The sequence below is a fragment of the Delphinapterus leucas genome, chromosome 5 (genome assembly GCF_059928025.1).
Source record: "Delphinapterus leucas isolate spDelLeu-1000000601 "Yukka" chromosome 5, BTC_Dleu_Yukka2, whole genome shotgun sequence".
NCBI classification, from domain to species: domain Eukaryota; kingdom Metazoa; phylum Chordata; class Mammalia; order Artiodactyla; family Monodontidae; genus Delphinapterus; species Delphinapterus leucas.
The window spans coordinates 51,003,375-51,147,553 of record NC_143133.1 but is presented as its reverse complement, the minus strand read 5'-3'; the positions used below and the strand labels follow the sequence as shown (position 1 = coordinate 51,147,553).

Sequence of the window (144,179 nt, the reverse complement as noted above, 5' to 3'; positions counted from 1 at the left end):
TGGGAGGGAGACTCAAAAGGGAGGGGATATGGGGATATATGTATGTATATGGCTGATTCACTTTCTTATACAACAGAAACTAACACAGTACTGTGAAGCAATTATACTCCAATAAAGATCTATTAAAAAATAATAATAGGGCTTCCCTGGTGGCGCAGTGGTTGAGAGTCCGCCTGCCAATGCAGGAGACACGGGTTCGTGCCCCAGTCTGGGAAGATCCCACATGCCGCGGAACGGCTGGGCCTGTGAGCCATGGCCGCTGAGCCTGCGCGTCTGGAGCCTGTGCTCCGCAACGGAAGAGGCCACAGCAGTGAGAGGCCCGCGTACCGAAAAAGCAAAAAAGAAATAATAATAGTATCTGCCCCTCATTTAAAAAAAAAGAAAAAGAAAAAAGAAATCAGTGCATTTCCAGGCCATGAGACTCCAGATGTGTGCTACTGTATCAGCTTTCTATTACCATGGCTACTGCTGTGTAACAAAAAACCACAAGCCCTCATACCCAATATACTTATTGTTCATGCATCTGGAGGTCAGCTAGTTGTCCTGACTGGGCAACTGGGGTGACTGGGCTCTGCTCTGTGTGTCCTATCTTCCAACAGGCTCTCCCAGGCCTGTTTTCACCACAGTGGTGGAAGGTGCAAGAATGCAAGCAGAGAGATACAGTGACTTTTTTCAAGCCAATGTCTGCATTATGTCTGCTAAAATCCCTCTGTCAAAGAAAGTCACATGGCTGGGCCAGAATCAGAGTGGAAGGGGGCTCTGCAGGGTTACATGGGGAGGGCATGGTTACAGGGAAGGGAGAAAAACAGGGGCTATGAATACAATCCATCTAGCACAGTCTTCACATGTAACAGTAACTTTCCAGTTCATAGTTAAGCTGATCCAACCATCTACTCGTCTCTGCTCTAGGAAAGACAGAACAGCTGCAGAAAGTCCAGGGAAAACAAAGGCATCTGAGAGGAGGGAGAGCAACCAAGTATTTACTGACAATGCTCTATTCATAATCCACATTTAATTCACATTCAAAAGGATGTATTGACAATCTGCCAGGTTTTAATAGCTCCACCTTTAAGTGGCATCTCTGCAGCAGTAGAAATATCAAGCTTCCTGCCTCTGAGAAGCAAGGGCCTGGGCTCGCAAGGTAAACAAAGGGTAATGAAACAGCAAATGGCAGGGTGTCAATTTGTTGGAAGGTGTCTAGCAGGATGCCACAGAAACACGGTTTCATTCTGGTCTCACTTAACATCTTCATTAATGATCTGGAAGAGGGAGTAAACAGCACATTAATTATAATCACAAGTGATACTAAATTGGGATTTGTTGCCTCCACCAAACGAAGGGACTCTGAAAGACCAGGCAGGAGATGGATCCAGCTTGGAAAAGGTGAACAGCATCTAGGAAAACATCACTGCACGTGGCAGGGGATGGAACAAGTCATTTGGAAGCAATGAGGTTAAAAGCCAAGGAAGCTGCCTGAAATCTTTTCTGGGACAACCTAGGGTATTCACACGTAAACCAAAGAGGTGGCGTCAAGAAATTAGAGACAAGCAAGCTGGAGCAGGAGAGGGGAGAAAGACAACATAATTTGAATTATAAACTAGGGAGCTTGAAAATTTCCCCTTCACAGCTTCCTTCTCCTGCTGGCATAGTAGCTCCCAAGGGCAGGGATTCGTGTTGATTTGTTTTCTGCTATATCTCCAGCACCTGGAATTATGCCTGGGACATACAAGCCACTTAATAAACATATGTTGAATGAATGAATGAGGAATGGAGTGTAACTCCTGAGGAAAGAATCAAAAGAGGCTTTCTCTCCATAAGGCACAAACCAGTCGAAGATGGGTTTAAAAGAAAAACAAACAAACAAAACAAACACTGGGGATTGGGAGGAAATGAACAAAGTGGAAATAAATAAAGGTCCCCAGAGAACTGAGACCCTCTTGGCTTTATCATACAGTGCTAATAGTAGTCGCAGTAGTAATAGCTGTAACAGTGGTGATAAGTATCTTCACTGTTCTAAGCGCTTTGCATGAATTATCTTGTTGAATCATCACAAAACACGGAGGCATGTTCTATCATTGCCCCCATTTTATACATGAGGTATAGAAAGGCTAAGTAACTTTTCCAAGGTCCACAGTGAGAGTGGTGGGATTTAAGTTGATGCAACCATATCCTGTGTTTTTTACTACTATATTACATTGCCTACCACACTGGCTTAAGGGAAAGGGGAGAGGTGGGAGGGAGAGAGGGAGGGCTAAAGGGAAGGGGAAGGAGAGGAAGAAAACCAAAAGGAAAAGTAAACAGAGTCAAAACAGGGCAGATGATTCTTCCCCACCTCCCATCAGGGAACCAAGCTCAGTGTGAGCATGAGACCGAAAACTTAATGCAGCTCTTCTCCCTGGAAGTGTTTCATGGTCTCTGCCCTAAATATCACCTAGTATTTAAAGACACATTTTTTTTTGGTACAAAATACCCCTTAATTCTAAACTGAGTACTTGATCTGGTGCTCAATTGAAGAAACCATCTGTAGTTTTCCTTTGTTTTCTTCTTTATTCTTCCATTTCTCAGCTCTCTTCTATGAAAGTAAAAAGTCTGGAAGTTTATGTTTTACATATGTACTCATTATTTTTCTGTACATTATTCCTTATTTTCTTCACATTACCGCATGCCTCTGTCATTTGTACATATCAAGAGTTGAGGATGTAAAACCATATATACTGTACTTTATAGGTGATTTAAGGGACTTCCAAGGGTCATTATTTACAGGAATTTGGTTTTGTCCTACACTTTGACCTTAAAACAAAACCCCTTTGTCCTGTCCTCCTTTGAAACCACTCTACATTGCTTAATGTTTTTGCTCATGGTTCTAATTTTTAAATGATTGTCTTTGTTTTGTCTGATGTTTATTATGTGAATACTTGCAGGTCATAAATGTGTCTTCTGTAATCACCAGCATCTATAGAGGCAACATGGTCTGAGGTGGGACAGATTGACGCTAAGGCAGAGACAAACCGTGATTGGAGATGGAATCCTGAAACAGCAAGAAACTGGGTCCAGCCCTCAAGGGACTCAAAGGCGTTCTAGTTCCTGAATTTTGTCCTCTGCTTCTAGAATTTTATTCCCTAAATTTCTTCCTTCCTTCCTTCCTTCCCCTCTTCCTTCCTTCCTTCCCTTTTTTGGCTGTTCAATTTGAGTTTCTGTCTCTTACAAACAATTCCTTAATAATGCAATGACCTGGGCTTCCCTGGTGGCGCAGTGGTTAAGAATCCACCTGCCAATGCAGGAGACATGGGTTCAAGCCCTGGTCCACGAAAATCCCACATGCTGCGGAGCAACTAAGCCCGTGTGCCACAACTACTAAGCCTGCGCTCTAAAGCCCGCGAGCCACAACTACTGAAGCCCGAACGCCTAGAGCCCACACTCCGCAACAAGAGAAGCCACTGCAATGAGAAGCCTGCACACCGCAGCGAAGAGTAGCCCCCCCTCACCACAACTAGAGAAAAGCCCACTCGAAGACCCAATGCAGCCATAAATAAATAAATAAATAAAAATAATGCAATGACCTTAGGGTCTGTCTAATTTTAAAAGTCTGTGCTTTGATTCTGGGATTCTAATATTAACATTGATTGGAGGGGTCAATTTAGTGCTCTAAATTGTGCTCTGGGGGACAATGGGAAACCATTGTTCCAGATAATTCTCATGCTGTGTTCATCTAGAGAGAACTAAGAATTCACTCTAAGTTTGATGCCCAAGTAGTGATAAATATTCCAGCGAGAAGAATTCCTAAGGCTGATCAAAGGTGGTATAAAAAGTTGCTCTCTCAAAATAAAGATGACAATAGAAAAGCATTTTCCAAAGTGTGTTTCTGTTAGAATAGGGTGACCATATAATTTACTCTCCAAACTGGTACACTTTGGGGAATTAAAGTAGATGCCTTTAGCAATTATGCAAGGACAGCAGGTGTAAAATATGACTGGTCACCCTATGTAAAATATATCTCAACAAAGGGGGTTCCTTGACCTCAAAATTTTGGGAAGTCTGCATACTATATAGTTTCTTCTTGAGAATCACAACACCCATACTATTAAAAGCTCTGAGTCCTATAGTAAAGAAACCCACTAAATGTCATCTAAACCAGCATTTCCCAACTGACTTGATTATGAAATCTTTATTTTCAATAATACCTTCTACCATCCTAGGGACTCAGTGTTCCATAGAGCATACTTCAGAATATGTTGACCTTGAACATGTGTTATTCAATTATAGTGTAACCTGCTATCTCCTGAATCTAGAGGACACCAAAACAAAAATACCTTCCCACCAGGCTCCTATTTGCCTGAAATTTCTACCATTATTTCCTCCTTTAAGGACCTTTTAAAGGATATGCACATTGTAATGGGGTTAGGCATTATGTCATCTAGAGAGAATAACTCATTAGCTAGCTAAACATTAGTGATAATTAGGTTATCTGAATAGCCACTTACCACCCATAGATTCTGAGCGAACGGGTCCCCCAGGAATTGTCTTCAAGGGAGGAATGGGAAAAAAGGGGTCTGGATCGGAGGACACTGACCTGTGCAGTATTTTAGTGGAGGGTTTGGTATTAATATGGTTCCCAACCTTTACTCCACCAAAGCTCACTTCTCTTTACTGGCTCCCCCATATCCCTAGTTTTAAAAGATGTTGCCTCCCAAATAAACTGAACTTACTCAACTGTAGCATTTGTAACTTTATTGTCATGTTTCCCCTGCCGTTTACTTTCTTACTTCTGAGAAAGCTCCTTCCCAACTTCAACCACGAAGTTCTAGAAAGGCCTTCTCTGGTCTTTTAAAATCCCACCTCTCTGGAACTACTGACTAGTCTAGGGTGAGCCTCCTGGCCAAGCTGGGCCAATCAGGGAGCTTTCCTGGGATTGTTGACATTTGGATCAGAAGGGACAAGTCTCAGTCCCCCTTGGGCTATCAAAGCTGTTGGATGTAGGTGTGGGAGAAGCCAGTTTCCAACCATACGGAGGAAGCCGGTCTTAGACCAGGTTTCCCAACAACTATTGACAGTTTGAGTCAGATAATCCTTGGTCTTAGGGGGGCTATTCTGTGCATTGTAGAATGTATAGCAGCATCTTGGCCTCTACCCACTAGATGCCAGTAGCATCTCCCCCCAGATATTGCCAAATGTCCCCTGGAGGGTAAAGTCACTCTCCACCATTGGTCGAACCCATCTAGAGAATGAAGCCCATATTCAGAGAAGAGCACAGGTGAGAGCTAGGAAAATTTGAGAATGTCCTGGTGACATTTAAGGCACTGGTCCCAGCGGTCCCTGAGGCTCAGCACACCCCAGTTCTTCCTGTGGATTGATTTCATGAGCTAATTAATTCCACTTTTTTTCCCCCTAAGCTGGCTCAAGTTGAATTTCTCTAGTTGCACACAAGGGTGCTGTGTTCATCTATAATTTCCATTTGGATTTTTGACAAACTGAAAATAGCTCACTTCCTTGCTCTCTTCCTCCTGTCTCCCCCCACACCAGGTTCACAATTACATTCAAAGACCCCAAGAGTCAGGGTTCCCCTAACCCTGTCTTAGACTGAGAGCTTTGATGCATGAATGAGGACAGAGGTAGTAAAAGTGAACCCTAAACTGGATCTAATATGCATCAAAAGAAACTAAAACAGTTTCTTTTCCTTTCTTTCAGCAGCGAGCAGCAGAACTGGGTTTGCCTAAAGATAATTTTTTTAGGGGGATGAGGGCTGTGGGGGAAGGGAAGTTTTGTTTTTTTTTTTTCTTCAATAGTGGGAATATGCAAGGCAAAAAATAGAATAGAAAGCTGATGTCTTAGTGTCATAGCAAGCCTTTCTCTGGAGCTGTTATAAGCCGCAGGGAATTTGGCACCAAAGCCAGTGACCATATGCCTGCTGGGCCTGAGGAAAAGATGTACCCTGTCCTGCCAGCTCAGAGCTACACAGACATTGCCTTTTGAGCCACCAGGCCCTGGGCCTCTTCAGAACGACCCCGACCCCTGCTCTAGGACTGAGCCCCCTGACAGCTTCCCCCAACCAAAGTGCACAGGTCAGTGCAAGGTAGAGCTTTCATAGGCCCAGCTTCACCCCAGCTTTGCAGCTGGGAGCAGAGTACCTAGAAAGGGGCAGGGGCTGGTACTCAGGCAGGACACATCAGGATAGCCATAAGGTTGTTAAACTATTGGAATGTTTCCACATCGGTGGGTAAATTGATGCTCTCCTGAGCCAACTGGGCAAACCTTTCCCAAACTTGATGCTCCAGGAACTAAAGGGTTAATCCCACACAGCATGTGGCCCAGGACTCAGCTTCTGAGCAAGCTTGCTTCTATTCTGATTGGTTGATGCTGGTGCCATCCTGGTTGTTATATATTTTAATATTAGCACTGAAAGGGAAAACTGAATCCTGGGGGAAAGGGATGGGAGGGAGGGTGGTAAAGATTTCATTTATTTCCACATTCTGCTTTGGAATGATCCCGCATTGTTGCTTATTCTTTGTGAATGCATTTATTCTGAAAGCATTTTGGACTTGCACTTGAAGATGAAGCAGCCTTGGCTCCTGCTGAAGACATTCACGGTCCAGCAGGGGAGAGAAGACATGCACAGTAGGTAGAGAGCGCACAGGTGATGCAGAAGGTGCTCTAGCTGGAAGGCTGCTGGGACTCAGCTGACAATACCTTCATTTCTTCTGGAGGTTGTGAGCTTTCTGTGGTTTCCTGGGAGTTGGGATGATTGGCAGTGTGCACCTGCACTCTCTTTTGGTCCTTCCTGATGGGCGCTGGTAGGAATTTGGCTTACCTCCTACCACGGAAGAAGCACACCATCATCCAGGCCATATCCAGGCTTTGCTGCCACCCACTGAGCCACCAAAGCCACATGTTTGCCACAGGACTGATGCCATCAAATGGAGCTAAATTTAAACTGGAGGGGGCTTCTGTTGTAGCTATTTCCTTGGATTACTTTTACTCTTTCTAATTTAGGCATGACAAAGGAGAGAAGCTCCAGCATCCCTCCTTAATTCAACTTAGTCTCAGGTCAAGGGGAAATAAACCAACCATTTAAAAATGTCTCCTCTTGAGAAGGCAAAGGAAAAGGCTATGGAAAATGGCGAGCTGAGTTCATTCTGGTCAAAATATAAGAAAGACCCCCAAATGACCCCCTCAATAAATATTCTCTCCCCTTCTTCCTATATCTATTTGTCCTTCCACAATATCACCCCATCCCTCTGCCATCCTGGCCCCATTAAAGCAGGATCCTATGCTCATGCAACAGTCAACTATTAACAGATAAGGCTTAACAACTCCCAGTAGGTATTTGCATTTTAATAGAGAATTATTGAAGACCAGAAAACTTTCAGAGTCCGAGAGAACAAAGCACCGAGTTAGAGACTGTGAGGTAGATATTTGGGAGAGCAGAAAATTGTCCAGATTACTCTCAAGCTTAACATGTCTATTTTGTCCCCTTCACAAGGGACATTTGTCAAACCCCCTTCCTGTGTTCTCCCCTCTGACCCCCACTCCCACCCCATCTCTACAAACACATTATCTATGGGGTACCTGAGAGAGAGAACCATCTTTTATTTAGTGAAAATTCTGATAAACCATTCTGGTTACGGAAGGCTAGCACTCAGGGTGGGGGGGAGTGAATTGCTTGGCTTAGGAAGATATAAAGAGAGGGTGGCTGGGTTGGAGGCTATCCTTTAAAATGGAGGAAATAAGAAAAAAGAGATGTAAAAGAGAAATGAATGGAGAATATGGGGATAGATCATGTCTTCATATGGAAGACTGGCCAGTAAGAAGTTCATGGTACAAGAAAGACCAATGGACTTAATAGGGATGTTTAATGTTTAATTTTAAGTTGGGGTGTGTATGTATGCATATGCACTTGCATGTGCTACACTGAGTTAAAAGCAGCCCCCATACCCTCAAGATTTCAGTAAAAGTTTGCTATGCCTGTGTCAACATGCAATTTTAGGGAAGTGCATGTGCTTGAGTAAGCAGTACTGGCTGCAATCCCAGATAAACCCCGGAACAAATGAACCTGAACACAACACGTCTTCATTTCTCACCCTGGCCACAATGAGGACACGGCATTTGAAACACAAGGCCTCCAAGGTCAAGGACCTGCGTGATGTTAAGAATGACACCGATCGGGCAATGTGGAAAAGGAACAGCATAGAGGACGTAGAATGGAGATTGAGAATCAAATGGAAGCAGGAAACTGAAGACAGAGGTGACTGGGAGGAACTTAAAAGTCACAGAGAATAGTATGGTTTGTTGGGAGGGATGCTGATTTCTGGCAAAAGTGAGATAGGAATTTGAGTTGATCTTTAAATAAGACAAGGCGATTGCAGGCTGAGAGAATCGAGGACATCTAGATCACTGACATTTAGTCACTCTGAGATTGGGGTACCTGCCCTTCCCCCAGTGGTATTTCCAATATGTGCCTGCTTCAATCTTCTGGCCATCTTTAGCATGGACATGGAAAGAATAAATTAATTTTCCAGGAAAAATGGGAAGTCAAGTCCCATTGTTTCCACTCTTAGACAAAAGACCATGAAAAGGCACAGGCTAACAAGCCGTTGGGCCTGAGATGACAAAAGTAGCAGCATCCTTGAGTGGTGATGCTAGGGTTGTTCTCAGTAATGGGACACAGGATGGGCCACAGCACCACCCAATGGGGAACTCTGCTTTCAGGCCAGGTCCCAAGTAAAAAGAGACTCTTCCCACCAAAGGGGTGCAAAATCCTGCTCACACGATTACAGATAGTGTTTGGGAAACAGCAACTAGACCACAGAGAGGGAGAGAAGTGCATGGTTAGCACCCTCAAAGGTGCAGCCACAATATAAATGCTAATGTGAAAACTATGCAGGACTTCAAAGGGATCTGCCTGGCTGCAGAAACCACGGCTGACACGGGTCAACTTGAGAGAACTCACGGCCAACAGAGAGAGGGCTCAGAATAGAGACAGAGTCACAGGCCCAAGAACCTAGACCAAAAATTTACAAAAAGGACAGGAGAGAGGCCAAGCCTCCCTAGACAATATACATAGAGGGGATTTTGAACATTGTGGATGCCAATGCCAAGAACCTTCTGCGAATAGCAATGAGGGCACAGGAGTGGCTGCCCTAAGATCTATTATTCATTCTCCTCCTGCTCTGCTCTATATCCCACAAGGTGTCTGTGTTAAGAGGGTGAGAGATGGGCTGACCCTGCAGCTGCATTTCCCAGGCTGCCCTGGGCTCAGCCACGGGGAGGCAGTCGTGGGAGACTGGAGCTGGAGGAGGGAGAAGCAGGGACTTCCTCTAGCAAGGGCTGTGTCTGAGCTGCCAGCTCCTGCCAGCTAGGCCTGTGGCGGTTCCTCTGTCTCCAGGTGACCCCGGCCCCTGGGCTCCAGCAATGCTGCCTTCCCCCTTTGTCCCTCCAGCTCAGAGGCGGCAGTGGCTTTCTGCTGTTGCAAACCTCTGGGCCGCCTCGATCTCCCATTTGTCTTCTTAACATTTCCATCACCCATGTAACCAACTCCCCACATTAAGCTCCCTCTGTTTTAAATATCCAGAAGGTTTCCGCTGTCCTGGTTAGAACCTGGCCAATATAGCCCTGAAATAGGAAATATCATCATGCAGAACAATAGGGGGATGAGACGTTGTGGGCATAACCATGAAGAAGTGGAACACAGGCCGAGGACCTACACCCCATTGGTTAAGGACCCCATCCCAACCTAGAGAGAGGGTACTGGAAGGTAACACTGGAAGAAGGCTGGTTATGCTTAAGCAAACATTTAGTGAAGTGTTTGAACACAGTTTTCATTCCAGTGTGTGGATTCAGTGATTCTCCCCCAATCTTTTTGTAATGTTAATGAATGTGGGCTCTATGAGATGAAAATTTTTGATACGGAAATAATTTTACTCACAGAAAAGTGGCAAACATAAGAATAGGACAAAGGACACCCATGAGCCCTATCCCCAGATTGACATACTGCTGGCATTTTATTCATGTGCATTATAAGTTACTCCCTCTCATATATAAAACTTATGTGATTATTTTAATTATACAACCATACTATATAACTACATAATACTTTTCTGAACATTTGAGGGTAGGTTGCCTACATCATGGCCTGTTACCCCTAATTACTTCAGTGTGTCTTTCCTAAGAATTGGGATATTCTAAATCACCATAACACAGTTATCAACTTCAGTGAATTTAACTCTTATGTAACGTGTTTAGGGTATTCCAACTGATAATTGACCCAATGATGTCAATTGACCTAATACTGTTCTTTACAGCACCTTTTTCCCAGCTCAGCCTTTCTTTGTATTTTATGACACCGACACTTTTGAAGACTATAATGCTTCTCTCTCTCCCTCTCTCTCTTTCAATAGAACTTTCCTCATTTGGGATTGGTCTGATATTTCCTCATAGTTATATTCAGGTTAGGCATTCCCGACCAGAATACATCATTGATGTGTCCTTCTCAGTGAATGACATTTGAAAGCACACACCGTCCCTCTGCCCCTCATGGGTGATATCAATCTTTATCATCTGGTCGAGATGTTGTGCGATTTCTGCACTGAATGTTACTGTTCTTTCCTTTGCAAATGGTGACCAGTCTCTAGAGAGACACTTAAGGCCATGCAGATCTCCTGCTCCTTGTGAAAATTACCTCCTAGATTTAATCTATTGGTGATTCTTGCCTAAGCCAATCTTTATTATGATAGTAATAAAATGGTAATTTCCCACTTCAGCACTCCCTGCCCATTGACTGGTGAGAATTTGGCATTTTACTATAAGCAAGAGCCTTCCCTTCTCACCTGTGTGTTTGTTTATCTACCTATTATTACAATGGATTCATCAATTTCTATTTTTTCAATAGTTTATAATTCGCTGTTTTCCTTACTTATTTGATATTCACATTATCCCAGATTTTGCTGGTGGGAACCCTTTCAAGCAGGCTCTTGGGTCCTCTCTACATGCACTCGTCATTTTTTTAAGCACTTCCTTACGCTCTAGTATTCATTAAAAGATGTCTGAGGCTCATCTTGTACTTCCCAGGGGAGGGATTTTTGTATGTTTTGTTCATTGGTATCTCTAGTACTGAGAACCATGCCTGATCATAATAGGTGCTCAATAAATATACATTGATTGTTTGAATAAGGTTCTGAATTAAAACCCTCTTCAGGTACTAAGACAGATAACTGGGCTGGACAAAACCTAAATGTTAAAGTTAAGATTTTGGTGGCCAAAAGCCTTTGAAAATGCTTAAACACTGTAACCTACTAATTCTATTTCTAGGAATCATTCCTAAAAGGAATAATCTGAAATTAATATAAAATGCGATTGCACAATGATATGAATATAGTATTATTTGCACAAGGAAAATTTAGACACAATGTCCAGAACTGGGGGAATGGTTAGGTAAATCTATGCCACATTCGCATGCTGTCATATAAAGCAGCCATTAGAAGTTAGATTTCTGGAAATGTATTAATAATGTTATAAAATGCTTTTGCTCTGATATCAAGTGGAAAAGAAGCGTCCAAAACTGTATAAATAGTATACCTGAAACATATTAAAATACACATACAAGAAAAATCAGAAGAAAATATAGAAAAATTTTAGGAGGAATTGCCTCTGTGTGGTAGGATTATGTGTTTTTCTTCTTTTTACTTTCTTTTGCATTTCCAATTTTTCTACAATGTGCCTGCATTTCTTTTATAACCAGAAAATTTAATTTTTTGAGAAGCAAAAAAACATTAATGTGCCTAATGAGAACAAGCTAAGCGGTATCCCTCATGTTTGTTTTGTGCGCTACATGTTTCAAAACCAGTCCCATGTTCTGAAAAGTACTTCTGACCAAACAAAATAGACGAGTGTAGAACAGTTTCAAGACATTATCAAATGAGATCCTCTATCTGGAACACTGCACCAGGCTTCTTCTATCTGTCAACATCTTGTCCATCCTTCAAGGTGTCTTCCTTTGATTTCTTGCAAAAGCAGACCCTAAGACAAGGGCTTGGGTACAGGTGTCTTCCTTGAAAGAGGAGAGTGATAAGGTGTGTGTTAATGAGCAGTTTACTACTGAGAGTAACCTGGGGCTCAGTTCCCAAGGGGGTCATCTGAGGAATTTCGAAAATGTGCCACAGAATTATTCCACCCAGGATGGGGAAGCTGGGGTATGGATTCCTTAGCTCCTATCTCTTGCTAGCTGAGGGTTGCCCCTGGGGGCATTAACTCTGACACTTACAGACTCCCCTGCAAGGAGACAGAGCAAACTTTGATGACCCTGGAAAAAGCCTCAAGCAGAGAAGCAGACAGTCCCTTGAGGTGAGAAGCTGGCAGGCTGTCCCCCACAGCTGCTGGTGAGCTCAAGGTCCTGGTATGAACTGGGGTGAGGCATCAACAGCACCTGCTACAGTGTCCCAGTTCTGATTTATCCCCACACCAAAGAAGATTTCAAGTCTGTCATAAAAGCCTCAATCTCTTCCTTCATCAGTACTTCCATAGCCCTTTTCTTTATGATGCCAGTACTTTCTGTGTGAGCTTAGGTACCTCTTTATGCATCAGTTTCTTCATCTGTAAAATGGGGATGATAGTAGTTCCTGTGGTAGATTACAAAAATGTCTACTACGATTCTTTACTGCTCTGGCATCCATGCCCTTCACAGAATAACTCTGCAGCTCCTCTCTTTAAGAGGTGGAGCCTCTACCCCATTCCCTGAATCTAGGTTACTCTTGTAAATTTGCTTTGGCCAAGTGCAGATGAAGCAGAATTGACTGTGTGCCAGTTTCGAGATTCGTCCTCTAGAGGTTTGTGTGCTTCCACGTGCTTCTTGGAATCCTGTCTCTGCCATGAGAATAAGCAAGAGCTAGCCTGCTGGAGGAGGAGAGACAGAGTAAAATGGAAGCAAAGTGTCTCATCTGAGACCTTCTCAGAGCAGCCAGCCCCCAGCCACCCAGATGCATGGGAGAACTCAGCCAAGGTGCCTCGGCCAACAGCCCGCTGCCCCAGAAGCAGAAGCTCCCAGCCAATGCTCAGACTTGTGAGCAAAAATAAATGTTGTTGCGTGCCACTGAGGTTTTATGGTTGTTACATAGCCTTATTATGGTAACAGATAACTGATACAGCACTGATTTCCCTAAGGATTAAAGATATATGTAAACACTGCAGGATTTTGCACAGGGCCAGGACCATGATACCCTTTCCTCAAATGTTAATTATTATTGTTATAAAACTATCGCACTATCACAGTGTGCCATGTTTTCAGATTATTTATATATATGTCGGTTTCTCTTACTAAACTAGGGGCTCCTGGATGATAGGAAACCAGATCCAATTCATCCCTGATGACATAGTTCCCTACACTCAGGAACCCATAATTTAGTAGGGGGACAGATGTGTGCAGAAAGTCGGCTGTGGGGACTAGAGGTAGCAAAAGTCCAAAAGTGCTGAAGGCAGAGCTGAGCACGGAGAAGATGCCCAATGATGATAAAATAAATAATGAAAACCAAGCATCCCCAACGTCAGGGCATTTTTACGCAAGGTGAGATTTGTAAGGACTGGGCCAGCCCTCACCTCCACCTCACAGAAGCACAGCCAAGGCAATGATGAGCTTATTGGGTGGTTTTACAGCTAAATATGGCTGCGGCTCATGCTTTCAAGCTCTGTCTTCCTCCAGAGACCAACCATCACATGATGAAAAAACTAATTAGAGCAAGCATGATGCCCAGAATAAGCAGCCTATTAAGGAAAGTTGAGTCGAATGCAAAAAGACATCTATTATAAATATATTTTCAATAAGTATTTACTTGTGTGTGTGTGTGTTTCCCCCAACCTTTCTAAGGGAGTTTATTGTTTGAGAAGTGTCCTGGGAAAAAATAAGAATATTTTTACGATTTGACTCCTGGTCCCCAGAGAGCTCCTCTCTGGGGCTAGCAGGCCACATGGAGCCAAGTCCCAGCAGGAACACGCAGACAGCACACGCTGAGCCTGGAGAGCAGGTTAACACAGCCTCAGACAGATTCATCTTCATTGCATGTCCTCGACAGCCTCTCAACTTAGGTCAAGTCCATGGCGAGCCAAAGGATTTTATTAGAGGCAGGGAGAAGTGGTGGAGAGCACGTGGACTAACTCGGATTCCATTCCCAATTCCATGACCCACAAGCCCGGGGACCTTGACCTAGTTACTTAATTTCTCTGAGTCTCAATTCCCTCATCTGTAAAATAGGGATAATAAGAGTCACCTTGCTGGGTGGGTATGAAGAACAGAGAAGGCGCACGAAGTGTCTGGCTCTTCGTGGCAGGAGCTTAGGGGCAGGATAGCCTCATGGTTAAGCAATTGGGCTGGAGAGCCAGATGGCCTGTGTTTATTCCAGCACTGCCACTTGCTAAGGGTCCTCAACCTCTCTGTGCATCAGATTATATAAAATTTGTAAAGTGGGGGAAATTACCGCTAGCTCTTAAGGTTGTCATGAGGATTAATTGAGTTTGAATATGTAAAGTCCTTAGAACAGTAGCTGGTACATGGCAAGTGCTCAGTGTTAGCTACCATTGTTCTTCAAATCGAGTTATTAATAGAAATCTCTGATGACCAGAGACCTCCTAATCATTTCACTTTAGTCCAGATATCAGCTGAAATAAATACATTAGCTCCTACGCACAAATGGCAAGAGTGGATTTAAGCAAATCATAACTTAGTGAGTCACAATTCCAGTTTATAAGCAGAGAAACACAATTCAATTTTATAGGCAGCTGGGCTGCTAATTAAGAAGAAGCCCTTAATTACAGCACCTGAGGTAGGAGATCTGTCTTGCGCTCACTCGCCTTATTTTGCCCACCTCTTCTCCCTCTATCTATCATTCATCTATTTCTCTGCATTTTATTTATTTCCCTGGCTCCTCAGAGGAGAGGGTAGGTCAGTTGTCTAAAGACCTAAATTCTAAAACTGCTCCCTGGCTCTGGAACTCACACAAGTCTGCTTGAAGTAAGAACGGTGCTCAACTCACCAAGCTGGGGCTCTGAGGATAATGCAGGCAGATGTGAAGCAGCCACAGGAGTCTGGGGGAGCTGAGAAAATGGCCCATAGGGTTGACCCAAGGGAAATGAAAACCTATGTCCATATGCAAATCTGTACGCAGATATTTATAGTGCCTTGATTCATAATCACCCGAACCTGGAGACAACCCAAATGTCCTTTAACTGCGAATGGATAAACAAACCGTGGTACATGCACACAATTGAATACTGTTCCGCTATAACAAAGAACAAGCCACCGGTACAGGCACATCATGGGTGCATCTCAAATGCATTAGCTGAGTAAAAGGAGGCAGACTCAAAAGGCTACATAGTGTAATGTTTCATTAATACAACTTTCTGAAAAAGGCAAAACTATAGAGCCCGAAAACAGATCAGTGATTGCCGGGGCCTGGGGATGGGGGAGGGGAGTCAGCATCAAAGGGCCTTAGGGAATTTGGAGAAGGACTGGGAATGTTCTATACCTTGATTGTGGTGATTACACAGCACATGTGTTTGTCAAAACTCATAGAACTCTTCTTTGGAGAAATGTCTAAATGTTTAAATGGGTCTTCTGGCCGTTTTTGGATTGGGTTGTTTGTCTTTTTGTTATTGAGCTGCTTGTAAATTTTGGAGATTAATCCTTTGTCAGTTGCTTCATTTGCAAATATTTTCTCCCATTCTGAGGGTTGTCTTTTGGTCTTGTTTATGGTTTCCTTTGCCGTGCAAAAGCTTTTAAGTTTCATTAGGTCCCATTTGTTTATTTTTGTTTTCATTTCCATTTCTCCAGGAGGTGGGTCAAAAAGGATCTTGCTGTGATTTATGTCATAGAGTGTTCTGCCTATGTTTTCCTCTAAGGGTTTGATAGTTTCTGGCCTTACATTTAGGTCTTTAATCCATTCTGAGCTTATTTTTGTGTATGGTGTTAGGGAGTGTTCTAATCTCATACTTTTACATGTACCTGTCCAGTTTTCCCAGCACCACTTATTGAAGAGGCTGTCCTTTCTCCACTGTACACTCCTGCCTCCTTTATCAAAGATAAGGTGACCATATGTGTGTGGGTTTATCTCTGGCTTTCTATCCTGTTCCATTGATCTATATTTCTGTTTTTGTGCCAGTACCATACTGTCTTGATTACTGTAGCTTTGTAGTATAGTCTGAAGTCAGGGAGCCTGATTCCTCCAGCTCCGTTTTTCGTTCTCAAGATTGCTTCGGCTATTCGGGGTCTTTTGTGTTTCCAAGATATACAGATTGCCAACAAACACATGAAAGAATGCTCAACATCATTAATCATTAGAGAAATGCAAATCAAAACTACAATGAGATATCATCTCACACCAGTCAGAATGGCCATCATCAAAAAATCTAGAAACAATAAATGCTGGAGAGGGTGTGGAGAAAAGGGAACACTCTTGCACTGCTGGTGGGAATGTGAATTGGTACAGCCACTATGGAGAACATTATGGACGTTCCTTAAAAAACTACAAATAGAACTACCATACGACCCAGCAATCCCACTACTGGGCATATACCCTGAGAAAACCATAATTCAAAAAGAGTCATGTACCAAAATGTTCATTGCCGCTCTATTTACAGTAGCCTGGAGATGGAAGCAACCTAAGTGTCCATCATCGGATGAATGGATAAAGAAGATGTGGCACATATATACAATGGAATATTACTCAGCCATAAAAAGAAACGAAATTGAGTTATTTGTAGTGAGGTGGATGGACCTAGAGTCTGTCATACAGAGTGAAGTAAGTCAGAAAGAGAAAGACAAATACCGTATGCTAACACATATATATGGAATCTAAGGGAAAAAAATGTCATGAAGAACCTAGGGGTAAGACGGGAATAAAGACACAGACCTACTAGAGAATGGACTTGAGGATATGGGGAGGGGGAAGGGTAAGCTGTGACAAAGTGAGAGAGTGGCATGGACATATCTACGCTACCAAATGTAAAATAGATAGCTAGTGGAAAGCAGCTGCATAGCACAGCTCTGTGCTTTGTGACCACCTAGCAGGGTGGGATAGGGAGGGTGGGAGGGAGGGAGACACAAGAGGGAAGAGATATGGGAACATATGTATATGTATAACCGATTCACTTTGTTATAAAGCAGAAACGAACACACCATTGTAAAGCAATTATACTCCAATAAAGATGTAAAAAAAAAACCCAAAAAACTCATAGAACTCTACATCAGAATAGGTACATTTTCCTGCATGTAAATTACACCTCAGTAAACCTAACTTTACATTTAAATGGTCCATTGGGACCATGAAGCAGCAGATTAAAGGACCTTTCCAACATCAAACAAATAACTGCTATTTTTTCCTGCCTTATATTTTTATTTTATGCATTTCTTGACATCCTTGTTAGCCGTTGAAATATGCATTTTTGAAAGCAGGGGGCAATTAATCTCATCAAATATAATAACTTTAGGATAAAAAAAGTCTTTTCCAAATTAAATTACCCTTGCAGGAAGAATCAGATATGAATTCCATTGGGCAAAACATGTCAACAGCCACTACCCGTGTCAGATGATGCATAGGATGGGATGTGTGTGTTTCAGACTCTGGAGAAAAGGGGACAGCTTGTTTTGCCCAAATGATTCTTATCTGACCTCAATGCACAATGAACTCAGGGAAGCTGTTCCTACAAAATTAGGGCACAGTTGAATATAGACACGTGCCAGATGGGTATTCCCAGAAGAACAGCTTTGTCCAAGTGAAAGAATGACAACGTAGATAATGATCCAAGAATTCACAGTTTGAGATCCCTCAAACTGCCCAGGATCTAGCGTTGCAGAACGAGACCTAGGTTTCACAGTTCATCACAAAGTATAAACGAGGGTGGATTGATTGTCGTGAGCTTTTTCCACTATTGAAGTGATTTTTGTCAGCTTAAAACACACTGCACTGATGAAACATTCGTGCCAGCTTTTCATAGAACATGAGAGTCCCAAAAAAACTATCAGTGGATAAAGGAGTAACCTGAGTCTGGGTGGGGCGGGGACCGGCACAGTGACAAGAGCCAATGAGTATTGAGTATTTGCTGAGCCCGGACCTACATGACCTGGTCTCGTCCCATCACGACCTCCAAGGAAGACGTTGCTATCACCGCTTTACAGACAGGAGATGAGAGCTTAAAGAAGGTGAAGCCACTTGCTCTTAACCATTTTATATTTTCAAATGCAAATGTTCCATGACTCCACAGTGAGTGGAAATGATGATTTCTGAAGTAAATTCAGACAGAGGTGGGTTGAAGCAAGAGACAGAAAATAAAATCATAAAGAAGTGGGCAATAACGTGCTGGTAAGTGTTTAACAACTGGCTCTGGGGTAGGGAGGGCTGGGTTATAGCTACTCTACCATGGCCAAGTTGAAACTATCCATGTGAAATCAACCTGACAATTCAACAGTTAACCATCCTGAGAGTTGCTAGTGGGGAAATCTGGGGTGAAAAGTATCAGCTCAGAGAAAGCCTCAAGAAGACCCTGAGTGAACTGGAACGTGGGGATGGGAACAGCAGAATAGGAAAGAGACAGAAGGATGTGGAGGAAATAATAAAGGAAGACAGAATTCAGGGCACAGATCTGAGACCTGCTGAGGAAGATGGAGGTCCACTGGGTGTTTAAAGAAGCCAGAGAAGCCCCAAATCTGTCCATGGCCCTCTGCCCCATGGCCCCTGAGGTTAAGCTAGGGGGGCACCGGGGAACTGAGCAGAAGCCTCTGTTTGAGGAAAGGCCAGGAACACAGTGACCCCTGGTCAGGGTTTACAGAAGGGATCTGTGGAACAGAAAATGGGCTGAGTTGCTGAGAAGAAGAAATGCTGATTTCCGGTGACCACATTATCAAACTTGCTCAGATGTCCGAGCATAAAGTAGCAATGATCATGAGTTCCTCTGATGGGCAATACCACGCATATCACACACTAGGCACTGCGCCACTTCTAAAGGAAAACTCCATCATTTCTTGCTGCTCATAGATCTTTCTTCTGAATACGTGATGCCAACAGTTCCTCCTATCATGTAGTTTCTGACACTTGCTGATAGATTCTGACCTTACTTTTCATCCTCCCACTTGCAGCCTCACCATGCCCTTCAGGCTTGATGGGCACATAGTCTTCCCCCCTATACACGGGGCTTCCTGTTGGAGTCTCCCCACATCCACACTCATGGCAGTTTTAAAACAATGCTGCAAAAAACCCAAAAAAAACACAATGCTGAAAAATCTTTGACACTCCTTCTTTCCAGAGGTGGGATCTGTGTCCCTGCCTCTTGAATCTGGGTAGGCTTGGACCAATAGAACAGGGTGGAAGGGCCACTATATGGTTCTGAGACTGGGTCATAAACAGCCATGCAGCCCTGGGCTGCCTAGTAAGAAAACCAATTATCCTGAGGCCACCTTGAGAGAAAAACCACACATAGGCACTCCAGCGGAAAGTCCCAGCTGAGCTGAGCCTTTCATCTGACTCACCAAGCCACCAGACATGTGAGTAAAGCCGACTTGTACCCTCCTGGCCAGCCCAGCCTCCAGCCGAGTGTTGCCGAGTGATCTTACATGATGCCACATGGAGCACTGTTGCTGACCCCTGACTAAATTCCTCACACACAAAATCATGAGATATAATAAAATGATTGCTATGTGTTCAGGATAGTTCGTTATAAGCAATGGATAACTAGAACACCACACTCACTCCCAGGCTTTTCATGCTTCCCTCTTTGAAGAGCCTCTGGGCAAACAGTGCATCTAGTCCTAACCCCTGAACAGTTGAGAAGGTTCTTTGAATAGCACCATGAAATATTGCTTTACTTAATTCCATCATATGAACCAAGAACAATTTTAGTAGCCTAGATATGACATGAGTACGTGTGTGTAATAAAAAAGCACAGCTTTCAGCACACTCTTCCTTGAAAAATCAATCTCTGGACTTACGGACTATCAGATATTTCTAAAATGTCCTGATAATATTTGTTTGCTACTTGTTTATTCACTTGTTTGTGAACTGGCGCTTATCAGAGAAGTAGAAGCAGCTTCCAAAGATTCATGGGCAATCTAAGCAAGAAAATTCTATCCATTTATGTGACTTTTCTCCTCTTGAACTGGAGAAAAACATTCTTCAAATGGAGGAACAAAACATGTTTAACACAATTCACAAAAAAATGGAAGAATAAATTGAGAATCACCCCCTTCAAACCTATGTCAGTCCAACTAAATAACTGATACATGAACACGTATCAAATTAGTTACCCAATTAGTGTATAGTTTGCATTTTCTCATTCATTCCACAGTATTTATTGAGCACATAATATATACCAAGCACCATACTGGACTCTAGGAACACAGAGATGAAGTTGAAAAAATAGCAGAACTAAGGAGCTTATAGTCTTGTGAAGGACACAAACACATAAACAATACCTTAATTTTGTGATGATAAATGCAAATGTTTGTTAAATTTTGATATTTCTGGAATTGAAATGTGCCTTTACAATCAATGCCAATCTTTACTTTCCTACAAGCTGCCGGGCAGAAGAGTGAATTGTCACCAGCTGGGGTAACACAAGTGAGAAGGCTCGAGCACAGGAGTATTTAGTGATGCACAGTATGTTACCCTTTTCTCACCTTTATTTGCATAGATGATAAAATTTTAACTAACTTTGGATTCCTAATTGTTGCTTAAGTGTCTTCCAAAAAATTATTTTATGATGAAGAATTAAAACAAACAAAATTGAACAAATTCCTCTCTTCAACAAGCAATGCGATTAAAGACAGTAGAAACGACCAAGTCTCTCAGTAATAGCTGATAGAACTTACAAACCTGGGAGAGGCAGGTGTAACCAATTCACACACCATGAAGGATTATCACTCAGGCTTTAGAAGTCTCTCTGTTCAAAGCTTCTTCTCACTTAAAGAGAAACCGTTTAACTTCCAGCAATACATCATTTAATTAAATGGCAACCAAGACTGAGTTTAACCAAATAAGAAACAATGACAAACTTTGATAATCTTTAATATACTCCATACTTAATGATCTTAACTAAGGATGCTAAAGGGGTCACTATCACCAGCACAGATTACAAAATGATCATGATATAAACCGTGATGCCATGCAAACTGCAGGTGATGAGATGGGATTCAGAAGGACCCTTAGATTCTCATTACATTGAAGACTTAAACTCTGTAATACTAAACAAAAAAAGTAAAATGTAATTATCTGGATAAATTGGCAGTTTAAAAAATGTAGATTGATGTAGATTAATAGTCTTTTAAAAAATGTATTACTAAATAAATATGCCATCTTAAAATCAATAGTGTCTTAAAATCAAGATATTATACCATCAAATGTGTTTATGATTATAATATATTGTCAAATGTGCTATGTAGTCTTAATTTAAAGTATTTTATCTGATTGTCCTCATTAGTATAATTATATTTATCAGAAAATGTGTCACACTTGTTGATTAGGAAGATAAGGTCACAGGTAAAAGGGTAAAGGACTATGGGACATGACAAAGGGAGTGGTAAATTTTATTTGAAACAGGAGATGAAGGAAAGTAATTGGCTTTCTGAAATGTTGATTTTTTTTTAAGTTTGTCTTTAAAGATAGGTACATTTTTGTCATAGGAGTAATGAGAGTTTAAATTAGAGGAAAATTATATTAATGAACAAAAATATTTGGCTTATTCAGGAAATTCTGAGTAGTTTAATGGCTAGAGTTTAGTCTTTATGAGGATGGAGACAGAAGAAGTACACTGGCTGAAGTGGCTGGGCCTTATGAAGGGTCTCATGTTTTATTCTATCCTGTACACACGAGGGGATCACAAAAAGATTTAAATAGGAAAGTCTCATGAGCAAATGTATTTGTTTAAAAAAAACCCGCAGGGCTTCCCTGGTGGTGCAGTGGTTGAGGGTCCGCCTGCCGATGCAGGGGACACGGGTTCGTGCCCCGGTCCGGGAAGATCCCACATGCCGTGGAGCACCTGGGCCTGTGAGCCATGGCCACTAAGCCTGCGCATCTGGAGCCTGTGCTCCGCAACGGGAGAGGCCACAATAGTGAGAGGCCCACGTACAGCAAAAAACCAAAAAACAAAAAAACTGCAATAGCTGTACAGAAAATGAATGGGAAGAGAATGAGGCTGGAGGAGGCAGGGGGGCCAATTGGAGGCTGTTACAATATTCCCCCAGGAGAGATGATAAGGGCCTCAACCAGGTAAGTGGCTCTACGTACAAATGGCTGAGGGAAGTGACTCCCCTGGGTCTCATCCTGTTGTATTCCCATATTCCTCACCATAATCTTGAGTTCTGTGTGCGGGGCCAGAGCAGACAGGAAGGGGAAATGTACCACTGGAGATAAAGAAGATAAAATAGAAAAAGTATATGAATCTAGAAATTTAGTCTTTGGAGAGAAAATTCCCCTTTTTAATTCATTTTGATTTCTTGTATGGGCAAAAGTTACCGGAAGTTGATAAGAATTTAACTACTGAAGCCATTTCCTCAGGGATGGTATGGATGGTGAAGTGTCTTTTTTATTACACGATTGAGTTAAGCTGCAAAGGTCCAGTCATCCTCCTGCTATATTTTGCAATGGCAAAATAATTACCAAAGTTGTAAAAAAACTAAATGCGTTTACTATTGAAACATTACTATAAATGTATTAAAAATATATTTTGGGGGACTTCCCTGGTGGCACAGTGGTTAAGAATCTGCCTGCCAGTGCAGGGGACACAAGTTCAATTCCTGGTCCGGGAGGATCCCACATGCCACGGAGCAACTAAGCCCGTGTGCCACAACTACTGAACCCACGTGCCACAACTACTGAAGCCTACGCACCTAGAGCCCGTGCTCCACAGCAAGAGAAGCCACCGCAATGAGAAGGCTGCGCACTGCAATGAAGAGTAGTCCCCACTCACTGCACCTAGAGAAAGCCCGTGCGCAGCAACGAAGGTCCAGTGCAGCCAAAAATAAATAAATAAAATAAATGTATAAAAAATAAAATAAATTGTATACTAGTAGAGATGCCAGTAATTGTGTACATACCAACAATGAATATGTAGAAATCAAAATTAAGAATACAACATCACTTACAATTGCTCCCCAAAAGTGAAATATTTAGGTGCAATTTAGCAAAACATGTACAAGACTTGTATACTGAAAACTACAAAATTCTGATGAAAGAAATCAAAGACAATCTAAGTAAATATAGAGACTTTCCATATACATGGATTGGAAAACTCAGCATACTAAAGATGTGAATTCTCTTCAAACTGATATACAGCTTTTATGCAATTCCTAGCAATATTTTTTTGTAGATAGGCGAGATAATTCTAAAATTTATATAGAAAGGTAAAGAAAGTAGAACAGCTAAAAAACATTCTGAAAAAGAAAAAAATGGAAGGAATCACTCTACCTGATTTCAAGACTTATTGTAGAGCTACAGTAATCAAGGTTGTGTGATTTCGGCAGAGGGATCTACATATACTTCAGTGGAACAATATAGAGAACCCAGAAATATCCCCACACAAGTACAGTCAAGTAATTTTTGATAAAGGGCAAGTGCAATCCAATAGAGGAAGGACTGTCTTTTTAGTAAATGGTGCTGGAGCAACTGGCTATCCATAGGCAATACAAAACAAAACAAAAGAAAACAAAACAAAAAAACTCCTCAAAAACAAAAAATAAAACTTGACCTGAACTTCACACCTTATAAAAAAAATTAACTCAAAATGGATCATAGAGTTAAATGTAAAATGTAAAGCTATAGGGTTTCCCTGGTGGCGCAGTGGTTGAGAGTCCGCCTGCCGATGCAGGGGACATGGGTTCGTGCCCCGGTCTGGGAGGATCCCACATGCCGTGGAGCAGCTGGGCCCGTGAGCCATGGCCGCGGAGCCTGTGCTCCGCAACGGGAGAGGCCACGGCAGTGAGAGGCCCGCGTACCGCAAAAAAAAAAAAAAAAAAAAAAAAATGTAAAGCTATAAAATTTTTAAAAGATAATATAGGAGAAAGTCTTCAGGACCTAGGACTTAGTGAAGAGTTCTTAGTCATAACACCAAAAGTACAATCCATAAAAGAAAAAAATGGATAAATTGGACTTCATCAAAATTAAAATTTTGCTCTGTGAAAGACCCTGTTAAGAGGATGAAAAGGCAAGCTATAGATGGGGAGAAAATATTTGCAAATCACATATTAGACAAAGGTCTCATTTCTAGAATATCCAAAGAACATTTAAAAGCCAACATTATGAAAACAAGCAATCCAATTAGAAAGCAGGCAAAAGACATGAGACATTTTACCAAAAATGATATACAAGTGGCAAATAAGCACATGAGCAGATGTTCAGCATCATTAGGCATTAGGAAAATGCAAATTAATAGTACAATGAGATGTCACTACACACCTGTCAGACAGTTAAAATAAAAAATTATGACAATACTGCATTTGTTTACTAAAACTGCTGTAAGAAATACCACAGACTGGGTGGCTGAAGACAACAGCAATTTATTTCTCACAATTCTGGAGGCCAGAAGTTTAAGAGCAAACTGTTGGCAGGGTTGATTTCATTCTGAGGCCTTGTTCCTTGACTTGTAGATGGCCATATTCTCCCTGTGTTTTCACATGGTCTTTTCTCTGTATATGTTTAGTCCTAATCTCTTCTTATAAGGACACCAGTTGTATTGGATTAGGGTCCACACCAATGACCTTATTCAACCTTAATCACCTCTTTAAAGACCCTATCTCCAAATATACTCATATTCTGATGTACTGGGGGTTATGGCTACAACATATGAATTTAGGAAAGACATAATCCAGCCCATAACAAACACCAAATGCTAGAGAGGATGCAGAGAAACTGGACCACTCTTATATTGCTGGTGGGGATGTAAAATGGTACAGCCAATGTAACACAGCAATTGCACTCTGGGGCTTTTTTTTTAACATCTTTATTGGAGTATAATTGCTTTACAATCGTGTGTTAGTTTCTGCTTTATAACAAAGTGAATCAGTTATACATATACATATGTTCCCATATGTCTTCCCTCTTGCGTCTCCCTCCCTCCCACCCTCCCTATCCGACCTCTCTAGGTGGTCACAAAGCACAGAGCTGATCTCCCTGTGCCATGCAGCTGCTTCCCACTAGCTATCTATTTTACGTTTGGTATTGTATATATGTCCATGCCACTCTCTCACTATGTCACAGCTTACCCTTCCCCCTCCCCATATCCTCAAGTCCATTCTCTAGTAGGTCTGTGTCTTTATTCCCATCTTACCCCTAGGTTCTTCATGACATTTTTTTTCTTAAATTCCATATATATGTGTTAGCATATGGTATTTGTCTTTCTCTTTCTGACTTACTTCACTCTGTATGACAGACTCTAGGTCCATCCACCTCACTACAAATAACTCAATTTTGTTTCTTTTTATGGCTGAGTAATATTCCATTGTATATATGTGCCACATCTTCTTTATCCATTCACCGATAATGGGCACTTAGGTTGCTTCCATCTCCTGGCTATTGTAAATAGAGCTGCAATGAACATTTTGGTACATGACTCTTTTGGAATTATGGTTTTCTCAGGGTATATGCACAGTAGTGGGATTGCTGGGTCGTATGGTAGCTCTATTTGTAGTTTTTTAAGGAACCTCCATACTGTTCTCCATAGTGGCTGTACCAATTCACATTCCCACCAGCAGTGCAAGAGTGTTCCCTTTTCTCCACACCCTCTCCAGCATTTATTGTTTCTAGATTTTTTGATGATAGCCATTCTGACTGGTGTGAGATGATATCTCATTGTAGTTTTGATTTGCACTTCTCTAATGATTAATAATGTTGAGCATTCTTTCATGTGTTTGTTGGCAATCTGTATATCTTCTTTGGAGAAATGTCTATTTAGGTCTTCTGCCCATTTTTGGATTGGGTTGTTTGTTTTTTTGTTATTGAGCTGCATGAGCTGCTTGTAAATTTTGGAGATTAGTCCTTTGTCAGTTGCTTCATTTGCAAATATTTTCTCCCATTCTGAGGGTTGTCTTTTGGTCTTGTTTATGGTTTCCTTTGCTGTGCAAAAGCTTTGAAGTTTCATTAGGTCCCATTTGTTTATTTTTGTTTTTATTTCCATTTCTCTAGGAGGTGGGTCAAAAAGGATCTTGCTGCGATTTATGTCATAGAGTGTTCTGCCTATGTTTTCCTCTAAGAGTTTGATAGTTGGGTCTTTTATTTTAAAGAAATGAACAAAAACTGACACATGATTTCTCATAGCATCAGTATTTGTAACAGTCCAAAACTGGAACTACAATTTCCCTCAATAGGTGAATGGTTGAAAATGACGTGGTAACATCCATACCATGGAATGCTACTCCACAATGAAAACAAACCACTGATGCACGCGACAATATGGATGAATTTTAAAAGGTTGTTATGCTGAATAAAAAAACCTAATCTCAAAAGGTCACATATTGTACGATTCCGTTTATATACCATTCCTTTTTTCTCCCCCAATTTATTTATTTATTTATTTTTGGCTGTGTTGGGTCTTCGCTGCTGGCACAGGCTTTTCTCTAGTTGCGGCGAGCGGGGGTTACTCTTTGTTGCGGTGCGCGGGCTTCTCACTGCAGTGGCTTCTCTTGTTGCAGAGCATGGGCTCTAGGCGCACAGGCTTCAGTAGTTGTGGTGCGTGGGCTCATAGCTGTGGCTCGCGGGCCCTAGAGCGCAGGGCCCTAGAGTGTGCAGGCTCAGTAGTTGTGGCACACGGGCTTAGTTGCTCCACGGCATGTAGGATCTTCCCGGACCAGGGCTCAAACCCGGCTCCCCGGCATTGGCAGGCAGATTCTTAACCACTGTGCCACCAGGGAAGCCTTATATACCATTCTTAAAATGACAAAATTAAAAAACTAAAAATAGAGTTACCATATGATCCAGCAATCCCACTCCTGGGCATATATCTGGAAAAGACAAAAACTCTATTTGAAAAGGTTCATACACCCCAGTGTTCATAGCAGTGCTATTTACAATAGCCAAGACACGGAAACAACCTAAGTGTCCATCAACAGATGAATGGATGAAGAAGATGTGGTATATACATATATTTCATTATATATACATAAATGTATATATAAATATATATAGTGGAATATTACTTGGCCATAAAAAAGAATGAAACATTGCCATTTGCAGCAACGTGGATGGACCTAGAGATTATCATACCAAATGAAGTAAACTAGACAGAGAAAGACAAATATTATATGATATCACTTATGTATGAAATCTAAAACATAATGCAAATGAACTCATTTACAAAACAGAAACAGACTCAAAGACATAAAAAACAAATTTACAGTTACCAAAGGGGAAAGAGGTGGGGGAGGGATAAATTAGGAGTATGGGACCAACAGATACACACCATGATGTACAAAATAGATAAAAACCAAGGATTTAGTGTATAGTACAGGGAACTATATTCAATATCTTGTAATAATCTATAACGGAAAAGAATTGGAAAATATATATATATGTATAACTGAATCATTTTGCTATACACCAGAAACTAACACAATATTGTAAATCAACTATACTTCAATAAAAAAAGTTTTTAAATAGTGCATTAAAATATCACTCATCTTGATTTCTGGGTTTTCTGATGTCCTCTTAAATTTTGTGCCCAAAGCAAGTGCCTCTCTCGCCCCACCCTAGCCCCAGCCCTGTGGGTCATCACCTGTTGCCAGATTGTTTGTCAAAGGGTTTTGCCTCTAATGTTTGCTATGTAAAATGTGAGTTTTATTTTATGTTTTAAACTTTAATTACAAAAGTATCTCATACTCATAAAAAAGTAAAAGAAAGTGTAAAGTAAAAAGTAAAATTCTATCATAACTTTCTCCTCTCGGTCCCGTTTCCAGAAGTTGCCACTGTTAATAAATTGTATGTCCTTTCAGATAGTTTTTATATAAATACATGCAAAGTATAAATGCTGTTAATACTCATTAAAAAACAAAAGGGGGGGTACTTCCCTGGTGGTGCGGTGGTTAAGAGTCCACCTGCCAACACAGGGGACATGGGTTCAAGCCCTGGTCCGGGAAGATCCTACATGCTGCAGAGCAACTAAGTCCATGTGCCACAGCTACTGAAGCCCACATGCTCTACAGCCCGTGTGCCACAACCACTGAGCCCGCATGCTGCAACTACTGGAGCCTGCGCGCCAAGAGCCCATGCTCCTCAACAAGAGAAGCCACTGCAATGAGAAGCCTGCGTACTGCAACTAGCAAAAGCCCACGCACAGCAACAAAGACCCAACACAGTCAAAAAAACCAAAAATGACAACACAAAAATAATGGGATCCTATTCTACCACTGTTCTGAACTTGCTTTTCTTTTTGATTAATGATATAACAGACACCTTTTCACTATTCTAGTACATTCTCTGTGAGCTGCATAGAGATTCATTGTATGGCTCTGTAATAATTTAATTCCCTGTTGACAGACATTCAGGTTGTATCTAGCATTTATTATTTCAAACAATGCTACAATAAACACCCTTAAACACATTTTTGCTTGTTTGTTTTAATGTAAATGTTTTATTACTATTGCCAAAAACCCCTCTAGATTATTTTATGCACCTCCTCACCCCTCCACCAATTTTGGGGGGAGTATTAATTTCCTCTCTCTGTGGCCAATACTGTATGTCATCAATTTTTTTAAAATTTACTAATCTGCTAAGTAAAAAATGGAATTTCATTGTTTTACTTTGATACTCTTTTATTATCTTTTTATAGATTTATTAGCCATTTACTACTCTCCTATGAATTTTGTGTTCATATCCCTTGCTCATCTTTTTATTGGAACATTAATCTTTTCTATATGGATTGGTATGAACTCTGCATATTAAAGAGATTAGTGCTTCATGTATTACAAACATTATTATTTCTGTTTCTTGTTTATCTTTTGATTTTGTCTATGGAGAGTTTTTTGTTTGTTTTGTAGGGTTCTTTTTTGCTGCATGGAAATTTCAGGATTTTTTTAAAATGTAAATAGTCAATCTAATCATTCATGGTTTGTTAATATCATGTCATGCTTAGTATGGTCTTCCTCATTCAAACTTTTTTTTTTTTTATTTATTGACATGTTCTTCTAGGGGTTTTGTTGTTGTTGTCATTGTATTACTTTAAGAGTTTAAGCCATTGAATTTCTTTTGGTGAAAGAAGTGATGTAGAGATTCAGATGACCTTTGTCAAATGCCTTTCCATTTCTCATAATATAATTTATTGGACAGGCCAACCTTTCACCACTTCTTCTGAGAGGCTAACTTTATTGTAAAATAATGTTTATACATGCTTCTGATCATTTCTGAACTTCTCATTCTCTTTATTAATAGAATCTTTCTGTTTCCACAGCAGTCCACAGCATGTTAATTACTGTAATTTAGTGAAACATTTAAATATTTAATAGGGCTATTTCTCTTCATTATTTTTTTCTATCTGGCTCTTCTCTTATGTTTGTTTCTCTAGATGGACTTTGGAATGAGTGTGCTAAGTTTTAAGAACCCTGTAAACTGTCATTAAACTGAATTTATAAATTAATTTCAGGAAAACTCTTATCTTTTCATATCTTTAATAATATTCATATTTTTAAAATTCCTAGGCAAAATGAACACACGTCCTTCAACACATTAAAGTCTTTTTGAACAAACTAATATTGCATTATATTGCAGACTTTTGATTAAGAGCTTGAGAAGGGGGGTCTTTTCTATAATTCTCTAATTACTATTTACACTTATTTTAACGTGAACTAATTCATTCTATAAGCAATTATGAAGCACCTACTGCATATGGCATACACCATGTTGGACAATGAAAAGATAATGAAGCAAAGACATCGTCCCTGCTCTGACATCTTATCATGCGGTTGGTTATTTCTAGTAGGAAGACAGTCATATAAATAATTGCAGAATACTGTTGTGACTATTAAACAAGGGCAGTACCGTGTGTTATGGAATACAAAATCACAGGTTTGAAGAAGAGCTTACTTTCCCTAGGAGTTTCTTGAGGATTTCCAAGACATGACACGTCAACTAGATTTTGAGGAAAAGTGAATGTTGGCCAATAAGAATATTGTCTATTCATGATTCATGTATCTACTGGCATCTTGATGTTACTCAAAAAGATGGTTTTAAATGAAAATAACCAAAGCATTAAAAAATGAACATAATTATTCATTAAAAATTTGATCTTATATATAAGCAGATTTTCATACAAGTAAGTAAATTCTTTAGATTGTATAGATATGAATTTTTTACTATTTTAATGTTTCCTAGCCAGCTTTATTAATTTTCATGGTATATAAATTCAAAAATTTTAGACAGTTAAATCTATCGTTTCCTGTTTAATTTCTCCTATTGTTTCAATCTTTCAAAAGCTACCATCTCTACAAAGATCTAGTAAATGGGGTCCCATTTTGGCCACATTTCAATAATCACATGGAATTGCTGAACAGCATCCAAAAATGATGAGAAATGAAAAGTAGGTTTCCATTTTTTCACAAGTAAAAATTAGAATAGGCCAAAGAGAGATCTTGTGCACTGTCTCCAAGGATAATACAGAGGATGATGAGCGACGATTTTCTATGTCCAATAATTTTAATTAAGAGAAAATGAGTCTACAGCAAAGGACAACGTTTTGGATGAGCACAGGGAAGAACTTATTTACTATCACGGTGCTAGAACAATAGAATAAACTCCAAAATAAGATGAAAGCCTCCATTCGCATAGGTTTTCCCAAGATAATAGAAACCATTTATACCAATTGTTTACAAACTGGAGTTCTTATCTGGTGTATCTTAGAGAAGGTAGAGGAAAAGGATAAGACTGTTAGCAGGAGGCCAAGGACGTGGGTCTATTGATTCAACAGAAAGATCTGGAAAGACTGGTTTATCCAGTTGACAGTTGGGTGTTGATGGGGGTGGTGGGGGGGTGCTGACTCAGCTGATAGCTCAAGGTCTCTTCTCTATATTGGCTGAGATTAGTAGTCAAAGGCCAAGTCATACTTTTTTAAAAATAATAAATTCAGTCACAGTTTTGAGATTTCGTGCTCTATGTTTATTCACATTTGGTCTTGGATAAATGGGTTCACAGTGAACACTTTTCCTCCAAATCCAACATAGCCATGAAATTACATAAAAGTACAAAACCAAAAGCATTGAGAATATAAATTTTTTTTTAATGAGGGAATAAAAAGCAAGTTTTTCTGCAGTTTATAAATGCTATGCTAGTAGGAAAGTCAGATAAAAATAGTTTAGCACACTCCCAAACTCCCAAATTAACCAAATTTCTTTTCATAGGGTAGGCATATTCAGCATATAAATCAATGGTCAAAATCTGGTCTTCAGTGACTTTGACAATAGACATAAAAATGCATATTTTACATTTTGAAAAGTCTTTAATTGACTAGTAGAGCTATGGTAAAAGGAGATTAGAAATTTTTTCAGCTGCATAAGATTTTCAATGAGTTCCCTAAGGATGCGGGTGGATATCTTTGATTTTAAGATTTGAGTTGATTAGTAAGAAGGAAATGTGGTGTCAGGCATTAGAACCTCATTTTTATTATCTAGCTTTTATGCAATTCATTTCCTCTCTGAATTGAAAAAAAATACTTTATAATATCTTGGTTAATGAGGACAGTGTTAAATTTGAAAGGCTAGAGCTAGAGGTTTTAGAGGAAGGCCAGCTGTTGGCCAAGCCAGGCTTCATAAGGCTACATTGTATTGATGGGGTCACTAGGGCCCACAGCCCAGTAACTTAAGTTCATCAGATTCACTCAGACTCAGAGAGACAGATGCACACTAACAAACTCCCAGTTCTCTGAGGTCAAGGGTGGGAGGAGGGAGCACACACATCTGCCTTTCCTTACTCACCAAATCCTATGAAATCATCATAGAGGTACTTTAAAAGAAAATAAATCTATAATAGTGTGGGGGAAACAATGAAAACCTTCAACAATGAGCCAGAAATTTGGAAAGATTCCTAAAAGAGGAAAAGCAGTAAGAGTCATACTTAAGAGAAATTTTAAAATCCTGTAGAATATTACAGCTCAAAACACATCCAAGAGAGGAATCATAGCATTGAGAGGACTGGTTTTGGAGGAGCTAATGCAATTCACTAATTCATTCTTTTATTCAACAAATATTTGTTAAGCATCTATTATGTGTCAGGCACTGTTCTAGACATTTGGGTCACATCAGTGAACAAAACAAGGTTCTTGTCCTCTTGGAGAGTGTGTTCTAGTGGCATGAGACAGACAATAAAAGATAAACTTAAACATTTCAGTCTGGAGAAGAGGATGAATGCCATGGAAGATGAAAAAGTAGATGGGGGCGAGAGACAGTTGTCCTGTGGGAGTAGGAGGCTGGATATTGAATAAAGTGGTTAGGGTAGCGCGCGCTGAGGAGAGGAGTTAGCCAAGCAGCTATCTGGTGGAAGGGCATTCAAAGCAGAGGGAACAGTGCGTATGAAGACTCCAGGGCGGGAGTGGTATGCCTGTCATGTTCTAGGAACTTTGAGGAAACTGGAAGTAGAAGGGGATGAGGTCGAGAGGTCACAGGGAGCTGGATTGTGTAGCCCTTGTACAGACCTTGGGTTTTAATCTAAATGAATTGGGAGCAGTAGCAGGGGGACGTGTGTAGGCGGGGAGAGGAGGGAACAGGGTTTTGAGCAAAGGAGTGATGTGATTTCATGGACATTTAAAGGGCTTGACTCTGGGTGTCCTGTTGAGAATAGACTGTAGACAGTCAAGAACAGACACAGGACCACCAGTAATGCAGGTGAGAGAGGACTGTGGCTCTGACCAGGTTGGAAGCAGTGGTGGTAATGAAAGTGGTCAATTCTAATGCATTTTGAAGATAGAATGAACGGGATTTCCTGATGCATTGAGTGTAAAAGTGTGAAAGAGAAACGCCACAGATGACACATATTTTCTGGCCTGAGAATTGGCTAGATGGAGTTGTCCTTATCTGATATAAAGACAGCTGCATGTAGAATAAGTTTGGTGGAATTTGGGAGAGTTGTGTCGAGTTTGAGATGTCATTAGACATTCAAGGGGAGATGACAACAGGCAGTTCTCCAGGATCTGGAGTTTGGAAGAGAAGTCTGGGCTGGAGATATGTATTTGGGGCTTGTTGGCACATGTATGATGTTTGAGAATGAATACGATTGCCACATGGGAGAGTACAGATATTGAAGAGAAAATAGAGGAGAAAAACCAGATGATCATCTCAATAGGTGCCCCCAAAATATTTGATAAACACTTATTCCCGATTAAGAAAACAACAAATATCAAGAAACTTTAAGGGGAAAAAAAGTCTTCAATATATCATGAAAGATAATATGTTCTCTAAGTGAAAGACTATAGTTTTTTCTTATTTTCTCTGCTTTATGTTTCTCAAATTATAAAGCAATACAGCTTTATTGCAACAAGGAAACTACTACAGTGATGTGTAAAGAAAAGTTAATCATCATTTCATCCCCATCTCAACCCCCTTTGAGGTGACAAGTGCTAACAACTGGCATTTATCCCTTCACATCTTTTTCATGGTTCATTCAGTATTACAAGCATTTATGCAGCCCACAGTTATAGTGGTTTGTTTTTATGTTCTTTGTTTTGACAAAATAGAATCATACCATACACATTACTAGCTTTTAAAAATTTAACAACATATCATGAATATCCCTGCAAATATGTCGATATAGATTCAACTCTAGCTTTTTCTCTTAATATACATATACGCACACATTATACATGTATATGTGTGTATATATAATGTATGTACATACTAATGTGTGTGTTTTATATATATATATATATATATATAGTATCGTTATGCTAGTTTAAAAAATTTCTATTAGATTTTTTTTCCTTCTACCCTCTTCCAGCATCTACCCAAAACTAATTTCCCTACCCCCAACCTGGCATAGCCCTTGTTAACAACGGCCTGTGGAGCATTCCATGCTTTTTCCCCAAGGTCATGTAATCATGAGCAAACTGAAGTTTGCACACAAATATATACATTTACATATATACACACATACATACATACACTTATATACTAGTTTATAGCTGGAAACCATAATATACACAATTCTCAGCATCTTGTCTTTATCACTCAACATTGCAAAGAAATCCTTCTAATTCATGGGGAGTAGTTCTAATTCCTTCTTCTTAGTAGCTGCATAGTATTTTATGACGCAGATAAATGCACAATTTATTCAACCATTTCCTTATGAATGCATATTCACTTTGTTTTTAGTTTTTTGCTACTATAATTCTGCAATAAACAAGTTACATATAGCCTTCTGTACTGGTTCTTTTATTTCTACTGGCTACATTCCCAGCAGTGCAATCATTGGGTATGTGGATTCTTTATTTTAATAGATGCTGTTAGATTATTTTTTTCCAAAAGGCAATAACAATTCACACTTTTCACAAGCAATGCATGAGATTGCAATAGATAATATTATTCTTTTTAATTTTTTAAAATTTATTTATTTATTTATTTTATTTATTTATATTTTGGCTGCGTCGGGTCTTTGTTGCTGTGCATGGGCTTTCTCTAGTTGCGGTGAGCGGGGGCTACTCTTCATTGTGGTGCGCGGGCCTCTCATTGCGGTGGCTTCTCTTGTTGCAGAGCACAGGCTCTAGGTGCGTGGGCCTCAGTAGTTGTGGCTCGTGGGCTCTAGAGCACAGGCTCAGTAGTTGTGGCGCACGGACTTAGTTGCTCCGTGGCATGTGGGATCTTCCCGGACCAGGGTTCGAACCCATATCCCTTGCATTGGCAGGCAGATTCTTAACCACTGTGCCACCAGGGAAGTCCTATTCTTTTTAATTTTTGCCAGTCGGATGGGTGTAATGTCTCATTATTTTTTATTATTTATTTATTTATTTTTTTGCGGTACGCGGGCCTCTCACTGTTGTGACCTCTCCCATTGCGGAGCACAGGCTCTGGACGCGCAGGCCCAGCGGCCATGGCTCACGGGCCCAGACGCCCCGCAGCATGTGGGATCTCCCCGGACCGGGGCACGAACCCATGTCCCCTGCATCGGCAGGCGGACTCTCAACCACTGCGCCACCAGGGGAGCCCTATGTCTCATTATTTTAATTTGCAGTTTCCTGACTGCTGGTGAGTTTGTGTACCTTTTAATATGCTTATTAGCCATTTGGATTTGGTATTCTGTAAATTGCCTGTTTATACCCTTGCCCTTTTTAAAAAATGGAAGTGTTTATCTTTTTCTTACCACTTCGTAAGAATTTGTTGCATGTAAGAATTATTAACCCTTTATCTGTTATCTGCATTACACATACTTTTCTAAATGCATATTTTGACTCGACTTTGTTTATGGTATCTTTTGCCATATAAAAGTTTTCCATTTTTAGATAATGAAATATGTCTATCTTTTATACTTCCAGATTTCTGGTTTTAGTTAAAGAGGTGTTCTCTGTCCCCTAGATTTCCACGTAGTCGCCTAAATGTTCTTCTAAGATTTACTGTTTACATTTAAGTTTTTAATCCACTTGGAATTTATTTTTGTATTGTTGTGAAACTGGGATACAAGTTCATTTTGTTCTAGATGAATAGCCAGTTACGCCAGCAGTATTTATTAAATAAACCATTCTTTCCCACAGAATTGAAATACTACCTTTGTCACATATTAAATTATGATATATACTGAGATCTATATTTGGATCCATTCTTCTGTTCCACTGATTTGTCTACTCTTACGCCAATACCATTCTGGTTGTATTACAGTGATTTTTATTACAATGGCTTTCAGTTGAAGGCAAGTCTCTCATTATTTATCTTCTTTATAGTTTTCTTTGCTTTTCAGGCTTTTATATTTCCATATGTATTCCATATAGATTTTAAAACAATTTTATCAACTCCTTCCACTCCCCCCAAAAAACCTGTTAGGATAATTAATGGAACGTGTTATATTTATTTAGGGAGACTATTGTTATTTTTTGTCTATAAGAATTTCAGTATTTATCTCTTTAAAAGAGAAATATTATCACATCTTAAAAATGAACAATTTCTGGATAATTAAATGTCTAGTCACTGTTTAAATTTCTCCAATTATCGCACGATTATTTAGTCTATTTGTTAGACTCAGAATCAAAATAAGGCCATAAATTGCAGTTGGTTGTGACAGGTCTTTAAATCTTTTTTGAATCTATAGACTCCTCCCCTGTCACTCTTTTGTCTTGCAATTACTGAAGAGAATGGGTTGTTTTTTCCAGTAGCATTTCCTAGCCTGCATTTTGATAACTGCGCCTCTGTTGTGTCATTTAATGTATTCCTCTGTCCCTTTAGTTTCTGCCTATTAGTGGTTAGATCTAGAAGTTTGATCAGACTCAGGTTCAATTTTCTGGCAAATACTCTTCACAGAGGACGGCACAGGATGTCTGATTCTCTTTGTTATTCAGCACTCCTCTATCCATGGATTTGTTAGAACTTGCACAGTGGTGACGTTATGACTCCATCACTCCTTCTGTATTGTTAACGGAAGCAGCTTTAGATGTTTCTTCTACAAAAGTACTACAACTACTTGGGTACCTGGAGGTACATGTTATGCAAAAAAACAAGATAAGAGATTGATTTCAGATGAGCTGACTTCCTAGAATCTTCTGAAAGTGACCACTAACTTTTGGTTTGTTTTGTTTGTTTGCTTTGTTATGAACTAGTGGGCATAATCATATTGGATATATTTCAATCTATTAAAGTTATTATTCATGTTTCAGTGGCCTGTGGGAGCCTCTTCAGGTTGGCTTGTGAGGCCTTTGGACACAGCCCTGGGAATCTTTAAGGTCACACCAGAGAGCAGGAAACTCAGTTACTCAGGGCAGGTGGTGTGTTTCCTGCCCTAGATCTGTCATGGCTGTAATCCAAGGGGCCCTTTGGCCTTCTAGGTGAAAATGAATTTGGGACCACCATCTGGGCACTTGATGTTACCGGCTTAGTCACTGTTTCTGGAATTTTTTTTCAGTGGACAGAGTAGAAAATGGTGTTTGCTGGTAAGAGTACATGTCATGAGTTTATACTAATAGTTTCAACTCAAATTAAAGACTACAGGGTTATTACTTAACTCATTGACCTCCTTCCTACCACACTGAAAAACTTCAGTTGTTGACAATCTCAGCAGAATTACTTGCTTCCTTTAGGGCACTCTACATACACTATAGTCTGAGAATAACGGTCCTAATACTGCCTCAAAAAATGTGGGATTTCTCAGGGCAGCTTAAGATATTTTTTGCAATTCTTTTTTTGTCCGTAGGGCATATCCCACTAGGGATGGGCTATCAAATTACTGTGCTTTAAAAGTCACTTTAAATTGCTTCTCTCTGGGTAGCTGTGCCACCAACATGATTCTGGTTGAGTTGGGTTCGTTTGTTTTATTTTACTTTCAGTGTTTAGGGATTGCTTTTTAAAAATTTAAGTTTGATGTATAATTGTGTAAAACATATATAGTTTTAAAGTCAAATCTAAAAGCAGGGAATATTCAGAAAAGCTCAGCTTCTGTCTCTGCTTGTTCACTACTTCCCCACAGGAAGTCATTGAAAACTGGTTTTATAGTTAATTAACTTTACAGTTTTTAATTTAAGTAGTTATAGATTTATGCACATGTATACATACACAGTATGTATATATGTGTATATGTATCTCCCCTTTCTTAAATATATATACCATATATACTTCTCTCCATCTTGTTTTCTCATAATAAACTGTCTCAGAGATCACTCTTATCTCCTTAACCTTTAGAATTTTAAGGTTTTAATCCAATAGAATTCCCACCCCCTTCCAGCTTATCAACCTTGAAATGGCCAGCCTGTCCTCCACTGGTTCTTCAAATGCCCAATCCAATTGTACCATGCATCCTCCCCTGCCAGGCCATCGAAAGCATCAGCAGCTGAGAAGTAGTATTTTATGATATTAACTTTCCCCATCCAAAGGCAAGATATATGCAATATATCTTATATGCAGTTATACCTCATATTATTATATAAATTTAATTCATCCCAATCCAAAACCCAACAGGACTTTCTAAGGGAATTTAATAAGCTGGCTATACAATTCATATGAAAGAGAAAGGGACCCAAACGGCCAAGAAAGTTTTGAAGTAAAAAGAAAGATGAGGGAAGACTTTCCCTACTAGATACTGGAGCATTGAGTCTATAGTATAGACTGAGTTTACCTGACCATGATGAAATAACAGGGTCCAGATTTAGCCTCCTTCCTATACAATGAAATTACTAGAAAAAAATATGTAAAACAATAGTTTTCAGGCATTGGACAACAGGCAGCACGGAGAAGGAAAACAAACAAGGTGAACCCTAAGACTGTGCAAGAATACCCCCTGGAGAGAATTTCTCAGCTGCAGCACAGGAAGGAGCACCTAAACAGAGTGGTCTCTGACCCCTGAGGAGGTCAAGGGAGCTGGAATTTGTGGGTCAGGCCAGAAGATAGTAAAGAGACACATGAAGAGAGCTCAAAGATCCACAGAGAGTTCCCCTTGAGAGTTCAGCTCAGTACTCATCAGTACCTAGGTGTCTTAGTCAGCTCAGCCACTGCAACAAAATGCCATAGACCAGGTGGCTTAAACAACAGACATTTATTTCCGTAGCCATTATTTTGTAATAACTTTAAGTGGAGTATAATCTAAAAAAAATGGACATGTTGTACATCTGAAACTAATATTGTAAATTAACTGTATTTCCATTAAAATTTTTTACACATTTATTCCTCACAATTCTGGAGCCTGGAAGTTTGGGATCAGGGTGTCTGGCTGGGTCTTGGTGAGAGCTCTCTTCCTGTTTATACCCTCACGTGGCCTTCCTTGGTGTCTCAGAGAGACTGAGATGCCTGGTCTCCTCCTCTTTTTATAAGGGCATTAATCCCATCATAAGGGCCCCACCCTTATGATCTCATCTAAGCCTAATTACCTCCTGAAGACCCCACCTCTAAATACCATCACATTGGGGGTTAGGGTTTCAACATGTGAATTTAGGGGGGACACAAGCATTCAGTCCATAGCAATGTGTGTGAGAACTCTACATGAGGTTAGGGGAAGACCACCAGAAAAGATCAGGCAGAACAATCCCCAGAACTAGCCCTAGACTAAAGGCTGCTCTGAACCCAACTAACGAAGTATAAAGACAAGTTTTGAAAGGACTGAATTCCTTCCAAGTAACTTAACTGTGTCCTAAAACAGAGCCCGAAACCATTCAAAGGAACAAAAGATATCCAGTATTGAACAAGACAAAATTCAAACTATTTGCATCCAATAAAAATTTACTAGGCATGCAGAGAAGCAGAATAATATAACTCATAAAGATGAGAAAAATCAATCAATAAAACAGATCCAGAAATAACACAGATGATAAAATTAGTAGACTATGGCATTAAAGGAGTAATAACAAATATGTTCAAGAAGGTGGAGGAAAGCATGAGCATGTTAAGGAGAGATATGGAAGATACAGAAAAGACCCACATCAGACTCCCTCCTGGTGATTGGGCTTTGGAGACTGGGCCATTCAGTAAATCAGCCTTCGGTGAGTTGGCTTTTAGAAAACTGGCTTTCGGAGAACTGACCAAGAACCATCTTAAACGTGAGCTTGATAGTGGGGCTAATATTTCTTTCCTCTTTGAACAGAAGTAGCACCCCTGGGGAACTTCAGGCCTCCCTCCTCTTGTTGGGGGAACGGGTTGGTGGGGAGGGGGTGTGTGAGAGCAGTGTGGGTGCTTTACCTCTGCAAGCTTCCTCTGAGGAGTGGGAGTGCAGAAAGACAATGGACTCCCTTTGTGGGCATGCAGATCCAAGAGAACAAGAACCAAAAGGCTGGTTGCGCTGTGACATTTATTTTCACCCAACTGAGAAACATGGACCAATGGAGGTCAGGCTCTACTGAGTTGGCGAAAATGGTGAAATCTTCCTTGCTGGTACTTTCCCCAAGAGGAAGATGTGCCTTAAAAGAGTGTAAAGCTGGGGTTGGAAAGAGAAGCTGTCTCCATGCTCCTAGTAAGTTCCAGGCATTGTGCTGAGGATCCAAGCTTGGCTATGATGTGGCCACTGTTCTCAAGTCTCTCACAGTCTAGTGGGCTTGCCTTCCTCACTTTCTGTTCCTTTTTGTTTTCTTTACAGGCTCCCATTCTTCTTACTTGCCTCTTAAATAATTCAGCACCTGTATGGGGCTTGATAACTAGGTGCCCTGAGCTTCCTACTGCTCTATTTATACCGTTATCATGATGAGGGGAGAAACTGGCACACATTACTAGAGCCTAGAGCAAGATCTCCCTTAGACCCAGGGAGCTGGGGCTCCTGCCCTGAGCCCTGGGCTACAGAGGGCGCCCCTGGGGCTCTTCTCAGGCAATACTCACCCACTTGGCCAGGTGTCTACAGGGCCAAGGCAATGTGGCTGTTTGGAGTCTGTGCCCCTGGGAACGTGGACCAGAGTCATCACAGCTGGGCTGGAGTGTCCACACAGGGAGGAGAGAGAAGGTGTGTATGCCACGGGCGAGGGGCATTCACTGATATCCTTGCCCCAGATCACTTAAATGTTCACAGTAAACTGTCTGGAAATCCAGAGGTGGCCTGACTTCTTGCTGGGGGAAACCAGTATTAACTTTTACCCACCTGAAGCCTTTCTCTGGGGCCCGGACAGTGTACCAGAACTCATGACTTTACCTATCATTCGGTGTCATGTCTCTTAGCATCACCAAATTAGAACTCTTGATTCATTCCCTCCAACCCACCCACCACAATCCTCCCCATCTTAATAAACAGTTCCACCATCCATCCAGTTGATCAGACATTCTATATTCTTCTCCTTTCTGTTATCCTGAACTTCCACTGAGACAATCCATTAGCATGTCCTGTTGGCTATGCCTCTAAAATAGATCCCAAATCCAACTACCTCTTACCTGCTTTATTGCCACCATTCCAGGTTTAGTCACCATCATTTCTTACCTGGGCTACTTCAACAACAATTTCCCTGTTCTCACTTTTTGCCTTTCTCCCCCTTAGTTGATTCTCCAACAGCAACTAAATTGACTTATGAAAAAATAAAACGGATGATACTACTCCCTTGTTTAAAATCCTCTAATGGATTTCCACTGAGATTAGAATTAATCCAAACTCCTTTCAATTTCCCATGGGTCCTATACAATGTGGCCCCTGCCTACCTAAATGGCCTCCTCTTAGCCCACTCCCTCTTGGTCACCACCTCCTTCCACTCTGGTCTTTGTCCTATTTTTTACACGCTCACACTCATTTCCTTCCTTACACATGCTCTTTTTTCTGCCTGGAATATTCTTACCAAGTTCTTAAAAGGCTGGGTTCCTCTTATCTGGGCTCAAATGCCATCTTCTAAGAGAAGCTTTACTTAACCACCTTCTTGATGGAACCCATCATACCTCTAGCATCTCGAGTTACTTCCTATCATACTCTCCTGTGTTATTTTCTTCATAGCACTCATCAAAATTATCTTATTTGTTTCATGCTCATTGTTGGTTACCCTCCACTAGAATACAAGTGCCACAAGGAGAGGAATCTTTTTATGTTTTTGTCACTATAGCCTTAGCCTCTAGAATGGTTCTTGATATATAGGTGGTACTAAATAAGTATTTGTTGAATGAGTGAATTAATCAACGTACATATAAGGCTTTCAAGCTTTCTGATAATTAATCTAGAATTTGTTTGGAGGTTTTTCATATTGAAGATAAAGAAACCAACCTAGTATCTTAAATTGGGTTTCCTGGGAAGCAGACTCTGACCCTGAGATTAGCATGTAGGAAGTTTACTAGGGATTGCTTCAGGGATCAACACCAGTGGAAAGAAAAGAAAAGAAAGTAGAATTTGGCAGAGAGAAAAGTTTGGCTGTGTTAGTCCCCTAAAAGGTCTAAGTTGATCCTGATAGGAATTCCGAAGCTAGGGTAGCCCTCCCAATTTGGTCCAGATCATGACGGCTGGGACCAGGATTTATACTTCCATGATGTTCAGTCGTTAGACATAGGCTACCCTGGGGAGGAAGTACACTATTGGGATCAACTACAGACACTACCACTATAGTAGGTCTCAGTGCTGCAATTAATACTCATCATTTCCCTCCTCTACTGGTTGTCTATTTTACCCTCACCCTCAGCTAGCACCTCTGGTGCTCCTGGTGGCTTACCTGGTAGTATGACCCAGACCCTCAACTCTTAAGAGTCTGAGTCCCTGGTCACAATGCTCTTCTCAGTCTGTAGCTGCTACACTGGTCTATTTATTACCAAAACTGAACAAGAGAGTACCAAGAGATGCTCAAATGGATCACCCAGGTGGAAAACATATACTTTTTTGCCCCTATTATCTAACAGCAGTCTTGCCTCTTCCTGGTGACTAGGGCCAAATTATTCCTGCCAGGACGGTGATTCCTCTTCTTGTCCTCCGACACCTTGTCAGGAGGAGCTTAAAGAGCCCAGCTGGCAGCCATGGTGGAAGTACTCCCTTCTAGCAACCAAGACTCTTGACTGTTCAGAACCTAGAGTTTCAGGAAAGGGAAGCACAAATTCCCCAAATGGGTCAGTAGGAGTGAAGGAAAAATGGGAGTACCCCCACTTGCACCTCTTGATTCCTAGGCCTATGTATTCTCCCTCCTGGGGAAACAGCACCCTATAGGGGTCATTTATTTAGAATGTCCCCTGCATTGCACAGGACGGCATGCCATCTTCATAAGGTATTGGCTCCGAGCTGGCTCTTCTATCAGGCTAGTGGCTTCTGGGTATGGCGGTATGTGATGTGAACTGTGGATCTCACGGTATTATGCCTGTTCCAGCACTTCCTCTAACGTTAAGTGAGTCCCTTTGTGTGACACAGTAGTATGTGGAATCTTATGCTGGAGGATTAAACATTCTATATGCACTTGGATAATGGTACTGGATGAGGGCTGGCAGGCAGGAAAGGCAAATCCACACCTAGAATATACATCTATCCTTGGGAAAGGGTAGATGGTATCCGAAGTAGTTAACTTGTCATCAGGTGGTTGCTTGGTCTCTTGGAGGGACTGTGCTGTTGGTTTCTGTTGCGAGAAGGTCAGACATTCAGTGGTGAGAGTAGGTCGATCACCCTTAAGAGGGACCTGTGCCATTGCATCCATGTATAGCTTCCATCCCTGCTACCATGGGAACTCCATTCATGTGCCCAAGATGCAAGCACTGGAGTGGCTGATGACAGAGGCTGGCTTGTATCAACTGGATATGTGTTTTTGTAGTACGTCTCCCATGATGGATGTTCTCTGATGGTCATTAACATGTGAAATAAGGATCTTCACACTCTATGCTCACTTCCATATGTTCAACCACATGGCTTTACCCTTGTCTTTGCTGTTCCCCAGTCTTCCAAGCTTTCCGCTTCTAGACCCCTGATCAGAGGGCCAAGCTATTCAGCACTGTCCATGAGTCCCTGTGTATTCTAATTTCAGGCCACTTCTCTTTCCACATAAAGTAGCTGACCAGGTGGGAGGCATTCTCCTCACCGTCATCTTTCAAGACCATGTTGGGTGGGGCAGCAGTGCAGCCATCACCCCTTTCTAGCTTTCACCAACAAACTAAGGTGAGCCATTTGTGAATCAAGCTCAGGCTTTTTTTCCTGCATCAACTGATCATCAAAAATTCCCCCATGCAGTAAGAGATGTGAGCTGAGCACTGGTATACTGGTAAATATTTAAAAACTGGCTTTCTGAAAGGGAGAAAAAAATATCTGATTTATAACATTAGCTAATTTTCATAGTGTAAATACTTCCACTGTGGTCAATTTCAAACCACCAATATGATGTCGACAAGTGGCAACCCTTCCTGAAAACAACAATGAGCTCTCATGAGCTGGTGCAGACTGGCTCCAGCACACCACTAAGTGCTGCATAACAGCACCTGCATGATGCTATGAGCTACCTGCATGCTATCTTCTCTTGCATCTTGCTTGTGCCCTCAGGTCTTGTTCACATTCAATGCTAGATGTACCTCTTCCACCTGGGTCTGCCCCAGCTAATGCCTTGCAAAGTGTGATAGAAATATCTCATGAGGGGTAGTTCTGGTGTCATGGTCACTTGGTGTTCCATGGTGAGGCACTCATCTCTATCAGGGCCTAGGAGTATTCCAGGAGCTGTGTTTTCAAAGGTGTATAATTCTCTGTTGCAGTTGGCATGGCTTTGATCCAGAATTCTATGGATTTACATTGTGATTCTCCTATTGGGGCTTGTTATAAAATCTACATGTCATATTTTCCCACCACTGATACCCCTAATAGGCTCTGCTGGGCTGTGTGGTCCAAATGGCCAATAGCTGCTTGCCCTGCAGCCTAGACCTGTTGCAGAGTCCTTTCCTGCTATGGACCCGACTGAAAAATGGCATCCTACTGTGTCACCAGGTATGTGAGTCGGAGCAGTACTTCTGGAAATATATTGCTTCTAGAACCTGAAGAGGTCTACCTGGCAGGCATTGTGCTGCCTTGCTCATGATGGGAGCTACAAAATGCAGTGATTTCTCTTTTACTTTAGAAGGGACGCCCCAGCATACTCAAGATCACTGGACTCTGAAAAACTACTAATGTGGCAGGCTCCTGAGTCTTTTCGAGTTCATCTCCCTTGAGGATGCATGTAAATTACCAAGGCCTCCAATATCCTAGCAATCGCTTGTTTTTTGATCCAACTAGCACAATGTCATCAATTTACTGGATCAGTGTGATACTCTGCAGGATGTCCAGCTGGTCCATGTCTCTTCAGACTATGTTATGATAGAGGACAAAGAGTTAACATAGCTTAAGGGCAAGGCCATAAATGGATATTGTCGCACATTCCAAAGGAATGTCAGTTATTTCTGATTCTTTTTTTGATAAGGGATAGAAAAAGAGTCGATTTGCCAGATCACTGGCCACATATCATGTACCTGAGTCCCTACTAATCTGCTCTAGCAAAGATAACATACTTGGCACAGCAGCTGCAATTGGGGATACTATTTGGTTAGATTTGTGATAGTCCATCGCCATTCTCCAGGATTTGTCTGGATTTTGTAGAGGCCAGACTGGTAAATTAAACAGAGGTATGATGGGAACCACCACCCATCCATCTCTTAGGTCTTTAAGGGAGGCAACCATATTTACCTTTTTTCTCTCAGTTTTTTTAAAATGTGGGTTGTAAAATACATACAGTTGGCCCCCCATATCCATAGGTTCTGCATCCACAAATTCAACCAATGGTGGATGGAAAATATTTGAAAAAAATTTCAAAAAGCAAAACTTGAATTTGCCACATTCTGGCAACTATTTGCATAGCATTTACATTGTATTTACAACAATTTACATAGCATTTACACTGTATTAGGTATTATAAGTAATCTAGAGATGATTTAAAATATACAGGAGGGGGCTTCCCTGGTGGTACAGTGGTTAGGAATCCGCCTGCCAATGCAGGGGACACGGGTTCAAGCCCTGGTCCGGGAAGATCCCACATGCCAAGGAGCAACTAAGCCCGTGAGCCACAACTACTGAGCCTGCGCTCTACAGCCCGCGAGACACAACTACTGAGCCCGCGTGCCCCAACTAGTGACAACCCGTGCGCCTAGAGCCTGTGCTCCACAACAGGAGAAGCCACCACAATGAGAAGCCCGTGCACCACAACGAAGAGTAGCCCCCCCTCGCCGCAACTAGAGAAAGCCCACGCGCAGCGACCAGAGACCCAACACAGCCCAAAACAAAATAAATAAATAAATTTTTAAAAATTAGCATTGGTTTAAACTAATTAATTAAATATTCCGGAGGATGTGCGTAGGTTATATGCAAATATTACACCACTTTATATAAGGGATTTGAGCATCTGTGGGTTTTGGTAGCCACAGAGATCCTGGAACTACTCCCCCTCGAATACCAAGGGATGACTGTATAACACGGAATTCACTGTTTCAGCCATTCATGAGTGTCCAGTTCGGAGGCATTTAGTACATTCAAATTGCTGTGCAACCTCCATTAATTGCCACATCTCATTTCACTCAGCATAATGTCTTCAAGATTCATCTATATTGTAGACGGTCTGATTTTCGTGCCTTATTAAGGTTAAATAAAATTCCATTGTATGTATAAACCAAATTTTCTCTGTCCATTCATCTATCAACGAACATTTGGGTTATTTCCACCTTGTGGCTATTGTGAAATAATGCTGCTATGAACATGGATGTACAAATGTCTGTTCAAGTCCCTGCTTTCAGTTGTTTTGGGTATATACCCAGAAGAGGAACTGCTGAATCATATGGTAATTCTATGTTTAATTTTTGGAGTACTTGTCATACTGTTTCCCATGGTGGCTGCACCATTTTACATTCCCAACAGCAACGCACAAGTGTTCCAATTTCTTGCCAACACTTGTTATATTCTTTTTTTTTTTTTAAAAGAGCCACCTGGACACCATGTGCTTCTTTCTTTTTTTTAGAAAATATTTATTTATTTATTTGGTTGCACCAGGTCTTAGTTGCAGCGGGGGGGCTCCTTAGATGCAGTATGTGGGCTCCTTAGTTGTGGCAAGTGGGCTCTTTAGTTGTGGCATGTGAACTCCTAGTTGTGGCATGCATGTGGGATCATCCCTGACCAGGGATCGAACCCAGGCCCCCTGTATTGGGAGCACCGAGTCTTATCCACTGGGCCACCAGGGAAGTCCCAAACTTGTTATATTCTGTTTTTTTGTTTTTATAATCGGCATCCTAACAGGTGTAGAAGTGATTTCTTATTGTGATTTTGATTTGCATTTCCCTAATGATTAGTGATGTTGAGCATCTTTTTATGTGTTTATTGGGCATCTGTATATCTTTTTTTTGAGAAATGTCTATTCAAGTTCTTTACCCATTTTTTTAAGTGGGTTGTTTGTTTCTTGTTGTTTCCCTGAGTTGATTTTGTAACTGTTTTCTATTCATTGCAATTGTTCTTTGTTTCTTTTTTCACCTCCTCTTTTTCTGCCTTCTCAGGTTTTAATTGAACATTTTATATGATTTCATCTTATCTCCTCTCTTAGCATATCAATTATACTTCCAAAAAAACTTAGTGGTAGCCTTAGGCTTTTCAATATACATTTAAACTTATCTAAGTCCATCTTCAAATCACATTACAATGCTTCATGCATACTAAGTTATTGCAGGTAACTCAGAATATCCCCAATTCCTCCCTCGCATCCCTTATAACACTGCTGTCATTCATTTAACTTATCCATTTGCTATAACAAAATATAAATAAAATAAAATAAAAGATTTTATTTTACTTTTATTCCTTCTCTAATACTCTTCCATTCTTTATGTAGATCTGAGTTTCTGACCTATATCATTTCCTTTTCCCTGAAGAACTTCTGTTAATAATTTTTGCAAGGCATTCTTCATTTCTGTTACAATGTTTTTTACTTTTAGCATTTCCTTCTCATTCTTTTGTTAGAGTTTCCACTTCTCTACTTGTATTACCCTGCTTATGTTAATCCGCTCGTGCATGTTATCCACTTTTTCCATTAGAGCCCTTAGCATACTAATCAGAGTTATTTTAAATTCCCTGTCTGATAATTCCAAAATCTGTGTCATATCTGATTCTGGTTCCAGTACTTGCTTTGTCTCTTCAGACTATGTTTTCTCTTGTTTTTTAAGCAAGCCTTGTAGTTTTTTTCTTGAAAGCCAGCATGATGTATTGGGTAACAGGGACTGAAGTAAACAGTAGGTCTTCAGTGTGAGGTTTTATGTTAGTCTGGCAGAAGTTGGGCTGTGTTTAATGTTTACTGTACCTGTAGGTGCTAGAGGTTTCAAAGTCCTCTGTTGTCCTTATTTAGTCTTCCAGGTTGACTGTGGTTTCCCTATGGAATCATCCTCAGTTTGAGTCCTCATCCTGCAGCTCTTTCAGTGCTAATCGTGTTATACTGTTACACTGGAACCCTGCTGGGGTGGTGGTGAGGAGTGGGCAGGCGATGTGTTCTCTAATCTTATCACTGAATCTATCTTCTAATGCGCCTGTGTTCCTGAGCTGTGACCTTCACAAGCCTTAGCTTTTTTTTTTTACACCCTTAGATAAAACAGGAAGGCTAGAAGGGGTTGGAGTGGGAGAAATGCCCTCCACCCAGGTGGGAAGCCTCTGGTAAGAGCCTTTTTCTCTCCTGGAAAGTAAGCTCTTGCTATGGAGAATGTTCTGAGCGTTTTTCACAATGGTTGCTCTTCCCCATCTCTTCCGGATCCACAAGAGTATCTTTCTTGGCTCTTTATTGTGAAAACTTGGTGGGATTCCTGGAGGTAAAACCCACTGGAGTGTGAAAGCCCACCTAAGACTGAGGCCCACAAGAGTTTTTCACTCTCTAGATAGTCCCCACTCAGCCATTAGCAATTTGTCAAAATGACCATTGAGGTGAGCGTTCCAACCAGGTATGGCTCCAGTGGCTTCTGCTCCAGGTAATCACATCTTTGCTATGACTCTTTGAACTTGCCTGTCTCTCCAGAGTTCAGGGTGGCAGTTTACCCTGCAACCTCAGTTTTCTAATGGTTTCAAGAAAAGCCATTGGCTTTCAGTTTGTTCAGCTTTTTCTTCTAAGAAAGGGAGTGATAACTTCTAAGCTCTTTACATGCTGGTGGTGTAAGTGGAAATTCCTCCCCAGGTTGTTCTTTATTTAGTGTCTTGGCTGAGATGAGGGGGTTGGTTTCATAAGCCTCTACTCGGCATTCGCCACTATGATAGCTCTTATTCCTTACAGGCCAAAAATTCAATATGGGGGGTTGTGCAAACTACTAAGGATGTCTATTCTTAAGTGTATTGATACATTTATGGACTGGGGACATGACAAGTGGGTGTGTTTGAGGATCCAGGAAAACTGCTACAAGCCAGACCTCCATTCCAGGCTCCCATCTGCCCCCACTCTAACAGAGTCCATACAGGCACTTGGAGTCTCTCAGTGTCAATGTCAGTTCAGGTTCTATATCCAATTGTCCTTGAAATGTTTGGGTACTCTCTTTTCCCCAGTGTATGGCTACATAAGCAAATGGCTACAGACCCCTTAAGGAAAGGACTCGGGGAATGACTACTGAATACACTGTTGCGGTGTTGTAGAGTTCTTTCTCCTAGGAACATATTTCTCCCTTAATTAATGTGTTCCAGGTCCAAAAACCGGTTGTAAACCCAAAACTAAAATGGAGTCACTTATGTTAGGGACAAAATGGAGTTGGCTAATTCGGGTTCATTAAGGAAAAATGAAACTTAACTTTACCTAACATAAGTTGCAGGAATTTACAGCTCTTCTCAGAAATCAGCAGAGGATGCGGGTCAGTCCCCAAATGCCAAGTCTATTCATGCCATCTTTGGATTTCCTTGTTCCTCTGACTCACTACCCCGACCAAAATAAGGAAGAAGACCACCAGGCAACCAATCAGCTGAAAAGTCCAAATAACTTCTGCATTTACCCTCCCAAAAACCCTTTAGTCTGTGAGCAACTCAGAATTCATTGCTCTGGTAGCCCTGAGTGTCCCACCTTGCAGGTCAAAAGCCTTTCAATAAACTCATCTTTCTGCTTTGTTTTACTCAGTGTGAAGAATTTGGTTTTTGACATAGTTCAGGTCCAGAAACTGGGCAAATTTTCACTGGGGCAACTTTCTTTAACCTCTTGATCTTGCATCCTTGATTTATTTTGGTTGTTCAGATTGAGGGCTTCCTTTGATGGTTGTCCATCTATTTTGCCCTAGATGCCTTGTTCTATTTACCATCTCCATAATTCTGTGGGTCAGGCCCCCTTGACTGCACTCCTACCTTATAGCATCCACTTGGTTTCGGATGTTTAAATGCCACCATAAGACCTCTGTGTTACAGGGTGCTATCATCTCTATCTCTCTCAGGAAGCCCAGCTCTGAAATGTCATCTTCTATCTTCAGCCCTGGACTACGATGACAGCCACCACTGAAGTTATGAGTGATGATGATGCCTCTCACCAGAAATTCCTTTTCGATTTGCTAAGTGGTGTATCCTCTGAACTTTTCTGTGGAATATGTTCATCTGCTGAGTTTTCTAGCTTTATGTAAGTATTTTCGCTCTAGCATGTTCACTTACCTGAGCTGTTTAATCCCCCCTTACACTGTCAACCACAGCAGTTCCGGCATTTCTACCTTACTTGATGTAGTTTGGGCCATTGTTTTTGCCATGCTTCTAGATGACATCTTGAGTGTGTTCACGCCATCACCTGGGGTTCTTGTGCGAACCCGTATCCTGGGAGGGTGCACCCAAATTGATAAATTCTCCTTCATTGGACTTTATGTTCCGCCTCCCTCTTCTCTTTTTATCCAGAACCTTCAGAATTCAATCACATGCATACTTCCCTGGCTTCTGTTGGTACTTGTTGCGTAGGTTCTACAGCTTCTTTGGGGTTGCTTTCCAATATTATCAGCCTTAGAATGTCTGTGGAATATCATATATCGTGACTTAATTCTAATCATTGACTAGTGATCGGCAGGTAATGTGGGGGGTGCATCCTGAGGGAGGTGCATGTTATCCTGCACAGAAGGCCTCTCATTATCTCACAAGGAAGGAGCACTAGCTTTTAATAGGAAGTAGTGGGGCATTTTGGCAGGCTCAGCAGGTTGTAGAGAATTTAGGGTTCGAGATTTTTCATGTATATCGACCTAAATGTCCTCATCCCATGTGTCAGGGTCCCACTCTTTCCCAACCAGGGATCTACCCTTGAAATATCATGCCTGCCTAAATGGAGAGTTTAATCTTCTTTGGAAGTTTCCACTTGCCTTTCTGTTACTATTACAGTTAAGTCCTGGGATCTGTCCTCAGTTTTCTGTCTTCCCACTGCAGGAGATGAGAACCTCTTTACATGATTCCAGAAGATCTTCTGGCTTCCATACTGAGCTTTGACTTGCAGATTAATCATACTCAGCCTTTCATTATCTCTCTTCAAAGTATCAAGTCTACTTAGCAATAGCCAATCAAATCCCAATGGTCTTACAGAATAGATACTATTTCCCCTATACTTTGGCAACAGTGCCTGATCTTTCCCCGTACACCACAGTTGAAAGCTTTAACAATTGCCCTGTTTTCTTGTGGTAGCTATGTTCCACCTGCCACTGATTCATTGCCAGCCAATGAAATTGGTGGCCAACTCCAAAATTCAATCATAGTGTCTTCTTTCTTGGACCATTCCTGGCACCAAAGCTTTTAGGTCAGGTTCCATGAAAAGTAGACTCTGAAGCAAAGATTAGTGTTCTGGGAGTTTATTAAGGAGTACACTAGTGGAAGGAAAGGCATAAAAGTAGGATCAGACAGAGGGAAAAATTAGGCTGTGATGCTGTCGTATAATAAAGAATTTGACTGGTTTTGTCCCTGGTTCCTGGGAGGCAACTTCTAAACCATTGGAATTTCCCACAGGATAGGAGTGAGTTTGTTATTTATGGTGGGTCCTCGGACCACACCTGAGTTTACGCTAATGAGATGATTTAGGATGAGGGTTGGTCATGCCAGAAAGACCAACCATGTGATAAAAGAGTTGAGGCTTTCAGCCATGTGACATCAGCCTAGGTTCTGGACCTCTAGGGAGGGGAAGGGGACTGGAGATTGAGTTCCATCATGGGGCCAGTGATTCAATCAATTATGGCTGTGTAATGAAACCCCAATAAAAACTCAGGACACTGAAGCTCAGTGGAACTTCCTGGTTTGTGAACAACACCTTGATGTGTCAGGAGGGTGATGTGTCCTAATTCCACAGAGAGAGGGCACAGAAGCTCTGTGTTTAGGACCCTCCCAGGCTTTACCCTATGTATCTCTTCATTTGGCTGATTCTGATTTGTATACTTTATAATAAAATTGTAATCATAAGTATAGCACTTTCTTGAGTTCTGTGAATCATTATTCCAGCAAATTACTGAACCTGAGTAGGTTGTGGGAAACCCCAAATTTGTAGCCAGTTGGTCAGAAGTACAGGTGGCCTGTCAGTCCCTGAGCTTGTGGATGGCATCTGGAGTAAGGGCAGTCTTACTGGAGACTGTGCCCTTAAATCATGGCATCTGAGTTAACTCCAGGTGGTTAGTGGCCAAAATGCATGGTGGTACAAGAGACACCATCATAAATAATAACAGCCTCAGCTGATCCCATAGGGAGCTCTGATGTGCCAAAGCTCACGGTTATTCCTAGTTACGTAAAGGGATCAGGTGTTTATACCTCCACAACGTCTTCAGGCTGCCCTTGGGCAGCTCTCTTTATTTATTTATTTATTTATTTATTTAGCTGTGTTGCTTCTTAGTTGCAGCATGCAGGACCTTTGTTGCAGTGTTTGGGCTCTTTGTTTGGCGCACGGGCTTCTCTCTAGTTGCGGTGCATGGGCTCCAGAGGGTGCAGGCTCAGTAGTTGTGGTGTGTGGGCTTCTCTAGCTGTGGCGTGTGGGCTCCAGAGTGTGCGGGCTCAGTAGCTGCAGCGCATGGGCTTAGTTGCCCCGCGGCATGTGGGATCTTAGTTCCGCGATCAGGAATTGAACCTGCGTCCCCCGCACTGGAAGGTAGATTCTTAACCACTGGACCACCAGGGAAGTCCCAGGCAGCTCTCTTTAACCAAGGAAATTTCTGAAGGGAGCAGACAGTTGAGTACCGTCTGCAAGTAGCACTCCTAGAAACCGAGGGATGTCTTTCATTCTTGAAGCAGAATTTCCATGGCAAGTCATAGCGCCCACTACACTTTGTTACAGTTTCTATTAAATGGTAGAGGGAGGATAGGGTGATTAAAAGCACTACTGAAGATTGTTTTGAATTTGTAAGCATTTTGCAACTAAAGAGAATTCAAAAAGAGAGATTGGCCGGTTGATCCTGGCAAATCCTCACAAGTGATCATATTTTCCCAATTAAGTCTTTTAGATGTCTTCCTATTACTCTTGGGAAGGATAGTCTTAATATCCTTAGCAGACAACTCACGCTCTGCGTGAAACGGCCCCTTCTTGCATCTGCAGGATCACGTCTTCCTCATCTCATTGCACTTATGTTCTCTCTGTCTGTGGATTGCACCTGACTTGAAAGTTTCAGGGCCTTTGCACAGGCTGCTTCCTCTGCTTGGAAATGCTTTCTTACCTCTTTGACTGACCAATTTGTACTGCTTATTCTTGTCTTTGTTTAAATGTCCCTTTCTCAGAGAGGTCTTCCCTAACCTTCACTCTAGATAAGGGCCACTTGTTATATGCTCTCACAGTGTCTGTTCCCTTTGCATGGCCTAAAAACACTTACCAGATATAGTTACCTGTGTATTTATCTGTTTAATGCCTGCCTCTCTCCCTCTGATAAGTGTCATAAAGGCAGGAACTATGGCTATTTTGTTCTTCTCTTTTTCCCAGCACTTAACTCAATGCCTGACATGGGAGTTTAATAAATATTTGTTGAGTGAATAAGTAAATGAAGTAATTAAGGCATAGATAATAGTGACAAAGTGCAGTGGTTAATCATGTGGCTCTGGAGACAGAGTGGGTTCAAGTCTTTTAAATCCTGACCCGTTCATTGAGAGCTCTGTAAACGCGTCCTCCCCTTTGACAGTGTAGAAACTTATCATTTCACATTGAGTCTGTCTGACTGGGGAAACTTATCCTCAATAACCAAACCCTAGGAGAATAATGTGGAATAAGAATACCTATTTATCAGCAGCACTACCGTGTACCCCTTAAGCACACAGACTGCTCTCGGGTGAATCCAAAACTGTCATCTTGGCCACAATACTCAGCTTCTTGGCACATCAGTTTCCTCACCTGTAAACAAGTCTAACACATAGCACCCAGCTTAAAGTTCTGTAAGGATCTGATAGGTTAATATATATAAGAAACAGTTTGTGGGACCCAGTATATGTGTGTGTTATATGTGTTAGCTAATATTATTTATTAAGTTAGGTTGGGAGACACCTCTGGCTTGACACCTGGAGCTGGTTAGCTGCGTAAAACATTCCCTCTAGGTGAGTAAAGTCATGCCATAGACCAAATAATAGACTGGAGAGTTGTCTGGTAGAGTAAGAGTAAAGGAAATCTCCTCTGGCAACATTTCTGGGAAGCTGTAGGGGAGCTGGTGGATAGCTCTTCTCTATTCTAGGGACCATTCTGCCTGAAAATCCAGGGTGAGTCATTCAGATCCAGAACTCTATCCCTCCTCACAGAGAGTGTAAACATCCTGGCAGATTCTGGCCCTTTGCTCCCCTGTTGTAGATTCCAGAAAGGCCACTATCCTTAGAGAAATACAGCCTCTCTTCAGTCATTCAGGTCACAACACAATTGATTAGGTTACAGTTTTCTTTAAATATACACTAGACCCAAGGAAGAAGTCTTATCACTTTGATTTCAGTTCCTCCTTTACCAAGTTTCCTTGCACATGTATGACAGGCTGATGCCTCTTAGGGTGGAGCATTTCTGCAGGTAGAATTCTAAGCTTTTCCTTCATTGTTTCTCCAAAATTTTAGAGCACTTTATAGTATCCCTCAAACTGGGAACCTGGAGACCTGAGCCTGGAAATGTGAGAGTGAAATCTGGATTTTAATTCTGACATTGACACTAACTGGTGAACCTGGTCATCACAGGGCTTAGATTTCCTCATTTGGAAAATGAAGCAGAAAGAGAAGATCAGCTGGAAACCCTTCCAGGTTTACAATTCAGTGATTATGCATCATGATCTCCAACAAAAGTCAATATGCTGTTAATGTACTTTTAGGGTAGAAAGTTATACTGAGTATTTTGTAAGTGAAGATACTCACTTTTCTTTGGGCTGACTTTGGAATGTGGATTTTGTACAAAAAAAATAAAAGAATTCTCTTTATAAGCTGCAATTGTAGAGTTGTATTTAACCTTAGAGATTGCAATTCTGAGGACTGGATAAGAACCCTAATATGGTCTTCCAGGGCATCCAAATGACCACTGCGCAAACTACATAGATCACCCGGCTTGGGCTGGTTCACAGATCTTTTTCTTGTGTGCTTTTCTGGGAATGAATGCAACTGAGCAAGCAGATAGGTTCTGGGGGGAGAGAGTCACAAAAGTCATAAAGTCATTCTACCCCAACAATTTGCTATGGCTTTAGGGACAGCCCTAATGGCTGTGTGACATAACCTCTCTCAGTCTTGGTGTCCATATCTATTAAATAACACCTACTTTGCAGGGTTACTGTAAGAATGAGAATAGAAGTAGGGTTAACAGCGTGGAAGCACATAATATGCACACAGGAAAAAGTTATGCCCTTACTGCCAATTTTCCCTATTCCAGTAAAAACATCAATAGGTTGAGTGCAATCTGTCCGTGCTTGGTAAAAAGAGGCAAAATGTTAAATCAACTATAGTATAAAATAAACATTAAAAAAAAAAGGCAAAATGCATTATGATAAGTCTTGACATTTTCTCACCTCAGTTTTCCCACTGCAGTTGAGAATGTCTGGTCAGTGGCTTCAAGTGCTAGATCAGGAGTTATAGTTGGGTACCAATCCTGGCTCTGTCCCTTATCAGCTGTATAATCTCTATTAGTTTTTCAACCTCCCTTATCAGCTGTATAATCTCGATTAGTTTTTCAACATCTGTGGGTCTCAGATTCCCCTAATGCCAGGGTAATACAGATGGATAGGATTTCCTAACTAGGATTAGACTTCCTCTTCTCTCAATTTCCTAAATCGGAGGGCCGTGAAGGGGCCAAGGGCCCAACCCGCCTAGCACCCGCCCAGAGGGCGGGAAGTGCCTGCCAGGCGGAGGGCGGAAGAAGGGCGGGTCAACAAGGCGGTGGGCGGGGGCTTGAGTTCCCGCCTCCTATGCGTGCGCGCGCACCACGGACGCACGCACGCACGTACGCACGCACGCACAGCATACCGCGGAAGCGCGCGCGCAGGCCCAGCCCTCATCGCCGCCGCCATTTTAGCTCCTGGTTCCGGCCGCACGGTGTAGGCTGTTGTAGCGGGAGGGGTGGGGGTCCTCCAGAGTTTTGTAGCTGCCTTCGACTGCACCGATAGCGCCGCTAGGTTCTCTTTTTTTCTTCCTTCGTAACCGCCCGCTCGAAGAGTCCGAAGATGTCTAAGCGACACCGGTTGGACCTGGGGGAGGATTACCCCTCCGGCAAGAAGCGTGCGGGGACCGATGGGTAAGCCAGGCCGGGGGCGCGAGGCAGGGGCTCAGGCTTTGTTGGGGTCCCGGCCGGGAGCGGGCCAGGGAGGGCTAGGCCGAGCGGGCCACGGGCCCTGACTCTTTTGTTTTCTTCTGGGCTCGGGTCACTGGCGGCGGGGCGCGGGAGAGCGGACCCCCAGGCGTTCGGCCCAGCAAGGGCGCGGGGAGCTGAGTGGCGCGGTGGCCGCCCGGCCCAGTCGGGAGAGCGGAGAGGCCTGTCGTGGCTAGTAGGGTGCCTCCTCCCCGGGCGGAGTCGAGCAAGAGTCACTTCGAGGGGAGCCGACGGGAGGGAACCGCGGACCTCGTGGCCTGGGCTCCTGGTAAGGCCTGGAGCCTGGGGAGAGGGTGGGGGAGGGCGCGGCGGGAGTAATCGTTTCCAAGGGCACCAGGTACTTCTCAGCCAGCGGGGTCGGGGAGAGGACCTTGGGGGGCGGCTGGGCGCCCAGCAAGGGGAGAAGCGGAGGCCGGAAAGTGAGCGAAGCGCGTGGATTCTTGTGTAGGCTGGGGTGGAGGTGCTGGGAGTAGAGTGAGGCGTGCGGACGAGGAGTTCTCGGGGGAGGGGAGAGTAGAGGGCCAGCCGGGAGAAAGGAAAACGTGGAGTATACCTGATGGGCTGGAGGGCTGGTGGTTTGGAGCCGCGGAGTTTATACTTTGGCGGGAGAGTGCGTGCCTCGGTCCATTCAAACACTTCAAAGTAGATACTAGGCAAACTTCCGCTCTCTGCCCACGCTCCCGCCATCTCCTTTATTTCCTGTTTTGGCCAAAACAGTAGTTATTGGGCATCCCCGGGATAGCAATTAGAAGGCATTCTTTTTTTCCAATAAATTCTTGTTTTCTGTGTCCCTACCCCGCACTCGTTCCTAGGTAGCTTTTGAAACGAGAAGACCCTTTTCAAAAGTTTTTAGTGTTTACGGCAAAATATCGCCCGTCGGGAGGTTGCTTGGGAGTTGAAGTAGACACGCCCGTGGTGTTTCAGATTCCTTTCTACTTACCTTTTCTTAAAGGTGCAGAGGAATTTAACAGTTAACCTTAGCAATTGCATCAAAATCATTTCTTGTCCAGTGTGTACTTTTCGTTCCTGAAGTACAGAGGTTTATTTGGATAATTCAGGCAGAGACGTGAAAGTCTGAATATCTTCAATACTTTGCATAATTTTGCATTTTAGTGTGTGTGTACGTGTGCAGAATTACTGTGTCAAGTCTGTATAACTTTTGTTCACTCAAAGTCCTTCCTTTCGGTTGATTGAGGTGTCTGTGTCTGGGGAGTATAAGCCAGGATAGGGTATACTTTTTGGCGGCTTTCCGTATATTGAATATGGAAAGCATAAATATATAACAGTTTAATCGTGTACATTTTTTAGTTTACAGTGTTCTGTGTCAGCTTTCTCTCCCTGACCCCAACACACACAGCAGAACTTGAGCACATTTGAGCTACAAGTCACAGGCTCCTTAGAGCTGGAAGTGACTTTAAAGAGCGTATACTCGGCTCCACTCGAGGGGTGAGAAATGGAGACCCAGAGTTGTTAAGGTGGCTTGTGCAACCTTACAGTTTACAGGTGGATCTAGAACCTTGATCTTTTAATTTTCAATCTTAGCCTCTTGCTTTTTCCAGTACAGCACACAGACTGTGACTGTAGTTAAGAGTCATTACAGCCTATTTTAATGACATTTACAATGGGTTGGTAAAGTAGGGAACACTTGGTTCTTTGTTCCTGTGAAGCAAAAATAAATTGCTTGTCATCTGGCTAAGATGCAACTAATGCCTCTCACAGAATTCAGATTGGAAAAAAATAAATGGGGAAGGAATGAATTCACTTAGTAATATTTGTGTTTATGTGCACCATTTAAATGCTTTTTGGGGGATTAGTGGGCCCATGATATGTACATGGGTTTGTTCCCTTTTCCTTGCAAATCCGACATCCTTAGTAAAAATGTGGACTTTTTAAGTCTTTGGTGGTGACCTTTTGATTCTCTTGAATATTATATATGACATCTACCTGTAAATGAGCGAGAGTTCATCTTTGGAATAAAGCTCAAGTTCTGAGATACTTTGGAGGGACATTTGTATACTCACTTCTGTGTCACCTGAATGTCATTTCTGATAGAACTTTCTTTAGCAGTGGGCTTGGAGTGTTTATTAGTGCTTAGGTTTTTTTTTTCCATATTTAATAATTTAAAAAGTCAACAAAATAATTTGTTGACTGTCATGCAATCTTGCAGATTTTTCTTTTTTTTTTTTAAAGCCCTGCTAAGTAGCAGGTGGTTTTACATGAGAGGGTAGGCCTGTCAGTCTTGTGAACTCCACTGCCAAACATGGATGTCCCATTTTCCCTGCTACTCAGAAGGGAAGGTAATTCAGTGAGAGATTTTACTCAAATTCATGCTCCCAAACTATATATGGCTTTATTTACTCTTGCTATATTTTAAGTTTGGAAACAGGTAGAGAAGTTGAAGGTTTCTGTTACATACTGACTGTATTCCTTTTTCCATTTTTCCCACAACATTTTCTGTGTAAAATTATTAACCAAAAGACAACTTAATGTTGAAGTATGGAAAAAAATTTTGAAAACAGGGACATTTTTCACTTTGATGTTAGTTTCTGATATTACTGCCTGATAAGAATTTTTTTGGTTAAAAATGTGAAACATAGATAACATATGTACAGTGTTCCCAAAACTTTCAGGTGCTTTATAAACAGGTTTTCACTGCAGTTCTGTGATGAGGATAAGTAACTTGCCCCAGGGAACACAAGAAACGTCCATTCATAAAGATATAAAGAAAAGGGGAAAAAATTATCAGAAATCTTCATCCCCATCTTTATTTAATCCCTTGATGAAAATTTTTTTAGATCTCTGCATATTTATTCACAGGTATCCTATTTGATACCAATAGGATCTTTTAATATGTATTATTTGTGCTTTGATTTCTTTAAATTCACCCAGAAATACGTTATGAACTGTGGAATGGATATACATTATTCTTTTCATTGGCTGCATAGTATTCCACTTGTAAAGGGGTATCATAACTTATTTAACCAATTTCCTGTTCACTGACGTTTTGGTAGTTTCCTAGTCTTACAAGTGAAAAGTGTGATGAACATCCTTATGTGTACTTATATCCCTAGAAGTCTCTGAAAGTGAGATTACCAGATTAAAATCAATGCTTGTTTAAAATACTCTGATTTTGATAACCAGTTTACATCTTCATTAGCATTTCTTTAGTTTCTGTTACTCCATGTAGAATTTTAATGTGGTGTTTTAAATTTAAAAAATAAATAACCAATGTTTATTGGGCATTTATTATGTTCCAGGCACTACTTTAAGCACATTACATATATTAACTCATTTAACCCTTGCAGTACCCCACAAGAGCTTTTTAAAGATGAGGAAAGAAATAAATGTGGTCATATAGTTAGCTTAAGTGTTGATCCAGGATTAAGCTGAGATAAAGTACTGAACCACGTGCTAAACAACTGTGTCCTGTTGTGTCTCTCCCTGCCAGTATTGTGGCTAAGTGATCACTGCTTTGATAATTAGTTTTTTAAGCATTATACCTCGATTAGTAAATCTTCTAAGTAACAAACTCCTTTATAATAAAGGTGCCTGTTTAAAAAAGAAAACATGCATATACACAATATTCTGCATATATTTATGAAGCAGTGGGTTTGAGGCCCCCCCCCTCCACTGACCCTTAATTTTTATCTTCCCTTTCCTGTTGAAGGTAGATAGTTGGAATCACAGGCAACATTTCTAGGTGATTGAATTTGCGTTCTAATTTTAATCTAAGAGACTATTTTATTAATACTTCTCGCTTTGCAGATTAGTAAATTGAGGCTTATATCTTTCCAGTGGTTATGCAACTGTGATCTAGGTGCTCGTGCTCCTTTTACTCTTATATTAGAGTTAAACCCCAATTCATGGTCAGCAGTTAATCTTTGTGTCTTCAGAATGTATTTTATGCTTCCTCTGTTGCAGTTATTTTTGGTAATAAAGTTTCTGGTGAAGTAGGCCCTTGAAAAACATGTATTATTTAGACCAGATGTTCTTTAAGGATCCTTTATGTTCTATGAACTGTAAAATGTCTAGTCTTTGAATCCATTCCTGACTACAGTGCTTCTCACTTTGCTGGACACGTATCTATCTATCCTGTTGTAAACTTTTTCTCATTCACATTTTGGAGCTGTGCAAATACTTATTTAATTACAAGCACGTTAAACTGGAGCAGAACGAGAGAAGCAAAGAAAGGATGGTTGATGGTATATTGCGAAGATAGGCCAGGAAGCTTAAGTTCTGAGTTGTGGGACTTCAGTTTGTATGCTGAGTAGGTTATCCTTTAGGTTCCTTTGATTTCTTTCTCTTTATGCCACATGGGATGAGAAGCTCCGATCCTAGCTTGCATGTCCTGTAATTCTGTAGAAGGTGAACATTGGGTTGGGGGAAGGGAGAATCGCTTTTTATATATACATATATGAAAAGATTATATATATGTAAAAAATAGATGTGTGTATGAATATTTGTGTACATATAATAAGGCTTTTCTCTATTTAGGCAAGTTCCTGTGGAATAGAATTACTTTAGAAGGGACAATATCAAATATAATTGGTCAGCTTACCATTTTTGTAATTGGGGAACCATCCTAACTCATGCTGGGCTCAGCATTTTAGCTGTATTCTACGAAGGGGAGTAACTGTTGCCCAGCTGATTTGCCATTACATCAAAATGAATGATCTTCCCTAGTCTGCTACTGATAATTGGGGCATGGGAAATTTGTATGTCTTTTGTGTGTTATGGATAAGGAACAATGACATGTTTAGCAGCTTGTGTCATGGTTCCATGTTGCCTCACTATTTCAAATGAGTCCAAACACCTTGTGGCACATTTGTCTGCTATAGGATTTAGTCTGAAGTAAACTAGATTAATAAAATGAATAAGTATAGATAATTTTAAAATTCTTACTGGTTAGGGATCATCTCTAGTATCTAGAAGTAGATGCTGGAATTGGCTAAATGACCTAAGGTTAATATGGTGGTCATCTGCATAATTTAAACATTTTAAACAACTTAATAGTGTTCAGTGAAGCTTGTTTTTAAATGAGCTACTTTTCACTTTATGGATGATCAAAGTATACATAGGTTTTATAAAGTACTTCCAGTGTTTTTTACTATTGCTGTTAAGGATACATGCAAGAGTAAACAATGAAACCAAGAATAAAAAGTTTTAGTTTTCCTTATAGAGCAATATATGCATTTTGAACAAAATTTGGAAAGCGTTAACTTAGGAAAATAAACTTGCTAATTCGTTAGCTCGGAATTTTGTGCTGAATTTTGTTTGTATTACTGTAATGTGAGGTGGAATTGTCTTTGAGGCCAGAAGCAATAAAAGACTTAGTTCTTGCTAAATTTTGAACATACTTTCAGTGTGAAAATACCTTTTCATGTAACCTGAAGGAGAACCTGGGAAAGACTCTGATGCCATTCTCTTTTTGCCTAATTTGTCCCTACCTTTTTCCCACACTGCCCTCAGTTTTTAATTTCTAAGAAGGATTTTACATGCAGAATGAGTTCTTGTGTTATCGCAGCTGATGGCTAAAGGTGGAAAGAGACTGTTCCTTAATAGAATTTGAAGCATCATTAAGGAAGGGAAAGATGTTTATGGATGAGGCATGGAGAATCCTTGATTACAAGTTCTTTTTCATTGTTTCTGATACTTCGAGTTTTATATCAGTTTATTTGGTTGTTGGACATTTTACTTTCTTGTGACTATAACGCCGCTATGAACATTTTGCATAAAATTTGGAATCTGAGTTATAAATTTTTTTTTTTTTTTTTAGGAAGGATCGAGATCGTGACCGTGATCGTGAAGATCGGTCTAAAGATCGAGAACGAGAACGAGATAGAGGAGATAGAGAGCGGGAGAGGGAGAAAGAAAAGGAGAAAGAATTGCGAGCTTCCACGAATGCTATGCTTATCAGTGCTGGATTACCACCTTTAAAAGCTTCCCATTCAGCTCACTCAACCCACTCGGCACATTCAGCACATTCAACACATTCTGCTCATTCTACACACACCGGACATGCAGGACACACATCACTTCCACAGTGCATTAATCCATTTACCAATTTACCCCATACGCCTCGATACTATGATATTCTGAAGAAACGGCTTCAGCTCCCTGTTTGGGAATACAAGGATAGGTTTACAGATATTCTGGTTAGACATCAATCCTTTGTACTTGTTGGTGAGACTGGGTCTGGTAAAACAACACAGGTGAGTTATTGAATACCACAGTATGTACTTTATTAATGTTTATGTTTACTAAATGTTGCGTATTTGGTTCTGGTGGTTATTCTCATTGGCTGTCTGTCAGAACTTTTTGAAGCATAGCTGCTTTTATGTTTAGCAACTTTTAGTGACTTATGGGGTTGGAATCCTGTAGGGAGTACCTATTTTCCTGAGTCTCTTTGGAAAAACAGCGGTGCTGTTTTTTTCCAGTTTTATTATGTAAATTATGGCAGTGATACTCTCCCACCCACTTTGAATCTGGGGTGGTACATATTTGGGGGCACAAGGTTTGTTTTCCAGTGCTTGGATGGAGAGAGCTGAACCATTGGAGTGGTTTTGTTTTTGTCATTTTCATTTCTTTGTTTTTATAATTGTTTTGAACTATGTGAATATTATCTATTCTTTAAAAAAAAAATAGAAGAGCTAAGTAAAGTCTTTTTACTTGTGACCTCCATCCAGTAGTGTCCCCGTCCTCCCCACCCCTGAACTAAACACACGTTAGTGTTGTATTAGAACTATATTTAGGATATTTTTCAAACAGGGATGAGCCATTATTTACTAGGCCCATGTTATAGACATTTAGGCTGCTTCTAATGGTTGTTTTTCATGGGCAAGTATATCTTTAGGATAAATTCTCAGAAGTAAAAATTATCGGGTCAGAAGATAGATTATAGTTGTGGAACGTACAGCCAAATAGCCTTCTATAGGGAACGTATCAGTTTACCGTTCCGTGAGCATGTATGAGAGCATATGTGGGAAACCACTAGAGTGTACTACTGAACTTGAACTTTTGCAAATCTGACAGGAGAAAAATGGTAATTCAGTGTAATTTTTAATTTGCATTTTCTTGCTATGAGCGAGGTAACCATATTTTCATTTTCAGGTGCTTGAGCCTGACTCATCAGAAAATTTCTTAGATTTTACAAAAATAGCAGCCCCTGGCTATTGTAGAAAATTTGGAAAATTCAGGAAAGTGTTGAAATGAATTTAATAATTACTTATCACGCAGAAATAATTGCTGTGTTTCCTACGGGCCTGATTTTCCATGTTTATGCACCTGTGAACATGTTTAGATTTGAGCATACTGCATATACAGGTTATCCTGTATGTGTATAATTTAAGTTACACAATGCCACAAGTCTATCAATTTGAGTATTACATGGAGACATTTTGAAGGCTACAGTAGCAACCCAGATTGGAGGCTTTTGTTATATAATATAAGACTGAGCCTAAGCATGGTTTTTCTTTTTAAACGGAGGAAATGTAATGCTGATGTTAGAAGCTAAAACTGTTGGTTTATTTTTATCACCTTATGGAAATTTAAAGAATACATGAAAAGATATAACTCTAAGCTTATTAATATATTTTTAATAATTATTTCAACTGGTTTATCTAGTTTGTGTAGTATTAATAGCACCCATTTAGTCAGCAGTTGGGTAAAGCCAGGCACTATGTAGTTTGTATTATCTCATTTAAGTTTTTCAACAGCCATGCAAGGAAGTTGTTAATCACCATTTTACAGATGAGCAAAATGAGGCTTTAATTTATGAGAGGTTTAGTGGGTTGCCCTAGGTTACACTGTAGATATAGGTGGGTTCAGTATTTAAAACTCTGTCCCTTTGTCTCATAGCCAAAGTTATATTTATTTCATACTGCTCTTCTGTGGTCTTATATGATTAACCTTATTTCAGAGATGAGTTTATTTAGTAGCAGTTAGTGGAGAAGAAGGGCAGGTGAACTCAAAACAAGATTTGTGATTTTTTGGATTAGTATTTTTTTTTTTTTTAAATACTTAAGGTACATGGATACCTAGGATTGCAGGGATTTGGGGTATTCAAAGGGAAACAACAGTGTAAATAGTGAATTTCATGCAAATGCTTTTTCCGCATACTCCTATTAAACTTTGACTCAAAACCATTAAGAATAGTTAGCCATTTTTGGTTATCTTTTTGTGCCTATCAGAAAGTGAAATTCTCCAAACAAAATTGCAGAAGGAACCTAACTAAAATGTAGCAATAGGGCTTTCCTGGTGGCGCAGTGGTTGAGAGTCCACCTGCCAACGCGGGGGACACGGGTTCGTGCCCCGGTCTGGGAAGATCCCACATGCCACGGAGCGGCTGGCCCCGTGAGCCATGGCTGCTGAGCCTGCGCGTCCGGAGCCTGTGCTTCGCAACGGGAGAGGCCACAACAGTGAGAGGCCCGCGTACCACAAAAAAAAAAAAAAAAAGTAGTGATAGTACAACTAGTATTCTTCAAATATCACTGTACAAATCCTATACCAAAAAAATGCCACGTTTCCTGTAGCATTAAAATCTGTTAGGCTTTTGGAGGCTTTGATGGAGATCCATCACGTCCTTCTTGTAGGAGTGGATTCCAATTTAATGTAGTAAGCACTTAGATTTTTCCCATGGTTCTTTCACAGGTAAGTGAGTAGAGAAGAACCATTAAATTATCAAATATCTTAGTTTCTATTGATAATGGAACAGCTAGGAAATGCAGTGTCATCATGGCAACAACCAACTACTTATGCTTGTTGGTCTTTTTTTTTCCTTGTTTACCCTTCATTGCCCTCCTTCAGGGAAGTGCTGTTGCTGCTTCTATAGGTCCTATTGAATTTGAGTTTGATAGTTAACTAAAATTAACTTTTAAGATGTACCTAAGGTGTTTCCATTGTGCATACTTCTGAGGGGAGAAGGATAGGAGTTAGATTCTGCTGGCTTACCAAGTGTGAGCTGAATTTGTAACTTAAATTGTATAGGAATTTAAGTTACAGTTTCTTAGAATATTTTTGGGAACTAACATTTGTTATGAAGTAGAATTTTCATAAGTTGGAATTTTTCCAGTGCATAGAGAAATGCTTGGTGGTGGAACATTGACACCATAGAGCATGTTCAGCAAAGCCTCAGTGGACCTAGCTCACTGAGGAGTACAGTTATGACATATCAGTGTTATACATGACCCCTCCTTGGCTTGGAGAGATCATGCTATTATAAGTTTAAGTCATAAGTAATAATTTGTGGTGTGCCTAAATTGAATTTTGTTTTAAATTATTAGAATGAGATAAAACACTTCATGTTAAATATACCTGATGCACAGGCAGAGTAGAATTAATTTAAATGTGAAATTATTTGATAGATTCCACAGTGGTGTGTGGAGTACATGCGATCATTACCAGGACCCAAAAGAGGAGTTGCCTGTACCCAACCCAGGAGAGTGGCTGCAATGAGTGTGGCCCAGAGAGTTGCTGATGAAATGGATGTGATGTTGGGCCAGGAAGTTGGTTACTCCATTCGATTTGAAGACTGCAGTAGTGCAAAAACCATTCTTAAGTAAGTATTATCTTTAAAAATGAACACTTTTTTCCCCTGTTTTTATTTTCTGCCACCAGATAGGGGACTTTGCTAGCGGAGTCTCAAGCCATCTGACTTTAGAATAATCCAGATTAGACCTTCTTATGCTTACTAGATGACTTTTTAATATGGATTCTTTTTCTTGGTAGTAGTATATGTATAGCTATTCAGTGGTCATTGAAGTTCAAAGGTCAGATTTTTTAGTTACTTGGTGCAATATCTTAGGTGAAATGTTGTATCATTTAAATATGATAGAAAAGTAAAATGATATATTTAGTAAAGGACAGTTACTTTTAGAACAAATGATGTGTGGGAAGGGGTATGATTTATTTGGGTGAGAGAGCTTTTAATGTTAACTGTACAGCTATTACCATGCATATGTTATGAGCTAAAAGGAGGAATCTTTTGTGATATACTCTTGGAGTCTCCTCAAAGACCTCGTTCCTCTTCATTATACCATGGTGCACATGATTGACAACCATACTGATCTTTTTTCTAACATTTTCTTTAATTTCCCTAGTTTTTTATCTTCATCCTAACACTTCCATTCTGCGTAAGTAGTGATGTTTGTTGCCTGATGGTAATGCTTTTGAAAATCTTCCCCTTTTTTACATTTCTGTTTATTCTGTGTATGTATGACATTTCAATCATTTGTTAAAAACAATTTCCTTGTCATGATACAATCTTCTCCCTCAGGTTGTTTTTAAAAGACAATTGGGAATAAAATGTTACATGGACAGTGACATGAGTCTTTGATGGCAGAGGTACATACTGTGTTATGGGGGAAACTATATATTTTACAGAAAACTTCAAATGTATGTAAAAGTGGAATAATACTGTAATGAACTCACGTTTATTTGTCTTGCATCTTCAAACTTGGCCAATCTTATTTCATCCATATCTCAACCTTTTATATGTCCCATATAATTTGAAGTAAATCCTAGGCATCATACACTTTCATCTAAATATTTCAGTGCATCTCTCGAAGATAAGATTTCTTGAAATGTAACTGTGATATCACAACTTAAAATTTTTCCATAATCAGAACATTGTTACCCTCAAGTTTCATTTCAGTTTCTTAGTTTCTTTGATATACTGTTTTACTAGAACTTCAGATTGTTTCATTTTTAATAGCAATTGAACTTAGATGTTTACTTCATCTTGTCTTTATGACTTTATGAGACATGTTTTTGGCTTAAACCTTAATCTTCATTGAATAAATCTTTTTAGTTTAGTGTAATCACACTATTGGTTGGTTGTAATTACAATATAATTGACAAACGCACTACATAAGCAAAATCTTAACATGATTTTTTTATTTAAGATTAGATAATGTCAAGCAATTGAGGATAATAAAAGGCAGATTTTACTCACCTTTAGGAGGAATAATATTCTAAAATTTGATTCAGTATGCATTGAATTTTTTTTTTAAAAGCCACAGTTGAGCAGGGGAACAGAATTTGGAAATTCGGAGATGAGAAAGTTACATGCAGTGTTGGGACAGGTGTGTTGTGTATGTTTGTAGTAGGAAGTGGTAGGCTTTTAAAAGGTGTATGCTTGTGAAAGATTTTGGTTCAGTTAATAGGGAGTTACAAGTAACAGATTTGATAGCTCAAAATGAAAGTATCTTTGGCATTGTGATATTTTTTTAATGGAATGGTTTCTGGAGGCTATAATAAAATTTAAAAAAACTTTAATTCTTGACAGGGTAAGCTTATTGGAATTTCTTCTAGAATCTTCTGAAGAGCTAGAAGCTGACTTAGTATTATCTTTAAGTGATATCAAATCCTAGTAGTACAGGGTTAGTGGTAGTTTTAACTAATGGGAGTGCTTCATTAAGTGCAGTGTCTTACGAATCCCTATATGTATTTTGTATAGTCATCTATCAACTCATTTCTTGAGAACCCAGTGTTCAAAACATTTAAAGCTTTAACTTAACCGATTGGGTAGGAAGAGTGAATACATTAGACAACTGTCAGTACCCTCCATAAACTATTTTCATATATAGATATAAAATGCTTATGTATCTACTGTGTAGCCAGAAGAAGCCTTTAATTTTCACCATAGAAGGATGGTAAAGAGGACTAACTTATAAAGATTCTGTCTCAGGAGCTGAGAATTTAACCATGCCCTTCCTCATTCATTGTGTATACTGAACAAATACGTGTTTACTAATTAAATAAGTTTGAGAGTACTTTAGCCTAATTATATCTTTAAATCATCTTTATACAGATTAATGGTCCAAAGATAGTTTCTTCAGTGTTTGGGACACATATATGTCTAGGTTCTAGGTCTAATATTATGCTATTTTAAAGGATTGGATCTAGTGTAAATTAGTGCACAGTATGTTAGACTAGCCTTAAATAGCTATCCAGTCCCAGTAGACAAGTTACTTTTCAAAACCACCACTGCTAAATGGTTTTTATATTTTGTTTGTTGTGTGTTTGCCTGCTCCCATCTTTTTTTTTCCCCTCCCTGAAGTATTTCTTTTGCAGTATATTTATGTTCCTTTGGCCATCTTGGAATGCACATTATTGGGAGAGGTACCTCATGAGGTAGCTATAATAGTCAGTAATAGCAGAATAGTCAGAAAGATTAAGTTGCCAAATTTGTGATGAGTCAGTGAAAAATATCTTAATTTATTTTAATATTAGGAAGAGGTTGATAACAGTTTTGCACAGGATTTTAAGCACTTTGTAGTTGGACTTGTAACAAATTTTAAGAAATCCATTCTTCATTCTTTGTGAAGGAGCTGATAACTTTTAAGGGAATAGAGCAGTTTAGGAGTCTTGAACTTTCGGGAAAACATCATAATATTTAAGTTATTAATTTAGTAGCTAATTTCACTGTTATTTTAGGTGGCATGCTTCCTTTCTGTTTTTTTTCCTCAAACTGCCAAATTACTGAGAGATTGTAATATTGAGGGAATCCAGTAATTTACACAAGTAATACTTATTAATTCAGTCAGTTAATAAGTGAGTACCTTCTGTGTGTTGGGCAGTGCTAGGTATAGTAGTAAATCTGGTTCCTGTCTACGTAAAGCAAATAAAAAAGTAAATATAAAATCTAAAATTATGATTAGGCTCTGAAAGAGAATTTTGGAGTGTATAGGAAAGCATCATTTGAGAATTCAGTTGAGACTAGAAAAGAGAAGGCAGAATTTTAAGTCAAGGACTGAACTAAAAGTAATGGTTTGCCAGGAGTAGGGATTGGGGTGCAGAGAAGCAGATCTTTCTAGGCACATGGAACATCATTTTTAAAAACTTATTTTCTGAAGGGGGAAAAAAATCATACTTTTTACTTGAAGGCACTGTAGTCTGCATATTATTTAAAGTATCCAACTCATTTGTGTGAATCAGCATTTCCATGGCAGATGGCTTTTGAGATATTTCAGGACTGGTTTGTAGACAGTATGGATGATCAAAGATTGGGGTTTTTTTTGTTTTTTTCCTTACCTAATTGGAACATAAACCCTTTGGGAAGAGAGTCTGTGTCTGTATCTGTAGACATGTCTTGTGCATGAATCCTTTAAAAAAAAAATTCTGAGGACACGGAAGGGGCAGCAGAGGAGTGTGAAAATTTGTCACTACAATGTAGACTAAGGGTGAATCTTAAATATAATCATAGAAAGGGTAGAATTTTCATGGAAAGACATTTTCCCTGATTTGTTTAAACTTGTCTTGGTGGAGAAGGTATAGTGATTTTATGTACATAATTCGCCTTTTATTCTGAATCTTTTGCTTTTGGGTATCAGATTCATTTCAATTTTGGGATGTCACAAGACTAAGAACTCAACCCAGGATAATGTTGATGAAGCAGAAAGTGTTGCAGCTCTTTATTGGAGGACACATGCTTTTAGCTCTGTATGACTGTGCACTATCCTGAGATGTTTATCTTTTATATAACTTCAGGACAAGATGCTAGAAAATCAAGGAAAGTTAAAAGACAGGACATAGCTGAAATTTAATTAAGTGACAGGGAGAAATAAAGCCTTGGGTTTTAAGGTGTGGTAAGCCCTTTGTAAAACTTGAGGGAGAGAAGTTTTGAGCAAACCAGCCAAGGAAGTGCTTTTCCACGGAACATGGATCGGAAACTTGGAGAATTTTTTAATCTCCAAAAGACAGTCTAGGCAAGAAGATGAAAGAGAATCCAATAATATTTAACAAATATAAGAACCCAGTAAAATAGAATATCTAAGGTTGACCCTTGGGGAGGATTTATCAGACATTGCCATAGCAAATTCTTTGGGACCCCTGGAAACAACAGTTCGAAGCACCAGCTGCATAAGGACTACTTAGAGATTCCAGAGTGGGTTTCCAACAAGACAGTCTTGTTCTAAAAAGTTGACTTGAGAAGAGAGTCAAAAGGAAAGAGATTGTAGAGCACAGACTCTAGGATTGCAGTGCCTGAGTTGTGTCCTAGCTCTGCCACTTATTAGCTGTGATTTTGGCCACGTAATTAATCTCCCCTGAGCTTATTGCTTTTTTCAGAAGATGGAGCTGATAATAACAACTACATCTTAGGGTTGTTCTCAGATCACATGTGTAATTTGTGTGTAGCCCATGGAGTAATTCCTGTTACCCAGCAAGTGCTAAGTCAACATTTCTACTCTTGCTGCTGCTGATAGTGGTGGTAGATTTCCAGTTTGAGAAATTATTGGATCTTATTAACCAGTTAACCTGGTTAATTTAAAATGGACTTATAACCAATTTAATAAAGTTCCTTTTAATACAACAATTGAATTACAATTTGGGGGTTTTAGCTTAAATTAAACATTACTTGTCAATATGAAATTAATCAATGAATCCAAATATTCTTTTAGGACTGGAGGTAAGATGTGGAAACAGATATCTGGTCATTAGAGGTCATTAATTATACAAACATCAATTATAAACTACTTTATTGAACATCTGTTATATGGTAGGCTTTGTTCTAATTCAAGTGTAGCACTGAAGTTAGGGAAAGGCGGCGGTTTTAGTGGATCCTTAGAAAGGGGTGGGAATAAAGAGTAAATGTGGCTATTTACCACTTAAGCAGTTCCTGTCATAGAGACTAAAAAAATCACTGTTGTCACCTTAGAATTAAAATTCTGTTGGCTTTTGTTAATTCATAGAAAGCTAACTTGATTTCCTGAAGGTCTGCATATAGTATTACATTTGATGCTTGTGTTTATACTTAGGCACTCGCAAGGGATTATAGAAGCCTCTTTTGTTTACAGTGCCAACATCTTTAAAAACACCAAGTAAGGGGCTTCCCTGGTGGCCCAGTGGTTAAGACTCCGTACTCCCAGTGTAGGGGGCACAGGTTCAATCCCTGGTCAGGGAACTAGATCCGCATGTTGCAACTAAAGATCCTGCATACTGCAACTAAGACCTGGCGCAGCCAAATAAATTTAAAAAAAAACACCCAGTAGAACCTACACATTGATCCTAGCTTTGTAAATTCTGTTGTGAAGATGGGAGAACATTTCCTTCAAAAGTTATGAAAATTTGCATGCAGTATATTTTGAAAAAAATGATTTAGTTTCCTTATTTTTCTATTGTTAATTTCTTTTGCTTGATGAGATCCTTAACTCTGAAACATATACGAAATGTATTTTGGCTGTTTGCCAAAATAAAGCTGTATTCTTTGGCTGCTGATCTTCAGCATTTCAGTTGATAACTATGAGGCTATATACTTGATAAGTGTGATTTGATGTTTTCTGTTTGGCTTTTTTGGTCCATTTTTAAAATAAGTAATTAATTTGGCTGCGTCGGGTCTTAGTTGGGGCACGTGGGATCTTTTGTTGCATCGCACAAGCTTCTCTCTGATTGCCGTGCGAGGGCTCAGTTTTGGCACGTGGCACGTGGGCTCTCTAGTTGTGTGTGGGCTCTAGTGCGAGAAGGCTCAGAAGTTGTGGCGGGCGGGCTTAGTTGCCCTGCGGCAGCATGTGGGATCTTAGTTCCCAGACCAGGGATCGAACCCATGTCTCCTGCATTGGAAGGTGGATTCTTAACCACTGGACCACCAGGGGAGTCCATTTTTTTGATATTAGAATTGCATTAAAACATTGTAGATTGCAAATTATTCCAAGTACTGTATAGTACCTTTCCATGTGACTGTTTACATTTAATAGTGATTTGTTCTCATTGTAACTGGTATCATGCTAAATATAGTGTTGTGGTTATAGTAAGATTAGTGTTGCTCATACTGGGTAATGCTTTTGCTAAGAATATGTCAAACTGAACGTGAGCCTATATAAATCTTTATCCCTTTACCAGTGAAAGGATCATTATGTATATAAAGGAACCGAGCTACTGTTGCTGGCTCTTTTCTGACTTGGTTGGGGAGGTAAGCTATGAAGCAATTAAGAAGGTAGTTTGAATGTCACATGAATTGTGTAGATGATTTCACAGAAGAGGTGGTATTTCATCTGAGCTGAGAAGGATGGAGAGACTTAAATGGGCAAATTAACTAGGTAGATAAGCTAGATTTTAAGTAGAGTAGAAGTTTCCATGCTGCTTTGATTTGCAGCATGCTTAATGTCAGGAGTTTTTTCATGACACTCTAGGCCTAAAGAAATAACTCAGAATTCTTGTTTATTTAGTAGTTTGGTTCTAAGAACCTAATAAGTATTTATGTTCCAACAACTTAATAGACTATTAAACAAATATTGGACATTGAAAGAAAAAACTCAGTCATTATTTCATTCTTAACCACCATTATTTGCTAATGTGATGTCTGCGGAATCAGATTGGATGCTCCCACCTTTATTTTTCTACACAGTAAACTTAGATTGTGCTTTAGTGGATTGTATGTGAGCTGTCCTTTAGGAGATCTTAATATTGAACAACAAAATGTCTTGCTTTTTTAAATGGCTGTGTTCTTGTGGATCAGGTTTGTGAAGTTGTCTAAAATCATAGAACTGAGGCATACAGTGCTAGCTATTTTGGACATGCACAGAAGACTTTCTTAAGTTAGTGATGAGTCCAGAGATAGCCAGGTCACTTAAAAGAGGTAAAAAACTTCATTTTTTAAACTGACTTCTATATACTTAAAATGTATGATCAACTTTTTTTGTGCACATGGCATACAGAAGTACTAACTGATATTGGAAAAAAATTGTTTTGATGGGTGAAGGTATTTGATAACTTTATCAGTAGCTCTTTAATAAGTATAATAGCATTCACTGTAAGCATGTTTAAAAATTGTTTGCTTTTTTTTGGTAATCAACCATTTCATAGTGTTGGCATTGTGAAGGAAGAGTAGAGTGTTTAGACTCACCATATTTGCTGGTGAAAAGAACAATATTTTATAAAATCACTGTACTCTATGTAGTTCTATCTTCTGAATATTATTCCTGATAAATGCAAACTATTTTAGCTTTGTTATTTTTCTGTTCCTTACTATTGTCATTAAAAAATTATTCTACGGATAGGGGCTTTAAACAAAAATAGGTTTTGTGGGGGCTTCCCTGGTGGCGCAGTGGTTGAGAGTCTGCCTGCCGATGCAGGGGACACGGGTTCATGCCCCGGTCCGGGAAGATCCCACATGCCACGGAGCGGCTGGGCGCGTGAGCCATGGCCGCTGAGCCTGCGCGTCCAGAGCCTGTGCTCCGCAGCGGGAGAGGCCACAACAGTGAGAGGCCCGCGTACCGCAAAAAAAAAAAAAAAAAATAGGTTTTGTGGTAGGAAAGTGTGTAAGTACTTCTTTTAGTCATTGTCTCTTTCAGAAGTCTTGATCCATTATAACTTTGAAGAAATTACCAGACACAAACCTGTTTGTGTAGGCATTTTAATATGGGTAGCTTTTCTTTAATAGAGACACATATGTCACTTGACTGGATTGTAGTGGGTTAATCTAAAAACAGTGGTAGGGCTTCCCTGGTGGCGCAGTGCTTAGGAATCCGCCTGCCAATGCAGGAAACACGGGTTCAAGCCCTGGTCCAGGAAGATCCCACATGCCGTGGAGCAACTAAGCCTGTGCGCCACAACTACTGAACCTGCGCTCTAGAGCCCGTGAGCCACAACTGCTGAAGCCCGCGTGCCTAGAGCCCGTGCTCTGCAACAAGAGAAGCCATCGCAATGAGAAGCCTGTGCACCGCAACGAAGAGTAGCCCCTGCTCGCCGCAACTAGAGAAAGCCCGTGTGCACCAACAAAGACACAACGCAGTCAAAATTTAAAATAAAATAAAAACAGTGGTAAATAGAAAATTTATGAAAATCTTAAACATTTTATTTTAGCTTAAAACCTATACATTCATTCGTCAATCTGTTAATGTAGGACCAAGCCATTTCCTTGAATATGGGCCCTTTGGAGTTCCATTACTTAGTAAAATGTCTAGTTCTAAAGGTGGGATCTAAACCTCAAACACTTGCAAAGTACACAGGTGTTGTTTTCTGGAATTTAAGAGAGTTCAGTCTTTTGGAATTCTGGAATTCCAGACACCTTTCACTCTTCTGTAGTTATCTCACACATTTGATAGTTTTTGTGTGTGTGATTTATCTTTTTCAAGCTTTTCTGGAGCATACAACTTAGGATACATACGTACAGCTCTCTTTTCTGTTCTAAAAGTTGATCATCATGTCACATATGATTATGTTGACCCAACTGGCAGGGACAAAAGTGTAGTTATACTACAGTATGTTTGTAGAGTAAGGGTTGTTTTCCCAAGGATTCATTCATTAGGTGGAGGTTAGTTAAGAGTGTAGTGTAGAGTTCTACTGTATTGAATACTTACGAAGTGCCAGGCAGTTGGTGCAGTTAGGTGTTTTATATACATTGTTTTATTTAATTTAAACAATAGCTACCATATTCTCATTTTTCAAATGGAGTATTAGAGAAGTTGAACTTGATCAAGGTTTGTCTTGCAACAAGGATGTGTTCTTAACTACTTTATGTGTTGTTATTCCTCTCCATCCTCATTCTTCATCTCTCCATATAGTTATGTGTAAGTATTTGTGAAGCAGTAAGTCTAATTACTCAGAATGAACAGTGCCTGTCATTTATACTAAATACTCTTTGAAGCAGATACCAAGAATTTCTTTGGGTCATACTGAGACAAATTTTGGATCCTCTAAGAACATAGTTTTGATTTTCATGCGTATTTAATCATGCCAGGATAAAGCCTATACTTTGAAAGGTAACCAAAACCCTAACAGTACTGGAAAAGCACCGTGTAACTAGGATTTTCAGAACAGATTAATTCAGAGTTTATAGTAGGGCTGGTTCAAGACGTATGGCTGCTGATTTCATTTATATTTATCTTGGAGGTTGTTGTAGATCAATAAACAAAGTTGCCTCTTTTTTTTTTTTTTTTTTTTTTTTTTGCGGTACATGGGCCTCTCACTGCTGTGGCCTCTCCCGTCGCGGAGCACAGGCTCCGGACACGCAGGCTCAGCGGCCATGGCTCACGGGCCCAGCCGCTCCGCGGCATGTGGGATCTTCCCGGACCGGGGCGCAAACCCGTGTCCCCTGCATCGGCAGGCAGACTCTCAACCACTGCGCCACCAGGGAAGCCTGCCTCATTCTTTTTAATGGCTGCATAGTTTAATTCTTCTGATGGACACTCAAATTTACAGTTTTTGTTATTAAAATCAGTTGCTGCCCTAGGTACTCCCTTACAATCTTGTACACACATTTTTTCACACATGTGTACAGGTGAGTATATCTGTGAAATGAGTTTCTTAAAAATGAAACTGGTTGGATCAAAGGGTGTGTTTGAATTTATTAGCTGTGGCCAGATTGCCCTTCACAGAGATTTTATCTACTCAGACCAGTAAGGGATGAGCAAATGAGCGTCAGCTTCCATGCTCTTGCCAACACTTTGTCGTGGAACTTTTTTTTTTATCTTTGTCAGTATTGTAAGTGAAAAATAGAATCTCATTATGGTTTTAATTTGCATTTCTTTTGTATGAAATTGAGCATCTTTACATGTATTTATGGGCCATTTGTATTTTTTTTTTGGAATCTGAGATGCTTTTTTCATCTTTCCAGGAGTATTGCTACCTGGTTGACAGGTGCTATTTTAAAATGTATGCTTTAAACAACAAGGTCCTACTGTATAACACAGAGAACTATATTCAGTATTCTATGATAAACCATAGTGGAAAAGAATATATATTTAAAAAGTATGTATATGTATAACTGAATCACCTTGCTGTACAGCAGAAACTAACACAACATTGTAAATTAACTATACTTCAATTTAAAAAATCATGAGTGGAAAAATAAAAATAAAATGCATGCCAATCAGAGAAGGTAAATTTTAAAAACATAACAGTATTATAGAATTGATGAAATTTGGTAACTTTCTATTCTTTGTCCTATGGTTGTTCTATGGTTGGTCGGCCTTTTTCTTACTGATTTGTATGAACTTTTAGCAGTTGGTATTCTGGATATGAGCTGCAGTTTTTGCCTAGTTTGCCATTTGTTTCCTTGCCTTGTTTATGACATTTCATGCCTTGCAGAAACACGAATTTTATACAAGTGTTTAACCACTTTTTAATGTTGGATTTTACATCACACCCTGGCCAAGGTTGTTTTAAATAAGCCTCCATGTATGCTGTACTCTAGTATGTTTTTGTCTTAAACATCTTTGATCAGTCTGGAATTGTGGGGGTGGCGCTGAGGCAGGGAGTCTTATTATTGCCCCCCCCCCCCCCCCGAGAACACTGTTACTAAGGATTGCTTACCCATACAGTCAGGTATTTTTCTTCATTCCTGCACGCGGGCTTTCTCTGGTTGCGGCGAGTTGGGGCTACTCTTTGTTGTGGCGCGTGGGCTTCTCATTGCGGTGGCTTGTTGTGGAGCCGGGCTCTAGGGCATGTGGGCTTCAGTAGTTGTGTTGCACGGGCTTAGTTGCTCCACGGCATGTGGGATCCTCCCGGACCGGGGCTTGAACCCGTGTCCCCTCATTGGCAGGCAGACTCTCAACCACTGCGCCACCAGGGAAGCCCTAGTCAGTTTTTCATCACTCATAACTTGAGCATTACTTGTTGACATTCATTAAAGTTATAAATAATACATAGTTTATTATTAAAAACTTTTTAGGGCTTCCTTGGTGGCACAGTGGTTGAGAGTCCGCCTGCAGATGCAGGGGACATGGGTTCATGCCCTGGTCTGGGAGGATCCCACATGCCGCGGAGCGGCTGGGCCCGTGAGCCATGGCTGCTGAGCCTGCGCGTCTGGAGCCTCTGCTCCGCAGCGGGAGAGGCCACAACGGTGAGAGGCCCGCGTACCGAAAAAAAAAAAAAAATTTTTTTTTTAAATTTCTGGTGTTCATTTTACAAAGCATTTGTCACCTTTCTGTGGATCTTTTTTCCCTTTATGACTTTTCTTTGAATCTGACTACTTGAGATGTTTCAAAAATTATAAATATATGTAAAGAAAACTATAAACAAATAACACGTTTGCAGTACATAATGTTTTAAAGTGCTTTGTTTATACCAGAATTTGTGACATTGGTGGGATCAAGAGTTTGCGGTTGGCTTGTACCATGCCGTCTGCCTGTGCACATTGACTGCAAAAATACTTAAGCTAAATTGATAGTACTTAGCACACTGGGTTTTTTGGTTTGTTTTATTATGTAGACAGTCCTGGTTGGAAATAGGGACTGTTTCTGACTTGCTCCAAGGATGTTTTTGCCACCATAACCATCTACTTTGCTTAATCTGCCTCTTTTTTCTTTTTATATTTTATTTTAATAGCGCCAAAGACTTTTTTTTTGGCCATGCCATGCGGCTTGCGGTATCTTAGTTCCCAACCGGGGATTGAACCTGGCCCCCCTGCATTGGAAGCTTGGAGTCCTAACCACTGGACCGCCAGGGAATACCCTGCCTCTTGTTTAACTTGATTAATTTAGACTAGCGCTTTCCACAAGTTAGCAAGCATCAGAATCATAGGAAAGCTTGTTAGAACACAGATTGCTATGCCTCACCTTCAGAATTTTTGATTAAGTAGGTCTGAGGTGAGGCCAGTTCTGTATTTCTAACCAGTTCCCAGGTGATGCTGATGACTTTTTAAGCTAGTCTTTGTCCTAAGACAGTTAAAAAAACACTGGAGAATAGGGTATCCAGTAAAATGTAGAGTTTGGCCGTCCTGTGCAATTTTTGTTTACTAGTCCATTACTGAAACTTCAGAATAATGTAATTACAATTTATTATTGTGACCCCCTATTTTTATGGCTCACCCCTTAGTCTGGGTTAAGTATTTTATCACTACTATGAAAGGTAGTAAAACTTGACCTAACTAAAAGAAAATGGTTAGGGTTTTAATAGGACCACCAGTACCTACCTGGTTCTCCCTTTTTTGTGCTCTGTTTCAGGTTACTTTGTTTTTTTTAGCAAAGGGTTTCGTACATCTAGCAGTACAGCAAATCACCAGGTATCTTTTTAATTTATTTATCTGGGACTTTTAGGAGAGTGTGTTAGTGTAGGAGGGGCCTGGGATTGGGAATCAGCACACTGGTACCTAGTCTTAGTAAGCTGTTTAACTGGTTTTGAGACCCTGGAAAAGTTAACTGCTAGTACTGTTTTCTTCACTGGGAAAGCAGCAAATTTGTATCTTTGAGAGATTTTCCAACTTCAAAAATGTCTTTTTTCCTGAAGCTCTCTGTTGTACAAACAGCAAGCTTCCCATATTAGCTGGTGATGCAGGAGATAATTAACTGTAACATGTCATAGAATTGGATCACTGGGTGATGATCTAATCAATATTGAACTATTAGGAGTCTGTAGAATCTGGAAGTCAGAGGGTTCAGGTTTAGTTGACCATTTAACTTGGTAATAGGTAATACAAGTTGTTAATAAAAGAAGGCAAATAATAGTTCCATTAATTTAATTTATAAACTGCCATTTGTAACCTTTCCCCTCTTCTCAGAAAAATATGAAAGAATGAGCATTTGGGTTAGCTCTCCTTTTGGGTGCCTCCATAGTGTTTTGGTGGTCTGAAGTTTGAGGAATATGAGAAAAGATCAAAATAAAAGGGTGTTTTGTTTTTTTTTAAGGAGTTTTCAAGTGAAAGTTTGATACTTTAGTGGCTTTTTAATCACAATTTTAATATGTGAAATTAGAATGCATTTTACAGTCTGTGGGCCTTCTAAGCAGGTAGAAGTTAGGTGGTTGTCAGTGTATGAACTTGATCTAGCTGTACAAGTTGTCACTTCAAATAAGTAATATGTATTGCTGTAACTACATATGTTGAGTTCATTTGTTAATTAAAGTATTTTCAAAATAATACACTAAGATTCCATGTTGAAATGAATTGGCTTGCAAATTGAGCAGTAGAGTGTAAATTTGGTAGTATTTAAGCAGATATTTGCTGTTCAGAGAGTGACCAGTTCAGGTTTTTTGCCTTGCAAAGCAACAGACAAGAGCTTTGTTGAATCTAAGGAAATTATCCACAAGTAGATGAAACTGTATTAATGTTTTGCTACTGAGATAATGTGCAAAAGGACTGCCCAGCTCATGTCAGTAATAACATCTGAAGGCAGGAGAAAGCACCACATGTCCTCAAAGAGATAAAAGATATTTCAGAGCATCTAGAGGATAGTGTAGCTGATTCATGCACCGTGGTGCACTGTGGTTAAGGCATTGAGTCATAGTTTAATTGGCTCTGTTTTTGCTTCATGGTCTTAATATAAAATAATCTTGCAGGTAATGCTGTGTCGATGCCAGGAATGTGGTAGCTTCCTTTTTAAAATAGGACCAAAGAAGAAGGAAACATAACATATAAAGAGTAAAGATGGATTTCTTTGCCAAAAGTCTTAATTTACAATTAAGTTCAGGTAAAATAAAGAGAGGGCTTCCTGTGGGTTGTATACTGTCATTTTGCTGAACTTGGTGCTCCAGCAGATGGCCTTAGCTAAAAATACCAGGTTGGTCCGTGAAAGATTAGATTAGACTAATTTGTCAAAAATAGAGCCAGGGGGCTTCCCTGGTGGCGCAGTGGTTGGGAGTCCTGCCGATGCAGGGGACATGGTTTCGCGCCCCGGTCCGAGAGGATCCCACGTGCCGCGGAGTGCCTGGGCCCGTGGGCCATGGCCGCTAGGCCTGTGCTCCGCAGTGAGAGAGACCACACAGTGAGAGGCCCGCGTACCGCAAAACAAAACAAAACAAAACAAAAAATAGAGCCAGAATAGTGAAGTCATAAATAATGACATCAGATTTTTATACTGCTTTTAATTTTGTAAATAAAACCATGGATTTGTATTTTAACTGAATGACCTGTGACTTCAGCATTTGCAATTTGTCCAGGTGCCAAATGTAGGATAGCGTTTCGTGTTAGTGACAGTAGCAGCCAGAATGGAATGGACAGGAGATTCCTGACCCATACAGCCATTCTGCAAACCACCCTTCTTCTGAGTGCCTGTATTACACATTAGCTGTCTTCTCTTGAGCCATCCCTAAGCCTAGTTTTCCTCTTTGCTTCATGGATACAGCTAATGCCATTTGCCTTTTCTCTTCCATATGTATTTATCAGCATTTCCATAGTGCTAATGCTGCTACTCATTCCATGAATATATTCCTTTTTATGATTCTTTAACATCATTTTATTGAATTGGATGGGGCTGGGGAAAGAAAGATGGTAGACTTGTGCTCTCTTAGTCCTTTTGAACCAGGAGTCTGTTAGCTTAAGTGAGGAATTACTAGGATTTTAAAGAAATACAACATTTTAGTGCTGTAATGTGATAAAACAACTTAAAATGGTTTCTTAGTTTTATTCGCAGGTTGAATATTTAAAATTTTATTTTATTTTTAAGAAATTTATTTAAGTGACTAATTTTGCTTTGGCATTTGTGTGAAACCATGTGTTTGTCATATTCCATCATCAGATTTACCTTGTTTTCTCAATGCATTGCAGTATTACAGGCTCACTTGACAGGATTTGATAATGTATAACTTTGATATATTCACTGAAAAGTTTTTCTGGAAGCTTAATTTTGCAATTGATTATGAAACAATAGCACATTTGGTTTGAATAAGAGTTTAATTTTGACTTATCTGATGTCTTTGCATTTCATATTTATGTCATGAAGGTTAGTTTTAAAATGCCCTAAGTGAACCTTAACTAACATGTTCTTTGTCAATATAGGTATATGACTGATGGGATGTTACTTCGTGAAGCTATGAATGATCCTCTCTTGGAGCGTTATGGTGTAATAATTCTTGATGAGGCTCATGAAAGGACATTGGCTACAGATATTCTCATGGGTGTTCTGAAGGAGGTTGTTAGACAGAGATCAGATTTAAAGGTGAATTAATTTATTTGTTCTTAAAAAATACCTATATATGTATGTATATATAAAAAACAGGGAGCACATGATGATCACTCTAATCGACTACAAAAAATAATCATCTCTAAAAGAAGCAACCAATAAGAGTACCTATAGTGGTTTATCCTTTCTTTCTAATTTACCTTGCTGTGTCTTTTAGACTCTAAGTATGTATTTTTGGTAATGCCTTTTTAAGCCAAATCTTTTTGGTAATGTAATTTTAGTAATGTATTTTTTAGTAATGTATTTTTAGTAATATATTTTAGTAATGTATTTTTAAGCCAAATCTTTTCAGTTTCTAACCCACCCAGTTTTTTGTTTTGTTTTGTTTTAAATGATCTAATGGTGTTTTTAAGCCTTCTGCTCACCCTGACTTTATTAAGTACAGGGAACGCCTTCATTAAGGATCAAATCTTTGTCCTTGTCCCAACACAAACATGCTCATTATAACTCGTAATGCTGGAGAGTGGAATAACTACACCCAGAATAAACCACTCCTTAGAAATGCCTTCCCTTAACCTAGGGTCTTGTGTTTGTTTGCTTGTTTTTCTGTCCATTACACCACTTAGACCCTGGCCAGTGTTACTGTGTTGATAAGGGCTTAAAACTGACTGAATATGCTGACGTTTTTGTCTCCCAAAGTTTGTGAAGTTCCCCTTTTGCATTGTGTTTGTGTGTATGTGTGTACCATTCATTGGAACTTAGTATCGTGTGTTAGTGTATGTGTTACAGAGGGTTTGTATACTAGGCAGAAAGATTCTTGGTCTTAAGAAAAATTGATATTGAGTACGATTTGGCTTATAAATATTAAATTTATGCTTTTAAAGAATATATTTGAATAACTATATGAGTACTGTCATTATTGATTAAACCTTATGAGCTACTGAAATTTTTAGGTAGGAACTCAAAGTAGAAATTAAGAACTCTGTAGTGGAATGTTTAAGGGGGGAGCCTTCTATTTAAGTACGTTTTTAATGGGTCATATAACGTCATAATTTAAATAAAAGGAGGGTGACTACACGGTCATGCAACCCTGCACCTGAACAACCTTTTTTCACTGTGGCTTTTACAGCAGTATAGAAAGCCTCTGTTTTAGAAAATTTTCTGAAGAACATATGCTTAATAAAGATGGTTTGGAAGAACAGAGAAATATTTTGTTTTGTTTTGTTTTTGCGCTTTCTTCCTGTTTTCCCCTAGGTGCAAGGTTGTCATGTTTTGTTTTAATAACATAGCTGCAATCATACTACATATTTATGTTGTCTTTTACCAATCCCTTTTACATGTCATGTAATTATATAAACTTTGGTTTTTAAGGTGTTGCTTCATGAACATGTATTCTAGTTTATTTATTGGATGCTAGGTTTATTCCTACTTTTAAAAAATGTAAATAGCTTACTATAGCACAGCTTTTCCGTATTTGAATTTTTTAATCACAGTTTATTTAGGCATATTGACGTATTTGGAGCAGTAAACATTACTCTTCTGTTTTTTACTTTAAAACCACATAAGGATCTTTGAAGATAGCTTCACTTAATTTACTGTTTTCTTTTCAGGTTATAGTTATGAGCGCTACTCTAGATGCAGGAAAATTCCAGATATACTTTGATAACTGTCCTCTCTTAACTATTCCTGGGCGTACACATCCTGTTGAGATCTTTTATACTCCCGAACCAGAGAGAGATTATCTTGAAGCAGCAATTCGAACCGTGATCCAGATTCATATGTGTGAAGAAGAGGAAGGAGATCTTCTACTTTTCTTAACTGGTCAAGAGGTATTGTCATTATTTGCTTCATTATTTATAGTTTTTATTAGGCAACAACTTTAAGAACTTGGCATATATTAACCATATATTTCTTATCCCAGTATTTAAAGTTTTTCTTCAACCTGATTGTATATATATATGAAATATTTAACTCCTTTTATCTGTGTACTCTAGGAATACCCTTTTATACTATTAGTCTTTGTGTTCTAGTTAATTACCCTAAGAATATTAAATGCTTTTAGAATTTCAAGATTTAGCAATTGTAGTCTCAACTTTGGAGAGACCTGGGTGGTGAGTAGTGTTGTGTTAATTTGCAGTTTTGCTGAGGTATGAATTTGAATCACAGGTGATGTGAAATCTGGTTATTATAGTCAGTAATTTAGTTTGTAAGTGAACTCAGGTAATTCAGGTGCCCATCTACCATCAAAACAAATGTGTGTGTTTTGTTTTTGTCTTCTTGCATGTGTTTACTGAGGATTGGAAGGAATCACTGAAATTCCTTAGTTAGAATTTACATCAATTTTAAGATAGGAATTTTATTCTCAGATGCAGCATTTTCTAAACTCATATCCAACAGGATGTTTACAGGTGTGCTGAAAAATTCTTGATGGCTAAATAAGCTCAATGAAAGCTATCTGGATAAAATAGTTTTAGAAAGCCTTTTCTAGAGGTTTTCTTAAAGCTTGTCATTTGCTGTAGTAGGCTTTGTGAATTTTCTAGAACTTGCTTCTCAAACTGATATATGTGCTGATCACTTAGAAAGCTTGTAGATTCTGATTCAGTAGGTCAGGTAGGGCCTGAGATTCTATTCCTAGCAAGGTTCTAGAGCAGTGCTATTCCATTACAACTTTCTTCATAGCTGGAAATGTTCTGCATCTGTGCTGTTCATTCACCTCCACTAGAATGTGAACTCTCTTATTTGCGTTCAGTCTGCAGGGATGCTTGATATATAATATTTGATCAAATGCTGTTGCATTAAGAGCTATAAATGTTGAGTGATTTTTTTTTACCCTTGCATTTTTTCAGTATTGTCCATATGATTTATTATTTCTGTCCCATTGATCATAGTTTCTTTTCTGTAGAGCAGGGTTTTTCGACCATAGCACTATTTATGTTGTAGGCTGATTAATTCTTTGCTGTGGGTACCCCATGCATTGTAGGATGTTTCTTAGTGTCTCTGGCCTTTACGCATTAGATGCAGTTACACTCCCCCAGTCTGTAGACATTGCCAAATGTCCCCTGGGGGTGCAAAATCATTCACAGTAGAGAATCATATTTGTTCTTTTGGGAAAAAAGGTGGGTTGCAAATTCAGTTTTACAGAGATCTCTGTATGTATTAGTCTCCCTTTGTATGCATTTTGAATGGAAGAATTTTTATATATATTTTGTAAGCAAGAGTACCAAATGCTTTTTAGATGCATGTAAACAGTGTTTATCCTATAATGCAATGTTGAGGCTGTTGTATTCATTTTGTTCTTTTGTGTATGGTCTCTATAGTTTCTCACTTCCTCCAAAGTGCATAGCATGTTTTTTTAACGGCTATTCAAAATAGTCATTATGTTCAGATAGACAAGCATATTAGAATTCTATCAAAAATATCAGATGGCCTTATGGAGACGACCTGAGATGCTTTACTATGAGTTAAATTTCTGTGGTTGATATTTTGGCAGCTACCCCACAGCTGGGGAAAGGAAGGGAATAAGCCCCAAGGTTTTCAAATGTGTGTATCTTTCAGTAAAGTATTACTGTAATTGAACTAGGTTTACATGTGTCCTGTTGCATTTTTAAGTTTCCTTTAGAAGACTAATAAAGTCTTCAAGAATGTAAAGACCTTTAAGGATAAGGTAGCAATACTACTATTCCTCATGTCTGTGAACCTGTTATTTTTACTTGGTCAGTTAAATGGTAGATTCTGGGAATTCAGTACTCCTGTCTCCATAAATTTGAATAGCATCCATAAAATTTAGCTATCTTGACATTTAAAAATGATGACCATGTTACCATTTTGACCACGTAAACAGTTGTGTTTTCTGTAGTCCCTTGAGTTAATTTGGGAGGGGAGAGACCAGTTTTTAATTGGTGAAAGGTTGGAAAACATGTGAATTCTAGAATGTGTATTATTTTTTTGTTAATCCATTAAATCAAGCGTTCCTAGAAGAGCTCCTTAGAGGAGCTGTTCTACTGAATTAGATAAGAATGATTATAATTGAAATATCAATTGTAGATGCTTAAAGATGTTGAAACCTTCATTCTTTAAGCAGTATATTCTTTTATCTTTAATTTCACTGAATCTTTTCCACATGCGGGAGTTGAGATTCTTTAAATTAGTAGGGTCTGAATTAATTTACTAACATACATATTGATGCTTTTGGAGCTGAAAGTCTTTCCTGAATTCAGAAACTCTTAAACTTTTGTCTCAGTTCTCAATTCATGAGTAAGCAGAAGGTTGCATTGTGCTGATGAATGTTAATAAGCTTTGTGGTCTTCAGAACTGACAGTGTTGACTCTGGAAGTTTGGTTAAATTTAGGGAAAATTTTGTTGCTGAGTTTAAAAGCATAGTGTTTAGAACTTTGTATAAAAACATAAATGGTGTGGCATTTTTTTTCCGCTCTGCTCTTTAGAGTAGTCTTTATATCCCGTGCAATAGTGATTTTGTTTTAGCTCCATACATGATTAGCAGATACTTCCAGTACTTCCAAGTACAATAATCTTGTTAAAATTTCTGGAGTCTGCAAATGCATGATTTGGGGCACTTTGAATTTTCTATATAAAATCTGGGATTTGGTGGCTTCTGACCATTTATTTTCCAGTCGAATATATTATAGAATTAACAAAATTGAAAATACTGGTGTCAGTTTTCCTATAGGATATGTAATATATAAAATCTAGTTTTGGATTTATATTCAGTTTTTTTTGCGGGGGTGGGGAAGAGGTCTAATTTTGTATTTGTATACCAGCAGGGGGCATTCTAATCTAGGTACAGCATTTGAAAGCAGTTTTTTTGGTAAAAATATTTGTTTCATTTGTTATATTTTTTTCAGTGAATAGCAAACTTTCATTTTCGTTTGGAAACTTTAGATCTCAAAGGAAACTATTACATCAAATACTTAGTAGTAATTTTCTGTGTCACAATTTTCAAGACTTTATCTGTTATTCAAGAAAACTGGTATGTTTGAAATTGATGAAAAAAACCTTTTTTTTTGTTCTTAAGTATCCAAAATCTTTGTATTCTTTAACATGGAAACAGAGTTGCACTTTGATTTACAATCATTTCAAGGAAAATTATTCTCGCTTGATTATAATATACAATAAATTAACCTGATAAATGTTTAAAAATCATTCTGTCTTTTGAATAAAAGATAATTTGTCAATAAGGCTAACTTCTGGTAGAGATTATTGGACAGACTGCCAAATCATTTAGCATACTTCTGAGTTTAACTAAATCAAAGCTTCTGTAAAATTTAAAATTGGCTCCCTTCCCATTTTCAAGTCCCTTTGCCATCCCCTAGAGCTTCCCATCTACCTGTCGCTCACACACTCTCAGTATTCATTGTGTGTCCTCTCTTTAAAACTGGGTTTGAATGCAAATGTATTGGAATCGTTTTCTGTAGTAGGGAAATTTTTGAAGAGGCTCTAAGATATTTGGGTTAACCTAGTTCTTAAATATCTATGTTGATACTGTAGAGGTGTGTGTTCTCATTAAGCACAATGAAGCAAATCTTCCATATAATTGCATTAGTGATACGTGACATTAAAGCCTAATTGGCTTGTTTAAAATATCTAGCACATCCATTTCTTTTAGATTGTGAAAATTGAAAAGGTTATGAGTGCAGTTAAATATTCCTGGGTGAGAAATTTCAATTTTAGTACCGTTTGTTGAGAATTAATTAGGATATCGAGTCTAAGAAAAAGGGTGTGGAATGCCAATAAGGCAATTTTGTGTTTATTTGACTACAGAAGTCAGTTTCTTGGATTATTTTTGGAAATCCCAGTGAAATTTGCTAAATTAATTTTGATTACTAAAATGAAAATAAGCTGCATAGAACTAGGATTATGGTAAATACTTAAAATGTTTCAGTGTGTATTCATTTTATTTTCAAACTCAAACTTTTGTAGGAAATTGATGAAGCCTGTAAGAGAATAAAGCGTGAGGTTGATGATTTGGGCCCTGAAGTTGGTGACATTAAAATCATTCCACTGTACTCTACACTCCCACCTCAGCAGCAGCAACGCATTTTTGAACCTCCGCCTCCAAAAAAGCAGAACGGAGCAATTGGAAGAAAGGTAGCATTGAAATGTTCTCCATAAACATTGCATTAATGCCGAAAGATTTGTCTGTGAGATATCAAACTATATTGAATTATAAAGGAGTAAGTTATGGGTGATTGTCATCTGAATTGTATGCTACAACGTTACCTGTATTTCCAAAGTAAATAGAAAGAAATGTATTTGAGTAGAGTTTTGCATATCTTTTGACCTTAGAGTAAGAGCAGACACTGCTTCCCTCTCTCCCCAGAAGTTCCTCCTTAGCAAATGGAAGGTTGATTGGGGTGAGGAAGACAGCCAGATGTCTTCCTCCCCATTAAATCACTTGGCAAAAACTAAGTACTTTTTTCTTCAGTGCCTTGGCTTCTGCCTAGAATTTTTGTCAAGACCTAACCAAATGTCATGTCTGTAGGTATGAAGTGGTGACTGCACAGATCTCTAATAACAGCAACACTAATCACACTGCGTAAATATTTGGATTTCTTGTGGGCAGGAACTGTGGATCCTTTTGGTGCTGATATCTGCCTGGCACAGGAAGGGAGCCAGGGGAATTCCAGCCTTGTTTCTGGGTGCTTTGTGTGTGTGGGGGGGCGTGTATAGGAAGGAGATCTGAGTTTGATACAGGCAGCTATGCCTTTATTTTTTAAGAGATGGAGATTCTCTTAGATCCTTTGAAAATAAGATTGCATTGTTTGAAAAGGTTGGAAAACCACTAGAGTCAATTTGGCTTCTAAAAAGCCCAGCCACTTATTAGGCTATATAATAAGCTGCGTGTGAATTTTGGTAGGATTCTTGATCTGGTTTTAAAGTTTGCATATTTTAAACTGGGTATAGTTGATTACCTTCATCACCTTGGGGAGATGATTGTCAGGGATTAAGCTTATTGTATACAGGGTATTAACATATCTAGAACAGTCTAGGCCCTCGTGGCAGCTGTTACACATTTCTTGAGTTTGTTCATGTAGAAAAGTCTTAGGAAATATTACTCACTTATGACTTGCTTGTCAGTCAGATTTGGAATTTATTGCTTTCTTATGTCTGTATTCTAGCCTAACAGATTAACAATTTTTTTTGCTGTATTTTTTCGATCTTTTTTCCCAACATTTTTGATGATTGTTGGAAAATTACAAATTATAAAGATATTTAAATGTATCATGGTTAATTATCTCTTTACATGGCTGTGTAAAAGTTACATGAACCAGATACATTTTTCAAATGGAAAGAACTTACTGAAAAGTTAGGCAACACCAGCGTAGTGGTATATAAATTAACAGGAGGTTGATAGGGAAAAATATTAGGTTTTGAGTTTTTCATAGATCAACAAGAGTAATGAATATGACTTTAAAAAAATAATCTGATCATAGCTTCATTATGTTCAGCATTGCAATTATTTAAAAAAATAGTCTGATCATAGCTTCATTACGTTCAATTATTGCAATTATTTTTGTCATAGTGCTGTCTCTAGAATATGTTTTAAAATATTTTCTGTTATGTGCATTCAGAACTTTGGGGGACAGTTTTAAGTGATAACTTTAGTATATAATTTTGAAGTTGATTTGTTGACTGAAAAGTACTCATTCTCTGTGGAGTTTTTAACTTCACTCTTTGTCAATGGATGTATATAAAAATAGCTGTTTCGTAAACATTTTCTAAAGTAAAGAGGAGTTAGAGTTAGTACATCCTCCAGGCAGGTGATTTAATTTTCTCTTGAAATCATGTACACTTTGTGTATCTGCATTCGTTTTAATTTTAAAATGGTGTTTTTATTTATCTTTGAGTAAAATTGGCTTACAACAAGATTTGCCATGTTTGTCTTTTCATGTAGTTCTCTTCATTCCATTTTGAGTTACTTTGAGAACTATTGGGCCCACACATTAAAACTTATTTCATATCTGAGCTCTTTGCTCTGTTAATACTAGTATATTGGAAATTTAGGTTCAGTCTGGTGTCAGTCCAGTACATGGTACATTTTTTAGACTCTACAGCCAAAGCCCATGGAATAGAATGAGTTGTTTGGTTTTTAAAACTATTGCTTTTCATGTTCTTGTAAATCCTAGGATATTTAGGAGAATTTTGTCTTTCTGAAAAGAGTGATTCAGCAGCAGTTGGATATATGTGTGATGGCCACAGATGTTGAGGGGAGGCCATTGGAGTTCCCAGGGCTTGGACTCACCTTGGGATCCCATCTCAGGCTTTTAATTCAGAATCAAAACTAAGGGCCACAGTGCTATTTCATCATCCACTAATGATGTTTCATTCAGCTAAAGCTATAGGATCTCTTGTTGGGAAATCATGTTATCTCCTGGCGTGAGTCAGCTTCATCTTAGAGGTTGAGAAGAGTGCTGTCATGGCCTCCCTGGATGATCCCAGGGGAGGGAGGACTTCCCTTGGCAATTGGTGCATTATTCTTTATGAGGAAAGACACATTGGACCCCAGCATGTTTAAGGGAAAGTGAACAATTTTTATAGAAGTTTATAGATGAGGATTCACCCAACAAATCATGTATTTTGAAGCTGGTCAGGGAAGGTAGGAGTGCCAGCTGAAAACCTGAGACTGTTGAAATGCACTAAGGCCAAGCAGTGACAGGCAGGTGAGATGAGCAAGTGACCATCAGACCCAGGGCTTGGCAGGTTCAGTTAGACTAGAAGAAAGGATTGGTGGGATTGTGGGAAAAGAAGAAGGGTAAGAATTAAGATGCACACAGGTTACATGAGGGAATGTGGGTGGATACCAGAACAGTAAGAACTGGTATTCAGTTGCTATTTTCCCGTTCTCTTTTTTAAATGCTACAACTTTGGTAATATCCTATTTATATTATAAAACAAAGAACTAGAGGCCAAGGCTTGATTCTTTTGTCATGAATTCATTAATTAAACATAACTGCCAGTTACTAGAATGGGACTTTCATTCAAGAGTGCTGTCACTGACTGATACTCACAATTCATTTAAAATTACAGGGAGGGATAAATTGGGCATTGGGATTGACATATACACACTATTATATATAAAATAGATAACTAATAAGGACCTACTGTATAGCACAGGGAGCTCAATACTCTGTAATGACCTATATGGGAAAAGAATCTAAAAAAGAGTGGATATATATATGTATGTAAACTGTACAGCAGAAAGTAACTCAGTGTTGTAAATCAACCGTACTCCAATTTAAAAAAAATAAAGAGTGTGACAAAGCACAAAAATAAGTAAGTAGATAAATAAATAAAATTACATAGGAACATTTAGGGGTTTACGGTCTGCTTCCAGTGTGAAACAAAATACTATTTGATTCATGTTTTTGTTAAATTACTTTATATTCGAGCACGTTTTGTAAGGTAGTACCTTATTATCTTACTCATTGTATTAATTTATGCAATATAGGGTTCCTAATAGGATTGTGGTAAAAGTAATAACAAAACAACTTTTTAGTACTCAAGTTTTTAAATGTAGGCTATATTAAACGTAATCTTTTATGGGCACTGGGTACTTAACCAGTATTCCTTTTACAAATAGTTACTGAGTTCTTTTTATGTGGACTTGCAACATAGCACCAATGGTAAACTTTCAAGTTTTTAATCAAGAAGGGTTGAGGGCTTCCCTGGTGGCGCAGTGGTTAAGAATCCGCCTGCCAATGCAGGGGACACAGGTTCGAGCCCTGTTCCGGGAAGATCCCACATGCTGCAGAGCAACTAAGCCCGTGCGCCACAATTACTGAGTCTGCGCTCTAGAGCCCGCGAGCCACAACTACTGAGCCTGTGCTCTAGAGCCCCAGAGCCACAACTACTGAAGCCCGCGTGCCTAGAGCCCATGCTCCGCAACAAGAGAAGCCACCACAAAGAGAAGCCTGCTCAACGCAACGAGAGTAGCCCCCATTTGCTGCAACTAGAGAAAGCCGACGTGCAGCAATGAAGACCCAACACAGCCAAAAATAAATAAATAAATAAATAAATAAATAAATATATATACTGTTTTAAAAGAAAGGTTGAGAACGCAATTCATAAATTTATGTGAGGGTGGAGACTGTTACCTGTTTTGATCATGCTTGACATTTGTTCAAATATTTGACTTTAAGCTAAAGCTACAGTAGTTTTGTACATGCATGAAAGTTTACTCATCAGTAAGTCACTTGTATGCATTTTTTGACTAAGACTTATAGCTGCTGTTTTATATAGATTTGGTGTTATTAAAATCCAACAACTATTTTTGTTTTTATTTAGTTTTCATTAATTTTGTCCATACAAATAGCTGGTTTTTCTGTAGCTTATCTTAGAGTTTACTAATTAACAGTGTATGCTCAGAGCATACATTGCTCAATAAAAAAGAGAAATGGCCCTTATGGAGATGGCTCTGTAGTTTTAAAGAGAGGCTTAATAATACACTATCTGAAGATAACTTAGTGTGGTGCTGCTGGGACATTTACAAACAAGCTAATGTCCTCACTGAATTGGAGACCCCACCGAGTTCCCTAGGGACTAAAAATCCAAATTTGTTTAACCTAACTGCATTACCGTGTCCAAATAGAATTCAAGTAGAGCAGCTCAAGTACTTTGAAATGGAATTATTGAAATAAATCAACGTGGATTCCATTAGAAGGCAGATTATTGAGGAGGAAAGGGATAAATCTAGCTGAGAGTTTATTCTTAACACATATAATATAAAAAGATTAGAATTGGCATCGCCAGACTTTTTGTCGTAATGTTTATTCTATATATGGGGTTATTTACCTGAAATAATTCCTTTGCAAGTGAGGTTTGAACACTCTTTAAGACTCTTTGAACACTTATTTCCAAGCTACAGTCTAGAAAGCTTATAATGTATATATTCCTGTCAGTAATATGTAAGTCCCTTGACAAATTCAGTATCACTGTGTTATGACCACTTCCTAATTAGATCATGTGCCACTTAACACATTTAGAACATACTTAGGGCTTACCTCACTCACCCCACTGCTAAGGTTCCAAGACAGCTAGATAACTTTTATCATCTCATTTATTTCTCTATTCTTTTGTAATCTGTGGGTGTGTATGTTTTATTTAGCCTTAGTTAGTATTGTTTATCCAGCTCTAGTGGTAGAGTCAGTAGAAATACCTCCCTCAGAGTTGTACAATTTGTTATATGATTGTTCCCCTTTTTTGTCCTAAAACCCACCTCTCATAGGGTAGGTAGGTCCTACTCAAAAAAAAGTTTTTATCACCTTAAAGCTTTTTAACCAATTTACTTTTTTAATCTTTGGAAAAAGTCTAAAGACCATGCTTCTCTAGGTGTTTTTATGCTTGTATTTCAGAGTGTGACTTTGGGATGGCAGTTGACTTTATCATCAGTAATGACACGGAGCTTGTCAAAGTTGGTGTAATCACCTGATTCTTAAACACTTGTGAAACCACACATCCACACCACCTTATAAGGTGTTGTATGATTTATCATACACACACCCAGAGAAAACACATGAACACCAAGTGAAATTATTTGGTGGACAAAAATTGTTTTTAAATAACTCAAAGGGTTAATCACATCAATACATTTTTATTATATTGAGTATATTTTGTTCTATTAGAAATATGTGAAATTTTTTTTCCCCAAAAATATGGTTCAAACATCTATCTAGAAGTACAACATCTATCCATAATGGCAACCATTTTCACCCCAGAATAACAGAAAATCACAAGACCTCTTATGTAATCACAGGCATGTAGTTTGTGATTCTGTATAGTTTATAAGGGCTTTCCACATTATCTAAGTTTATATCTTAAAGCTCTGTCTCAGCTAGACTAGTATACAAGAGTTATAAAAGGAAATTAAAGCTTGGGGGTGTTAAAACCTCTCCACTCTTACTTAGCTATTTAGGTTTGATTCCTGGCTTTGCCACCTACCTCTCCTCCTTCCACTACAACACACTGAATTTGTAGAAGAATATTAAATAAACTCTGGTTGTATTTATTTAAGTTCACCCGTTAACCTTGTTTATGCTTGCTTCAGCTCTAATTATTGAGTGTGTGCGTCTTCGAAATGTTCTGGAAAATATATTTCATTAGCATCAAACCACTTACAGTTTATTGTCCATTTGCTAGTTAGCAGTCTTTTCAACTGACCAATGCACAAAGGGAGCGTTTTCGTCTTAGACATGCAAGTGATTCTAAAATATCCTGTTAGTGATGTTCTAGTAATCTTTTTTTAATATATAAAAATTCATTTATTTTATTTATTTATTTTTGGCTGCGTTGGGTCTTCGTTGCTGTGCGCAGGCTTTCTCTGGTTGCGGTGAGCGGGGGCTACTCTTAGTTATGGTGCTCGGGCTTCTCATTGCGGTGGCTTCTCTTGTTGAAGAGCACGGGCTCTAGGCGCATGGGCTTCAGTAGTTTTGGCTCGCAGGCTCTAGAGTGCAGGCTCAGTAGCTGTGGCACACAGGCTTAGTTGCTCCGCGGCATTCTAGTAATCTTTTAAACCTCCAAGATTTCCTGGCAGTGAGAGTCCTTTCTTACATGTGCCTATGGGCATTCTTGTCCACATGCTCTCTCGTTTAAGCTGAACCTTCTATTTCTAGTGCTCTTCCCTTCCCTCTTGTGGGTAGATCCCACCTTACCTTCAACAACTCTCCTAAATGCCATTTTCTCAGTAAGTTTTCCTTGTCTTCACTTTGGAAATAAACACTTTAAAAATCTTAGAGCACATTTTTTTTTTTTTTGCTGTACGCGGGCCTCTCACTGTTGTGGCCTCTCCCGTTGCGGAGCACAGGCTCCAGACGCACAGGCTCAGTGGACGTGGCTCACGGACCTAGCTGCTCCGCGGCATGTGGGATCTTCCCGGACCAGGGCACGAACTCGTGTCCCCTGCATTGGCAGGCAGACTCTCAACCACTGCACCACCAGGGAAGCCCTGAATTCTTAAATATTCGTCTTTATATAGCATTGGTCATTAAAGATCAAACCTTATTTCTGGTTTATTTAGTGGGTTGTAACTGATTGTTTAGGGAAAGTTAATGCTAATCTTACTATTTGAATTGTACTTGGCCGGTAGTATAAGTTAAATACTCTTTATTTCTTAACAGGTTGTTGTGTCAACTAACATTGCAGAGACATCTTTGACAATAGATGGTGTGGTATTTGTGATTGATCCTGGATTTGCGAAACAAAAGGTACGTATTTTGTACTACTTTAGTACTTTATAAATTAGTATTAGTTTAACAGTACTTACTGCTTACTAATTTAATGGCTGAAATTTACTTTTTAGAATTATTTTCCAGTTTGTGTTTCATTTTCAGACTTCTGAGATATGAACCCTTTATGTTCTAGCTGGCTTTCACATACTAAGCCCATGCTTAATGTTTAACCCTAGGCTTCTTTTCGGTTGCATTGTTTTCTTTGTTTCTTTGTAGTGATGGTGAGTGTTTTGTATGTGAGTGTATGTTCATGTAAGGAGTATGGTGGTAGTAATGAATACAGGATTGATTATCATAACCTGCATATCAGTCACTCCCCAACTAAATTAGAGTTTCTATGTGCCAGGCACAGCACTTGGAAAAAAAAGTACTATGTTAACCTCTAGTTTAACAGTACTGAATACCAAGCACTTTTACCAAATGAAGTGACTACTCAGTAAATAAATAAAACTATGTTTTATAATTTAAAGATCTTTGATTGCATTTGATTACATTTTATAAGTATAATTGGGAGAATTCATTGTACACAGTATTCATGTTTTTGATATAAAACTGTCCTTTAAACTGGCAGCATATAACTGACTTCTTCTGGACTAAGTTCAAAATGGTTTTCTTAATGTCCAAGGTGTTGAAATTGACAGGTTCTTTTCAGGCAAAAACCTTCAGCACAATCCACTATATAAGAGTAAGGTAAACCTGAAATTATTTTAAATTAGGAAGAGTAAGGATGATATAAGCTATCTGTGTGTTAGATAAGAGACTTTTCACGTTAGCTTGGGTCTCTCAAAATGTTGGAGACAGAATACCTGAAAGAAAGTTAAGGAGTAAAGATGATGAATTTTGTTTCTGTCCCGGCATGGTTTATCGTGGTCATCAGTACTACTTTGTTTATTTTGGGGTTAGCTGTGGGCTTTGGATACTTCTGTTAGATCACAGTTTTGTGTTTAACCGAAGGAAGAATCATTCTTAATGTTATTTCCATTCCAATAGGTATATAATCCTCGAATCAGAGTCGAGTCCCTTTTAGTGACAGCCATTAGTAAAGCTTCAGCTCAGCAAAGGGCTGGTCGAGCTGGACGAACCAGACCTGGGAAGTGCTTCAGACTTTATACAGAGAAAGCTTACAAAACAGAAATGCAGGTAAGGGTTTTACTGTGTCCTTCCTAATGTGTTTGGAAGGTTAAGTTGAATTTGTTACCAGGAGACAGTTACTTCATTTACTTAATCTTGCCTTTTGGCACTATAATCTCTTTAGTTTTTCTGAGATTTATGGTGTAGTCTACCAATACAAATCTTTGTTACAGTTCTAAGTCGAGGTGGGCAGCAGCAGTAACGCTTCGAACCCTATAAAGATACTTCATAGAAAGTGTCTGATTCCCTTTTAGTCTTTTTAGTCCATAAGTGTTTTTCTCCTCTCTTTAGTCAGCGGTTTAGAAGAAATGCCAAAAGTTAATAGCTGAGGGGGCAGAGAACAGATACGTTTTGCTTTTTGGAGCAAGAGGATTAAGGAGTGTTTAACAGAACAAATGTTTTTGTATTTTTCTAGGATAACACCTATCCTGAGATTTTGCGTTCTAATTTAGGATCAGTTGTGTTACAATTGAAGAAACTTGGTATTGATGATTTGGTGCATTTTGATTTTATGGATCCACCAGGTATGAATTCTCAAAGCATATTTTATCAAACCTTTTAACCAAAATTGACTCTTTCTCTGCATCCTATTCAGTATATATATTAAATACATTTTACCTGTTTCTTACAATGTATCAAGATAAATTTTGTGTGTTAGCATTAAAACTAAAAGAGTGGGGCTTCCCTGGTGGCGCAGTGGTTGAGAGTCCGCCTGCCGATGCAGGGGACACGGGTTCGTGCCCCGGTCTGGGAGGATCCCACATGCCGCGGAGCGGCTGGGCCCGTGAGCCATGGCCGCTGAGCCTGCGCGTCCGGAGCCTGTTGCTCCGCAACGGGAGAGGCCACAACAGTGAGAGGCCTGCGTACCACACAAAAAAAAAAAAAAAAAAAAAAACTAAAAGAGTGACAAAAGAGCAAATTCTTTTTTTTTTTTCCCCTTCAGAATAGCTAAATTATTCTGGGAGTTATTGACAGGGCATGAAAATGAAAATTTTCCCAATTTTTTTTGGAAGAAAAATAGTTTGATAAACACATTGTTGAGTTAACAGTTACTTAATGTACTTAGGAAGATGACAGTTTTACTGTTATACAGGAAAGTTTTGTAATTTTATATGATTCATAGTTTGCTAGATCTCTGTAATTGAATTTGATGACAGTTTGAGTTTCGAGTTTTGTCCACTGTAGAATGAAAAATGAGAATGCTTATAATAATTTGTACTTTGTCACGTTTTTGCTTGTCTGTTATATTGCCTTTTCCTCCTAGCTCCTGAAACTCTGATGAGAGCCCTAGAACTTTTGAATTATCTGGCTGCTTTAAATGATGATGGAGATCTGACTGAATTGGGATCCATGATGGCTGAGTTTCCTCTAGATCCACAGCTCGCTAAAATGGTTATTGCAAGTTGTGACTACAACTGTTCTAATGAGGTCCTATCTATTACTGCTATGTTGTCAGGTAATAGAGGGAAAGGAACTAAAAAAAGCCCAGCTCTTCAAAGTTTGGGTGGACTTCACTTTTGGTTTTTTTTTCTAATATTTAGTATGATAGTGGATTTTATAGGTGGTTTTAAGGGACTCATTTTGTTTCCTAAATATCTTGTAAAGTAGCTTCATAATGACATAGTATTTACAAAAGTAAATTAAGTCATTGTGCACACAGTATAGTAAAAACATGGGCTCTCTTGAGTGCAAATAAAAATCTCAATAAGAGAATAAGTCTGAAGACATTATAACTGAGTTCTTTGGTAGGTCCATCAGTTTTGCAGTTTATTGCTAAAAGTACCAGAAGAACTTTGTTCTAGTAGCTGGCACTATTAAGTGAGCCTGAGACAAAGCAAACTGTCATTTAAAGAGTGAGCTTTTTCTACATGTATAAATCGTACTGCAGTGGCAATCAAACATTTACTTCAAACTTAGTATCAAATAAATAGAAGTAGTAATATATAATTCTGGGTTTAAAATCTGACCTGATGGTAATTCTTTTACAATGACAGGAAAACATTTGATAAAATAAATATGTCTAATAGATAAAATTGCTTATTTTAAAAATTAGAACATTAAGCTGAACAAATACTATTGTTTTTAATAGTAACACTTAATTCATAAATAAATAGTAACTTGGAAATTAGATTTTCCAAAAAAAAGAAATACTGTTAATATAAAAATATACACTGGTTCTTGCAGCGAAAAATAGAAAACGTATTAAGTTTTTACTATCAAAGTACTCTATAATACTAGTTTCAGTACTGGGGAAAGTTGACTTCCAGTCATAGAGTGGTTTATTGGTATTATTTATAATTAAATGCCTCAAATAATTCAAAATCTTACATGTAGTTAAAGGAGGAAATTTTTAAAATTTCTAAATATAAAAATTTTGGCTTAGTTTAGATGTATATTTTAATGGTGTGAATTTTTAATTTAAGAACTAGCTAAAATGTTTTTTTTGCAGAGTTATGATTGATCAGACTCAGAGCAGATGGGCAGGGCAGTATCGAATCATTTTAATGAAATTGTAGTCTCTTGCGGAGGTGGTGGTAGGTTGTTGTCTGCCTTTTCTTATATGTTGTTTTTGCTAGATTCTCCCAGTTGTAGTTAACCCAACATTTTAGTTGTTAGAGAAAGTGTGGGGCAAGAGTTATAACAGATTGTGTATTTGTTATCTGCCCAGTTTTTATTTTTCTAGGTTCTCTTATCAGGCATACTATACAATTACCATTGTCTGAGTTCAGAAAATTAGCCCTTAAAAAAAATTGGTCATTATGATGCAGTTGAGATCTTCCAACTACATCTCTTATTTGTACTAGTTCTACAAAACGTAGGGTTTACTGGTCATCTTTAGCACATCAAGAGAGTGAACACTTATGTGCAGCGGTTATTAAGCATGGCATTTGTGGGGGAAAACGTTATTAAAGTGTGAGGAAGAAGTCACGGAACTGAAACAGTTTGCTGAGCTTATAATGCTTTGTATTCCATTTAAATAGTTTCTGAAGTTTTCAGGTCCTGATATAAATAGTACAAATCAGGGGCCTTATGGAGTGCTTCTTATACCCAGTATTTAACTCTGGTAGCTAGTTCACATTAACTTTCACAGCTATGAGAGGTTTCTGTACTTTTATTTATTACCTTGCTTCAGTTACATTAAGCAAGACTTAGTATTTACTGTGATTATGTGTCATTGTCTCTATTTGGCTTCTTTGGAATCATTTTAAAGGGGAAACTGTATGGCAAAGAGTAATTGATAACTGTATTTGATCTCACTGTCGATTATTCCCATTATCTTCTATCTGAACTGATAATTTATAATTTTTTTTTATTGACAAAGTTTTAAGAGCTTTAAAAATGTGTTCACAAAGTCCCAAGTTGTTAAGTCCTTTTATTTTCATACTGCTATTACGACTATGGAATTGCTAAAGTGAATTAAGGAAAGTTGTATTTCAAAAAATATAGTGCACGCTTTGTATGTAACAACTTAAAGTTTTATGTGAATTAATATTGAGGCTCTAAACAAATACTGTAGTTACATATTTTGATGACCCTTGAAATAATGACCGTTTCAGACTAATTGTCAACTTTTAAAATATTGGATTCTGCTTTTATATTGAATCTTCAAATACAGTTTAAAAAAAGAACTTGGGACTTTATTTTCTAATCTTTTTCTTAAAATGCTGGATAACTAGGCCGAATATTCCCAGCCTTTTTGAATTTTCTTAATTCAGAGGCGGTTTAACCTTCCACCACTACTGCTATCATCAAAACCCAAGATTTCATGATATTTTTTATGTTTACATATGCTTCTGCTCACCAGTGCTAATAGTGATACCCACCAGTTGGTAATAGCCACAGCACTAGGGAAGAATTACAATAGAAATGTGGCAGTACACTGGTTGGAAAGTTGTTTTTAGCCCTGCAGTGGGCAAGTATAGCTTCATCACTTTCATAACCATTCAGTGGATTCAATGGATGGCCTTTTAAAAAATTATATTTAGCTAAAAGGCTATTAACACCATAATTCTGGCTATTGGTAGAGCTATCGGCACTGGTTTTTGAAATAAGTTGAGCTTTCTAGTATCTTGATGGCCTTCAGAATAGCTGTTTTGATGCCTACTTTTAGATCTAGTTAAAAATAATCAGGTACTCTGTAGCTTTGAAACCCTCTTGTCTTACAGATGTGGTTAGGTGTTGATGTACCAAATCAAGGTAGTAAACAGTCCAAGATGCAGTTGGAGGCCATCCTGCCCTGCCCTATGCTCTGTGAACTGACCTAGCTAGGCCTTGTTCCTCTATCTGTGAATGCGTGACTCATCGATATGGGCGTTTGTGTTGGGCCCATACCAACCTTGTTTAGTCCCACAGTGTTTTGTTCGCCCCACGGAGGCCAAGAAAGCCGCAGATGAGGCCAAGATGAGATTTGCCCACATAGATGGAGATCATCTGACACTGCTGAATGTCTACCACGCTTTTAAACAAAGTAAGTGTAAATTAGATTGAAGGCACTCTTTTGTCTAAATGTCACTTGCAGCATATAAGATGTTTCTTCATTGCACTTTCATTTATTATCCGTGACAACTTTACATTAGAAACCCAGAGATCCTGTAGAAAAAAACTCATGACTAGCATTTAAAATAGAAATTGCCCACCTTTTCCAGAGTTGTTTACTTTTATAATCAGGGAAAAAGCACTGAAAAGCTGGAAAATACAGAGAAATAAAGATAAAATACTTGTATAAAATTTACCATGAACATACAGATTTTGATATACTTTTGTTTTAATTTTGCATTTTTTGTGAATGGTTTTGTATTATAGAATTATTACTGTCTAATATTTTTACTAATAAATAGCTCTTACAAAAGAGTAAACTAACAAAATAGCAATACAGGCTATAAATGTGAATGACCATTCTCAGGCTATAAGTGGTCCATAAACATGAGGAGGAAATTCACCTCTACTTGTAGTTCAATAAATGCATTGTTATTGAGAGGTGCCATTTTCTCACCTATAAAATTGGCAAAGGTTAAAGAAAAATAGTCTTTAGTTGTGTGGGAGTGGGTTTAGTGGAGCAGTCTTACACCAGAGCTGGGAATGTAAATTTATGTTATGTTTATGAAAAGCAGTAGATTTTATGTTACCAAGAACCTTAACAAACTCAAACCCTTTGACCCAGAGATAATCTGTGAGATTTTCTTTTAGTATTCTGTGGACAGAGATATGTTTCAAGTTTTTTATCCCACAGTTATCTATCATAGTAAAGGAAAATGGAAACTACCTAAATGCCCACCAGTAGAAAGATGGTTCAGTGATTTATGCTATAGCAACGTGATGAAATATTGTTCTAGCTTTATATTGTTTTCAGAGAATATTTAGCAACATGAAAAACATTTTCCAGTTATTTGAAAACAAGGAAACATAGTGGTAATAATACAGTTATTGGTAGATGCTTTTGTTGGAATGCACTATTTATAAAAATTAAATGAGAGGAAAATGTAAAGGGGAAAAAAATGTGGAAATAATTGCAATAGATTCTGAAAGTATTTGATTTCTACATATCGGTAGGTTAACCTGTTGGGTCATATGTTATCAGAGACTGATAGCCCTACATCATCCTTTTCCAGGAATGTGGTGTCTTCAATCACTCTGAAAGTTTGTGGTTTCTGCTAATAAGAATTTAGTTTCCTAGTTTATTATATAGACATTCAAATTTTGCACTCCTTGTTTTATTTGAATCTCATTTTTATTTCTCAAAAAATCCTATTTACACTCTTAAAATAGTCTGTTGACTTTGGCACATCTCTTTGGGGATAGGGGTGAATTTATTCATTCAGGGTCCAGAAGTGCTAGAGGGCCAGTATGAGGAACAAGGACCTTAGCAGCCAAATTGCACATCTGTGTCTTACACACGAACTCTGATATGAGTTGATAGAATTGATGAATATCAGATAAGGAAAAGGTAGAGTCCTTCTCTTCCTGGATCTGAGAAATTTGGGGCAGATAAGGGAGGTAAATGAAAAGTAATTGAGAAACAGATGAAGGCCAATACATAGTTTACTTCAGAAAATTTATTTTATCCTTCTTGTGTCCAAAGTATTGGTAATGCATAATGTTAAAGCCTTTATTCCCGATGGGATAGGTCAATTCAAGAAATACACTATATTCCTGTTGTGGTGCGAACTGTATTGCATGCTAGTTGATAACTGTGTGACCACCAGACACGTAACTTGTTAACAGATTGTGATAACTGCCTTGAGAAGGAGCAGATTCACATCCATCTTGGTTCTCAGAATCCCTTGACGTTATTAAGGTACTGTTTTAAGTGGAAATGAAAAGATTTCTGTAGGAGCAGCATGGTTTTCTAACCCTATTTCTCTCACAGGACATTTTAATTCTTTTAAAATTAGGTTGTATTATTTTGTCATTTAAGCTTTTGATGATAACTAGCACAGCATTGTATTTCATAATCTGGTTTGAAAATGAAATTTAAGATTTATAGTGGAACTGTGTGTTTTCATTTTTACATATAAATGTAACATTACAGTATCTTAGAGGAGTTTTAAGATTTAAATGATAAAATTGCTAAAGAATGCTTGTGCTTTATACACATATTTGGTAGTTCGGAACTTTCTAGGAAAATATTGAACAGTAGGTACCTATAAAAGCTTTCTCCTACCCATTCTGAGCAGAGGGAGTGTCATGAAGTAGAGTGGGAGCATCTACTCACTAGATAGATGATCCTTTTCTACTAAATGCTTTTCACTGCCATAGGGATGGTAAGCTGTTGGTTAGTTTTAGACCTTTTCCTCAATACACTTTTCTTAATAAGGTCAAAGGAAACAGAATGACTGGACATTTAGCCTTTAATCACTGCCACCTTTTCAAATAAGGAGAGCTATTCTAAAAATAACATGAAACTTTGATCTCCACATAATATTTGGACATTTCAGATCCATTTATTGAATTTGGGGTGTTTTAACTAGTTTTTAAGTGATGGTGTGTTGTATTTGAAACATTGTGTATTTGCAAACTAGCAGATATTAGCAAATATTTCAGATATTAGTCAAGACGATCTATTTCATTAAAGACAATGATTGATTACATAGTAAAGATAAATTAGTCTTTATACTATTTGTTTTAACACTTGGGAAACAGAACTAGATTTAAGTTATTTTGCAGTGCCTTAATTTCTCTGTGTGTTTGTGTGTGTCTGTGCTAATGGTTTGGCTTTAGATCTTAAGAGTAGTTTCACTGTGAGAAATATATAGCTAGAATTATTTTAATAAAACGCTCCCGTGTTTAGATTTTATTCCTCCCATTTATCAAACTATTTCTCAAAAATTTAGAGACACAGTAAAACCATCAGATATTATTTGTTTATCTTGACAACTTAAAATTCCTGTTCTGTTACTCTTCAGTGTATGAATTCTGTGAAAAGTTTAGCATGTCAGAAACACTACACTCCAGATCAGAGTCTGCAAATGAACAACCCTTTTAAGAAGTCCCCCTTTTTATTGTCTGTTTCGACGTTACCTTTCATTAAACACATACTTTCTTTGTTTCATCTCTGAAGATACTCAGTGCTTTGCTTTAAATGTCAGTATGTTCAGTTGGATACCTTTTATTTCTCATTCCAGATGGGTTAATTAATGGACATTTTAACATGTCAGGTCTTCAATTTAAAGGTCATTTACTACACCATCTATCCACCTACCCTGTTTCTGAAATGTGGCTGCATTTTGTAATGGATAAACATTTATTAATATACCTGTTGTTCCTCTGACAAACTATTAAGAATATGTATATTATAATTCGTAGAATCCTAGAACCAAGGAGAAAGGACTATGCCAAAGATTACTGTATATCACATAGCTGGAAAAGTATCATCATAGTTGTAATATTTTAAGGACCCCCCCCATTTCACAAATAACCCTCTTAGATTTATTTATCGAAGGGCCTCTGAAGTAAATAATGCAGTTTTCCATTGTGACTGTCTTTGAGACATAAAGATGGCACTGTGTAATGTTTTACATGATGCTACAGTTTGAGCTCTTATATGAGCATCTCTAGGTTAGTTGGAAGGATTCATCAATGGAGAAAGATCCCTTTGATAATAAAATATATGTAGTGAAATTACTTGAAGTGCTTTGATATAAGCTTTGTTTATTAAACATAAGAGTGAGTGTTCCAGACATCCTTGTAAACTATGTCACTTGTATTTTAAACCACTAAGAGGTACATGGGTCACAGTAAAACTTCTAAACACTAAGTTTGGGGTGCTCTAGCTCAGGAGTAAAGCAAAGCACACAATAGTCACTTGAAGTTCATTTTTATAACTTTTAAATTGTATTTGATAGTCTTAATCTAAGCTTGTTTTTTCTTTGAAAATGAGAAAGACATGGCATTTTTCCAAATTCTCTCAACCCACCCCTGTCAGACTATCGAAAACAACCAGGTGGATGTTTATGGGTAAATAACTCAGAACAATTAAAATAGTTTATCCAAAAACCATTGTTTTGTCATTCAATAGCCAGAAACCTTAGTGCTATTTCTAATTTTGAACTTCACTCCAGATTTTTAGGAAAGTTGATAACATTGTGATTAATTTATAAAAGTGATGTGGGTTATTCCCTTTTGGATTACTTAGCTTACTGTTTATAGTGATTTCCTTTTTTAATTAGATAATATACCTGTTTGGGTGATTCATGTCCCTCTTATTTTCCCTCCCTCCAACTTTGTAGATCATGAATCGGTTCAGTGGTGTTATGACAACTTCATTAACTACAGGTCCCTGATGTCAGCAGACAATGTACGCCAGCAGCTATCGAGAATTATGGACAGATTTAACTTGCCTCGTCGAAGTACTGACTTTACAAGCAGGGACTATTATATTAATATAAGAAAAGCTTTGGTTACTGGGTATTTTATGCAGGTATGTGGATAATACAGAAGTGCATAATTAAATGTTTACATAATGTTTGTTTTCTATAGCAGCCCTTGGAATCCACATAAACACAAAAATTCAGTTAAAGAATGCCTATAAATATTGATCTTAAATTTTATGTCCAAATTCTTGAATGAACTGATACACTGAGAAGTTTTTACGTGTCTAAATTCACTAAATGGCATAGTTAGTGATCCAGTTATATAGACATCAATTTTAGAATTACTTTTTTATTAATGAGTCTTTAAGACACTTGGTGCTGGGAAAGCCAGGCGTGTCTTTTGATTTAAGTAATAAAGAAAAATAATTTAAAACATTTCATTTAGCTTTGTGTTTTATATTGGAGGCTGAAGTAAAACTTGTCAGATAAATCTAGTGAGTATTTATTTTAAGGGACTTACAACAGATTATGTTTTTAAAAATGCAAAGTTTTTCTGATGAAAACAAGTCAGTCCCTTACTTGGGATGGGATTGGTTTTAGTTATCTCTTATATATCCCACTTGTTTTTTTTCGTTGTCTCCTTTGGCTCTTTTAAGCAAGATGTGGCCTGCCTTAAGGCCAAATGAGCTCAATAAATAGAATGGACTTAAATGCACTGAGTCAGAATGAAAGTAGATTGGCGCATTGTCGGTATTTGAAATCAAAGCAACAGAATGTTTATTGTGGCATCTTATAAGATGTTATTAGAGTTACGATTTTCATGCCTTGCTCTGTTATTCAAGCATTATGGATTTCTAATTCTCTTAAGATTAAAATTTATTAGAAATAGGGCATGCAGTGTAGTACCTGGTACCTAGTAGGTGCTTAGTAAATATTTATTGAATAAAATTGAGTTTATTTTCTATTATGTATTATTCATTTCTGTTATTCACACATATTCTTTATGTTACTAGAGTTCTAGAATTGGAAAGGGCTATCTTCATCTGCTTTGGTATTTGTTAAATATTAGATGAGGGCCACCAATTGATGTGTTTGATTGTAGATAATTAATCTTTTAGTAATTGTTCAGCTACCACAAAATTGTCACCTGGCATTAAGAACCTACTCTAGATAGCCTAAGGCAGGAAGGCCAAATAGTATATAGTAGGCTTTGTGGGCCCATTAGGTCCCTATTAAAACTATTCAACTCTGCCTGCCCTTGTAGCACAAAAGCAGCCTTGGACAAATGGGAATGCCTGTGTTCCAGTAAAACTTCACTGAAATGTAAATTTCATGTGATTTCCACTCCAGTGTCACCAAATGTTTCTCTTTCGATTTTTTTTTCCCCTAATCATTTAAAGATGTATAAAGTATTCTTAGCTGACAGGCCTTACAAACATAGGCAGTGAGTTGGATTTGGCCTGCTGTAGTTGGCTGATGCCTGCTTTTATTAGGCAGTGGTAGATAAATATAGCCATCAGATAAAAAGCAAAAGGTGAGGCTTGCTTGTCCCTAATTATATAGGTAGCTTTACACCACTTTTGTTTTGTAACTAGCACATCAGAAGTATTGTATTAATTTACTGGGTTTTGGTTTCAGGTGGCACATTTAGAACGAACAGGGCATTACTTAACTGTGAAAGATAACCAGGTGGTTCAGTTGCATCCCTCTACTGTTCTTGACCACAAGCCTGAATGGGTGCTTTATAATGAGTTTGTTCTTACAACAAAGAATTACATCCGGACGTGTACAGATATCAAGCCCGAATGGTAAGCTCAGCGCCTTTTGTTGTAAAAGTTTTCGTTACTGTTTGCTCAGAATGGAATCTGAAAGGAGTCTTGTTTTTTGTTTCACTCTGGGGAATTTGGTGTTTTCATCACTAAGGTATATAGTCCAGTGTATAGTTATGGGGCTTTGACCTGATGGTATGGTTACCTCTTAAAATCTTTGGTTTGGTAAGAGGACGGTGAGATCATTGGTACGGACATGGGCAGGATTTGGAGCCAAATTTAAAGTTACAGTTAGCTGATATCAAGAGTGTCTTTAGAGCCCTTCTCTTGCTGTTGTGATTAACTCAGGTCTTCTGGTTCCAGAAGTCAGTCAGTCTTTATATTTTATCTGTCCCACTATAATTAGCTCTCAACTGTTATTTATATGTTGGTGCTTTAGGAGCTAAGCAAGCATTAAAAACTATACCTCTTTTTGTATCATTGCATATTTGATTCACAAAATGTAATCAGAACTGACTTATTTTAAGCAAAATTACCCACCCACTTCACTAGCTCACTACCTCACTGCCTCTTGTGTCCTTTTTTTTTTCCTTTTTTGCCAGAATCTATTCTATAACTTAAGATAGGAAACGTCAGCCAAGAATGGTGGGACTGAAGCGCTTATTTTAGTTGATGTCACTTGCTATATTTCCTACACTGATTTATGACTTTTGACACTGAAATTGTGTAGGACATTATCATTTTATCTTAAATGCTTTGCTGAGAAAAAATTGTATGGCTAAACGTTAAAAAAGATTCAGTCAAGTGTATTGTTTGGGGTATAGAGTTATATTTATGGTTATTAGAACTTTGAAAATGAGAAGATCCAGTCATTTGAATACCAGGATGTTTCTTGTATAGACCCTTCAGTACTCTAACCTTAGAGAGGTTGGTCAAAATAGTGTTCTAGAGTGAAGAAATGAATGACCTTATGTTAATATCTTTGTATTAATGTAAAGAAAGGATTTTTTATAAGAATTTATCTTTTTTTTAAGTTTATGGAAAGTCCACCATCAGAAAATTTACAGCTTATTAGAAGCATGCATATCAAAAGTGGTGTTTATAAGGATTAGGCATTTGTAATTTTAACATTGATTTGTAGGTTTGCCTTTCTTTATCAGTATATTAATGAGTAATGCCTATCCCGTTAGCAATTCCAGTACTTTAATTGTTAATTTGGTAATTTTTCCCCCCCTTCTGGACAGGTTGGTGAAAATTGCCCCTCAATATTATGACATGAGCAATTTCCCACAGTGTGAAGCAAAGAGACAGTTGGACCGCATCATTGCCAAACTGCAATCCAAGGAATATTCACAGTACTGAATTCAATGCTTAGAACTGAAGTTATTCAGAGGACAGCTTTAAAAGATGAATGAACTCAAAAGTTCAAGTTGTGCTCTTCACGTTGGTTCAATAATGGCCTTTATTTGAGAGCTTTTTAATTTTTCTTTACAGTAAATATTCCATTCTGATTTCATAAATTAAACATTTATGCCTCCCTTTTGTGTTGACACTGTAGCTCATACTGGAAAAGTCGATCAATGTTTTGCAGTTTATTGAAAGTAGTTCTATATATAACAATGTTATAAGCATTTCTTTAGAAATGGTTGAAAATGCTTCTAAAATGTGATTATCGACCATGGTATGCATGATCGTTGTAATTGTTGACATTCCTTTTAGAAGTTGTGAAATGTTACAACTTGTGCTTATGTAGACACAATCTTCTGTCTCAGTACAGAGGCACTGACTTCAATAAAGTCTATTTATACTAATTTTGGCCACAGCACTTTGATATTTTTGTTCTAGTCTCTTTAAGTATGGCTTCTTCTCTTCCCCAGTGTGGGACTTTTTTTTTTCTCTCCTTAAATTGTAAGTGTACTATGATTACATATTCAGCATCTTTCCACAGGGTTGCTCTTTAAAGTAGTCGTTACAGCAGTGTTTTAAAGAACATAGCTTAGCAGTTTGTTAGGTCAGGATGTGATCTAATGAGATAAAGTATGTAGTTTTTATTCAGAATTGGATCCCCGAAGACAGAATAATTAAAGGATAGTTTTCTCTTCATCTTAAAGTTCATTCCATAAGACTGATTATTTATTATTTTGTTACCACATTTTTAGCAGATGTTTTTGTTTTACTTAGACCATTCTAAGCACTCTAGTCACTGAAACAAATGTTTGTATTAAATAGACAATAGGAAATGATATATTGTCGATCTTGGTCAGTTTTACTGAATTCTCAGTGTTGGGTGTTTTATGCAATGTACAAAGTAATTAGTGTAGTGTGTTAAAATGTGAACTTTCCATTCCCTGTAACAGGCCACAGACAAGTTAAAAACCCTTTTTTTTAACCACAAATGACCCATCAAAGGGTCTTTAGATGCAACCCATCTTTAGGGTGTGACCCATCAAAGGGTTCTTAGTAAATCAGTTCCTTTTACTTGAAGAGTAAATACTGTACTCATTAATGTCTGGACTTGCCTCTTCTCCCTTTCCCCTCTTTAAAAATATTTAAATGTTAAATTTATAGGTGTACATAGTTGGGATTTAAATATACTTTGAGGCATATATCTAGTATGTGGTGTAAGGGAGTTAATTGGGCAAGTTAAGAGTATTTCAGGTTACTGGGATACTTCTCAGTGTAGGTAGCTGTTAATTGTTAAATGATGCCTAGTGGTTTGAAAGAGTTAATATGCTTCTATTAAGTGCTTAATTTTGTTCCCATGGAGTACTTTACATGCTGAAGTAATATTTTAGGTTTCATTTAAATTGTTTAAAAATTTGTCCTACGTTAACTATTGGCAGTATTATGTGCTAGCATTTTTTTTTAGGTTAAAGTCTAGGCACTTGATGAGACTGTTGACTAAAATGGTAGGTCTTGCCAAAGTAATATATTATCTGTTAAAATTATACCACAGTATACAGTTGTTAATACAGTTGCATACCCTTATAACCTGACCATCTATCCCGTTTTAAATAGGTCTCAGTGTGTTGTATGTGTTTTTTAACCTTGTGCTTTTTAAAATCTAGAGTTTGACCATTCGGTTTTCCTGTAGAGAAACAAGATATAGAGCGATATGTAGAACAATGTTAGGTAGTTATTTGGCAGAGTTTCTGGGAATGGCTGGTATTGTTTGTATCTTACAAGTGATGAGTGTGCATTGGGAGTGGCTGCCTGGAAACAGAGCAAACCGAGTTTTTATTCTCTATTATCATGCCTACCAAAATATTAAAATTCCCTCCATAGTAATTCAGAAAATCTTTTTTGAAGGTTTTCTGGAGAGGTCTCCTTATCTCTCAGTTTAAAATAAGTAGAACTGCTTTTTGTTGTGACTATAGTCATTCTCAGTATCTGTGGGGAACTGGTTCTAGGACCCCTTGTGGTTACCAAAATCCGTGCATGCTCAGGTCCCTTATATAAAATGGCATAGTACGGTTGGCCCTCTGTAAACACACGTCCCTGGATTCAACCAACCATGGATACAGAACCCCTAGATACAGAGTGCAGAATAGGTAGCATAAGGAAGGAAGACAATCAGCAAGTAGAACGCTTGCCTGTAAAGGCCGAGGAAATGAACACAACTTGGGGGTATAGGGCAGGATAAAATACATACCCTGTAATCAGCCCATTTAGCTAAAATTGCAAAAATAAAAGGATTCTATGCTGAATTTTTAATATAGTATATGACTTAGTTCTAGAATTTTAGGTTTGTAAGGTACCTGCAAGTAGTTGGGATTCTTTTCTGAATAATTTTAATGGCCATCTCCTTTGCTCAGGTACTTCAGAGCAAAACCGTTACTTTAGAACACATCTTAATAGTTCTATTAGTAATGCTGAGCATACTCTTTCACTGTAACTAATTGTTTTTAATTCTTCTAGAGTAAAGTTAAATAAGCCTGGCTGTTCTTCTGCATGATGCCATTTAGTTATTTGAGTTAACTGTCATCTTCCTTTATTCTTATTTAGGCTGTATAGCCTGTTTTCCTCCTCAGCCTTCCTCTTTGATACGGTTTCTGTAGATACCATGAATGTTCGTGCTTAACCTCTGCTGGGTGTTCTCTGGATTGTAGTCAATACTGTGGTCTAAGCTGGGCAAAGTGCCGTGGAACTTGTATTTCCCAGGGGACCAGACATGCCATTGCTTCTGTTAATGCAACTTAAGATTACGTTACCCTATATTAGTGAAAGTAGAGGAGGGGATTGTGGTCTGGTTCCAGGCATTTTTAGAGGTGCCCTCGTACCATACTTATGGATAAAATAGGTGGATGTTTTATCCGTAGGTAAAAGGTAACCATCATACAAGTGGTCAGATAGTTATCTTGCCATCATCAAGGCAAATATGTTTATTGAGAACTTAACTGCTGTAGTGACTTTTAAGTACTTCTGTTGATATACACCGGCTAGATTTTGGGAACTTTCCTGTTTGGCTTACTGTGAATTCTCTAGCTTGGACTGTTAATTGCTCATTTCTAAAGTGTTTGAACGTAGCCTAGCAAAAGCAGCCTCTGTTATCGGTCATACGCTAAGTTTAACCCAAACCTGGGAGTTACTTGTATTTGGCGAGTTTCTTGCATTCTTTTAATATGTGGGCCTGTTTTATTCTGTTTGAAAAGATGCTATTTTTTGTAGAGTCTTCATTTATAATTAATAATAGACTGTAGTAAATGGAACCTGATTGAGAACTCATGGGAAAACTACATTTATAACTTGTTTTTAACATTTCTCCCTGATAGAAGTTTTATTGTTATTGGTATTCCTTCATAGAATTTTTGTATACATCTCTTAGTAATACCGATCACTGTTCATTTTATTAAGTACCAACTCTGGAAGGTATTGTGTGAGTCTATAAAAATAGATTGATAATTCAGAGACCGTCTGGAATTATGGTCTGGTTGGGATTTTTAAAATGTGTTCAAAGATCCATAATATAAAGCAAGGTATGATGAATGTGGTAAAGAACTATAGGTATCAGAAAGGAAGGATGGGTTAAGGATTAATTAGTCAAGTATTGAGTAAAATGAGATAAATAAGCAGCCAAGTAAGTTAAATGGTTAAGTGTGAGTCCATTGGAAGTGGTTAAGGTCTGGGGTAAGCTCACATCCCTGGCTCTCATGTGACAGTGCCTGATGGTATTTTTTTTTTTTTTGCCTGATGGTATTTTAAACCAAGCTGGAAATTCGAATTTATATGTTAAATCTCCCTATTACAAATTTTAGATTTTTTTTTTTCTTAATCTTAAAGCTGGATTCTAGGCAGCCATTTGCAAATTTGGGGTTAAGTAATCAGGAAATTTTGTGGTTTAGTTGCACATCAAACAATTATTAGGATTGCAATAGGCACTAAGTATTTCTTAGACAATTAACAGCATTATCAGGCCAAGAGTCATGGTCCAGAGACAGTTGTTCTGCTTTAATTGAGGTATAATTTACATACAGCAAACTACCATGTTGATTTAGGTCTACAATTTGGTGAAGTTTGACAAATCTATACAGTTGTGTGATCATCACCACAAACGATACACAACATTTTGATCACCCCAAAAATGTTTCCCCCTGTCCCGTTGTTCACTAATCCCCTTGCTCGACTCCCAAGAGCTTTGCAAGTGCACAGACTTTCTGTCCTTTTAGTTTAACCCTTTCCAGAAGGTCATAAATGGAATCAGACTGGTTGTAGTTTTTTTGTGTCTGGTTTCTTTCATTGGGCATAATGCTCTTAAGGCTCATCCATGTTGTGTATATAGGTATATTCAGTAGTCCATTATGTATGTACCATATTTGTTTATGCATTCACGTGTTGCTGGAAGGTTATTTCCAGCCTTTGCTATTATGAGTAAAGCTATTTGCATACAGGTGTTTGCGTGGACATCGGTTTTTATTTCTCTTGTGTAAATACCTAGGAACGCATGTTTAGTTTTATGAGAAGCTGCCCAACAGTTTTCAAAGTGCTGTACTATTTTGCTGTCCCACCATCAGTGCATGTTTCATTGCTCTTCATTCTTGCCAATGTTTTGTAATTACCACCCTCCCCCTTTATTATTTTTTTGCCACACTGAGCGGCACGTGGGGTCTTAGTTCCCCAACCAGGGATCAAACCCTCGCCCCTTGCACTGGAAGCTCGGAGTCTTAACCACTGGAACACCAGGGGAGTCCCCCATTTTTATTTAAAATTTTAGCCATTTAAGTAGGTGTGTAGTCCCTCATTTTGGTTTCCACTTGCATTTCACTGTGATGAAATTTGCACGACCCATCTTTAGCGGTGTTGAACATCTTTTCACATGCCTATTTGCCATTCACATCTCTTGGTGAAGTGACTGGTCACATCTTTAGCCCTTTTTATTATTAGTTTTATTGTTGAGTTCTTCATGTATTCTGGACCCAAGTTCTTGATGAGATACATGTCTTGCAAATGTTTTTCCAGCCTGTTGACTTATTTTCTTAAGGGTGTCTTTCAAAAAGCAGGACTTTTAAATACCGATGAAGTCCCATTTATCCTTTTTTTTTTTTTTCCCTTTAATGGTTTGTGCTCTTGGCATTCGGGGCCAGTTTTGATGGTGTGTTAAGGGGGCAGCAAGAATTCCATTTTGGCTGGAGTATACGCTATAGAGTGAGGTCAGATGAGGCTGTGAATTTAGGTAGGGATCGAGTTGTGGAGGGCTTTAAAGGCTAGATTAAAAGTGGATCTGAGGGGCTTCCCTGGTGGTGCAGTGGTTGAGTCCGCCTGCTGATGCAGGGGACACGGGTTCGTGACCCGGTCCGGGAAGATCCCACATGCCACAGAGCGGCTGGGCCCGTGAGCCATGGCCGCTGAGCCTGCGCGTCCGGAGCCTGTTGCTCCGCAACGGGAGAGGCCACAACAGTGAGAGGCCCGCGTACCGAAAAAAAAAAAAAAAGTGGATCCGAGTTCACTATAGAGGATAGATTGGAAGTAGTGGGGGACACTGAAGCCACTTAGAACATTATAATCCAGGTAAGAAGATTGAACCCAAACAGAAGAATAAGAGTGAAAGGGCAAGAGAAAGTAGTGACATAAAGCAAAGGAGTCATTAAGGATAGCTGGTTTAGGGTACAAGTGAATGAAATGGTTTGGTGTGCCAACTGCGAATCTAGGCTTCAGATCATTTTATTGTGATCCTAGTTGCCACGTAGAGAGAGAAATGGCAGAGGTTACAAGTATAGAACCTACAATAAGGGAATTGGAGAGGTGAAAAACCAAGAAATAAAACAGTTTATATAGTGCACTTTTATGGGTAGATGAGAATTGTGAATCTACAAAATCATTGGATTAGCTAGTTTATGTTTAAGGCAGAGGCTGCAAATGAGTAGCCAAAGAGCCAGATTTCAGCCAGCTCATCTGTTTTATGTGACCGTGGGGTGTTTCAAACCAAGTAGAGCCATTGTTTAGAAAGGGAAAGATGATCACATAAGGTTTTTTCAAAATATTCATAGGTCAGGCAAGGACGGGCCTACCTGATGTTTAGCATGGCACTCAGTAATCCACAGTGGGGTTTGTGGCTGGCCCCTGTAGGGGAGGCACATTTTCTTCAGTTTGCCTGAGTCCCTTGCATGGCCAACCTGCCCTCTGTTAGGCATTGTTGAATGAGAGAGAGAGAGGGTTTTGAACTAGGAAAAGCTTGCCAAGGCTACTTTTTACAAGAAGTTGCATGGTTAGGATTGAGATCAAGATGGGAGGGATATTTTTTTAAAGAAGGGGACCCAGCTTAACCTGTTTAGGGAAAACTTGGACCTGTGTCTTAAGAGAGACGGGTTGAGGCCAAGCTTGGTGGCGGTAGCCTAGGAAATGAGAAAACTTCCATAGAAAGACTAAGGTGAAGATAGAAGGGAGGGTTAAGGGACCCTAACTCAAGTGCTTCTGTTTTGTTTGTTTGTTTTGGCGGTACCTGGGCCTCTGACTGTTGTGGCCTCTCCCATTGCGCTGTGCTCGGGACGTGCAGGCTCAGCAGGCTCAGCGGCCATGGCTCACGGGCCCAGCCTCTCCGCGGCACCTGGGATCTTCCCAGACCGGGGCACGAACCCGGGTCCCCTACATCGGCAGGCAGACTCTCAACCACTGCGCCACCAGGGAAGCCCTAAATGCCTCTGTTTTGATGGGGGTGGGGGAATGTATTGATCTTAGTGTGCACTGGAAATCAAGTTTAGGCTTGAGGGAAGGGAGTAATGTGTGACAGTTGGTAAGTGGTTTGATTGTGAGTAAGCAAAGGATCATCAAAGGGATGCCTTCCTCATGGCGGGTTTAGATCTTAGGAATCTGATAGTAAATTCACTCTGCTCAGGTTCCTCTTCTGTGGTTGTAGCCTGGGAACTGAAAACAGGGAGAAGGCTGCCCCAGGTTGAGGATGGTTATAGTAGGGATGGAGAAAAGTGGTAAAGTCTTTTAAGATCTTGCCATTAAAAAAAAAAATTTAGGCAAAGCAGATGTTCTTAATAAAGTTTAATGCATTCCATGTATTTAGATTTGGATGGCAACTATACCCATAAACTCATCAAGTAGCAGTGAATTTTCCTCATGCCTTGTTTTCTTGCGATTTTTGGTTAATGGCATTGGTGAACACATTCTACACTCGGTAATAGATGTCATGTTTTTGCTGAGAGGTGTCTTAATTTCAGCTTAATTTGTTATTCATATGTAGAATTGTTGGCAGTTGAAAGAAATTTTGACTTAGCCAAATCTGATGCACAATCAGAGGCATGCTAGTGGAAATTTATTTTAATGCTTACAGAGGTGAGTGTTGTTTATTTTAGATCACATAAAGAAGTAGAATTGTTAAGGTCAGATGCTGGGGAATACTTCAGCTCTTTGGCACTAGTTCTATTATATATTATAGTACCTTGTCAAAGAACCTAGTATTTGACTCACAGGGAGAATTTACCAGTGCTAACATTCTTCTTTACAAGGGAAACATTTTAATGTTTAAGGAATGATAGATAAATTTGTGCAGTAAATTGTAGAAAAAATGATTAGAATTTCATTTCTGAATTGCAGTAGTGAGCGTATGGTATTACTTTAGTATATTTGCTTTTTATTGTACAGCCTCAGTTCTCCTTAGTACAAAAACATGTACTGAAGACTATTTTGTAAAGTATTTACTTAGAAATTCTTAAAAGCTTTATATTTGGCTACTTTGTGCTATCATGACTTCCCATGATTAATTATATTAATGAAATTTTTTGTAATTTAAAATATAGTTTACATTTTATTTTCTCATTGTTTACCTTTTTTACATTTAAGAGAGGCTGGACCGATGACTTAAAGGTGTTTTTTAAACTTTGAATGCCTGATTCTGTTTTTTCCTTGCCTTTATTAGAGACGTTTAATTACCTCAGAGAAACAGGAGTTTGTACAGAAAGTCCTGCTTGCTTTAGAGATATCTCAAAGTAATGTGATGATCGAGATCCGCTCGTGTCAATTTTGGTACAAGGTATTTTGTTTATCTGGGTTAAGAAAAGTCTTTGAAGCCCAAATTTCCCACAGTTTGTGTAATTACTATAGAGAAAGGTAATATTGGATATCTTTTAGTATAGAGGACTTTCACATGAACAGCTCTCTTGGACAGTTATTGTCCTGTTTTCACTAAGAAACAGGTAGACTGAAGGCAGTAGAAATGATGGGGGCATGGTGGAGGAAAAGAGAAAGCAATCAATAGCAACTTTAAAAATAATTCATAGGAACTCTGAAGAGTCCTTGATCAGAACTCAGTCTCCTACCTCTAGGGTAGACTGCATTATTCCCCCCTCCCCTTTTTTTCCTCCCCAGAAGAACTGAGGTCCAAGGTCACATGGCCACTCAGCGGAACTGGCATTCCTCTCGCAGCCTAAGGGCTCCCTGCACTGCTTGATGCATTTCCCCTGAGCTGTGTACTAGGGAGCTTGGATATATGAAGCCTAGTTGGAGTCTCTGATTGATTGCATGGTTCTCAGATTGTGATCTCACGTAAGTTTAGAACATTGTCCACATAGGCACATGTGTGAGCGAGGTGGATCTAGTTTTCCGTTCTGGTGTAATGTTCACAAGGAAATAGGAAAAGGAACTTTACTGCATTCTGGTGCTCCTCTTCCTCGAGTGGTACTACAGGGGTCTCATGGGATGTTTTTTTTAACCAGTAACTTGCTTTATTATAGTATGGATTTTCACTGCAACTATTTCTTGTTTTTAAAGTGGATCAGTGATATGCTAGCGTGAAGTGAACGTAATCCAAAAGTTACTTGTTTAGTTTGGGGATGAGAAATATTTCCAAACCGAAGTGAATCATATTCCCTCCTACTTAATTCACGCTAAACTGCTTTTCCCTGTGATTTCGAGCCATTATGATGATTGTCTTACCCATTTCTGTCCTTGGAGTGTTGAGTATTTAAGGCTGTTTTTCTCTGATAGGCTGTGAGCTCCTTAAGGGCAGGGGCTGTGTCACATGTCACTGTGTTCCTAGTACCTAACATTAGGTGTGGTATGCAGTAACTTTTCAGCAGATATTTTAAAAAATCTCACCACTGTGGCTTGCTTTCTTATGTTTGCTTTTCTTATTGCATTGTTGCTTCTTCACTGGTGATGGGGGTACTTCTTAGACTGCCTACTCCTTTTTTAACCACCAGGCTAGAAACCAGATTATCTGAGGAATATGGGGTAGGAATATCGTGTAATGAGCTTTAGAAACTGATTGATGGGGTTTGAAATACTGGATGTGACTTACCTAACCGCATCCTCATTTGTTAAGGGAAATTGGTTATAATACTTTGCCAAAGGGTTGGGTTGACTAAATGAAATAGTATATAACTAACACCTGGTCCAGTGGATGCCTGTAAGTAGCAACTTTTCCTATTCCATTGTTACAAATATGATTGGGTATTTCGTGGGGCCTGAGTAAAGCTCCATTCTTTACACGAACTTTGAAATATTTATTGTGACCGCCTTCCAGAGGTCTGTCTTGTTTATTAGTCCCTGACTCTTAGGATTCTTAGCCAAAGTCACCTGGAAAGAGATTCCCCTGTATAAACATTGATACTACTGTGAATATGACAAGGAGATTTAAGTAACCTGAGTGCTTTCTTTTCCTTATTATATGCCAGGGGATGCTTGCCGGGAAGTATCCCGAAAGAATGTATTGAATGTATTGAAAGGAATCACAAGTTTTTCATGGATAATCCACATTATATTTATGAATTGATAGTGTAGTGACTGTGATTGTTTATAGATCCTGTGCTGTAATCTACTGAAGTCAGTATCTGATTACAAATAAATGTCTGAAGTATTTGTCTACAAGAGAAACTCAGGATGTCATGCACTCTGAAAGGGAAAGGCCTTATTTGTTTTGACCTTCCTTTTTTAGTCTCCTGACAGGGTTTAGACACAGCTAGGCAAGCAGGAGCAGGTGTTTAGACTTACGGAAGACTTTTTGAACTATTTAGCAGAAACATCAGTTGTTTTTCTTCTGTAGCATTCCGCCCCCCCACCCCAGTTCCATAAGGGAAGAGAGAAAAATAATATTTAAATGGTATAAGTAAGGAAATTAGCTTATTTTGTATTAAAAATGAATACTGATAGCTTTTGTATACATATGATATCTAAAGAATCTTTTCAAAACTTTTATTGTGAAAAGGAATATTGTGTCTTTTGCCAAGTTCTTCTCGTTAGTAAATGTAAATACTATAACCATGTTCATATGTATTATTAAATTATGTCTGAACCATATATCTGAACAAAGACCTACTAACAAGTGGTCTAAAAGTTTTCCATGGCCATTGGGTTTCCCACAGAATTTCTAAGTCTGCTAGATTTATTTTTTAAGTTAGTGTTTTAAGTTTAGTTTTGCTATTTATTAAAAAATAGAAAACTTAGAAAAACAGATAAGTGACAGTTCATTTCTCCCCTGCCCCCTTTTCACTTCCAAGCCATTACCTAGTTTCTGAATGTGGCATTGCGATCTTTATTTATTTTACTGTTCTGAACTAAGGCTTTTGAGATAAGTCCCTAGTGTTGAGGAAATCGTGAATCCTGGGGTGGGGTGGGGGGCTTCAGAAGTATGGTGACGGGCTGTGAAATAGTGTTGTCATGACTTATCAGTGGCTAGTAAACGGGGTAGTTGCCCTCTGGCACCATTTTGAGTGAAGGCAGCTTAATTGCATTCCCTCTGTTTAGATAAGCATTTGGGATCTACGGTCAAATGTGTGAATGCTGTGCTTAAAGTATTTTTATTATATAAGATTTGATTTTTTAAGTGATTTCTCTTTCGAAGTTCTACTTTACATCAGAAGTTATTTGGGCAGTGTCTTTCACTGTATGTGTATGTGGAGAAACATCACTTACAAATGTATGTAAATCCAGTGACTGTAAAATATCAGGAATTTTGCAAATACATGATTGACAGTTGGTGGTTTGCTCCCATGTGTTACCCCTCCCCCCCAAAAAAAGAATCCTGTGAAAAAAATTAAACCTTTTGATTAAGAATTTGGAATTTTTTAGTTGTGTTATTTTTATTTGAAGAAAACTCTTTCCCTGTTGAATGAAGATTCTAGTTTCTGGGCATATTACATTCATGCTTCCAGCCTCATTGCTTTCTGCAGCATAAACAATAAACATTTAAACCACTAAGCATTTACCAGGATACTCATGGAGGAAGGCTGCAGCTATTTGAGCTAATTTTTGCATGCTTTGTCAATTCAGATTTTCTCCTAGGTTGAAAATCCACTTTGGTTTTCAGTGGTGATGGGTTTTATCCTCTGATGATTCAACCTTTTCGGATTTTTGAAAGAGGGGAGTTTTAACCTTAGCAGTCATGTAGTGCTTTAAAATTCAAAACAAGAATTTGACTCTTAAAATGATAATGTGTTTTGTTTTTGTGGAATGGGAGGGCCAAATGGATAACTTCTGTGCCATTGCAGCAGCCGTCAAAATCAAAGGAAATGCTGGAAGGGACCTCAAGCCATTGATTTCAAATCCTCATTTTCAAAGAAAATCAAAGCCCTGAAATAACCAAGTTTGCTTAAAGGTCATTCAGTTTGTTACTTTGTTTCCTCATTCCAAGTGAGGGCTTTCCCCCCTGTGCAATTACATACATGGTGGCTTTTATATTTATAATCCCCCTTTTTTTTTTTTTTTGTGGTATGCGGGCCTCTCACTGCTGTGGCCTCTCCCGTTGCGGAGCGCAGGCTCAGCGGCCATGGCTCACGGGCCCAACCGCTCCGCGGCATGTGGGATCTTCCCAGACCGGGGCACGAACCTGTGTCCCCTGCATCGGCAGGCGGACTCTCAACCACTGTGCCACCAGGGAAGCCCTATAATCCCTTTTGATTTCTTTCTTTTCCCAAATAAAAACTGTTGTTAAACTATGCCAGTGGCATTAAGGGAACTTGGATAATAGTTACTAAAACATTTTGTGTATGTGTTATTTTAGTAATTTCATTGTGGAGGGAGTTTCGAACCTTTGCTGATGTCAGGCTGTTCTTTTCTAATCATTTGATTAGCATCATATAAGCATGTGAAATCTTGGTCCTTTACAACTAAAGATGGAGTGTACTTCTTTTTCATTCAGTTTTCAAATAATGAAAATTTTGACTTCTTTATTTTTTAACTTAAGGAAATAAATCATTTCTGGACTTTTTCTTAAGGAAAAATGTTGAACTCTGGAAGAAAAACACGTATCAAACACATTTTGATTTGCCCTACGATTTTTGAACAGTACTTTTATGTACCAAGTACTGTGTTAAGCACTTAACATAAACTAAATTTATGAGGTGCTGTGAGGTTATGTAACCTGCCCAAGATTTCAAGCCTAAGCGAGAGCTGGGTTTCAAACCTTGAAGGTGGAGGTAAAGGGTGGGGAGAGCAGATAACTGATCAGGGAGAGCTCAGTTATCTCCACAGCATTGTTATTTCCCTTAACACCTTACCCTACCCCCAGCCAGTGCAAAACTGAACTTCCTTGTCATATCTGTGCCACTAGAGACTTGCTTTTTTGAAGGCCAAGGCTTTATGAAGAAATCACAGTTGTGCTCCACCCCTTAGTCCCATTCCTCCCATCCTTGTCTTGCCAAGTTTGGCAAATGTCAAAGCGTACCCACTCACCTAATCCTTCCTTGAATTGTCGGTTGCTTCCTCCCAGCCCCATCTTGGGGATTTCCCCTATTTCCTGCTGTGCTCAGTTATGCATTTTAAAAGATCTTGTTACGTTTCTTCTGCATTCTCAGGTGTTTTGTTGCAGGAAGATTTCAGGTGATCTGTCTCTAGAATTGCTTGATATAGAAATTGGCCACTCCCTTTTAATCTTTTTTTTAAAGATCTATTATTTATTTATTTAATTTCTTTTTGGCTGTGTTAGGTCTTAGTTGCGGCACATGGGATCTTTCTTTGCGGCACACTGGCTTCTCTCTAGTTGTGGCGTGCAGGTTTTCTCTCTCTTAGTTGTGGTGGGCGGGCTTAGTTGCCCTGTGGCATGTGGGACTTTACTTCCCTGACCAGGGGTTGAACCTGCGTCGCCTGCATGGTAAGGCAAATTCTTTACTACTGGACCACCAGGGAATACCCCCCTTTAATCTTTAAATCAAGAGAGGATTAGGGTCACAGCACTGTGCTATCTAATGAATTATTCCTACAGATGTAGAAAAGATAAATATTTATTGATTTAGTCAGATGAGTGAAAGTTTAGTGAGCATTCCCTGACATATTGACTTACTTGGGCCAGCTGATTTTCTATCCTTTAGCAAATCTCACTTGGGTTCTATTGGCATAATTAAGTGGGGTTGATAAACCATCTCTATTTTCTTTCCCCCTGAAGCCTGACACCCAGTGGTCAGGCTTTGAAACCAGAACACTTCCTTGCCAGGATTAACTAAGAAAAGAGGAGACTATTCTTAGCCTCCTGCCTCACACTTTGATCGTGAGGTGGAAGAGGTGGGTGAAATACTGAGCCAGGGGCCAGACCCAGAGGGCCACACAATTCTTGAGATGCATTTAAGCTATCCCTTCACAGGGGACTTGCCTTGAGGAGATGGGGGGGATTTAAGCCGCTTCCTTCCTCAGTGTCCTTGTTATTTGACTGCTGAGCCTTTGTTCATTCCCTCCTCTTTTGGAGAGGGATAAAGTGAAGTGTCTCATCTTTCACCCAGGGGTCAGACACTGAAGTCAGACCTTAAGGCAAAAATCATTATATAGTCCAAATTAAATCTCCCCAAGAAGGTGCTGTATTAGAGATGCATGCTGAGCTATTTCAAGAAAAAAAAAAAATGGCCAGTTTTTCCTTCAGTATTGAAAGATCACAGTTTTTAAGCTGAGAATTGATATAGTTGGCCTTCATTCAGAGGCCATTTACTAGAGAATATCAATCAAAATGAGAATCCCACTCATTACCAAAGACATACTTCAAGAGGCAGACACGTCTTGAGGAAAGAGCAAGTTCAACGTTTCGTAAGCTGGAGGCACTTTCACTCAGAATAGTGGGCAGAGTTGCCCAAACTGTTTACATTGGGTTTTCTCTGTTTTTGTTCCTGTTTGCTGACTCCTTATAATTGAATTATCACATATAATTAATTAATTGCTACTTCGGATATTTTGAAAATTGGGCAATCATTGTGACAAAAGCTTTGTAGACTGTAAGATCCCTGTGGTGGTCATCAGTGTGATTCTCCACATATTTCTGGTTCCAGGCAGGTGGTAGTTTTTTTCATCTCCCTTGAAGTTAGGTATGGCCACGTGACTCGCTCGCTTTAGGCCAGTGTAGAAGTGAGACTAAGCCGTAAGAGCATAGTCAGTGTGTGATTCCCATTGACCGATCTCCCTCTGCCATGGCCCTGTTCCAGAGTGAGGCCACACAAAGCAAAATTCCCAGCTGACCCCAGATGGAAATGAGCAAGAAATAAACCCATGTTTGTAGAAGCCACTGGGGTATGGGGACTCTTTGTTGCTACAATATATTTAGCTCATCCTGACTCAGGTAACATACAACACTTACAGGTCTTATGTGAGATTGTGCTATTTGATGCATAAGCCTAATCCAATCAACAAGGCATATGGTGAAGGTACAGTTTTGATTGTATTTAAAACAAACTTTTGAACTCTTAACAGAAAAAGCTAGCTCCAAGATCCTTCAAGGATATGTTTGAGTCATGCCTTATGTCCAATAACCAAGCACGAGCATTCATGGGGAAGGTGGAGAACTGATATTTGGTGAGGCCCCTCTCTCTTCCTCCTGCTGTGCTAGACTGGTTTGCGCAGATGAACACATTCAGTCCTAACAGCAACACTGGGAAGAACCCTGGGTATTATTCCTACTGCTCAATATAGAAAGTAAGGCTGAGAGATACTAAATGGCCCAGGTCACACAGCTAGCTAATAAGCAGGTGAGAAAATTGTTTTTGAGAGCGCAGAATGCAACTTTAATATACAGTGACAATCTCAGCTTAAACCTAGAAACTGGCGAGGAGTACCTGCTTGCTGAAGTCTAGTTGCACAGCTTAAGGATTAATTACTCTTATTCTGGATTTAAAAGGGAAAATGTAAGTCTCTCCACTGCACTTTGACCTTCCTCACTGACTGTGACCTTGCAAAAAGGCACCCTGATGTAAACTTCTACATAACAAAACCCTAAGGGTCACCCTTGCAATTTGGGACTCCTGTATGGGTGGGAATGTTGGCTGGACTCTTCTTTACCAGAGCTCTCTCTTATTGCTTGATTCATTTTCCTCATTTATATTACTATATCTTTCCTTAAAAAAGAAAAACAACAACAAAACCCAGCGACCTAAAATGATGCTATCAGAATGCTACACCTTTCAAATTCAGATTTTTAAAAAATTGCAAAGCCAAATGTATTCATTTGTATTTATATAAAGTAGTATGAATAACTAAGAACCATGTTTAATTGCTTGAGAATATTGTCACGTACCACACATTATGAAGCTTTTTTATGTTAGTTTGTTGTATAGCTGTATTAAGGCACCTTGGTGCATTTCTGTGCATGGACGTGGGATGGGACATGAGCAGCTGGTCAGTTTTTAATAGGGGGCTGCCTTGTAATACGGTTAAGCCAGTGGTTCCCAACCCATCCTCACCTTAGACCAGTGAAATCAAAATCTCTTAAGATTGGGCCCACACGTCAGGTTTTTTTTTTGTTTGTTTGTTTTTTTCCCAAAACTCCCCATTTGGTTCTAATGTGAATTTAGGGTTTAGATACCTTGGGTTAAAATCATGGGCTCTTCTTGGTCAGGCAGTCTTGAATTCAAATCCTGAGTTGACAGAGGAAGTTACTTTAAGCTTTGCCATCTATAAAATGAGGATAGTTTAGTATTTACTTCATACGTTTGTATTAAGTATAAAATTATATAGTATATGTAAAAGGGAATAGTCCCTTCCCAGGATCAAGTACCCAGTAGATTATTACTGTGATTAATTTTTAAATGACTGGGAACTGTGGGTCAGGTCCAAGCAGAAAAGAAGGTCTCCATTTGCAAAGAAGCAAACCCAACTTGACAGAGTTTGAGAAGCGACTTGCCCAAGTTCTCACGACTAGGCCTAGGGTCCTGTTCCCTCCTCCGAAGCTGATTTTCTTATCTTTATGCCATCTCCCCTTTAAATTTCAGCTTCTTTCGGGTAGCCTTCCCTTCAATTACCGACAGCAAGGAGCTGGACGCCTTTAGGAAGGGAATGTGCACAGCAGGCTGCTCAGCCCCTCGCAGGTAGGTCTCCAGCAGCGCTCAAGTCTGCTTTTACTTCTTAGAATGTTCTCTTGGATGGCATGGCTCAGGGCGTGAGAAAGTGAAGGGGCTTTTCTAATAAGTGGTCGTCTGGGCCCTGGGTCTCAGGGAGGCGTTTTGAAGTGGTGGTGAAAGTTGGCACGTTTGGCGTCACTCTCCTGAGGCCCCGCCGGAAACACTTGCAGCTGTGTGACTTCTCATCTATGCGGTGGTGATGGTTCCTCGTAGGGTTGTGGGGAGGGCTGAATGAACTGCTTCTGCCACTTCCCAGTTGTGTGGCCTTGGAATAATTACTGAACCTTTGATGCCCTCAATATTCTCATCTGTCATATGGGATCATGGTACGAGGTACTTGGGATAAGGTTATGTACGTGAGGTGTTCAGCATACGCCTGCTCTGTGCTCAGCATCTAAGCAATGGTAGCTGTTGGACCTTGTTACCAGAAACTGCCAATTTCCCTCATCCCTCTACGTCAGATGTCATGAGGCGATACTACGTTATAAGTCGGCTCTCTTCTGAGGCCTGATGGACAGTGGCCAGAGTCAGGTCCAGCCCATCTCCCCTTGATAAGCTTTTCTTACTTTTTTCCCAGCTTGCTTCCCATTTGTGGATCCTGTTGGTCTGCAGTTTCCCTTCTCTTTGCCTTCCCTTCTGGCTGCTTCCTTATCGTTAGTGTCTCCGTAGAGTGGGCAAGGAAGAGAAAGGATAAGACACTGTTAGTAGGAAGTCTGGGAAGAAGACAACATTGGATTATAGGAGGACACATGTTTGCGATACCATTCCCACCGAAACCTTCACATTTGAAGAGCCATTTATAATTCACAAGGCACTTGGCAGGTATATTGTCTCTAAGATGAATATTGCCCCATTTTTACAGTCAAAACTGAGGAGCAAACAGGAAAAGTGACTTCCCAGGGCTCTCTTAGCTAGTGAGGACTCAAGCCTAGATCTTCTTACCACCTTCTTTGTTTTTTTAACCTCTGGCACAGAGGGTTAAGTTAATCAGGCCCTTAGTGTATGGCATGTTACCGGCATTTGTACAGATAAGCTTCCCCTGACAATGCTTAAATGAATGGGTTACTGTGTTCCAATAAAACGTTATTTACAAAAACAAAGGGCAGATTTGACCTGAGAGCCATAGTTTGCTGATTTATTTATGTCTGTGTTGGGTCTTTGTTGCTGCGTGCAGGCTTTCTCTAGTTGCGGCAAGCGGGGGCTGCTATTTGTTGCGGTGCACGGGCTTCTCATTGCGGTGGCTTCTTTTGTTGCGGAGCACGGGCTCTAGGCGCACGGGCTTCAGTAGTTGTGGCACGCGGGCTCAGTAGTTGTGGCGCACGGGCTTAGTTGCTCCGCGGCAAGTGGGATCTTCCCGGACCAGGGCTTGAACCCGTGTCCCCTGCATTGGCACGCGGATTCTTAACCACTGCGCCGCCAGGGAAGTCCCATTTCCTAGTTTATATGTGTCTTTCCAAATGAGGACTTTTGTCTTGTGGTACAGTATTTTGAATTGACTTTTGACAGAGAATTTGTTTCTTACTTTGTTTCTCCTTCAGCTTGATGCCTTTAAGGTCCATTATTGCCATGGGTACATCAAACCTGTTGCTTCTGACTACGCCATAGTGCTCCGTGGGTTGCAAGCCCCACGGTTTACCCACCCACGCTCCCAGTGACAGACACACAAGTTGTCCCCAGCTCTGCGCTGCCGTAAACGAAGCTGCACGGAACACTTCCTTGCACTCGCCCTGTGCGCCTGTGTGCGGACCTCTGTGCTGGGCGCCAGGTCAGAGCAGGGCTGTGCTGCTCTCAGCATGGCTGCACAGGCTCCGTTCCCCCGACACCTCTGCCAGCTGGTGGCATTCCACTTTCTCATCTTCGCCATCTTCATATCTCATTATTTCAAGTTGCGTTTCTCTGATTACTCATGAGTTAGAACATGTCTTCATGTGCAAATAGATCTTAAATTTTCTAATTCAGAAGCCAGGTTTTCCCTTAAACCTCAGCTGGTCCTTCTCAAAAGATTTCAGACTTTTTAATGGGATTTTTCAAACTTGTACAAAAGTATAGATGTTTTGTAATGAACTCCCATGTATCCATTTCCCTGCGTCAACAGTTAACATTTTGCCATCCTTTTCAGGGGTCCAAGCATTATGACCGTTGGCTGTACACCAGTAGGCTGAATAATGACCCACCCCCACAAGTCATTCATGTCCTAATCCCTGGAACCTGTGAATATATTACCTTACATTCCAATAGGGACTTGGCAGATGTGATTAATTTAAGTATTTTGAGAAGGGCACGTTACCCTGGATTATTTGGTGGGTCCACTATAATCATAAGGGTCCTTATAAGAAGGAGGCAGGAGGCTCACAGAGTAGGAGATTTGATGACTGAGGCAGAGAGAGTTTGGACTGATTTGAGGAAAGAGCCAAAAGCCAAAGAATGCAGGTGGCTTCTGGAAGCTAGAGGAATCAGAGAAACAGGTTCTCCCTTAGAGCCTGCAGAAGGAATACAGATCTGTTGACACCTTGGTTTTAGCCTGCAAGACCCATTTTGGATTTCTGACTTCTAGAATTGTAAACTAATAAATGTGTTTTATTTTACTAATTTTGTAGTAATTTGTTACAGCAGCAATAGGAAGCTAATGCAACCTGCATCACATGCTTTATGTAAAAGCTATAAACCAGTATGGTAATGTCTTCTTGTTCCTTCTTTCTAAAATGCCCTTCCCCCCAGTTACCTGCCTGGGTTCCTCCACCTTCTTCACCTTCCTTGGTTTCTCTCTATTCATATGCCACCTGCTCAGAGAGGCCTTTTTCAAGTAACACACTCCTATCACTATATCTCCCCTTACCTTGCTTTATTTTTCTTCATAGCATCAAATTACCTGACAATATATACATATACGTTTATATTTTTATTTATATATGAAAGCAGAAGCTTGTTTCGTTCACTTTACCTGGCACAAAGTAGGGATTCCATAAATATTTGTTGAATGAAGGAAAGAAGGAAAGATCTTGCTTGTGATTTGAATCCTCTCACTTGAGGACTTCCTAAATAACATTCCCCCCTCACCTGTATTCTTAGTGTAGTTTGTGGATTTCTTCCTTGAATCTTTCATTAAAATGCAGGCACTCTGCTTAAATCAAGGAATGCCTCAAACACACTGTGGGTTGCCAACAAGAAATTGGCATTAATTCTACTTTGCAAATGAGAAAGAAGTACCTGTCCAAGGCCAGCAGCTTTTTAAAACCATAATTGTGGGGATTTAGGCCACTGTGCTGGCAGAGGACAAAGGTGAATCCAATGGCTCTGATCGAATGGCTCACCTGGGCTTCTCTGGAGGAGCAGATTTGTTTCATCCTAATTCACCATCAGAGTTCAGCAGAGTTGGGAGGGAACTGGGGACACGGTCTGGATTCACTCCCTGCCTTTGCCACGTGACTCCTGAAACATTCCCTGGGCGCTAGCATTAAAAAAATAGTACCCCATTCCCCAACATCCCTTCTCCCACTCCCAGCTGGCCCCAAACTGCCCAGGCTTCAGTAAAACACTTGACAGGTTTTATGATACCGTTGGGGACAAAAATCCTGGTTGTCCTGGCTCAGTGCAAAGGCAGTCAGGCAGAATGGTGACTGTCGCAGACCTGTGGGACTAGCACTTGTGCCTGGCTGCCCAGGCTGTTCCTGATTTTCCAGCAGTGAGCTAATGGCCCCAGGAGCAGCCTGGAGCCAGTATGGGGCGGAAAGTTTGCGGATAAATACCTTCTCCTCTCCTCAGCTGGGATGATTCTTGAGCATGTTGCACACTGGATAGAGCTCCAGTGCCCTTGCAGTAATGAGCTTGAGGGTGCCCTTTTTACTGGCTTCCTTCTCTTCCCTGACCCCGCTTTCCTACCCGTATTTCCAGAGCTCATCTCCCAAATAAAATACACACACTGCATTGTCGTCTCAGCGTCTGCTTCTGGGGTCTACCACTTCTGTTCCTTTCTGCCTAAGTGCTACTCATCTTTTAGCTGCATCTTCCCTGTCCTCCAAGACCCATCCTTACCTTCTCAGGCCACTCCAGTGCACTCCTTCCTCAGCAGTGAGTATCCCTCCTTGCATTTGGCACATACTGCCTTGCGGCAGTTCTAATATTATCCAACTTTTGATGGAATTGGGGTGGGTAGGGTGGGCATATCTCTCCCAGTGAGACTGTAAGTTCCTGGTAGGCAGGGACACTGTCTTAAACTGGATAGTCACCCTTTGAGCATATAGTTTTGGACCAGATACCTAATAATTTCTCAACAAATACTCATTCAATGATCAAAGTATCCAGAAAAGAGGATTGTGGTTAGAAATTTTTCAGTTAGAAAAAATTTGGTTGTAGACGACAGAACACCCAACTCAAATAGGGTTAAGTAAAACTGGGACTGTATTGGTTTGTACAGTGGAAAAGTCGAGGGGTACATTGGCTTTAGGCAGCGCTCGATCCAAAGCTCAGACAATGGCTTTGGGACTCGGTCTCTCCCCTCCTCTTGCCTCTGCTTTCCTCTCTGTGTTGGCTTTTTCAGGCTCCTCTTGGGGACACCACCAGCTAACTCATCCACTTCATTAGCAGCTCTCTCGACTGAAAAGACAGTGCCTCTTCTTGGGAGCCCTGGTCTCAGGATGCATCAGCTGGGATCCATACCCACTCCTGAGCCAATCACTCTGGCCAGCGAGATGGAACCCTGCCGACTGTCTGGACAGGGCTGGTGGTAGAGCGTGGGGCGGGGGTAGTCGTGCCCCACATGACTCATGTGGCCTCTGAGAGTAAGTACTGCTGTCTCAGACCCTGCAGCCAGACACTGCGACTAGGCAACCAAGCTCGCAGTGCCTGTTTCCTTGTCTACAAAACGGGAATAATAACAGTAGTACCTAGAACAAAGCAGAGATTAACAGAGTTAACACACAGTGCGCTTAGAACATTGCTTGATCCATGGAAAGCCCTCGATAAATGTTTGCCATTATCGTACAGCTGAATACATATTTTTGATACTGCAGAAGCTCTCCTTTCCAATAAGATTGGAACCAGTTGGTTGGTTGATAAAATGATGGATATTTAAAAACGTTATACCCCTTCAATGTTTTAACTTAAAACATATATAGATCTGAGACCACCTGGCTGGGCTGGCCCCAGGGGGAAGGCAAGTAAGGCACTTAGGGCACGAAATAAAAGGAGGCACTCACTGTGGGGTGCCGACCCTGTATGCGCATGGTGCTGGGGGCAAGTCCTCCCGAAATTCTGCACCCTGGGTTCCTCGCTTGCCTCACCAGCTTCCCACTTTGCTATCTAGGTCTGTTGATTAGAGTTTCTTGTTTGTTGTCTACACAAGCCATACGCTGAAGTAATATGTCATCTCTAACCTCTGCTTTCGGCTTCTTTAAAGGCTGGGAAGAACTCTAATACACCTGCAAAGCAGAATCCTGGATTCTTACCAATGCTCCCAACACTGTCTGGTCATCTGGCCCACACCAGATTCAACAGCAATTTTCTTTTAGCAACTTGCATCCACTCAGTCATGGCAAAACATTTCACTTGGTTTTCCTAGGAACAAGGACTTCTTTTTCCCACAGGTTTCATAATACGTGATTAAACTATGAAATCAAAGACGTATAACTGGAATAGAAGGTCCCTGAGAGCAGGCCTTCTCTTTCTTACTCACCAGAGCTTAGAACGGTGCCCACACATCACAGGTGCTCAGATGTCTGTGGTACGAATGAATTAAACTGGCAGCCACAGGTTTGGGGAACAAAAGATTGATTCAGTTTGTGGGAATATGTGGGCGAACTCAAGTGGAGCAAACCAGCTCTGAGCATTTCATGGGCTGTGGACGTCGTCAGCATGCTTTACAGAGGGACTGGGTGGCCTCGGTCAATCCAGCAAGTTAGTAAAGAAATGGTCAAAGAAGAAAGCAGATACCACATTATATGTAAATACGTAGGGGAAGGGGCCAGAAACATCTGCTTGTTTCTTACAGTAGGCAGGTATTTCCCTGTGCTGACTTCTTTTTCCTCCTGTCCTTCCAGCTCTTCCCCCTCTGCAGCATCCCCTCCTCCTTTCACAGCTTCTGCTTTTGAGAGTTAATAGTGTATCAGCCACTATGAGAGAGATCTATTATTTCATTTAATCCCCAGTAACTCTGTGGAAGTAAGTAAGAGTATTTCCATTCGGAAAGGTTAAGTCCCTAGCCCACAGTCACATGGTCAATAACGTAGTAAGGACTGGGTGATTCCACAGGTCTTAACCACTCTTAACCGCTTAATTATGTTCTTCCATCCATCCTTCCTTCCATCCATCCATCCATCCATCCTTCCCAGCAGTGGTGCTTGTCTGTCCTGCCCAACCATAGCACTTAGGCTCTTGGTATATGCAAGAGAAGCTTACAGACTCATGATGGAAACATGTACAAGCCATTACAATGCAAACTGTTAAGTAAGAAAGCAAAGGAAATAAGCTAGTGGGGAGGGAGAATCAAGGAAGATCATATTTCTCAATCACATAGGTGGTACCTGATAAATATTAATTGTTGATTCATTTTGCTCTGTTTGCTCCCCAGGAAAAGCATCTGCTCTCATGATGAAATAAGCATGTGGGTAAACGTGGTTTATAAACTCCAAAGCACTTACAGAAATGTAAGGAAATGTGCCTGAGGTTACCTGACAGGTGACACACCTGAAGCAATGCCTACCTGTAGTAGATGCTACGTCCATGGGTGCTGTTATTAAAGACAAACGTCAGGGCACAGTCGGTGTGCTAGCTTTGGTAATTTAAAAGAAAAAAAATCTTTAACATTGTGAAGATATTCCCTCCCTCCATTTTCCTATTTCATTGCATAGCAGTGATAAAGTTGAAGCCAGAGGGAGTGCGTGTTTTCACGAAAATTCTCCAATTGCCTACAACTTTTATTTTTATTTTAGGCCAGAATCTGAGGTGTATTCCCTTGCACCCACACAAACTCACCATTCATTCTGCTTTTCTCCCACCTATTTTATCCCTAGCATATTTCGTGGATTCTTCCCCTAAAGAGTTTTCTAGTCATTAAAGATTTTGGAGACAGACAAAACAGTGTTCCTATGTGACTTTGGGTGAATTTTTTAATTCACCCAAGGACAAAACTTATTCTCACATATTTATCATTAAATATCTACCTCATGGAGGCTCTAGTGAAAATGACAGGAGATAACATACAAAGCACCTACTTTGGCACCTGTCATATAGTAGTAGCTCAATAAAGTTGTGTTCCAGTTATCTATTGCTTTTTAACAAATGACCTCAAATTTAGTGGCTTAAAACAACCATCTTACCATATATTCCGTGCCTGGAGCGTCAGGTTATTTGGGAAGGACTTGGCTGGGTGGCGTTGGCTAGTCCATGGCTGAGATGGCATGATTGGGGCCGGCAGATCCACTTCCAGGATGGCTCGCTCACACGGCTGGGGCTCAGCTGGAGTTCCACGTGGCTGCGTGGTCTTCCTTACAGAAGAGGGGCTAGGTTCCAAGAATGTGTCCCAAGAGACTGACGGAAGCTGCAGTGATCTAGCCTCAGAGGTCCCAGAACATTCTTGCTGCTGCATTTTCTTGGTCAGGCAGGTCACTAGGGCCAGTTCAGGTCCAAGGGAAGGGAAATTAGACCACACCTACTAAAAGGAGAAGAATCAAAGGATTTGCACCTATCTTTAACCCGCCAGGAACAGCAAGTGTTGTTTTTATTGTATGTGCTGAGGCATGAGGTCAGCACAAGCTGCTGGGCTCCAGTGCTGACCACGGGTCTACTCAGGGTCAGTCCTTCAGCTGCTCCAGCCGTGGAGCAGCAGCTGGTTCCTTACTTTGTCTCTGCTGGCCTCTCACTGAACTGGAGAAGGCAGGTTTCAGAGCCAGCTGTGGGTCTCACCATCTGTCCCTGTGGACTGTTCTTCCTCCTTCCCTCCCTCCCTCCCTCCCACCCTCCTTCCCTCTTTCCTTTCCTTTCCTTCCTTCCTTCCTTCCTTCCTTCCTTCCTTCCTTCCTTCCTTCCTTCCCTCCCTCCCTCCTTCCTTCCTTCCTCTCTTTCTCTCCCTCTTCCTTTTTTTCCTTCCTCTTTCTTTTTTTCTGTGTGTTTTGATGCTCTTATTTATTTATTTGGTTATTTATTTCAGGTTCTCTTGAATTTGTTTAACTGAGTAATCCTTTAAATACTGCTTTAAATTCTTTTTATTTTTCAGTTTAACGAGCTGTAATCAACATATAGTGCTGTATGTGTTTCAAGGTGCACCACATAATGACTTGATATACATGTGTTGTGAAATGACTACCACAATAAGTGTACATAATAACCATTACTTAATATAGTTATACAATTTTTTTCCCTTGTAGTGAGAACTTTTAGGACTCTTTCACAATTTTCACATATACCATACAGCAAGCATTAACTATAGTCATCATGTTATCTATTACATCCCCAGTATTTATCTTATAACTGGAAGTTTGTACCCTTTGACCACCTCCATCCAATTCCTCCCCACCCATGCCCCTCCCTCCCTTTGGTAGCCGCAAATCTGATCTCTCTCTCTTCGAGGGTTTTGTTTTTGGTTTTTTTTTTTGCTTTTTTTGTTTTTTAGATTCCACATATAAATGAAATCATGCAATATTTGAATTTCTCTGCCTGACTTACTTCACTTAGCAGATTGTCCTCAAGGTCCATCAGTGTTGCTGGAAATGACAGGATTTCCTTTTTTATGGCTAAATGGTATTCCATTGTATTATATATACCACATTTTCTTTATCCATCCATCCATCCATCCATCCATCCATCCATCCATCCATCCATCCTTCCCAGCAGTGGTGCTTGTCTGTCCTGCCCAACCATAGCACTTAGGCTCTTGGTATATGCAAGAGAAGCTTATAGACTCATGAAGGAAACACGTACAAGCTATTACAACTTAGGTTGTTTCCATGTCTTGGTTAGTGTAAATAATGCTTCATGGACTGTACTTCTCTAAGCCATTCATTGCAGAGTCTTAGCAAACATCCGATCATTTTGGGGAACATAGCAATCTCATCATTCCATGTGAAGATCTTAGCTCTGAGCATGAACTAATGAAATAGAGGTTTTGTACCCCATGGTGTGAAGCAACCTGGTTGCCATTTTATTTTGTCTTCTGGATTATATTTGGGAGTCATCCTGAGTGCTGAAATGGTTTTCCATATCATAAAGACTTTAGGTTTCTTTATGGTTTTGGTTCTGTTTGTTTCGTAATTCAGACTTTCCATGAGTATCTTGCTTGGACACATTTTCCTCTGTCCTTGAGACATCTGTATCAGTTCATTATTCACGTGTGTAAAGTTCCTTTTCTTCACTTTCATTATGCTCCTTATTTGCCAAAACCAGCATTTGTCAAAGTGAACATTAAAAGATGTCATATGTATATAAAAACCCAGATGTCACGTAGGCCAGGGAAACGCTAATGATTAAACAAAGTCAAGCAAAGAGTTTTCTTTACTGCAGGACTTATCAGAACCTTTAACAAACTAATGTGTACTTTGTATTTCAGACAGAATAGTGAATGCCATGTTTCACAGATTTAGTATGGCCCCAGACCCTTTTTACAGAGCACCTCCCAGGACTTACGTTCCATGGGACACACTTTGGGAAACGTAGGCCTAATCCTGTGCTCGTTTTGGGGGGAAGATGCGTGTGACCCACCATTTTGTCAGTGTCTACATTTCAGGTGTCTGCACACCTTCCCTTCCTCCGGGCAATGCCGAGGGCTGCCGCCTTCTGGGATCTGGGGGCAGCCTGGTAGAGTAAGAGAAATCTGGGTTCCATTGCAGTTTCTCCTCTCAGCGCTGTGATCCTGGGCAGGTTAGCCTGAGATTTCTCAGGTCTGATATGGAGTTAATACAGCTTCCTGAGCTGGGCAGTGGGGAATTATAGGCGGTAGTGCACACAGAGAAGGGGCTGGAGCCGGTTCTGGGACTGAGCCACCACAGGGAACAAGGAGTGAACGCGCTCGCCCCCTAGTGGGCATTTCTGCCTCTGCCACCTGAGTCGACCCATCCTTACACGACCGATGGCTTCCGTTGGCTTGTTAGCAACTGTTCTGAACTAGTATGTGGGCAATTCATTTTAGACGAACGAGTCGAGAAATTATTTACATGAAGGTGATAGATCTGAGAACGGGGATTGTGGGCGTTTTCCCCAGCAAGAGACGACGCATCATTCCCATTTTATACATGCTGGCCTTGAGGTCACACAGAGGGGCCATTCCACACACCTGAATCCCGTGTAGACAATGAGAAACGAGATCTTATTACCTTCATCATGTGTGGTTCTTAATTTTGAGGGGAGGGGAGAAGTATGATTTGCCTGATTCTATCTGTGATCCAAGGTAATCGATAATATCTGAAAGTTGCAAATAGTCGGCAGGCAGTGATAACAAAAGTCACTGTTTATTCAGAGCTTGCTCGGTAAGGAACCATCTTAAGCGCTTTAGTTATTTAATCCTCGCAACAAACCTTGGAAGATGGTAGAGTGACTCTCATTCCCATGTTAGAGCTGAGGCAACTAAAGCACAGAGCCTTTGAGTAACTTGCTTGAGGTCACACAGCTAATGTGGGATAAAAATGAGCATTTAAACCAGTCCACGCAGTCAGATTTCGCTCCTGTGTACTTAGCCATTGCACCGCCCTGCCTTTCAAAAATCGCTTGTCGACCATCCTGGTTGCAACAAGTGTTTACAGTGTCCCTGCTGTGTGCCCACCCCTGTGTCAGGAGCAGTGGAGGATACAAAAGATTCATGAGACTATTTGATATCTATGATCGCTCCAAAATTGGTTTTGACTTCTTAATAAAGGGTAAAATCCCCGAGGAAAAAAACTGAATGATGAAATTTAAAAAGAGCAAGTTTTTCAGAGTAGGAAGAAACTGGTTAATAGCAGGCTGAAGGGCAAACATGTTTAAAAAAAGAAGCAACGCAGGGAAAACCAACACTGTATTAGTGACACATATGATTTGTATGCCTGTGAGCAGGAAAATGTAAAAGGGGGAAAGAACTGTCTTCTTGAGTAAATGGAGCATAGAAGTTCATTAGGGCTATAAAGGAGTGTTAAAAGAGGAAACCCTGCCTTGAGAGCATCAATGGATTGTAATATAAACCATGTCAGGTAGGTGCAAATTGGAAACTGGAGATGCAGAGGCACGATCTGAGGAATACATTTACCAAAATATCAGATAAATAATAAATTATTAAATATGTTAAAAGCTAAAAGGATCTTTGTGTCTGCAAGGCTCTTAAATTCAAGTGAAAAAAAAGGCCGGGCTGGTCTGGTCTGAGGGGGTGAAAGGAGGGGAATGGAGACGGTCTGGCTGGGTTAGTCCTTCCTCTAAAGACACAGAAAACACCCCTGGTGGAGCTTTCACAGGAGATCTTTAGGCCCAGGCCACACGCGAGGCCCTGGGGAAATGAAGGAACAAGTTAAAAACACGAGGGCAGTTGACAGCTGAGAGGTCCCTTGTCCTCATCCTGTGCCCAGGAGCCCCAGGCCTGGCGGGAGACCCCACTGCCCGGGGCAGGGAGGTCTGGACGCCTCGGGCCCCTCTGTCCCCCTCCCGGGAGTGCCCTTCAGCTCCTCTGCTGCCAGCTGCTCGGAACCACGGGGTCCAGGTGAAATCTTCATGGTCCCTGTGCGGGCTCGGGGGCGGGGCGGTGGGAATGCTGGGGAGAGGGTGTGAGGATGGGCCTCCCTCTGAGCTTCCGCGACGCCCCTGCCACCTCTCCCACCCAGACTGTGGCCTCTTACCCCACAGACAGGAGGAAAGACCCAAAGGGCAGCGGGGAGTGGCCAAGAGGGGATGCACACAGGATCCAGGGCCAGGCTCAGCGCGGCCCCTCCACCAGCTGGGTGACCTTGGGCAGGAACTCACCGCTGGTGTGTAAAATGGGATGATGATCGTAGTATCTCACTGAGTTCTCCAGATGCTGGTGGCAGGCCTGCTCTGCTGAGCCGGGCACAGTCCTGCCCTGGTGGAGCCTGGTGGGCGGGGGGGGGGGGTCGGCCTTCTCCCCCTTCCTACGGGTGCTACCTGCGGGGTACTTCCCATGTAGCAGCATCGGTTAATTTCATCGTTGCCGCCACCCCGTGAGGTCGTGATTCCTATGTTCCTTGTGTTACAGCCCGGGAAACTGAGGTGGAGGGCGGCTAGAGAACTTGCCCAGCGCTCAGCTGGTAAGAGGTGGCACTTGCTCCAGCTCTGATGCCTGACATATGAGCTGGGCTCAACCCCCACTTTGTACAGGAAGCCCATGATCGTGTGCATGGTGTGCAGTTGTAGCTCTGACAGGTGGCTTGGAGTGCCCACAATACGGGCATTTCACTGTGACAGCGCTGGGATCCAAACGAGATCGAGATTGGAGTTAACCAGGGGAAAATGGGGGGGGAGTGGTCCCTGTGCAGGGAAGGCTGAGCCCCTGCTGTGAGGACCAGCCTGGGGATGCGGAAGGGACCCGGCACAGTGCTAGCTGCCTGGCTGGCTGTGTGGCCTTGGCCAAGCTCCTTAGCCTCTTGGAACCTCAGACCCCGCATCTGTAAAATGGAGAGGACAAGAGGTCAGAGGATGAAGTTAGACGCTGGATGTAGAGTGTTTAGCCCGCACGGTAGTGGCCGTTGTTAGTGTTATTTGTTGCCCTGAGCAAAGATGTGTGAGGAAGAATCCCTACCACAACCTCCCTCCGGGCCTCTACCTCAGCAATGACACCACCTGAGAGTTGAGAGAGGTCAAAGGTGCTCAGGGGACCCTGGTTAGACTTCTCCCTCAGTTTATCAGAGTAAACAGATTAAACGAGAAGCCAAAGTCATTACTCAGAATGTCCTAAGCTGCCCTGGTGGTGAGACTTAGCAAACAATGTGGGGAGGATTGTCTGAATCTTAATCATGACACGTGTCAGTGCCCAACATGCTCCCGGATATGTATAGCTTGTGAGGCCTCAGGAATCTCCTTATTCTACTATTGATGAATATCGATGTCTCAATAGCGCAGATTTGACCCTTCAACAGCCAGGTCAACCACTCAGTGTCAAGGTCAACAGCAACTAAAGTGTCCCATGTCTCCCACGTTGTTCCATTTCATGTTCACAGCAGCCCCGCCCCTGCCCTCGGGTAAGTGTCCCAAGCCCATTTTGCAGATGGGGTGACTGAGACGGTCTAAGGCTGCATGGAGGACAGATCCAGGATGGCCCCCTAGCCTTGCTGTTCCCACTGTGCACTCTTACATGTTAGGAGAATTTTGTAGGTACATGATACTTCTGAGTACCCTTCCCTAGGGTTACCATTAAGCTTTTGTTTTACGTTGAGAGATTTAAATAAACCTGACTCTAGATGACTGTGTGATTCCCTCCTCTTGTCACTTGGGTATCACTTCAAATCTTACCTCCTCAGTTTTCCTAAATGATCACCAGCCCTTCCATTTGCCGTATCACAGGGTAGAATTGTTTCTCTCATAGTTATCTCACATCATCTCGTCCAAATAAAAAATGACTGACTTTATTGCATGGCTCAGTTCACTGGACAGCGAGGGCCACAAAAGTAAGAATCCTGTCGGTCTTCCATTCTCCACTGAGGCCAGCACATTCCCTGCGCATGGTAGGTGCACAGTCAGCATCTCTGTGTCCAGAGGGCATGCTCAGGTGCACGGAGCCTAGGCCCCCAGGCGGGGCATGGTTCTTCCTCTTACTGTTTGCCCTCTAGCGAGCAGCCAGGCCTCGCTTTTCCCATCTGTAAAACGGGCAATGGAATACTACCATTTAGCAGTCACCTAAAATGATGTGCAAAAATATGAAATAACGTGAACAGATATTCACGATGTGGCAAGTGGGAAAAAAAATCAGGCAATAAAACAGCATGTTAGGGTGAACCCATGAAGGGTACAGAATTTGGAATTAAAGGTCCAGGCTGTGCCTCCAGGCTGCCTGGTTTCCAACCTGAATTCCCCACTGACCAGTGTGTGACTTTGGGTAAGTGACACTCTCTGTGCCTTGGTTTCCTTGTCTGTAAAATGAGTTAAGGCACTTAGTGTGCAAGATGGGTGTTTGGCACATAGTAAGAGCCTAATGAAGATGAGCTCTTGCTGTTGTTATGACCGTTATTGTTTCTGTTGTTACCCTGATGTAACAAGTGAGAATGAAGATTTGCAAAATGAGTTTAAGATATGTGTATACATATGACTGGAGGTATAGGGATAGGTCTTTTCTTATTTTCTTTTGTTCTTTCCTCCCTCCCTCCCTCTTTACCTCCCTTCCCGTCTTCTTTCTTTAATCTTTTATTGTCCATCTCATTTTGCAAATCTTCATTCTCACTTGTTACATCATGTATTACTTCGTGTAATGAGACAATAAAATCAAGAAAAGTCATTGAATACTAAAAAGAATGAAATACTAGAACAGGCAAGGCACACTTCCCGGGGTGTGGGGAAGGTGGGCCCTGGTCTCCATTCTGTCGCTAAAGACATGCCAGGCATTACACTCAGCCCCTCACATGCATTCCACAATTTAATCCTCTTGGCAGACCTGTTAGGTTGCTATCGTCACTGTTAAACAGATAAGGAATCCAGGGCCCAGAGAGGTCAAGTAATTTGTCCCAGAGCGCCCAGCTACCAAGGAGGTGGTTCCCAGCCAGGCCTATCTGACTGGGAGCCTGAGGTCTAAAAGTCTCATCATTTGACTTGTGGGTCCTGGGCCAGCACCATCAGCATCGCTCAGGAGCTTGCGAGAAAAATGCAGAATCTCAGGCCCCAGTTAGCCCTACCAGAATCCGCACTGTGACAAAGTCCCTGGGTGGTTCATGTACATAGTTAAGTCTGAGAAACCTTGGTCGACCCTCCGTGCTGTGCTGCGTCCCTCAGGCCTCCCCCACAGCCTGCCTGCCCCCCTGACCGTTCCTGATGCTTCTTACTCCTTGCTGGGATCTCACTCTCCAGATCTCAGCAGGGGAAGCTGGTAGAAGCGACCTCCAAGCCACTCTCTTTAGTGACTACTTAGCAGCTCTAAGACAAAGGTTTGAAGGAAAAAAAAGATATCTGAATCCATAGACCTGATTTGAGGATTATCTATGGAGTGCCTGTATCCATGTTATCTCTTTCCAAATAGTAGACTGTAAAGAGGATATTTTTGTTATTTAAAAAAAGATAAATACTGCAGGCTTCATAACCAGAGGCCCTTCTGATACGCTTAAATGCAGTTCAGGGTGCCCTGATTTAAGGGGCTAGAACAGCAAAGGTAAATTATCCTGGCCTGTGGGTGTTTATATATGATGATGGAATGCAAACCAGCATTGTTTGGCTCTAAAAGCAGAATGGGGAAAAAACCTCATCTAGGTATTTAATTATACAGGGCAGAGTGGAAATGGTCTTTTCTTTCCTCACTGGCCCATGGTTGGAAACACAGAGGTCACTCTAAGTCAAAAGCCATTACAATGTATACGAAGGAACTGGAACATAACATTTAGCAGAAGTTTTCTCCATTTCTGCTTGTGTTCATTGCCAAGGCTGTTTGCACAGTGTAATTCACGGATGGAGTCGGATAAAGTGGTCTGTCGTCGTGCACTTGAGCAGGCGCTCGCACGCGCGCATGCGCACACACACACGCACCCCTCTTTAGGGTGTATGGGAGGAAACAAGTCTGGTAATGATCAAGTCTGATAATTTGGCGTTTAATTCCGCCTAGGTAAAAGAAGAGTTGGAGATGAACATTTCTCCTGCACGTGTGTATGTATGGGTTATCAAATCAGATGAAGTCAAGGGTACCGGGCTGCAGCTTTTGTTTCTGCCAGTTTCTTATGAGATATCAGGCTTCTTCACTAGTGTTAGAGCCAAGGCAGAGACCTAGAAAGATAAATGATTTAATTCAGGCTGTCAGGTTCTGTTTGTTTGGAAGCAAGGATTCACGAGGAGAAAAGCACATTAATTGAAGTCTCAAGGTGGTAGTAGAACACATTTTCTTTATTACTGCTTTCTGTGTAGAGGGATGACTTTTTTTTTTTTTTTAAAGTTGATTTGGGGCTTCCCTGGTGGCGCAGTGGTTAAGAATCCACCTGCTAATGCAGGGGACACGGGTTCAAGCCCTGGTCCAGGAAGATCCCACATGCTGTGGAGCAACTAAGCACGTGCACCGCAACTACTGAGCCTGTGCTCTAGAGCCCGCGAGCCACAACTACTGAAGCCCGCGTGCCTAGAGCCCGTGCTCCTCAACAAGAGAAGCCACCACAACTAGAGAAAGCCCACGTGCAGCAATGAAGACCCGATGCAGCCAAAAAAAAAAAAAAGTTTATTTGGTCTTGTTCGGTCAACTTTTATCGAGTTGGTCCTGGGCTAGGTGGGAAAATCCACGTGAAAAAGACCGGCCTGTGGGCAGTGGACCATAGGAATGGTGGGAGCAGGGCTAAGAGAGACACACCTCGTTTCCTCTGGGACCCTTACAAAGGGCTTTCCCCCAAAAGGTGACTCCCAAGTTCGCTGTTGAGGTCTTTGCCAGGCAGAAAGGTGGGAAAGGCATTCCAGGCAGATGGAGCCATAGGGGCAAAGCTACACCCATGTGGAGAATCTGATGTCTCTGGGCATCAGTGTTGGCAGCACTGAGGTTGCGTGTGGCTGGGAGACGTGAGGAGGAGCAGAGGAGAAAGGGACTTGAGATGAGACTGGGTAGATAATGTGGTAGGAATCCGATCTTTTTTTTTTTTTGCGGTACGTGGGCCTCTCACTGCTGTGGCCTCTCCCGTTGCGGAGCACAGGCTCCAGACGCGCAGGCTCAGCGGCCATGGCTCACGGGCCAGGCCGCTCCGCAGTATGTGGGATCTTCCCGGACCGGGGCACGAACCCGTGTCCCCTGCATCGGCAGGCGGACTCTCAACCACTGCGCCACCAGGGAAGCTCACTCCTGTCGCTTCTTAAGCCACACGGGATCATAGAAAATCATGCCAGACTTGGAGAGGGTGAGGACAGTTAGACTGAAGGAATTGGAAGGGGCCCGTGTAAGGATTGGGGCTTTTTTAAACAATAGTAATTGCTACTTTTTTAATTGAAGTGTTTACAACTGAACAATCTACAGTGTTGTGTTAGTTTCAGGTATACAGCAAAGTGATTCAGTTACCCATTTTATGTACATATATATTTTTAAAACTTTATTCTTTTTCAGATTCATTCCCATTATAGGTTATTGCAAGATATTGAGTATAGCCCCCTGTGCTATAGAGCAGGTCCCTGTTGCTTAGCTATTTTATATGTAATAGTGGGTATATGTTACGGGATTTGGCCTTTGATCCAAAGAGCAGTGGAAGCCACTGAAGGGAGGCCTTGATTAGACCTGTGCTTTGAAATCTTTTTCTGTTTGAATGGTAGGTAGAGAACAAGAATGGAGACAAAAGGAAGGGAAAGGAGTTTACTGTAAAGTCCTGGTGAAAGAGAAAAGTGGCCTGGTCTAGAGTGATGGGGAGGAATTGGAGAAAAGTGGAAGGTTTAAGGGGAGGACACAGTAGATATAGGCGTCGAAGGGGAGGGAGATGTCCAGGTTGTTCTTCATACATCATGGTCAAGACTTCTTCCTAATTGCCTCCCTGCGACAGACACGATGTGCCGTCATCTGTCTTCAGATGGCACCCAGGACTTGCAGGTATGGTCCAGGAGTGGTCTGAAGAGTACAGGCTTCTACGGGCATCTTATCCCCTGGCATCGAGATCCTCTAATTTTTTAGCAAATGTCAGAGCCAAGTCAGACAAAACAGTGTGACAGGTGATCTGAGTCCAGCCTTTATCATCTACTCTCGGTCTGAACTCCTGTCATCTGCTCTGTGGCAGTTATTGTAAATCAACTCAGTATCCATTGCCACACCTCCTAATTAACCTTTTAGTACTTGGAGGCCAGACAGTGGAAAACATTTCCCAGACTCCTTTGCACATAAGATGCCCCCCAAGTGCACACACCTGCTCTGGACTGACAGGCAGAAGTGAGCAATGTTTGGTGGCTGCTAAGTGCAGGAGATCAGGTGTTCTGGCCAATGAGGTGGCAAAGACTTTTTGTTCTTCTGGGACAGTGGGTGGTAGAGTTTTCTGATGTCCAGTCCCTACTGTCATATCACTTCTTTTTCTGTCTGCTTTGTTCCTATTTGTAGCATCCGAACCCAATTGTCTGGCCCTCCCAGGAATGATATGAATTTCCTCAGATTGTCTGCTTAAAGCATTGACATGTATTCTGTTGCCTGCAAATAAGAACCTGCAATTCACTTCATTTATTATTACATATTTTCTTTGTTGTTCTACATGTAACGTTCCTTTTTTTCTGAGCATAGTATGAGCTCCTTAAAGACTAAGACGAGGTCATGAGTCTTCTCTAATGTCAACCATGAGTCTTCTCTAATGGCTGCTGTGGATGATTGCCGTATCTGTCTGCTTGACAGCCAATCATCATTCTTCTAGAAAGAGGAGATTACTAGTATGTGCCCCAGCTTTCCTCTGGGGGACCCCATCTTCTCCAGTCTCAGTTCACATGCTTTCGTGGGCTGACTCCACCAAGAGAGCCAAGGATGGGCATGTGACTCAAGTCCGGTCAGTCAGAGCATTGTATCCCACTGGCTACCATAATTAGCGCAAAGATGGGCGCGTGACCCAATCAGAGCCAATGATTTGAAATCTCAGGGATTTTTTGCTGGGACTGTTGAGAGAGAAGGGCATCTGTCTACTCTCTTTCTGTTGGGACTACTGATAAAAAGGAAGAGGTGAGCCAGGCGCTGCTGGAGGCTCTTGTGCAGGCTTGAGAATGAGGTCAACCCAAAGGCAAGTAAAACCAAGAAACTGTGTTGTTGATGTAGGTTGAGACTTGGCAGAGATCCAGCCTTTCCCAAAGACAGCCCTACTCTTGGTCTTTTCAGTTAGGTTAGTCAAAATAAGTTTTCACTTGTTTGTTTTTTGCTTCAGCCAGTGAAGTGGGGTTTTTGTCACTTACAACCAAGAGTCCTGACTAAAACTGGAATTGTCCATAAGTAGGTCCTGATTGGCTCATCAAAAAACTGAAGGTCTTAACTCTGTTTTCATTTTAAGCTTTCTGTCACTTCCGCTCCAGCCTTTCTTAAGTGACCATCATTAACACATGGTTGCGCTTTTAATGATTTGATGGAACAAACAATTCAGATACAGCCAAGATACACCTTGATCCATCATCCTCTTAAACAAATTGGCAGCTGCTTCTGGAAGGAAAGAGGTTCCAAGTGAGGGCCAGACAATGAGGAGGGTGCTGTGGCTCTGAGCTCTGTCCTGTGGTAGACATCACTTGCCACTGTAGAGCATGAGCTAAGAACATGGGCCATAGCACCAAAATGAATTAGGGTTACTTGGGTTTGAATATTACCTCCACATTCATTAGAGGTGTGATCTTGGCAAAGTTGCTTAACTTCTGTGAACTTAGCCCCAACTGGCGTATAATTAAAGAAGAGTTTATTGGCTTACATACTTGGAAAGTCCAGGGCGGTGGCTGGCTTCAGGTTGGGCTGGATCCAGTCGCTCAAAGGATGTAAGTCACGAATCTGTGGTGCTTCCTTTCAGTGCTGGCTTTCCTCTGAGCTGGCTTCATTCTGAAGCAGTTGGGTTCATTCTTGTGGGTGTAACAGGGCCTGGAAGAGCTCCAGGCCTATATCCTCCCAGCTTTGCTCTCCCAGCAGAAAGAACACACCTCTACAGCTCCTATAGCCCTATAGGTCCAGTGAAAATCCGAGGTAGTGCTCTTATCAGGTCAGCTTTGGTCACCTGCGCATCCCTGGAGTGAGGGGCTTAGGTCAGATAAATGAGACAGGGGAGGGAATGTTCCTCAAAGGAAAAGCAGGGGGCTGTTACCAGAAGAGGGAACTGATGTTAGTTAACTGGGTAAAAACAACAGATGCCCCTTCTTACTCTCCTAGACTATGTTCTCTCAGGGAAAAGTGGAAATGTTCCCACTTCAAAAGGTTTTTGTAAAATGAAATGAGTCAATGTTTGGGGTGCAGATGCTCTTGGTGCCTCACCCATAGCTCCACAGCCCTTACCATTTCCAAGTATGTGGCCTCAGGTTCGAACAGCGGTCTCTGCATCCCTTTGCCTGAGGACTTGCTCTGGCTGCCGGCGCCCACTTTGCCCACGTTTGCCGCAGGTTGGACGTGCTGGGGAGTTAACGACACCTGGGAGCAGCCGTCAGCTGAGGAGTTGACGGATCCGTATCCCAGCGCCCTCAGCCCTCGAGTGGGGTAACTCTGAAGGGTGCTTCCTCCACTGCCCCCAGAGGTTCCCAAGTGGCGTTAAGCTCTGGTTGCCCATAGTTGCCCGCTTTAATCCTTTCTTCACTTCTTTTCTCACTTCTTCTACTTCCCTACCTATGTTTCCTAGGATCTCCTCCCAAATAAACAGCTTGCACTTTAATGCACTTCCCTTTGGTCAGGGCAGCCCCAAGTAAGGCTGCCTTACGTCGTTTAACATCATGCCTGACATATTGTCAG

At 40.1% G+C, this 144,179-nt stretch overlaps 1 protein-coding gene across 2 annotated transcripts; it reads left to right on the top strand.

Moving 5' to 3' along the window:
* Nucleotides 1–55,941: 55,941 nt before the first annotated feature.
* On the top strand, nt 55,942–126,008 carry DHX15 (DEAH-box helicase 15). Of its 2 annotated transcripts, XM_089911718.1 has the most exons (15): nt 55,942–56,139; nt 61,991–62,426; nt 65,577–65,770; nt 80,864–81,023; nt 82,598–82,816; nt 86,925–87,092; nt 94,118–94,204; nt 95,219–95,368; nt 95,775–95,883; nt 96,624–96,815; nt 99,705–99,827; nt 104,086–104,276; nt 105,808–105,977; nt 123,560–123,655; nt 125,227–126,008. In XM_089911718.1, the coding sequence occupies exons 1-15, from the start codon at nt 56,069–56,071 to the stop codon at nt 125,291–125,293; spliced, it is 2,433 nt and encodes an 810-aa protein (XP_089767844.1). In that variant the 5' UTR covers nt 55,942–56,068; the 3' UTR covers nt 125,294–126,008. The 2 variants fall into 2 exon arrangements, with proteins under 2 accessions (XP_089767844.1, XP_022422370.1); XM_022566662.3 differs by lacking the exons at nt 123,560–123,655; nt 125,227–126,008 and adding an exon at nt 107,183–107,749 and having other exon boundaries at nt 55,945–56,139.
* The last annotated feature ends 18,171 nt before the right edge of the window (nt 126,009–144,179 follow it).

Coding starts and splice junctions, on each gene's coding strand:
- DHX15 (XM_089911718.1), top strand. CDS start 56,069: ATGTCTAAGCGACACCGGTTGGACCTGGGGGAGGATTACCCCTCCGGC. Junction 65,771..80,863: donor AGTGCAAAAACCATTCTTAA/GTAAGTATTATC, acceptor TTGTCAATATAG/GTATATGACTGATGGGATGT. Junction 95,369..95,774: donor CTTACAAAACAGAAATGCAG/GTAAGGGTTTTA, acceptor GTATTTTTCTAG/GATAACACCTATCCTGAGAT.